We start from the raw sequence: 144,179 nt of genomic DNA on the forward strand, positions 1-144,179 counted from the left end.
GGAATAGGGCGAGCGAGCGAGAGAGAGAATGAGAGATGTGAGAGAGAGGAGTGTGAGAGAGAGGCGAGAGTGAGAGAGAGGGTGAGTGCGAGTGAGAGAGATCGAAGAGAGGAGAGAGTTCAGAGTTCGAAGAAAGAGAGAGAACAGAGAGTTCTGTTCTCTCTGTTTTAAAGAGAAGAGGGAGGAAGCATGAAATACCCACTTCTTAAAGGATGGCGTTGTTGAAATATGCAACTTTTTATTATAACGCGTGAAATTAAATCGCGACCGTTGGATCACGTTATATCTAACGGTCCGAAATGTTTGCCAAACAGTTCGTCAATCCGTTAGCCCGCGAACGCTCCCCATATAATATATATTATTATATATATATATATAATATATATATAGGGGGGCGTTCGCTGGCTAACGGATTGGCGAACTGTTTGGCAAACATTTTCGGACCGTTAGATATAACGTGATTCAACGGACATGATTGAATCTCAGCCCTATTTAACTTAAACGATATAACTTATATATATTACAGCGCCATCCCTGTAAATTTAGTTAATTAGGACGAAGTCCCTCTTCTCTTTAAACCCGACAGAAACTAACAGAGAGTTCTCTTCGATCTCTCAATCCCTTTTCCCTTTTCTCTTCGAACTTCATCGCAGCCGAAACCCTCTCTCTCACTCTCTCATTCTCTCATTCGCTCACTCCCTTACTCTCTCATTCTCTCTCGTTTAAACCCGATCGAACGAAATAACAAAGAGTTCTGTCAAACCCTCTCTCTCACTCTTTCATTCTCTTTCGCCCTTTTCGTCGCTGCAACTACCTCGCCCTCGCACGAACGGCTTTCGCTGCAAAATTCCTCTCTTCTGTCGCTGCAACTCTCGCTCACGTGTGCTGCAACTCCCTCTCGACGAAGACAGGTAGGTACTCTCTGAATTTTCAATACTTTCTTGAATGCTAATGTGGGTTTTTCTTATATTATTGATTCAAATTAAGAACTTCATTGAAATTACATCTGGTTTCTTGGTAGAAAAGAAAATGGTTTGATTCTATTTTAGTTCAACCTATTGAGCGATTTTTTTTGAGTTTGTAGAAGTGGTTTGATTCTATTTTAGTAAGAATTATTTGAAATAAACATCTCTCTGTTGAGAAGATTGTAGTTCTAGTGTTTAAATTAAATCCTTAATTGTTATCCATGTGAAATCCCATTTTAAAATTCTCTAAATGCTTAACTTTGTGGAGAACCACTGATTTTTAATTTTTTTTTTTTTTTTGAGTTTGTATCAGTTTGATTCACTTTGTAAATTTCTCTAAAATATCTGTTAATTATGCAACGAAAATTTAAACTAAATTGATGTACAAATTAAATTACCAAACAACATACCAGAAGGAGACTCATCATGCCAGAGTTGACAGCATTGTGGAAGTTAAATTTTGTTTGTGAAAATTCTGAATTTGTTGGTGGGTAGCTAAGAAATAGGTGTAACATTTTGCAACCATATCCTCCAAGTTCCATGGAAAATTGTCACCTTTCAAAGCCTTGACTCATACTTCAACAGTTGGCTGGTTTGAAGATTTGTTTAACTATTGGTATTGCATCTCTACTGCAGGTATGGTTTGCAGTTACAGCCTAGTGGAGTCTGGTTTTGTGTTCATCACTATAACATACTTCATTGAATTCTTGGATGGTACACTGCTAAATGCTGCACGACTTACGAACAATAAGCTTGATAATGGAACTGGTGGGGATGGAGGAGACTGGACAACTTCAATTATTCTCTTTGGCTTGTGGGTTGCACTAATGTACTATGTTTTTATGCTCACACCCAACCAAACTCCGGTACGCCCCTTTGCTTTAAAAATTTGGATGAAATATATACTTTCTCTATCTGTTTGTTGGTTTAATTGTTGTGGTGTTGTTGGTTGATTAGTTTAATTTCTTCTTTAATCATCTTGTTGTGTGTCTCATTGCTAAGTAGAAATTCGAACATTGCTTCATGTCTGATGAAAAACTACAAAAAAAAAAAAAAAAACAGTCCAGTTCATTCACTAGCATTTTTGTGGAATTGGCATTGTTTTATTTGGTTTGACTAATTACTTTCTGTTTTTATTCTTTTTGTTCCTCCTGACTTTCAATAATTTTTTAAAATAGTAAATGTTGAAAGATACTAGAAGTGGGAAATATTTAGCTTTTTTTTTTTTTTTAAATCATAATTTGCAGCCATCAAGTGGTGATTTTTTTTTTTTTTATTATTAGTAAGCTGGACTTGAACCCATGGTTTTAAAATCTCGCCCGAGACCGAGATGACTTGTCCGATGCATCTCGGTATCGTCCACCAACGAGGATAGACAAGTCAAACGTGTCGGAAGAGAAGAGATTTAAAACTGTGGTTCATTTTTCTCATTGTTGAACGAGGTGGCCTAAACGTATCGGAAAACTCGTCCAAGATGATTCAGTGTCATTCATGGACGAGATGAGACGTGAAAATGAGGTTTTAAAACCATTCTTGAACTGAGGACCTCAAAGTTGCATTGCAATATGTCAACCACTGTGCTATCATCCAAGACCACCAATTGGTGAATGATTCCCTCTGCGTTACAAGTGAGAGTTTTATGGAATGCTATGTGTAGATTGTACTAGAGCTGAACTATTGATCATTCCCACAATATAATCTCAAATTGCTCTTTGTCTCACTTTTTTTCTTGTTTATTTTATATATGTTAACTTTGGAACTTTCTCCAGTCTAGGGACATGTATTTCTTGGAAAAGCTCCTTAATTTGAAGGGTGATGATGGGTTTAGAATGAATGAGGTGCTTGTGTCACTGTGGTACATCATGGGTTTGTGGCCCCTTGTGTATAGCATGCTTCTACTTCCAAGTGGTAGAAGGTGACAATCAACACTTAGTCAAAGACAAGAACTGCTTGAGTGTAAGGTAACATCTTGCGAAACTTCACCAACAGACTACAACCTATCTTTGGCTCGCTTGTTTATCCAAAATAGGGAAGTGCAACAATATTACTATATGAGATAATGGCTATTGTATAATGGTAGCCAAAGTAATGAGAAGAATGTTACAAAGGAAAATGGGAGTGGTGAGGATTTCTCTTTGCTTCTATTATTGGGTACCTCACTGTTGGTATCAATGTTACCTAAATACAACATATTTTCTTACCCTTATCCATATCGACTACTTCAATTTAAAGTGTGCTTGTCTTTTACACCTTATATTGGTTCCATATCCTTTCTGTTTTTCGGTAAAAAATTCTTTGGCTTCCATTGTCTTTTGAAATTTTATTTTTCCTAAATGAATTATGTTTTACATCTTTTTGATGAATTATTATATTGGCTGATGAGAGATTTTTCTGAGTTTTGGTTCTTAAAGACCAAAGTAATATCTGTGCCTGGAACACGACATAGTTTTTCTAATACTTTATATACAATTTTCAAGTCCTCCAAAATTTCTCAAATCATTTTAGAGAACCTGCGTTTGAGAGTTCATTCTGTGATGCAGGATCTAAATGCTTCTAATGTGGAGAAAAATACACCTCTTCATTGGGCTTGCCTCAATGGGCATATCGAGGTGATAGTCCTGCTTCCCTACTTGTGGTTGTCAATTTGATCACTCATGCAAATTTAGTGATAGATGTTCTCTCAGGTGGTTAAGAATTTGATTCTGGCAGGAGCGAATGTTACCATTCTAAGTTGGTATGTATTTTCCACCCTGAAAACAAATTCTGAAGCCATTATTAGTGTATTAAAGATGCTCTTTGTTTAATCTTTAATGCTTGTGATGTTGGGTGTTGGTTAGCTATGAGTGGACACCAATGGATGAAGTAGTGAGCCAAGGGAAGATGGAGGTGATCGATGCAATCAATGCGGCTGTGACACAACTGGAACTTAATATCGTTAGGGTCTCCTAACACTATAAGGAATCCACATCTTCAGCTGTCTTATGATGTTAGCTTCTGCATTAGGAATGTTGGTGAAATCTATAGGCTAAATATGTGCAATTTTGGCATCTAGTCAATTTGCATTACATGTAGAAAGGGTAATAGTTTTAAATTCTGTATGAGTGTTTAAATAGATGTAATCGTGGAATCATGATGGGAGTTTGTTTTGAGGCTGCTGCAATGTTATAAGATCAAATTTCACAATTAACTATTGAGTTATGAAAATCCGTAGAAATTTTAAATCTTAGCAGCTTTCTGATCTTGAAAATCTTTCATGATCCATGTTGATAAAAAATATGTTTTATAGAGAAATGATAGTTATAAATGTAACCATTGCAACATTGAGCAACAATAGTGTAATACTAGCAAAACCTTGAAAGGTTGCATGAATATTGGTCACTGAATCCTTCAAAGTGCAATTATATCCTCATTCTTTGAAAAAGAAAGATCTATAGCCAAACTTACTTTTACTTACAACACACCAATCCTTTTGAAATCGAGTAGTAGTTTACATAAGTATATGGGTGTGTTATAAGTAAAAGTTGGCATGTTAATAGCAATTCTCTAAAAATATACAAAAGATTTGTTGATAAAAGCATAATCAATTGTAAATATCATAGTGCCATTTCAAAATTTAATTTCTTTTAATTCGATCAAATAAGGAAAAAAAATGTTCTTTTTTATTTATTTATTCTCCATTTCAATATTACAATTATACAACAAGTATAAATTTTGAAAAGGGACTTCTAATGTGAAAGTGAAAACAAATGAAGATATTACAACTATACAAGCATAAATTAAATTTTGATTCTAAGAAGGGACTTGTAATGTGAAGGTGAAAGTGAAAACAATGAAGATTTAAGTGGACCACAGATCAAATTGAAAGAAATTAAAATAGATCTAAGTCTCCAAAATTTTGAGTATGTCATTCACCATTATTCACTGTCTTCACAAATATCCGAAATTTTGAGTATGAGATTCTCCATCATTCACTTGTCTTCACGAATAGACGGACCATTCGTGGACTGGGTCGTATTTTGTGTACTTGAAAAATTTTATGAAGGTGAGGGAGAGAATTTGTTATAAAAAGTTGAGTAAATATTAGCCAAAGGAATTCATAAATTGCTAATGAGAAGAACAAATAAAAGAAAGGAATTTGCAAATCTGCTATCTTTGGAACTAACAGTCAGTTCAATCAAGGAATTCATCAACTATGGAAATGCACAACAACACAGCACAGCACTGGAGGAAAATGGAGAAAAGAAAATTGACATTTGAGTATAATTATTTATTGGATCTCAAAACATTTGACCATTTTACCTTCCCCCCGGGAAAAGAAACAAAAAACAAACCCCTTTCTTCGCCCCCCCCCCCCCCCCCCAAACAAATCGAAAAAAACAAAAAAACAAATGCGTTTTGCAATCACAAACAACGAAAATTATTCCATAAAACACAGCATCCTTCGGTCACAACTCCCAATCTACTCATCGACAGCCAGAGGAACTGAAAGTGCCTAAAATAAGATGATTTCACACAAAAAAGAAATAATCAGCTGAAATAAAGTTAAAAATAACAAACCATTTGAGAGAAAATAACACCCCGTAGTGGAGACTCCCAACACTACTTTATTTTTAAAATCAAAGTTTTGGGCATTGGGGATGAGCAAAGGAGCTTACCAACTTATGATACTTTAGGGCATAAAACATCTCGAGATAGCGCTTGGTCTCACCACATTCAAGGTTGGATACGTGCTTCCAAAAGCTATAAACCCCAGACAGTGTCATCAACCTCTGAGAGTAGATTTGCCATGTGAACCTGTGAAATAGGAGAGGAACAAATGTAAAACTTCAGACAATGAGAGAGTGAGAGAGTGAGAGAGTGAGAGTGAGAGAATGAGAAAGTGAGAGAGTGAGAGAGAGAGAGAGAATGAGAGAGAGGGTTTCGGCTGCGATGAAGTTCGAAGAGAAAAGAGAAAAGGGATTGAGAGATCGAAGAGAACTCTCTATTAGTTTCTGTCGGGTTTAAAGAGAAGAGGGACTTCGTACTAATTAACTAAATTTACAGGGATGGCGCTGTAATATACATAAGTTATATCGTTTAAGTTAAATAGGGCTGAGATTCAATCGTGTCCGTTGAATCACGTTATATCTAACGGTCCGAAAATGTTTGCCAAACAGTTCGCCAATCCGTTAGCCAGCGAACGCCCCCCTATATATATATATATATATGGGTCAGGTTCAAGGGCCATGTGAGAAAACATGTAAGAAAACTTTCGTTTTTCAAAATAAGGGTTAGAGGTTTTGGATTGAGCTGATTTTTTGCAAGGATGGTCACTATGATGAAAAGATCATCCTCATAAAAAATCAGCTCAATCAGAAACTTCTAAATCCATCATAAGTGATTTACAAATTAATGATAAAAATTGGTAAAAAATCGACGGTCCACATTCTAAATCACTTTTAATGGGGTTAGAAGTTTCAGATTGGGCTGATTTTGTTTTTGGATGATCTTCCCATCATAGAGATCATCCTCACAAAAAATCAGCTCAATCCAAATTTCTAACCCATATTTTAAAATTTTATTTACCGTCGAAAGTTTCTTACATGTTTTCTCACATGGCCCTTGAACCTGACCCTATATATATATATATATATAAATAAAACGTTTGATTGCCAAAATGATAGTCAAAGTTTTGTATTATATAAATTAAAATTTTTCAAAATGAGTTGATTTTTTGTGATAATAATTTTTATGATGAGGAGATTATCCTTAAAAAAAAAAAAGAAAACACGTCCATTATGAAACTCCTGACCCCATCAAAAGTGGTTTCAAATTAACAATAAAATTTGTTGGTCCACAATTCTTCATTTTATAAACTGGGATTACAAGTTTTTTAATGGATTGATTTTTTAGGATAGTGATCTACTCATCATAGAGATTACCCTCACAAAAAATCAGCTAATTCCAAAACTTTTAGCACATATAAAACAATACTTTTGCCACGATTTTGACTGTTGAATCTGACCCTATTTATATATAGGCAGTAGTAAATTTTGATTTCAGTGTCAATTATTTATTAATATGAAAATAAAATAAAATAATTCTGATATACTTTTACATCTTATCAAAATATTTTATGAAATCTTACATTTTCATTTCCAAAATTCTATCTTTTGATTGAAATTTAATGGTCCTTAAAATTTCAACAGCTACATTTCATGTCAAATCTTTTGAAACTAAAATATTTGATAAATTTAATAGAAATATTTAAAAGTTTTAATGGTCTCTTGCAAGGAAATCAACTAATATATTCACTATGGTACATATAGTTAGTCTGGGCAGACCTTTATGATCATTGTTTACAACTCTAGAACCAAGAACTAAGGATGAAATAAAAGGAAAATGATGTGGTGCAATTGTAGTAATATACTTAAAATACACCTGTTACCATAAGGAGATCTCAAACCCAAAGGAAAATTTTAAGATCTTAAAATTTTCTTAGCAGTTGAATTATTCTGGATGACCAAAAATAAGCAGATCTTGTAAACCAAATGAGACACCAAAACCAAGGGGTTGGCCTAGTGGAAAGCCGACCCTTGAAGGGTAGGTCAAGTGTTTGAAACCATGCAGCAAAGAGAACACCTACTTGCATGGAAAACAGAAGTGTCTAAGCGGGAGAATGTAATGGTCATGTTCATGCTAGGCGGGCTTGCAACGTTTTTAACAAGTAAAAAAAAAAAAGAAAAAAAGGGATCCATAGAGACTTTTAGATATAATGAAGAGATTCGATGTACTTTCTGCATCACGACCATCCCTTAATAAATAAGCCTCAAAACTTGAACACTGTGTCTTCATTAAGAAAATCAATTACAAGGTCTCTATAAAATACATGTCATTCACTACAAGAATTGAAGGGCGGGCTCACGGTAAAAACTGACATTTGTAAAGAAATAGAATATCAACTACTAATCTGCAATGTATGCTACTACGAATCCACTATTCCGCAACTGAAGTGTATCCATAGTCCCAGTCAATCTTTATGACTATCATCCCTACTCACTCATAAATAGGTAGATTATATATAGCCATATAATTTCCTGATGGAAATTGGCTTTTAGGCCCTCAATCCAGTTCAAGGAAGTGGTACTATTGAAACCTCTGGATATCTGATTAGCACCAGAAAATTTGAAAGACAATCGACGCCAGAACAAAATGTCAAAACCCAAAATATTAATGGGAGGATTGGAGCCTACTCATATCCCGATCGAACTTCCTTCCTGGCACGGATCCTGACGGGTGGTTTCTGTTGTGCATCTAATCCTCCAATATTCTTTTTATGGTCATGATGACCCGCAATTCTCAGAGGGTGAGCTTCTGTGTTGAATACCCACTCATCGAAAGAGATGACCGAGGAAGGTGAGAACATGAGGTAGAGATACTTCAGTGTCTCCGCAAGAAAGAAGCTTTGCATCATATTGTCTTTAACACCTGAGTTGACCTGAAGACAACAAAAATCAGCAGCGAATAACATAGGGCAGCACTTAGACAGCACTGCAATATATAATAACACTGACTGATTAGTTTTACCCCAAATAGATATGTATAATATAATGACAAAACTGTCCCAAAATCTTTAACGGAGGCCAATACAGTGAGAATAAATAACTGACCAAATAGAATTAAATATATATATAATATCCTTATTGGGTCAAAGGTGTGGCTTAAAATAGATGTGACAATAAGACAAGTCACAAGTTCTTCCTAAATGAGAAAACCATAATCGTGTGTATATCCATATATATATATATGGATTGCTTGGGCTTGAAAGGGTAAACGCATGTAGATCATGATTATGAAGAAATATACAAAATACAGCTTGTAGATACTTGAAACAATGGGTTATTTCATACAAAAAGAATAAACTACAAGGATCATATATATAAGGACCGCACGTCCACGTGGCACCAAAAAACCCAATGAGGTGCAAGGAGGGTTTAGAGCATAACATTTTAAACTTCTGCAAAAATTTAAGATATTTCTCACACCATTAATCAGCACATCTTAAATTTGAGAGTTCGTCAGGTATCCATTTTTTATGCTTTTGACCAAGCAAAAATAAGGTTTGTTTTTAAACCTAATCTAAACCATGAACTTTGGGTCAACGTGGCAAATCACGTGCCCCAAATGAGGACCTCAATCCACATAACCATGTTCCATGTATAGGATATATCATAATACGTTCTTTGCCACTAACAGGAACTAATTGGATGGTTAGGTTTAGTATATTTGAGATATATATAGGTTGGTGTTCCACCATCGATGGTGAGAGTATCACACCACACAATGGATGAGCATGCCCATTGATGGGACCTATCAAATCAATACGCCATCATGTACAGTAACACAAAAACAGCCATTGGTAGGGCAGTAGTATCATCAAAAGCCTGAGGTACTTCCTTGCATGGTTCAAAAATTCGTTTCGCAATGTTTCGTACGAAACATTTTGGAAATTTACTTTGTCAAGATGAAATAACCTTGAATTCGAAACATTTAAGGTTTCTATCATTTTCATTGAATTTTTTCTGATCTACGGAGAGATTTAAGAGAGAGATCTGAAAGAGAGAAATCTGGGGGAGAGATTTGTGGGAGATCAGGGGGAGAGATTTGCGGGAGATCTAGAGAGAGAGAGAGAGAGAGAGAGAGAGACATAGGGTGGGAGGGGTACCTGCTGGCTGTTGCTGCTTCCACCGTTTCTGCACTCTTCTCTAACATTTTAGATGAATGTCTTGATGTAGAAGACGAGTTATTTAAATTATAGAGCAGTCCCTCTGATATATATTCGATATATCCTTGTATTGTGGTAAATATTTGACATACCCTTGTGTTTTCAAATTGATGACATGCCCCTTTGACCATGGTCTCATGTGAAAGACTTTTTTAAATGTTTTGAATGTTTGGGGAATGTTTCGCAATGTTTCAAGATTGTTTTGGTTTTTCAGAAAATCGAAACATTGGATCGAAACGAATTTTAAACCATGCTTCCTTGAACATATGGAGAAATGTCTCTCGCTTGGTGAATGCCCATAATTTATAATGCAGTGTAACTTAATTGGAAGAGAACCAAAGCAGTTTGGGAGGTGCTTACATCCTTCAGTCCAACATATCCTGACTCTATACGGGAGTGCTTTTCAAATGCTTGGAATATGTTCCAACCCCACTCTTGGTATGTCTTGTTCCCTGTGAGACGCCATAAGTAAAAAAGTGATTCAATTGTCTCTGGCCTCAATATGTTCCACGATGTACCAACATTCATGTCCTGCGTTTTGTGTATAAAGCATGCAACCATCAGATCACGGTGTTATTGTTATTAGATAGAGATTATTTTTATTTTATTATGTTCATGTCCTTTTTAGTCTTTTCCTATTTATTATGTATCTCTATAAATAGGATTGAAAGAATAGAGAAAAAGATATATTTCTTAATTCTTTCAATCCTATTTATAGAGATGCATAATAAATAGGAAAAGACTAAGAAGGGCATGAGCGTAATAAAATAAAAATAATCTACATCAGATAACAGTTATCACATAACTAATATCAGAATGGAAGTATTTTACCTGTCCAGCATTAAAGAAATAGTTCTCTCCGGCTAACTTTGTTGGTGTTGACTGGTAGAAGTTATAACAAGTCCAAGCAAGCTACATTTAACCCAACAAAGAAGTCTAAGCTGAATAGCCAAAAAAACACGTACAAAGGACTAGACCATTGGAACCTAGATGATAAAATGCATTCTAGGTATTGTAGCATTTGTAATTCACTGAATGATTTATATTTTGCACCACAAAATAATGGTGGCACCAAGTTGACGAAAAAAATAAAAATTTGTTGTTGACCACGTAGTCTGCCCTACCTCAATATGTAACAATTCTTCTGTTTGGCAGGTTACCTAAAAGTTGACATTAGGAAGTTGTCAAAATATTTGGGACCCCAATAATTGAGAGGTGGGGGAAATAATGGGGTTTGTGGAAGGCAAAATATCTTTTCAAAGGGGGGAAGTGACTTCGACCAAAAGTACCTTAGAAAGTACCCCGGCTTACTTCCTATTAGTATTCACAACCCCTAGGTGTGCAGAGCTTCATTTAGATAGGTTCATTTGAGATTTTCATTAGAATGATTCAGGAGGAAATTGTAATTTTCATCTTATGAAATGGAAACTGATGCAAAACAAAAAAGATTGGAAACCTAGGGTTTAGATGCTTTAGACTAATGAATTCAGCATGGTTAGTAAAATGGTAATGGAAATTTGGGACAAATCAAGAGAATGTACAGGAGAGAGTCATTACGGCACATATGATTGTAGTGTGTCGAAAGGAACAACGAAAATTTTGTTTGCGTAAACAACTTGAATTTCGGGTAGGTAGGGCAAGTAGATAGATTTTGGGAGGATTGTTACGTAATGCCTCACCCCTTTTTTGGCAGTTTCCATAGCTATTTCATCAAAAAAGAATTTGCCTCTTCAGAGATTCATTGGTCATGGTACTTCAAATTTAGGAGAGGCCTTAATGGTTGTTATGCTTAACTTTTGCTTCCGCTATAAGCCTTGTGGTGAATTTGTCAACCATTTTCTCATTCATCGCGCTTTTGCTAGTTAGGTATGGTCCCACTTCTTACACATTAATACTCCATAGTGTTTTCCCTAATCTATTCTAAGGTTATTCAGAAGTCGACAAAACATAGACTTTCTTGCATAGAGATAGGATTTTGTGGGCTTTAACTCCTTTGCAGTAGGATGGGGAATCCAAAAAGATAAAAGAAAAAATAGCAGAATCGACGAAGGAAAGGAGCATCCTCTTCACAAAGATCATTACTAATTGAGGGCTTTTATTCGTTTAGTGTTAGATGCCGGCTTAAGCCCCTTTGTTATTTCCAAGTATGAAGTGGTCTTTTGAACCTCCTTTTATGTTTAAAAAAAAAAAAAAAATCTAATATCCATTAAAATAAAAAAAATAAAAAAGTTTTTATCAAGCCTTATTTATTGCCAACGTTATGCTAACTTTAATTTGAGGAGTACTAGATACCTCTTCTGCAAGTGATAGAAATTTCTCATGGTCTCCAGGGCCATAACCAAATGATCCTAAAGCCAGCATCCCTGGCGCAAAGCATGCTAATTCATCCATCTGCATACAATTAGAAAATTAAACAATTAAAATACCGTTTAAGAGCACAGATAAAACAGCTCCATAGAGGTACCTTTTTTGGTATTCAGAAAACTACCTTGTCGGATAGAGAATCTCCAGTCTTCTCACAGATGTATGTGAAGGATGATGGAGTGGTTCTCCGAATCAAGCTTTCAAGACCTTTCATTGAAGTTTCCCACATTTCTCTGTTTCAGATATCATAGGAACAAATCTTGTTATCAAGAAGTCTTTGAATTTTTATTCACTCATTTTTAATCAGAAAAGTAGAAGACTAAAGAAAAGGACAATTTAAACAACAAAAAGATGAAACATTTTAACTTTTTTAAAACTAAATGTCAATCATTAAATTTAGTGAACTAGATCTAAAAGAAGCATTACCAATCAAAAGAAAGAAAGTACCATAAACTTTTATTAAAAATGAAATTTCTTGTGAAATATCTTTCTGTTATATTTTCCCTTTTACATAGTCTATGGTTAAAGTTAGGGGTTGCAAGTGGGCTTTGACCATAGGATGTGGTCCACCATGTACAATAAATTCAAGATTTACTATAAATAGTAAAAACATCTACTATGTCTTTTGTATGGGTAAGCTGGACTTGAACCCATAACCTCAAATTTGCATTGTAATATGTCAACCAACTGATCTACAGATCCATGTCTGAAACAATAAAATAGTAAATCTTCTCTCTTCCCACTTGAATTTACTCTTCTATCTTGGAGAATACAATTTCTCTTCTCATCGAGCATGCCAAAATGTGATGCACCACCCTAATTTACAAATTCATGAAGCAATTACTAATAATTCGTTGTATGGCAAGGTTTCCTAATACAACAGAGATAACTAATAGAGCAACAAAATTAAGTTCATCACATTTTGTTGAAAATTAAAGCTTGAAGATTGTCTTAGCAATTGTCATGCTAGATATGACGCAAAAGTGATTTTCCATTAATCAAAAGAAATTTTGCAGATACTGACACATTATTTTCCAAAAAAGAAAAAAGGGCAATCAGGCAACCAAAGCTTCTTACCTATAATGCTTTACAGCTTCAGTTTTGTTCCCTTGTATCCACGCTTTAAGTAAATATTCATAAAAGCTGCAATGGTTAATCCTCAGAGTTAACCAAAATCAAAGTACAATAGGAGCACAATTATAGAAAGCAACTTCTCCAGTAAGAAGGCAAGAGTTAAGAATTATCTGGCACATAGAGATGTTAAAACTACAATAACATTTTTCACTTTCCAAAAAGTGTGAAAATTAACAAATGAAAACATTACCAATTACTAACAGAACTTATATGGGAATTTTTTATTTTTTATGATAGATCAAGGGAAAGAAACAAGCAAAACAAAAGGAAGGTTGAGATGACAAACCAAGAAAAGAGGTTACAAAAAACTTCCTAACAAACTAAAAAGTTTTCAAAAAAGATCCCTCTAAACTCTTTGAAGATCTTACACCAAAAGAACAAGAAGCCCAGAATCACGAAGAAAATCTCTTGAATAGAACAGAAGGAGATGATCTCACACAACTAGAATTTGACGATGAACATTTCTTTAAAGAAATAATGAAGTCCCCAAGAATATATTTTGTCAGAGTTCATTATTTAAACATAAATCCAGAATAAACTTCAAAATAAGAAGGCTCCACCGAGATCAAGAAAAGTAGACTTGGACACAAAGGTAATATCCAAATTTTAAGAGGAAAAAAAAGAAAAGAATAAGCCAGAGTTCTGACAATAAATCTCCAATCATGATGAAAGGGAAGGAAATTGGTAGCAAGAAGAGGTGATAACCATTCTTAAGGGATCCAAGCCATGACACAGAATGTTTACAAATGGAAAGGAGAACAATCGTGGAAACTGATTCAAAGATTATTTTTTGAATCCTTAAGGATGGATTCTATCCCTGGACTGCTGATGGTTGAGCAAGAATATGTAAGGATCACTTGTCTAAAGAAGAATGGCAATAATGCATTTTCAGACTAAATAATTTGGTGGCAGATGGTTTGAAGAAATATTCATCAAGATCCAACAAATCCTTTGTGATGGACTCTCTTGCATCTCTACCATTTGAAGGTTTTTCTTCTGTTTGGGTGATGTAATTTAGGGGGTATGCCCCTGTATACATGTATCATGTTCCTTAAAAAGAAATCTTTGCTTGCTTAGTGGAAAATAAAAAAGAAGCAGGTATAAAAAATCCGGTAGTAAGTGAGAAAGTGTGTTTAAAACATATGAATTTATCAAAGGTGTACATCTGTTAATAGGACGAACTTAAAGTTTAACCAGAGCGTAGTGCTAGTAAGCAATGCCTCAAAGGTGTGGCACACATCAACTACCATTAAAGGCAAGAAAATTACCTTGCATCTTGCATTAAATTAGAATGTTCTGTCTTTTACAGCACTGTATTGGTAACAGCCTTTAAGGTGTGTAGCTTGCTAGCATTCCTTTTAACACGCAAACAAGGTTTAAAGTCTCAGTCTCGTTTAACATCCTACTAAGCTAGTGGAACGAGATTTTTTTTTTTTTTTTTTTTGGGGGGGGGAGTTCAAATGCATCATTCATCATCAAAACCTTATCCCAAAAGTTTGGGATCGGTACAAAACATCTGAAAATGCATTATACAAGCATATATTCAATACTTAATTAAGCAAAGAATGTGTTGCTTATCTTCTATGCATGTTACAAGTCACATACACTAATAGAATGAAGATTAGTTACTTATGGTTCTTCTATGAGATGATGCATATTGTAATGCCCCCTAAAAATTTATTAAGTGTCGAGGAATAAATTTTATGAAATTTGCTAATTATTAATCATAATTGTGATGAGATAGTCTTTTTTTAGTCAATCATGTATTGTTAGTTGGTTTAAAACTATCGACAAACATACTTTTGTGTGAGCCTGATTTAATGTTTAAGTTAGTTGATCCAAAAGGATATTTTAGAAGAATATTTATGAATATAAGGAGTTAATTCATGTTTATTTCTGTTAAACCTATTGAGAGAAATCGTCTCATAAAGTTGTTTGTCTCTTGACTTTTAATTTAGATGTGATCTCGTTAGGAAGTGAAAGTGAATAAAAAGTTGGACTAGTTGAATAAAGATTCTGGATGCCGAGTTCAGAAGCTAAGAATTGAATTTGATGAGATAGGAAACTTCCAATTTCTTAATTGTGGTCATAGATTTGTTTTAAAAATGTTTTTGTTTCAAAGTGAATTAGTTATTTCAAAATCTATGTTCAATATATGTATTTAGCACCAAAAAAAAAAAAAAAATCCACGCATATTAGATTAGAAGTTTGATATATCGTTGTTGTATTTACTGTATAGTAGATTTTATTGATGCACAAAAAGAATCTTGTAAAATGTTTTAATTGTAAAAGTGTTTCTTCTAGAATTGGTTTTGATTAAAAATAAATAATGTTTCTTATTATTAAACTAACTTGAATAATAGAGCATGGTTCTGAGCTAATCAAGCATAGTCTATGATTAATCAGAAACTATGATTAACCATTTAGTTTAGAAATAGAAATTTCGTTGTGGAAAAAAAGGGGATGTTTGAAAGCATTTTAGAATGAAAAATTATAACAATTTTTTCAATGATTTTAATTAACTGAGCATGAAAATTATTTGATGTTCGTGTATTTCATTGTGATTTCAAAAAATTGGTTTTATTCACTTTATAAAGGAAAACTAAAGTTCTGGATTGATGGGAAAAAATGATTTAAAAGAGATTATAATTCGTTTATATTAAAATCACACTAGAGATGTGATAACTTGTGATGTTATTGAGAACTTGATTCTCATTTGAGTGTGTATATAGAGTGAGTACCCAGTGGTGAGATGTTTTGGCGTACACTGTGTAAGTCACGAAAGAGAGATATGTGAGACTGCTTTGATTAAATGATCGTGAAAGACACGACAAAAGAGAGTGAAAATGCTTTGGCTCATTGTTATGTAAGACACAAAAACAAAAGAAAAAAAAATGAAATGTATCAAACAATAAAAGAAAAGAAAGGTGTATCATGTTGAGTGATAAACAGGGTATTCAACTCACATACTTGACTATTATTTTTCGTTTAATGTTTTTGAAAAAGAGAAATGTTTTCTGTTTTCAAAAAGAAATTTTTTCATGTTTTGTAAGAAAAATGAAATTTTCAAGTTTTGAAAAAAAAAATGAAAATTTTATTTCTATAATATATTAGTGATCTATTAAAGAGATTGTGAAAGCCTACAAAGAATAATGTGTTGTGCCACTTCCGAAGTGACACGTTATTCTAGGATAATAGTTGCGATGTCTGATTTCTTGTGTAGTATGAGATGCATAAAAACTTAACATCACAACAGGAATCTGAGAGTTACCTTTCTATCTTTGATAGAGAACAAGATGTAAAGATAGTTGTATAAATGATAGAGTTTTACTAAAGATCACATGCACATTAGATTGACATAGACGAAGATGACTAGTCAATGATCATTAACAGTCTCAAATAGTCAGGAGAGAATGACCAACTTATTTGGCCCGTTTCTTAAGACCTTGGTCAACGGCCAACCTGAGCCGGAAAATCAACCACCCAAGTATGGCAAAAACTGTCTATATAATCAAGAACTAACGATGGGCTTCCACAATGGTAAAGTATTGGAGCAATTGTATCTTGACTGAGATGTGCACATCAGTCGTGACCCTCAACTCTTTATTATAGTATTTTGTCATTGTATGTTATATTACGGGTTGATGTTGTATGTTTCATATTTCAAGCTTATGGTAATGTTTTATTTCACAAATATGGAGATCTTTTAGATGGATTTATGTTTTAATAAACCTGCATTGTTTACAAATGTATTTGTGTGATTAATCTGCATATTAGGACTATGATTTAGAAATATACGTTTCCTGTTGGGTAACTCCCCTGATACTCACCCTACGTGCCAATATTTCTTTATGAGCTATATAAATATGGGAATTGAGAGTTAAAACTATTGTTTTTGTGTATGTATCGTATTTAGTTATGCTTTCGCTGCAGTATATTGTATCATTGTCAGAAATCATGGTATTTTATAAGATTATCATTGTATGAGAAAATTATCACACCTCGAGATTCTAACACTTAATCATGGGGATGTGTGTTAGGATTTTGGGACGTGACACATACTCCTGGGTATCATCTCGATTTCTTACCAGAAGGAAGCATCTCGGCAAAACCCATTGGAGACAAAATAAGACATTGAGTAAGAGGTCCCAAAACGAACGCAAAACAGAATTGAGATTCCAAACCGATACAGAACTACTAAGGCATCATAAGTGTAAGAGATTTTTTAGATCTCCGACTCCTTGAGATCCCTACTACAATTAATGCGATTCTCCAATCTTCTTCTTCGATGATCCTCTGAATTTTCGATCGTCTTCTCCGAAAAACCTTCCTTTTCTGGATCGTCTTTTTTCGTTGGCCTTTACCTGAAAAGACACTGGTGTGGTGCTAGCTAAGGAGCCTCCAATGATTAAGTTAGCACTTGATGAAAATTGTCGAGCAAGAAGGCAAAAAAGAATACTAGAATTGTGTGTGGCTTGTGCCTTAAGTTTAAGTGGGAGAAGCCTCTCTATTATAGAGTAGACTCTTTAATGGGTGTAGTAAATTCAATTGTAACCACTCACCCATGTTGCCAAGTATTTATGGTAATAAAAGCCCATGATACTTTAATATTGAAGACCAACTCCTCATAGTTCTTGTAACCTACATGAGGAGTGGTCTTAAATATGTAACTATTCTAACTTGGTGACTGTTCAGTTTCTCGAGTTGACTCAGTCGAGTTATGTATCTATAACTCTTTCGGGCACCGTAGGTGTTTTACCTTGGTGGTAGGGAATGTTATAATGACCTTTGTTAGTTTGATAGTTTTATGGGGACTAGTTATAATATTTTGTTATGTTGTTACTCAGGTAGTTTTACACAATTCCCTCAATTTATCAATCTCCTTAAAGTAATTCCCAAAAGTAGGAATAGGAGTATCAACTACTAAGCAAGAGCAGGAGATGGAGAAATAATAGCATCAGCTATTAAGCAGGAGCAGGAATAGAAGAAGAAGTAATAACATCGGTTACTAAGCAAGAGAAGGGGAAGAAGCAGTAGTAGCTACTACTGACAGAACTTGGTTGAATCACTTTAAGTGTTTGAGAAAAAGGTCGGCTCCCTTAGGGGACCGAACTTTGTTTGGATGTTATAATAAGGGATTAGTTCCTTAGCGGGGCCAAAACTCCTTCGGATGAAATAACAAGGGGTCTGCTCCTTGAGGAGGCCGAATCTCCTTTCAATGTAATAGCAAAGGGTCAGCTCCTTGAGGAAGCCGAACCTCCTTTGGGCGAAATAGTAAGAGGTCGGCTCTTTGAGGAGGTTGAACCTCCTTTAGATGAAAATAGTGAGGGGTCGACCATAGTAGCCAAACCACCTAGATGTAACAAGGAGAGGAGAGGGGAGAACAATAGAGGGGGGTCGGCCAAAGAGGCCGATCGGCTTATATTTTTGAACCGGGTTTACGAGTTGGATCGGATTAGAACAGATCCGATTGGAAGGGGATATTTTTTGTTCCTACAATAAGAATAAGGCCGTAAGCATGCCTTACCTCAGCTTCATGAGGCTCATAGTTCAATAAGCCAAACGTAAAAATCTCATAGGACTCGACTCTAACAAATGTTAGAATGCAAATCAAGTCAAACATTGCTTCCACTGAAAAGATATAAACATTTCTAGCATGACAGTCAACTAAGTTAAACATACTACTGTCAACGATAAGAGCCTCAGACACATCACAAGTTTGCATTCATCATAGCCACAATAGAAAAGATACCTATCACCCATGGCACCAAAGGTGATTGTTGAGTATGATGTTGTTCCTGAATGAGGATTAATATAGATTGGAAGCAACCCATCAGCAGGATAGTTTTTATGAAGCTCTGTGATAACATTCTCCACCTGAAACATAGGTATCAAAACCATTCCGCTTAGTAGAAGCAAATTGATAGGGAGCTCAGACAAGAAACAATTCGATGAATTTAATTTCTAATAAGAAAAAACAGAACAGATATCTAACATTATTTCACCATTGTGTGTGAGTGTGTTACAGTATAAAGCAAGCCTTTCAAATAAATCATAACAAGAAAAAAATATTTGATTGTCACTAATGAACAGTAACGATGTTGAATTACCATTGTAATGATAAAGATGATCGAAGAAATATCCTTAAATTATTTGGAAAGTGGTATGGTCCCAAGGAGAAAGGCAACTTAGACTTCAGATCTTAGAGATTAAAGAATAAAGCTTAGTTAGACAAGTGGTCATGTTGGATCAAGAAGGAACGAAAAGTTCATAAAGAATATTTATTGAAAGTATTTATAATACTTGGAACTTAGCATAGCAACAAGGTGAATTCTTCACATGGTGATGGCAATTGAAAAAGCATTTTCAAAATTTAAGGATAACCACAAAGTTGTTTGGTTGAAATTCCACACAAGAGAAAGAGCGAGAATTTGGAAATATCTTTGGTGGGATAACTCTAAACTTCATTTGAATTTCTTGACAATTCTTTTGACAAGTGAATTTCTTGACACAGATGGTGACACAAAGAGAGACTTCAATCATTAATTGCTATGGGGTGATCCAATGCTGTGTTTTTGGGACATGTCTTTCAGAAGGCTCTGGAACAATTATAAAAAAAAAAAAAAAAGAGGAGGCTGTGGAATGATTGAAAGTTGGAGAACTTTTGGAAGAGATTAAGGTTTTCCGTAACACGGATGATAGGCATGTAAGGAAGTGGGAATCTAGGGTAAGAATTTCTGATTTGCACTTTTATTTTCATTCTCTAGGCATTAATCTACCTTCCTTTCCAGCTAGATTTATGAGGAAAAATCCGGACCACTCTAAAGTTGTATCAAATCACGCCCAACATCTTGTTCGTCTAGATTGTATTTTTTATGGACTTTTCCCTTTAATACAAATACTTTCCAAAGATAAAGTTGACACCTACATTTGCTTCTAGCATAAAGCAAGAAGTGGGACAGTTAGTTGCCTTCTCCCTTTATTAGGATTACTTGTTTCAGGGTTTGTTTTTGATAAGCATAAATCTTACTAAAAATTAAGAAAACCAAAGAAACTGAAGAGAGGTTGGGAGGGCTTTTACAATAAGATCCTACATGAATTTAAAATCCTCAAGTAGGTGGCCAAAAATAAGTATAATTTGGATTTACCTTTTGCTGGTACTTTGGGTCACCAGTCCTCTGAGATAGAGCAATAAATTCCAGCTGCTCTGTGGCAGAATCTGCCAAGATACTGTCACCCTGCAGACAGTGAAAAGTATGAACTGAGAAAAACAAATGCATCATCAAACCGCATGTGACAGGAACTTTAAATGTAAAATTTTGAAAAATAATAATAAAGGTTATGGTTTGAAGGTTCCAACTTGTTAAATTGGTAAAGGCTGTGCGAGTAATACCATGGACCTAGGTTCTAAGCCCGTCTTCACCCATAAACCTATGAAAAAAAGGTCTAAGACTCATATTGCTCAAAAGATTTATGTATGTATATATCTATATAATTAAACACAATGATTCACTTCCCAATGTTTATCCTGGGTAGGGGTTAGGATTTAATCTCCCTACGAATCTCGAGGACAACTTTCTCCGTTTTAATTACTTTCTCTTCTCCTTTCTAGGAATACCCCTCCTACTGGGTGGTTATCTTGATTCTCGACCACTTTAAATATATATATATATATTGCCTTTACCTATCAAAAAAAAGAATACCTCTCCAACTTTATTCCCTTTCCTCTTCTACCCTCCTTTAACAGAATAATCCTCCAACTTTATTGTCTTTCCTATTCTCCTCTTTTTTCAACAATACCCCTCTAACTTAATTGCCTTTCATCAACTACCCCCTAAACCCCAGACAGGATGCCCGTGCCAGTAAGCACAGGAGAAATCTAGCATTAATATATATGTAACACATTATAAACAGTGTTGAAACTAGAGCTTAGGATTCATCTCCTCACTAGGAATGTGAGAAATCTAACAAAAGCTTAGCGTTAGTGGATACAATGAAAATAAAAATAATATAGGTTTTTACAAGATACAAAGTAAAACGGAAACGCTAAGAAAATTTATGGCTACATATTCTGGTAAGCATCATAAAATTAGAAATAAAAACGGAATCTTTGTGATTATAAATAGAGCGTTGAAGGATAAAATTGTAGGTGTTAGAATAAATGTAAATCAACTATTACCAATCAAATTAGTAACTGGGAAAGAAGTAATTAACAAAATTAGTGCCACACCCCTAGTTGGATAAGGGGAAAAAAAATTAAGGGACAATTCTAAGAAAAAATAGATGATCTCATTCAAAGAATTCCCAATAGAGAGAGGATGTTTACAAGAGAAGCCAAAGAATATCAATAGTACACATAGGACTGATAGAACTTAAATTTGGAGAAAGAAATAAAATGGAAAATGCAATAATGGATTTTTTTTTTTTACAGCTTATGACATTGAGATAGAAAATGGATCTTTTAATAAAAAATAAAAAAAAGAGGAGATGAACATTTAGTTAATTACAAAAGTACAATCAACAAAAAGTTAAAAAAACCTTTTGGTACTTTGGAGAAATGAGCTATGAATATGCAAAAATTGTAAGGTTATTCCAGGGAATAGTCCAACTACACAATATAAGTAAGTGGATCTAGATGTGTATATTAAACTATAAAAGAAAGGGGGTGAAAATAAATGATACCAAAATATATATACTTTGAACTTACCTAGAATTTGGTAGGTATTGAGTAATAAAGGAGTTCCAAGTGAGAATATTGACATGATTAATTAATTAAATGTCATTGAAAATTGTAATTAGTGTGAGACCAAATGTTGAGAAAAATCAATCAGTAGGGAAAATTTGTTTACATCAAGTATTTGAAGTAGAACTAATATTCCCAAGAGCAAATTCTTGGTGAGAATATATGAAGTAAATGCTGATATTCCCAAGAGCAGATTCTTGGTGTATGTTATTTGTAGATGTTGTAGTATTAGTTAATGAGAGTATGAGACTAAAGAGAGAGTGAACGCAAAAATAGAACTCTGAGAAGTTACATTGGAGTCCAAAGGCTGCAAAAAATGTAAAACCAATACATAGTTAAAGGAGTGGAACTTCAGTATGATGCAAAAAAATTATGGGAAATAAAAACTGATGGCCAATAAGTATACCAAAATGATCATTTTCATAACTTTGGTTCTCTTATCCATAAGAAGACCCTCCCAGTACAAAGAGAAAAAGGGAAACAAAGAGAGCGAGATACAAACAAAGAAACAAATACAGACGACCAACAGTTACTCTCGTGCCAAAGAACACATCCTATCCCATCTCACAACAAAATCTTCAAAGAAACTCCCATTGAATTCCTTGTAAAGTTTACTCCAGGAGAACATAAACTCCAAGATAGAAAGAACTAAACTTTCCAACGTGGAACTTTTCCCTTCAAAAATACACCGGTTTCGTTCTTTCCAAATGCCCCAACAGATTGCGGATGGAGCCAAGAACTAAAGAATCCGCTTAGATAACGAGAAAGAACCTCCCCACGACAACCAAGCTTCCAAGGTCGATTTAACTGATTGAGGAAAACAACCTACTATGCCAAATAACGACATAAAATGTGACCAAACATGATAAGCCACCCGGTAATGAATGAAAAGATGATCCACCGTTTCCGCCTGAGAACCGCACAAATAACACTGATTCGGAGAAATAAAGCCTCTTTTGATTAACTGGTCCATCGTAGCGAGTCTCCCTAGAGCCGCCAACCAAAGGAAACAAGAAATCTTAGGGGGTAACTTACCACCCCAGACCACTAAATGAGGAAAGCTTGTTGCGCTCCTTGGGGCAATACCGCTGTACAGAGATTTAACCGTAAACCTTCCTTCCCTAGTTCCTTCCCACAATCTCTTGTCTTCCGCTGAGTTGTGCCTATAACTACTCTCCACCACACCAATTAGCCTTCCTAACATATCTACCTCCCAATCATTAAAAGTTCTTCTAAACCCAAAATCCCAATTTGTCATACCGTTCTCAAAAGTCTTGTAATCCGAGATTACTTGGTTATTTCTCAAAGACAACTCAAATAGATCCGGGAACAACTCCCTAAGGGGACCATTCCCACACCACCAATCCTCCCAGAATCTCACCTTATTCCCATTCCCAACCTTAAACTTCACTCTTTTCTTGAAAATCGGAATTCTTTTTAGAATCCCCTTCCACACCCCGCACCCCATCGCACCTCTAGCCGAACCACTTTCCCACCCATTCTCCTTCACCCCATATTTTTCTACAATTACCTTCTTCCAAAGACTCTCCCCCTCTTCCTCAAACCTCCAAAGCCATTTACCCAGCAAAGTCGAATTCATAGAACTGAAGTTACGAAAACCTAAGCCCCCATTTTTCTTAGGTAAACATAACTTGTTCCAACTCACCCAATGGTGTTTCCTCAAACCGTCTTTACCGTGCCACAAAAAGTAACGACAAATTCTTTGTAATTGCGCTTCTACTCCTCTCGACAATGAGAAAAGCGAAAATGTGTAAATTGGAATACTAGCTAGAGCACTTTTGATAAGTGTTATCTTCCCTCCTTTAGACAAAAGCTTAGCTTTCCAAGTACTTAACCTCTTCCTCATTCTTTCAATCATCGGCTCCCAGATATCTTTGCTTGTGTAGGTCATTCCCAAGGGGAGTCCCAAATATGTGGTCGGAAGAACCCCCATTTGGAACCCGATCGAAGCTGCCGCTACCTCCACCCCTTCCTCTACGCCTACCGCAAACAGCTTGCTTTTGCGAAGATTCACCAGGATACCGGAAATTGCCTCAAAACACCCAAGAGTGCTACTAAGGAAACTCAATTGTCTCGGCGAGTACTCTAGAAAAATTAGAGTGTCATCTGCAAACTGAAGATGAGAAATCATGAGGCTACCCACACCAGTCGTAAATCCTGTAAGCTCCCCTTCAACCACCGCCTTAGATAGCATCCTACCCAAAGCTTCCATGACTATCACGAACAAGAAAGGCGACAACGGATCTCCTTGGCGAAGACCCCTAGTACTTCTAAAGTACCCAGTTGGAGATCCATTAATCAAGATCGAGAAAGTAGAAGTAGAAATGCATTTCATGACCCATCGAACCCACATTTCCCCAAATCCCATCCTCCTCAAGAGATACTTCACCAGATTCCAATTTACATGATCGTAAGCTTTCTCTAGATCAACTTTGCAGACTAGCCCCAGAATGTTTAGTTTTCTACGCAAATCAATACATTCATTTGCTATAAGAACCCCATCCAAAATTTGTCTCCCTGTCACAAAAGCCCCTTGAGCCGGCCCAATGATAGTGTCTAACACAGTCTTGAACCTAGAGGCCAAGACCTTAGAAATGATCTTATAGACTGAACTCACCAAGCTGATTGGTCTTAGATCCGTAATGTCTTCTGTGCCCGACACTTTAGGGATCAAAGCCAGGAAGGTACAATTAGAACCCAGATCTAAAAAACCTTCCCTGTAAAAATCCTCCATAGTTGCCATCAGATCTTCTCTCACAGTTTCCCAACAAACTTTAAAGAAACCTAGGGAGAAACCATCCAGCCCTGGTGCCTTATCACTGGCTAAACTACTCACCACTTCCCACACTTCTTCTGTCTCAAACGGTCTCTCGAGCCAACTCTGTTGATCTAGGGAGATGCTATCGAAGTGTAACGAGTCTAACGTGGGCCTGACCACATGCTCCTTCGTATACAGGTTATTGTAAAATTGTACTACCCCCTCGTACACCTCTTCCTCAACCATCCTCCATGAGTCCTTGATTTTAAGCTTCGAAATGAAGTTGACCTTATTATTGAAATTCGCCATACGGTGAAAGAAAGAAGTGTTTTTGTCTCCCTCCTTGAGCCACCGTACTCTCGATTTCTGTTTCCAACTTATTTCCTCCATAGTAGATAATCTTTTATACTCAACTTTAAGGTTCGCACGACGTGCTCTCTCTTCGACTCCCAAACACCCATTTTCCTCCTTTCCTTCAAGTTCTTGTAGCTTCGACAAAACAACGCTTTTCAATTCTTGCACGGACCCAAAGGACTCCTTATTCCAAATTTTCAGTTTCTCTTTGATAGCCTTCAGTTTTAGCCTCAACATTGTCCCTGGCTTTCCTTCGATCACGAGCTCATTCCACCAAGCATGTATCATCTCCCTAAAACCTTGATGCTCTAACCACATATTCTCAAATCTAAAAGGAGTAGGCCGATTCCTCGTCGCCCCAGCCACCAGAGAGATAGGAGAGTGATCAGAAGCAGGATTCGGCCATTTTTCCTGTATTATTCTTCCAAAATGATTTTCCCAATCCATTGAAACGAGAAAACGATATAATCTGATAAGGTTCGGAATCTCCTGATTGTTTGACCAAGTAAATCTTCCCCCACAGAGCGGGAGATCAATCAACTCATTCCGCTCCACAAACTCCGAGAACCTATGCATTTTTGGAGTGATTCTCGAACCCCCACTCTTCTCGAAAGAAAATCGGATAACATTGAAGTCACCCCCCACCACCCACGGTTTATCCCAACGCCCCTTAATATCATCTAGCTCTTCCCAAAATTGGATTCGCTCTCTTTCTAATGTCGGTCCATAAATTCCTGAGAACACCCAAGTAAAATCCTCTCCAATTATCCTGCACAGAATTGACACCGAAAAGGCCCCAATGAGCTCATCTTCCACGATCACTGACTTCTTATTCCACAAAAGGATGATACCCCCCGAGGCCCCCCAAGAAGGAAGCACACACCACCCTACAGACCGAATCCCCCATATCTCTCGGATTACTCTGTCATCCACTTTTTCTAATTTAGATTCTTGCAAAACCACCAAATGGGGCTTTTGATGCTTAAGCATGGCTTTGATAGTTGCTCTTTTCGTAGCCGCATTCAACCCCCTAACATTCCACGAGAAAATTCTAATTGACATTAGAACTTGCTAAGTGCCTACTGGCCCTCTTCCCTGAAGTGATTATTAACGGAAACTCCTTCACAGATCTCTTCAACTGTATGATCTCCTTCTTAAGTCTTTTGTTCCTCTCTTTGACCATCTTGTCACTGCCCAATAAGTATCTTGATATCTTTAACCTTGAAAATTCATACTGAAAGCGATCTCTTGGCAACATCCTTACTCCTCCACTAACTAGGGGGACCCTCCCCGAGAGTGGCCATTGCCCCACCACCTTCTGCATACACAGCTCCACTCCCTTGGTAGTTTTCAAAGCCACGTTAACCAGAAGCTGGGCCATTTTACCTTCATTCTTGATTGACATTCCCACCTTCAGTCCAGCTTCCAATATACTAGCTAATATCTGTTCTGTCAAAGTCCCTAACTGAGTGTGGTACTCTTCACTGCCAATCCCCATTCTGTTTGACAGCGTTGGAGTAGTTGGTATTGTATAGTGGTTTTCTTCTCCTTGTAAATACCTCGATGAGTCCTTCTCGTTATCATCCATTAGGATTCGGGAATCCCAGCTCTGTTGCTCCTCACGCCTTGTGTCTTGTGGGACAACAATAGACCTGTCTATCTGGCCTGTTATTAGTCTACTGCTCTCACGCATCCCACTAAGGTGACTCATATGAGCCAAGGAAATACACAAACTTGGAACCCACAGTTCTCCTGTATCCAACAAGAAATCGAAAACTAAAGTCCCCTCTGCCCCTCTGCCCATTCGCCACCTCATAGTTTTCATTCTGACCTTGAATTGCCCCCCCATATTTCTCATTCCCACATGTAACAGAGTTCGCAGCGATCTCTTATTGCGTTGGTTGTACATACAATCTTCCTGCCAACTAAACTCAGTCGCTGGTTCATCGCAGAACTCCCTCGAAACCATCCCTCCTGAAACCGCATCTACAGTTAAGATTTGATCGAACCCATTTGCCTCCTTACCTGAGTAAACGTGCTCCTTTAACCGACACATCCCACTCAAATTAAAAGGAAAATTATAAGGTAGCAGTAGATCGCGTGGGCATTACGAAACAAGTTCATGGATTGATTGCAGCAGAGATTGATGAGCGGGAAATCTAAGAAAGATAAAATTAGGAATGAATGAATTTGTGAAAATGTAGCAGTCCCAATAGGTGGACTAGGGGAAAAATAAATTGAGATGGTTTGATCATGAGTAAAAGAGCAAGAGGTAGACCAAAAGATACTTGTTTGTTTGCAGTTTACCTATCAAAAAGAAAAGAGGAAGACCAAAAGATACATGGATTGAGGTAACAAAAACAGATATGAACAAACTTGAATTAATCAAAGACATGGCTTTAGAAATCATTGGAGGAACAGGATTCATTCAACCGAACTCTTTTTTTTATTTTATGCAACAGGGTATCCAACACCTCCTTGATAGGGACAGAACCCAAATTTTTGGGATAAGGATGTTGATGATAATGATGATAACTGGTGTTGAAACCAGAGTTGGTTTAACAACTCAATGAGACAACCGTTTTCACCTAATACTACTTACCATAATTAAGCTAGCAATAGGACAACTTTAGGTATCATGGAGGTAATTTTGACTACTAGAAGATCAAAAGAAGCCTCTAGAATATTTTCAGTCTGTACTCCACTCAATACTAAATCTGCAAACAAATATTGGTCATAGAATTTTAAAGCTTAGATGGGGATATACAACTCAAACCACATCCCTCAAAATCAAATGGCTACACAATTGCATACTCTACCCATTCCCAAGACATGCTCGGTGAAGTTACATCCTTTAAAATAAGCCCTTGTTGAATGTAACTAGAATAATATCAGCAGGTGCTACTGTATAGAGTCTCAGAAAAAACTAAGGTACAACAATAATCATATTTAAAAATAAAAATCCATAACCTACTCCTGTCCATCCAGGGTTATGCGCATTGCCATGTGCCAAGTTAATCCTGTTATAGGGAATTCCTGAAGGTGTATTCCATGCGGGCAGCAATCTGTCTGCAATATCTTTGGCCTTTTCAAGGAAAACTTTGTCTTGAGAGAGGTCATATGCACTAAGAAGTCCACCTACCACTCTGTAATTCAATCAAAATAGATGACATAGGTAAACACAAGAAACAAACAGGGCAGATGTAACAGTCTCTCACCCTGCTGGCATTTTAAACATGTAAAAAAGGGACTTTCACAATCCATCTCAGAACTTCTTTCCAACAGGAGAGAGGACAAATGATAAAACAAAAACAAGATGAAACCTTATAATGCAACCTTATGGTTGTCTCAAAAACACTGGCCTCGTAATTCTTGTTGAAGTCCAATGAGTTTACAACCCACCTGCCATGAAGCATCAGTAGCACTTTAAGATCAAACTAGCAACCGATAATACAGAAGAACCCTTTTTAAGACATCAGAAACTACAATTCAAAATGATATGATGTTAAGAACATCTAAAATATATATATTGAAGTAGAAAAATATTAACTTTCAATATTCAGAACGAGAGAATAGTAAAAACCCGTAGTAATTGGTAATTTAAATTTATAAACCCCATCCAAGACAGAACCATAAGAACAAATGTGCCCTTTTTTTTGTTGTTGCTTTTTCTGTTTATTTCTTGAAGAACGAGAATTATATAATGAGTCGTGCTGTAGTGACCTCAAGATTGTACCTCATATCACACTTTCCTGATATGGAAGTGTGTGGGAACCATAGATGCTTTTTCACTCGTATCTCAATGAAAATCATCTACGGTTCCTACACACTTCCACGTCAGGAAAGTGCGGTATGAGGTACAATCTTGAGGTCACTTCAGCATTATTCTTATATAATTGGTACAGAAAGAAGAAAATAAGGCATATACATTAAAGAAAAGATGACCACAAAGTAGAAATTTGAAACTTACTCTCTAGCCTTTTGGAACTGCTCATCTAAACCCATTATGAATAATGTATCCAGAGAGTCTACTATAGTTGCTCCAAGACCTCCAAAGCTGTTGACACCATTCTTTGTTTGTGGCTGACAAGAAAAATATTCAACATGTTAGTAGTGGAACCCATGCGAAAAGGGTAAAAAACACATGAATATTATTTCAAACTCAAATGACATTGATCAGTAGCTCCGACGTTAGGTAAATATCTAGTTTTGTAACTGAAACCACATTGAAAATAGCGAAAAGGGTAAAGATACATGATTTTTTTTTAAATGCAGTTGTCACTGATCTTGAGCAGTATCTAGTTTTGCAACTGAAACCACATAGACCATACAAGAAAAATGGAGTGTTAAAAAACAGGTCATTGTGAAACTTTTGATACCAAGAACAATAGGTGCATGTATCTACAAAGAGGGTTACAAATACAAAGTACTTTCTTATGCACTGAATGCAAATAGGGAAACTGCCACAGAAATCTCTTGTGGTCAACAGATTTTTCATCAAATCCCTTTGCCAATTATTCTTCAAGAAAGATTCTCTGTTCACAACTGACCACTCAAAATTTTATGAAACCAGGATTGTTCCATAGAACCACTAATGCGTGGCATGGATACGGGCATTGCTGTCAGAGTCCAACAATGGTACAGATTGTCAGATTTGGCAAATCTAGAAAAATGGGATGCATGTACTGAATTCATAATTTAAATTATTTAGCACAAAAAAATTTATTTAGAATTATAATAAGGATTGTAACAAATTATGCAATGACATATCTAATGATATGTATCATAAATCAGTATAGAGATAATACATATATTTAATGTTAAATTTGCAACAAAGAAAATTTCAATCCTAAAGGGGAAAACTCAAAATCTATGATAAATATTAAGTGTTGACCAATGTCTTGCAACAAAGAAAGAAAAAAAAAATTGTAAGTGTTGCACTAGAGTCTATAAAGTGTTGGAATCTGACATGTGTTCCAAATGGGTGCTTACCTTTTCTAAAAGAGTCCATGGAACATAAAGTTATTGCTTTCATGTGATTAACATGTTTGACGTAGAAAACGTATATGATCATGCAGCCTAATTTTCCTTTGACATGAAAGGAAATGAAGAAAGAAAAGAAGGAAGGAGTTTGGCTTTAGATGGAGGTAGTAAATCTTGGCATGTATCAAATAGCTTAATTTTCCAGTTGTTATAAATAGTTCGAATGTTTCTTTTTCTAGTACGAAAGGACTATAGCAAGGGATCCCTTAGAGAACCTCCAGGGGGGATATCCAAAATGACTATCCATAATAGATATTCATGTGCTTATGAATAGTCATTTTGGATATTCAAGGGATATGCACTCCAACCATGCCATTCAAAATGACTATCCATAAATATTTTAATATTTTTTAATTCAACTCAAAATGAAGACGGAGGAGGAAAGTGCATTGGAGACCAATATCCAAAATAATGACTCTCCAAAATAGCAGTTGGGGATGGAATCTTTTGGACCCAAAAAAAAGAGTCTCCAAACTTGCTATCCAAAATGGAGAGTGGGATGGATAGTGCGTTGGAGACCCCTATTTTGGATTAAAACTCTCCAAAATAGCAATTGAGAGGGGATGGCGAGTGGGATAGGGAGAGTGTTGGAGATGCTCTTAGATTTATTTCTCGTTACCCTTAGAAATGCATAGGTGCTTATGTTGACAAAAGGTCATGACTAGGCAATGAAAGGGTTTTGCATGTGACAGTCATCCAAGTAGAAAATTCTCATGGCTTTTGGAGGAATAAAGTCATTAGCATTGGAGAGGATGGTGATGATCTGTGCTAATGCCAAACATAATTCTTGTTCTTCTTTAAGGTATCCAAATGAAGAAATGAGATTGCAAAGAAACAAGCAAACCTGAAGTTCATCTTGGCCCCATGCATACTTTTCGTATGATGTCCACGCATGAAGCATAGCTTCTTTAACTTTCTCTCTACGTTGAATGTCAATTGGATTATCCCGAACATCGTTCTTTTTGGCGAATCCATTGGTTTTGACACTTACGTCAATGGTTTCACCGCTATAACCAAATTTGGACTTTAATTCTTGCAACTGCAATAAAATTATATAATTAACCTAAAAACTATACAAAAAAAGATAAAAGAATGGGAATTAACATCCATCAAAAAAAGGAAAGAAATTATCTGATCTTAACCTGATTCTGTACTTGGTTTAATTCTTCCCTTAATTTATTAGTCTCTACCTGCAAATTAAAACAGTATTTCATTAAAAAAATTGTTAATACAAGAAAATGCTTGTTAGTTGAGCTAATAAATGCATGAAAAAAGTTTAGTTTATATTGTTAATCCGGCTTCAGCAATGGACTTCTCAACCGCCACTAATCGTGATTCTTCCCACAAAGAGTCTGTTTTAGACCTCAATTATTTGTAATCATGGGCATTAAACCTTTACTACTGCAAATAATTTCTCATTATTTAGGGAAAATTACACCATCAACCAAAAAAAAAAAAAACAATTATTTTTCAAAAAAAGAACTTGCTTTGGCAAAAAGATTATCTTTTTGGTGCACAAATGGGGACCCAAACAAACCATAATTGAAACCCAGCAAAAATGCCTCATTGAAACATTGGATTGCAAACCAAAACCCTCGAAACAACAAATTTATTTCTAGAACCCAACCATTAATCATTAAGAACCTAAATAACAAACGAAATCGAAACAGAAATCTGTACCTCATGTTCCCTTGTGAGAGTCTGACGATCCCAAACAAAGAAAGAAACACAAACAAAGCCAATGAAGAGAAGCGCCAAACGTTTCGGACGCTTAAGGTAATACGATGGGTTTATATATCTCCACCGAATCGATGAATATGAAGATCTACTGTTCCGAGCCATAATTTTATACTCAAATCTCTGATCTAACGCGTTCTCTGATCAGCTTGTAGCTCTGGATCGATTGGGAAGAAGCGAAAGTGGGAAGATCGAAAATTGATCGATCATTTGCTGTTGTTTTCCTTGATTTTAGGAGAGATTTAGGGTTTGATGAGTTTTCGCTTTAAAGGGAAGTTTATGGAATTTCTCTCTCTCTCTCTGGGTCGTCCCTATGTCAATCTCAGAGACGAGAAGAATTGGTTCGAGAGAGGAGAGGACTATTGAACGGAAAACACGTACCAATAAAAATCTACGAAAGGTCGTTGGGAGGAAATTACAAGGCTTGGTTTCTGCTCGGAGGACTACGCCTTAATTTTTAAACCGTTTACTTTTCTCGAGATCTACTAGATTGTGGAACTTAAAGACCATCCAATGAACTTAAAGAGGTGATTTAGATATACCCCTCTGAGTTTTGAATAATATTTGAGATACCCCGCATTTTCAAACTGATAACATATCCCTTAATCACAGTCTTCTGAGGAGACTAATTTGAAATTACTGAAATACCCTGATTTTAAACAATAGGAAAAGTTAATAGACCATTTTTTGGGCGGGTATCTTAACAAACTCGGTTAGTAAGATCTTTCACTCCCATAAAACCGGGGAATTAAAGTCCCCCATATCAAGATTTATATTATCGATCTCGATGAATAATTTTGAAAAGATTAACGATTGTGATCTTGACGATTGAAACCTACTAGATCTCAATAATTTGAATTGAAGGAGTCACCTTATTAAGAAAGAAAGAAAGGAAAAATTATGAAATAGACCATTAAGGGGCCAAAATCCAATCATCTCCGAACTCTTCAACCACTTACCTACTAGGGTGGGTGCACCTTTTAAACTTCTCACCAAAAGCCTCCAATTTTTTTATTTTTATTTTTAAAGACGATTTAAACATAATGCTCCACTTGAGATGAGCTTTTATATTTTAAAAAGTGGTGATAATATGACTCCTCCCACTTGGCAAACTCAATCGATTCCCCCTCATCGAGGGTGTACCAGAACCGTCGGCCTTGTGTCCCTAGATACACAACCGCACATCCCCATAAATCTGTCCAGTTGTGTATCCCAATGAAAGGAAATCTAGATATTATATTTGGGTCTGAGCTCAATCCATAGACCATTGTCCACAAGGCATTGGTCCAACCCACACAACCCTTTTGCCAGGTAAGTCAAGAGGCTTTGGAGGTTCGAACACATGATCAAGGGCAAGCCCTGCACCTCAATATTGTCTACTAGACTAATGAAAATGATCGAAATGTCCTTATCTACAACATTTAGTTATAAACCCTTGATTTTGACCAATATGTTAAATTAGTTTTAAACTATTAAAACCTCATCTTCAATCAATCGATTTCAACCTTACATAAACTTATTTAGAAAACTCTTCAATTTTTCTACCAAAACTTCCATCTTCTTCTAATGCTCCAAATACTTGTCTAAATGTGAAGTTCCAAATCACCCATGTCATGCAAAGTCCATGGATCATTATTATTTGTACTAAATGCATATGGGCAAGCCAAGCCACCCCAATTGACTTCCCCCTTCATCACTGATTGGGTCTAACAAATGCAATCATTTCTAATTGTAGTATTTTCCCCTCATTCATCTCATTGTCTCCATCCACACTATGCTCAATCCATGAACATGTTGCTTTTAATTGCCCAACATTCCATTCTACAACACATAATCTTATTATTCATCTTCTAAGATTTTTCTTTTAGTTTGACCAAGATTTATCGATCCCATAGTACTCTTGAAGCATACATCTCTCCATTTTGAATTCAAGATTTCTTTTAAATGTTCACTTCAAGATATTTAGCTACACCAAAGGATTTGCTAATGAATTTAAGCAACTATTTCTTCTATAACTAAAGGTAACAAATAGAAATCAAAATCAATAATTGATGTAAAAATGACTTGAATGCATGGTTTCAAAATTCAATTTGGCTTCTCGTCTCATCCATGGACAAGGCCAAGTTGTCTCGGGTGAGTCAACTTATCTTGGACAAGATAAACTCTTTAACTCAGTTTAAAATGATTTATTCTTATATATTTAAATGAAAATAATTATAACTTTTTAAGAAACGAATGTACATTAGAAGATGTTTATTAATAAAATCACGCTTTATTTATATGATAAACATTTAAATTATAAAAAATTAATTATTTTATTTAAAATATAAAAAATCCCAATTGACTCGGCGGGGATTTTCAAAATATCATTGGAGACATCTAGTTCATCTTGTGAGACAGTGTGAAATCTAAGACATACTTCAAATCCATCTCATTACTTAACGATATCAAGATGACTCGGGCAAGTCATCTCAGGCTCAGCCGAGATTTAAAACCATCCTTGAATGCCCAAGTCTGAAACCTCTCAAGGAATGCACGCCATCAGCCTGAAAAAACGGGCGGAGGGGTATGCCTAAAGTGTTGCACATTACAAGTCTTGATAGAAGTATATGTTAATTAACATAGCAACGATTGTAATTTCAATGTGAGGTTAGGCTTTGGGATTGCATTACAAGTCGCAGGCTGGAACGAAGGAGAGTTGCTTCAAGTGGACAACCAATGTAAAAATTACGTCTAATCTCTTTGCATGGAATCCACATTCATTGATTTTGACTTTTGTCAAGGCAGTAATGGCTCAGGACTTCAATTTTGGGATATTTCTGACTCCATTTCAATGTACTTAATAAATTATTATAATTTAAAAATAAGAATCGTGAAAAAATGACTCCCCCACGTGGCATATTCAATTGACTCCCTCTGACGTGACATGTGCTACAGTAGATCTGTACTACATGGGATACACAACTGCACTTTTTCTGGGGATGTGTATCCCGAGGAGTACAGATCTACCGTTCTCTCACGTGTCACGTCAAGGATGTTGATTTAGTATGCCACGTGGGGGAGTCATTTTACCATTACTCTAAAAATAATTCTAAATTATAGTCTTGAACCTACACAAAATCTAGATAAATAAAGATTAACTGGGCGAAAAAAGAGAAAAAAAATTCATCCTCTAATATGATCTTAATCTATCATAAGATAGTTTTGAGTATAAATAAATGGAAGTTAAGCTTAATGAGGGAAGTGCAGAGCATAAAAGACAATAAAATCCTCCCATGACTCGATGGTTAATGTTAAAATCAAAGAGTTGTTCACAGTATGGCAATTCATACTCACAAAGAGAAGAAAAAAAAAATGACAAAAGGAAGCAGTACTAAAACTATAGGTGTTGTGTAATTGTGAACTTCGGGGATGATCATTCCAAATTGAGCACGTTGTGTAATCTTTGAATGTTCCGTGTCTAGGATTGTTCATGATGTTATATCTCAAAACTTCAAAATCCTTAGTTGGTTTTCCTTAACATGACTAAATAAGACCGATGAAATTAAAGCCTTGGAGCTAATGTTCTTTAACATTTAGATGTCATCTTTGGTGCAACATCAAATTTATTGATACCAACATTTGGATACCGATTCTCAAAATTGATCATAAAATTGTAATTATAAAATTCAAAAAACCCATTACCTATCTTCACAGTTAAGTAGCTGCCTCTTCAAGACCTCGTTCTCCTTCCTTAATTTCATAATCTTCTGCTTAAGTGTTTCAACATGACGATTTGAAGTTGAGTCCCTTTGTTGTTCTTCCAACTTTTTTCTGCAGATCATCACTGTATAATACAAAAAGTATATATAAATATAAAAATGTTCCATGTTGCATCCAAAAAAGAAGATAAAGGAAATAATGTTTTCAACGATTTTGTCCATTAAGTACATTGTGTAAACCAACCAACTATCTGTTCCAGAGAGGGAGAACAATGAACATAAGAGGATCACAGAGCTTAACTAGGGTATGACACACCCGAGAGTGGAGGAAAATATGCACTCAACACTCCCCCTCACCCATAAGGGTGGAAAGAATCGAACCAGTGACCTATACGAACCTAGTGCTCTAATACCATATTAACCAACCAACTACTCCAAAAGACTGATCTGTTGGAGAGAGGAAGAAATATGACTATAAGAGGGTCTTGGATGTCCAGAAAATTGCCAATCCTGCTAGCACCCACATAGGGCGACTCAGTTGAGCTACTTTCCACATACTGAGTCGGGAGTCGTTATAAAATCAGCGAGTTGTTCATAGGCATTTTCTTTCTAAGATCCACATACCCAAAGACTGGTTTAAGGACAAAGTGTGAGTTTTTGAATATTGCTATAGGACTAAAAAGATTAAGGGTAATTTACCAAAACATGCACTGAAAATTGAAAAATTACCAAAATGGTGCACTATTCAGTAATTTACCATTTTGGTAAATAAATTATTTGACCAAAACGGTAAATTTTGAAATGAACAGTAATTTTTGTACCAAAAATACCCTTTTAGCTTTGTTTTATAAAGAGTCATGATTTTCTGACTCCCCCTTCTGACACACTCCCCATACTCTCCTGAGGTGGTATGTGCTAGGACCATAGATTTTTCCCTCGGGAAACACAACTGCACATCCCCATAAATATGTGCAGTTTGTATCCCGAAGGAAAAGAAATCTATGGTTCTAGCACATGCCACGACAGGAGAGTATGGGGAAGTATTTCAGAGGAGGGTAGTGAGAAAATCATTACTCTTTTGTAAAACAATATACATATCACCTGTCTAAGTAAACAGATAAAAATATCACTGTTTTGTAATCTAAATTCTTCCATTGTGATGTTTTTCTTTTAAAGCAAACATCATTGTACAGTTGTACTAACATCCCCCTGATATTTCTATCTGTTTACTTACACAAGGGATATGTATATTGTTTTATAAAACAACAAACCTAAAAGGTATTTTTGGTACCAAAATTACTGTTCATTTCAAATTTTACCATTTTGGTACTTTTTCACTTTTCATGTACCATTTTGGTAATTTTCTCAAAGATAAATCTTTGATAACAAATCTGTTACCCTGCATTCATATATAAAGTTACCCAAATAACAGAACATGGCATTGTCCATAAAACTTGTTACTCTCGGTGCATAGAACTCACATTCCTTTTCTGCAATTTGAAGCTTCTTATTCAACTCATTTTTCTCTTCCTGTTCAACTAACAGCCAATCCCTTAACTCCTGAATTTCCTGATGATCTGCCACAATAACATCAAGCTTAACCACAAAGTTCAATTTAGAAAAAATGGCTTAGAAAATGTTACAAAATAAATCCCTTAGAACCTTACATTTTGATCCCACATCAGCATGAACCTGATCCAATCTCTTAGTAAGAGCTTCTATATGGGTCTTATGAGCAGCCAAGTCTCTTTGAAGTTGATTTATTGTTGCTTCATTTGCTGCTTGTTGCAGCCGAGAGCATCTGAAATGGCGCACATCATAATCTTGAATGAATGAAATATAGCTTACCAATTCTCTGGATATGTAGGAAACTCACTCACCTAATCTGTGCCTCTAATCTCCACTCTTCGATGCGTTCTCTTGTTTTAGCAATTCCACTGCCTTCCTGTAATCCTGCTTAGCAGTTTTCAGCTTTTTGTTTTAGTTTTTTTGTTTTTTGTTTTTTCTCTTTGTTTTACTTTCTTTTGGGATTACTCCTAGATTCCCTCAACCCATACACCTCTACTCTAGTTCACTCATTCTAAGAATATGTTTTTATTGACTACCCAACATTCAGCTCCATAAAACTTAACTCATCTTAGTGTTGTTTTGTAAAATTTCTGTTTGTTCAACTGATACAAATCCCTTACAAAATTAAAATGAATAAATTGCATTAAATTATTCTTTATAGTAATTATTGTAAGATGAGAAGTTTGGCCATCAAATATACCTTCTTAGGCCATTCCAAAATCAAATCATGAATCAAAGGCAATCTAGAATGTAAATAAATCACATTTTAGAATAAAATTCCTTGAAAATTCTAGCACTGGTCTTCAATGATTTCCAGGACTGGTCCTCAATGATTTCCAGGAATAATCTCTACAAAATCAATAGATTGAGATAGCTCTACCTAGGACTTAAAATGGGACAGATTTTATTTGAAATCCGAGTGCACTGAATCCGAATTTAGCAGTTTTGGTCCCATCAAGTATATCTGAATTAAAATATAGTTCGGATAATTCAGATATGGGTTGATGTCCCTTGAACAAAGTTGGATCCGGGTCGGATACAAATCCATTCCTATATCTACCACGATCCGAATGATATATTAGTTTGCAAGTTGTATTTTTATATTTTTCAAGTTATTTTCCATCAACCAACAATAGTTGGGTGTAGTGGTCAAGACCTCTTTTCAAAATAGAGAGGTCTTAAGTTCAAGTCACCATTGACCACATTTTTGCAATTTTATTTGAAATGACCTTGCATGGTTTGGCATTATCCGACTCAAATCAATTAATTCGATCAAATCGGATCCGGATATGGATTTGATGAAAGTAAAATGGTAAGGATACGGTTTTAGCTATTAGGATCCGGATATGAATTCGAATAAAAAAATTGGATATGGATATGGACATACTCATATCCGGACAGTATCCGACCTGTTTTAAGCCCTAGCTCTACCCAACACCCTGTTGTATTGTCTCTAGTGGAAGTTCAATAACTATACATGGGTAGGGGACAGCTATCTCAATTTATATAGAAACTCAATGGTGTTAATTGGAATTAATGAAAACCCAAAATGGAAGATGTCCTCTTCCTTAAGGACTTATATGTACTACTTGAGGGCGAGAGAATTTTTACTCTCAAAGCCACATGAGCCATTTGACATGTGACGAAAAAGTCAAAATCAATAGAGAGAATATTTATCTCTCTTGCCCACATATCCTCTTCCCAGAAATTTTAATTTTAAGATTTCAAACCTCAAAAAGGGTCATTGAATTATCACATCGACAATCTAACACCACAACCTTCTAGATTTCATGAAAAAAAATTCAGATTCATAAAAAACAAAATATTCATATTTTTCTTTAGACCTTGATCCAAGGTGTTGAAAATGGACTGCTACCGAGCACCTAAATTTAAAATTAAAATTTAATGGTGAAAAATAACTTTTTTTTGAAAATTAAAAAAAAAAAAATAGAATTGCGTCCTCCACAACCCCGTGGCATTGGATCATGCTTTTGAATGCCACGAGGTGATGTAATAAGGAAATTTCCTCTTTTTTCATTGTGGGCTGAAGAGATTCTCTTTTTTTTATTGTCTTTTTTAGTCACCTATTAAACGGTTGTGGTGTTATGAGCAAAAAATACTCCTAAAGAGAATGTGCAAGACACTGCATTAGACATTTTGCTAACGTGGAGGTTTGCACATAACTATAAATGTTTTACACTTTAAAAGCCTCTCACAACTAGAAAAGCTTTTTTTAGTGAGGATTCATGAGTGATATTTTGCTCACATCCATTTGATATGTGGTTAAAAAAGACAAAATAAAAAAGGAGAGAAAATTTCTCACTCCTACATAATGAAAAAAGGAAATTTCCTGATTGCATCACCTTGTGTCATTCAAACACATGATCCGATGCCACAAGGTGTAGAGGAAAAAATACTATGAATTTTTTTAAAAAAAAGTTACTATTCACTGTTGAATTTTCATTTTAAACTTGGGTGCTTAGTAGCTGTCCATTTTCAACACCTTAGATCAAGCTAGGAAAAAAAAAAATGAATTTGTTTTTTATCTAAATTTTTTCATGAAATCTAGAAGGGTGTCATGTTAGATTGTCGATGTGGATTAGCATGTGGGCTCAATGACCATTTTTAAGATTTGAAATCTTAAAATTAAAATTTCTGCATAGAGGATGTGTGGGTAGGAGAGAAATTTTATGTATTGATTTTTTTACTTTTGCGCCACATGTCAAACGGTTGTGGTATTGTGGGATTTTCTCACAGCGTTCCAAGTAAAAAATCACTTACTTGAAGGCAAAGACAAGAAACCAAAGAGCATGGTCGACACTGAATTGAACAAGTAAGACCGCGGTGGCCAATATTTGACAAAGTGTGGCCGATTTGGTTTACTTTCATATAGGACAACCTAAATCTAATATTCATTCATCGTTAGAGAAAGTGTGTGCACCTTTGGAGATTGTGAAAACAGCTCCATAATAATATCTATGTCCATATTCATTCTCCATTGCAACTGTCGCACTACCAAAACTATCCTCATTATTTTTCTATTTCTTTTTCATATGAGCTGGACAGTCGCTCTTGATGTAATCATATTCTTTGCAATACTAGCATTGTATATTGCCACTCGCCTTTGATTTGGATCTACTCCTATTATATTTAGATCTCCTATCCAAAGTCTTTCATCATTGATTCCCTCCTCGAACAATCAACCCTTGCAAATTACCAACAAGATCCAGCCTCCTCCTAATATCGTTTGATAGGAACGCTGCCCTAACCTCTTCCAATTTCACTATATCTTTCCCGTACAAAAGTGTTTATTACCAAATTGTCTTAGATATCTGAAAATGAGGTAAGAAGAAAAAAGGGCTGTCTTTTTCCTCTAACTTAACATCAACTTTGTGCAATTGATCAAATATCTGGTTGAACACATTAATGTGTTCAAGGAGATTACACCCTCTGTCATCTTTAAGGCATATAATTGTTTTTTAAGAAATAACTTGTTGGACAAGCTCTTACCCATATGGAGATCATCAATTTAGATATCTAGGACCCTGCTCTCTTGCCCACAAAAGGGAACCGCTATTATGTACTTTTTATCAATGATCATTAAGGTTTTGTGTACTATTTTTGAAGCACAACGCAAAATTCTAAGAAATTTATTTATGTTCAATTTGCAACAATGGTAGATATAAAAAGTAATATTATTTCACCAAACAACATACTTCTAACTTATCGAAGTATTAAACATTGTTTAGAGTAATGCATGCTTGTATCTAAGAGAATCAAACCATTTAATTATTTTTCCACTTCACCATACCATCCCAAAACGTTAAACAATACTAAGATTCTAAACCTTTTTCATGAGGCAATACTTGATAACACGAAAGTAACATTACATTCAGGCTTCCATCATGGTTTTAAATCTCAGACGAGTCATCTCCTTATTGGAAGTATCAAAACAAGATTTCCATTGTGATTTTGCCATTTCAATAACTCTTCCAAGTTCGAGTAGTCTCATTTGAGAATTTGGAAATCTCAACAATTTATTAAAACTCGACGAAGTCAATTGGAATACATCAGTTTTCGTATTCTTTTCATTTATATCTATATATAATTGATTTTTAAGAATTTAAATGCTGGTGATCTATATGAAATGAGACTATTTCATCATAGCATCTAGCAATCAAGTTTACAACAGAAAATACAATTATCCATATCTTGGTGGGTGCTGAGTATTCCAAAGAGGGCAAGTTGCCAAATCATGGGATGAAATCATCCTATTTATCGGAATGGCACACATTCAAAACCATTTACAAAATCAGTATAAAAAAAAGTGATATTGGTAATAATCTATTTTTAAAACAGATAAAAAATTACATGGCGAAATACCCATTTTAGAGCAACTCCAACCGGTCTTTATATCTCTATATTTAGAGACAGAGACCTCCGAACCAAACTCCAACCAGTCTCTTAATTTCTGACACACCCTCTAAATCACTGTTCACATCTCTAGAATTGGAGACAAAGCAAAAAATAGAGATGGTCACTATTTCACTATTCATCTTGTACAAATACCAATTGTATAACCATCATTTTACATAAATGCCATTCTTAATTGCCTTTTTCAATAACAATATGTTTTAAACATAATTTTTGTCCCTTATTTATTTTCAATTATTATTATTCAATATTTTTAATTCTTTTTGTTATATATTTTAAACTCGGATTTAATCAATTGTTTGACCAAAATCGACAAAAAATTGTATTAAAAATAAGTTTGATCATGAATATTCTTTTTTTTTTTTTTTTTGTAATTTCCTTTTTGAAATAAATGAAATAAATTTAAATGTATATATTTATATTTTTCTACTAAACGTAAGATGATCAGACCAAATTTGATTTCTCATACAACCGGTGGATTTTTAGTTTTTTATTTAAATTGGGGTGTAAAAAGTAAAGTTGGGTTGCCAATAGCATTTTTTCTTTTTCTTTTTTTAATATTTAACTTGGGGTGTAACAAGTAAAGACTGGTTGCCAATAGCAATTTTTCTTTTTTTCTTTAATATTTAACTTGGGGTGTAATAAGTAAAGTTCGGTTGCCAATATCAAACTTTATACATTTAAGTTGGGGTGTAATAAGTAAAGTTGGGTTGCCAATAATAAAGTTTATTGTTTTTTATTTTGCTAATAGTGAATTAGAGACATGAATAGTGATTTAGAGGTTTCGTTTAGGTTCGGAAGAGAGAATCATCTCTAAAATGTAAGAATATGTCAAAATAGAGACTCTTACCCCTATGATGACTACACATAGTATAATGTATTTTATATTTAGGATATTTTAGTATAAAAGTATATTGTTTTAAAAAATTAAATATTTACCACAATAATAAAAAAAACCTAATTTGGTAACTGTCCCCATTCGAAAATTTTCTCTTCAGAAAAACCTGGACTAAAATAATAATAAAAAAAACAAGATTTCGTGCTCATTTAGAAAGTCAGTGAAAAAAAAAGTGATTTTGGTAAATAATTTAATTTTAAAACAGATTTAAAAAATATACATTGTGAAATACCCATTTTACCCCTATTATAAATGCACATAGTAAGGGGGTATTTTAGATATTCTAGTATGAAAGTACACAGTTTTAAAAAATTAAATATTTACCACAACAGTAAAAAAAAACCTAATTTGGTAAAGATTTTGGAATGTTTACTGTCCTGGTAATTTCGAGAATCAGTAAATTCCTCTATTGAAAAACCTAAAGTAAAAAAACCAAGCTTTCGTGCTCATTTAACGCTTCAATCTCTTTGTAAGTATGAAAGAAACTTACATCTTCCTTGGTGAGATGTTCTTCATTTACTTTCTTCATCTCTTCTTCTAAGCTTTGCCACTTGGAACGGCGTTCGAGCTGTTCCAACTCAAACAAACGATCAATCAGATTAGGGTTAAGAGTTTATATGAGCTATCTTTCATTTGATTGAGAAAGAAAATTTACCTGATCAGCCAGTTTGTTTAACAAATCAGTGTAAATCTTCATCAAGCGCTCGTTATCTGCAATAAAGAAGGATTGATCATCATCGCCATCATCATATATCAAATCCATCATCATGCGAATGTCTAACCTGTTTTGAGATTGTTACAAGTTATTTCGAGAGCTTCGCGTCGTTTAACTTCAGCGTTACAGCTTGATTTGAGAAATTGAATCTCTGTGTTACCAGATTTGAACGCCTGTTTATAGATATTGTGAGAAAGAAACAGATCTGAATCTGAATGAAGATTGATAGAAGGATCAACAGTTGGAAACCGTAGAGAGAGAGGTGACCGTACAACCTCGTAGATCTGATCGAAAGTGCCGAGCAGAGACTCCATTTCTTCCTCGCTAGTTGCCGCCATTATTTAACTCTTTTTTCAATCTTTCAAGAACAGTATCTGCATATGTATATACGGAAAGCTTTTCAGATAAATTGTGAATCTAACCGTAATTACCAATTAGGGTCTATTAAATACAAACATTACAAAACCAGGCATGTCTTTTTAATATGTTTACGAAAAAAGTTATATACCTGATTTCGTAATCTTTACCAAGAAAATAGTTATGAAAACGTGATGTGATGTTACCATGTACCGACGAATTTGCTTAATTTTCCATGTAAACTTACATTCAACTGAAGGGCATTAAGGTAAATTCAACAAATTTCGAATCGTATATGTGTATGACAGTTTTCATGGATGTGGAAAAAAAAATTGATGACTGATTCAGTAATATCAGCAAAATAAGTAACTGTTATTATTATTTCTCCCAAAATGATACCTGAAACTTTAAAACAAATTTGCTAATAGCTGCTCTCTATTATTATTATTATTATTATTTAAAAGGAGAGTTTCACTTAAAAGATCTGTTCTCTTTTGTATATAAGAAAATTTTGAGGTTTTATATGTATTATTCTTCTATTGTAAAATTTAAAAGCTGAAGGTTATTGAGAATGATCATCACATTGTTATTATAAGATGAGAGTGAGATCGAGATTACTTATTTAAATTCTTACTTAGACTTTGGTGTAGAGAGTTTAATGGATTTTACTAAAGTGATGAAAGTATAAACCTCTATTCTTGAAATTCATTCTTAATTAATAGATTTATTCTTATCAACTTGTCTGTACATATGATAACCCTGTTGTAAGTAAATCACAAATATCTTGTATTGTGATTGTTTGTTGGTTATTTTTTTTTTTTTACTTTTTGCACTTGTTTTGCAACACATTATTGGGATTTGATTGTTAGAATTATTAAAATGAATCCATTTAAGATCTCACCATGGATTTTTTTTATGGGTGAACATGATTGTTTCTTCTTTCTCTTGATCACCCTAAAAGGATAATATCATTTAATGGAATCTTGGGATTGATATTGAATTTTTGTTGTTTTATTTATAGGTATAGAATCACAATTTATGAGAACCATATTTTAAATTCCCTATACAAATTCCAGTTTTTGCCTTTTTAGACAAATCATACAAGCGGCCGACCAGTCTTAGTGAGGGTGAAAACCAGCCTTAGTAAGAATTTTCACCCTCGCTAAGGATATTTGGGCTCAACTTGTGGTGTTCAAAAACATGATCCAATGCTTCAAGATTGTAGAGGATAAAATACTACGAACTTTGAAGAAAAAAAAATCTCAATTTGGGCTCAACTTGTGGTGTTCAAAAACATGATCCAATGCTTCAAGATTGTAGAGGATAAAATACTACGAACTTTGAAGAAAAAAAAAATCTCAAAAAAGAAATACTTTTCACCATTGATTTTCCATTTTAAGTTTAAAAGTTACGTGGAAGTTCGGTAGCCATCCATTTTCACAACCTTTGATTAATTAATAAAAAAAAGCTGTCTTCCGATTTTTTTTATATCTGAGTTTTTTAAAAACAGTATGGCTGAAGTGGTAATGCAATTTTGCAGAACGACTCTTGGTAAGGCTCAAATCTTTTATAAGTTAGGAAAATGTTTCTCATCACATAATTCCCGCTTACCCACAGAGGTTCCATGGTCGAAAGTCAGCCTTTCATATGTACATAAAATTCGATTATTTTCATCAACTAAATTGGCAATTCGGTGATTTATCACTGAAAATAGTAAAAAATTCCCCTTTATTTTCTTCATCACTCAAATATCTAGGACAAGATTCTTCTATGTGATGTATTTCATGAAGAAACCCAAAAACTTCATTTGAATAAAACTCCGAAATTCTCCCTCAAATTTTTTACAAACCTATCCCAATTAACCAATCTGAACTTCTGTTGATCAATCGCCAAATCCAAACTTGGTTAATATGTTTTTGAGCAGGTAAGTCGAACTTCAACCCACGTCCTCAAAGTTGCATTTTAATGTCAACGATGCAGAAACGAACTCTAGCAAAAGAGCCGACAACCCAGTAAAATGAAAGGATTGGATGGGCATGGCATGAGCATCCAAATAGCTCGATTCAGGGCCTAGGATATAGCTCAGGTGGGGCAAATCAAATTTCAATAACAAGTGCTTCTATCGTACAGTTTGGTAGACCAAACTGAGCTATTAAACACAAGGAAATCATCGCCACATAACATCACCGGAAACTTGCCTAGTTCCCAGTTCTGGAAGTACAGACTTCAGACTGATCAAATAAGTTAGCCTACCCACCGTTATCTAAAGAGTGAGTGCACATATAAATTATCTGAATTTGTCTGATCCCATGTCATATCTAATCGATTATGCGGAGCAAACCTTAAAACTTATCTAAAGAGGGGGATGAAATGAGATCGTCCCCATCACTCGGTTCATATACATCCCTTCCTAGGGCCCACGATAGAAATTAGTTATCATGAGGAATCCTCATTTGCCGCGTTGACAGTAGCCGTGTTCTGCAAAATCAAAAGGGGAAAGAAAGAAAACACTGGGTAAATCTCCATCATGCCACAAATCGTATTCAAAAAGGATATAAGTAAACCAAATTGATAGGTCACTAACCTCCCCTTTTGAATTTGAGGAAGGGTTGTTCTGTATAGGCACGGCTGTAGCCTTCGAGAGGTCCTTCAGTGTTCCCTGCAGGTCACAAAAGATTTATTGAACATTGAGAAAAAAATTGGCACACGAAGCTAGCAGTTTCTTCTTTTTTATAACAAATTTTTTTTTTTTTTTAATAAGTTGCATGCATGCTTAAGGCCTTGCTAAAAATACCAAAACAGTAGAAATTATCTTTTTAGGGGAAAAGAAAAATTGAGGCAGCTATTACATGGAAAATTCAACTATTTTATGAACTGTTTTTTTTTTGGGATAGATAAGGGAAAAAATAAATACATATGGTAAATTGAGATGACTTACAAAGAGAAAACAAGCAAACAAAGACAGAAAATTTTCTCCAAGAGAACCTAAGGCTTCGAGAGATTACAAACAAAATCCCAACAGACAAGAAAATCCTGGAAGATTCAACTATTTTATGAACTTCTGTCCCTCTTCAGTTGAATTGTGGTATAGAAACATGGAGATAACACTATTGTGATTATTTTAGAGAACTTCTATTGGCACCCCAACTTTTACTTATTACATCCCAATTAAAAATAAAGAAAATAAGTGAATGGTTCAGAATAAGTAAAAGTTGGGGTGCCAATAAAAACTCTTTTTTTTTTTTGCTAGAATTCTATTTGTTGGGTTTAGGATTTTATATGAACCTAATCATAACTGTAAACAACTACAGAAATTGTTTCAACAAGTGCTACAATGTTTTGTAATGTTTGAGATCATAATTTGAGCCAAACCTTTGTAATTTTTGAAGAGTGTATTTAATCTTTAATTGGGGTATGATAAATAATTTAAGAAATTGTGGTGTAATAACTGTACAAGTGCTAGGTGATGGTATTTACATCCATCATACAAACAGTTGACCGATTAGCTGAGATAGAATAGATATTTAGACAGTCGAAAAAATTAAAACAAGTTCCTCGCATCTACTACCTTATTTGCCCACATAAGCCCACACGCATTGCAAAGAGTTCTCGGTCCTTCAGGTCCACGTCGCATCATTGGAGTAGATTTCTGACTGATGCCACAGTGATGGCAGCTGAAAACAATATTTCAGGAAAAAAAAATCAATTAAATATGAAAGCACCAGTGTGGAACAAAATATGTTTCTAGATAGAAATATCGACTTGTGATGAGATGCATAGCACATCATGCATGCAGAAGACAAGACTAAACACCACAATAGAATCTATTGTTACTCATTAGGGTCAACTTGAAGGAGAGGGAAAAAAAAAATATATATATATATATATATATATATATATATATATATGGGTCAGGTTCCGTAGACACATAAAGCTACTCATAAAGCTACAACGTTTTTGTCTTATATGGTTAAAAAGATTCGAAATAGATTGATTTTTTGTGAGGATGATCTCTATGGTGAGGGGATCATCCTTGCAAAAAATCATCCCATTCCAAAACTTCTAACCCCATCAAAATTGATTTACAAAAATTGGACGGTCTAAAATTTTTCAACTTGTAAACATGGGGCTAGAAGTTTCATAATAGGCTGATTTTTGGCAAGGATGATCTCCTCACCATAGAGATCATCCTCACAAAAAATCAGCCCATTCCAAACATTTTTGCCCATATAAGACAAAACACGTTGTAGCTTTATGTGTATACGGATCCTAATCCTATATATATAGATATATATACTCAAACCAATGTTTTCAGATGTTGGGGCGCACCCAGCTGGCCTACAAGAAGTAAACCTTAATCCTTGCGTACATTGAATATTTTTAAAAAAATCAGGTTAATTAACATATATTTCAAAATTTCAAGTTTCAAATCTACATAATCAATTTCCAAGTTTTAATCCCCCTATTCATAGTAATATAAAATATTACTATTTTATATTTGAACAAGAAAGAACACATTTTTTGTTTAAATAATTGACATTCTCGGGAGTAAATGACTACTATATATTTATTACAAAAATATAACTAAATGTAAGTGACATTATACTTGTAGCAAATTATTACAAGTTTCTCAACTCCCTTCTTACTTTTTTTAAAATACTCCTTCACATGTTCTAGCTCGTTGCACATGCAAGTAAAGAATTGAGAAGAATAATTGTCAAGTCTCTTTCTGAGAGTTTGGCAGGAATTTATATTAATAAAGGAGTAAAAAGACAAAAATGCCCTTACACATAAGAAATAGAAAAATAAAAACTATTACTAAAACTAATTAGAACTAAAATAACTAAATTATTTCCAATACTCCCTTTCAAGTTTAGACAAATATATCAATTAAATCCAGCTTGACAAGGTGAGAATTAGTGCTACAAGGACCAACAGACTTCGTAAGCATATCGACAAGCTAATCTGAAGAAGGTACGAAAACTGTCTGAAGATCACTAAATCAAATTTTCTCCCTGAGAAAGTGAACATCAACCTTAATATGCTTAGTTCTTTCGTGAAGAACTGAGTCAGAAGTAAGCATGATAACAAACTTATTGTCATAGAACAAAGTAGAAGAACCAGAAACAAGAAATCCCAACTCCGTCAGTAAAGATCGAAGCCAAATTAGCTCACATGTGCCAAGGGCTATGGTATAATACTCAGCTGCAACAAAAGAACGAGAAACCACATTTTGTTTCTTACTTTTCCATGAGATTAGGTTATCACCATAAAAAGTATAAAAACCAAAGGTAGATTTCCTATCTGTAAGAGAACTAGTATAATCAATATATATAAAACAAGACAAATGCGACTGAGCAGTGGAAGAGTAGAAAAGCCTAAGACCAGGACGTGACTTCAAGTAGCGAAGAATGCGATAAACGGTATCAAGATGAGAAGTACGCGGAGTATGCATGAATTGACTAACCACACTAACTATAAAAGACAAGTTCAGTTTAGTGTTAGTCAGATAATTAGACGACCTACAAGTCTCTGATAAGAAGAAGTATCTGATAAAAGATCACCAGAGTTAGCATGAAGATGATGATTCTGATCCATAGGGGAAAAAACAGGATGACAACTAAGCACCCCAGTGTCCTGAAGAACATCCAATGTGTATTTACGTTGAGATAATGAAATACCACGGCGAGAGCGGGCCACTTCTATCCCCAAGAAGTACTTGAGTGGACCAAAATCCTTAACCTCAAAAACATGACCAATAGCATCTTAACTCTATCAATCTACTGTGCATCATCACCAGTTACAATAATATCATCCATATAAATCAAGATAATGGTGTAATGACCATCCATTCTTCGACAAATAAAGCAGGTATGATCTGAATGACATCTTGAAAACTCCATAGATAAAATAACCTCAGAAAAACGCTGAAACCAGGCTGGCAGGGACTGCTTCAGGCCATACAGAGATTTCAGAAGATGACATACCTTCCTAGAATACTCCTCCTGAAGAAGAAACCCAAGAGGGGGGTTCATATAAATAACCTCAGTCAAATCACCGTTTAGAAAGGCGTAAAGGCGTTCTTCACATCAAGTTAGTGAAGTGGTCATGAGTAACATGCATCTAAAGAGATAAGTCGAACAATGGAAAGTTTGGCAATCGGAGCAAATGTGGCACCAAATTTTTTTCCAAAAATTTGTGAAAACCCCTTAGCAACTAGGTGTGCCTTATACCGATCAACAATCCCATCGACAAGATATTTCATAGTGAAGACCCATTTACAACTAATGGTCCGCTCTCCAAATGGAAGGGTAACGAACTCCCAAGTATTATTTTTTTGCAAAATAGTGAGTCCACTGAGGGTCTTGCAAAGCCTCTGATACAGACCAAGAAACGCGAATAGAATTAGTGACTGCAAAGTAGGCCTGACAAAAGGAAGAAAGACCCTAATAGGAAATAAACTGGGCAATAGGATGATTAGTCACACACCCCCACCTACCTTTGCTAACGACAATAAGCAAATGAGTCAGAAATAGAAGAGATAAGGCTAAGTATATGTATAGAGGTAGGAGAAGATATACCTGAATCTAAGGAAGAGGTTGGCAAAGGTGGAGGACAAGGGCGACGAGTGTAGACCTTAAGCGTCGACGAAGATGAAAAAAAAATTGGAGAAGGCAACACTATAGGAGATGGGTCCTGCAAAGTAGATGTGGTACAAAAGTATAGAACATTTTCGAAAGAAGTAACATCAAGAGAGTATGACATGGTGAAAAATTGGATCATATCACTGATACGCTTTTGACATAGAAGAATAACCCAAGAAAATGCACCGAATAACTTTGTCATCCAATTTTGTATGATTAAGAGTTTTGTCCTGAACAAAATATGTGCGTGCATTCAAAGACTCAAAGTGTAATAGGGAAAAATATGTTATCTGGTTGAAAGACATGAAAAGGCACTTGTCCCTCTAAGGTGCGACTTGGAATGTAGTTAATAAAAAAACCTTATTAAGAACTGTCATATTCCAACATGCCTTAGGAACAAATATTCCTCGAAGAAGACATCGAATAATGTTTATGACATAGTGATTCTTATGTTCTGTTCAGGAGTATAAGGACAAGTCAACTGGTGAAGTATACCATGTTCATGAAGATGAGAGCAAATCTCATCAGATATATATTCCCCCCATTATCAGACCTAAGAGATTTAACAGTGATATTGTACCGAGTTTGAATCATTTTAAAAAAATTGACAAAAATAGGAAACACCTCAAAACGAGAATGCATCAAAAACCCAAGTACAACGAGAATAGTTATCGATAAATGTAACATAATATCTATGACCAATAAAAACAGTAACAGGGGCAGACCTCCACACATCAGAAAGAACTAAATCAAATATTGCATTAAATCTAAATTAGGTATTAAGGTCTAGGGAATAAAGTGGAGAAGAAAATGAGGAATAAGGAGGGGTGAAAACGAAGAGGGGAATCAAGGAGAGGGAACGAAATTCCTTGGCTCTAATACTAAGAAGAATTGAGAAGAATAATTGTCAAGTCTCTTTCTGAGAACTTGGCAAGAATTTATATTAATAAAAGAGTAAAAAGAAAAAAATGCCATTACACATAAGAAATAGAAAAATAAAAGCCATTACTAAAAACAACTAGGACTGAAATAACTAGATTATTTCCAATAGCAAGTGAATCAAGTTCTCTACGTGGGCATATCAGACTCCACATGAGAGTCTTACACTCAAATCTGCATCTGCAACACTAATAAATGAAAAGTAACAATCAAGTTTCTACTTTGAAAAACAAAAAGGCAAGCTCCTTATTTTCAGTATGGGCAAGACAACATGGATTCTTATAAAATGAAAGAGTTATAGGGGTAAAATAGAATACTAGTATAATCTTATTCTTTTTTGCTAAGAAGTAAAGCAGGGGAAAAAAGTCAAACAGTCCACAATTACCAACCTGACCTGATCCGAATCAAGCAATTCGTGTCAAGTCGGGTTGGATCCTGTTCTGGTGAGCACAAAATGGTTTAGATATGGTCTTACTTAGTAGGATCCGACTCGGATTCAGATCAGGTATAAAAAAACCCAGATTTGAATATGGAAATATTTAGATCCAAGCCAGGTCTGACACATTTTATCCCATGCATAGTTGTTCTTATTAAGTGGTATTCTCCTTATATAACCAAATCCCACAATCACCTAACCCCATATTGATATCATCCATATATCCACAAAAGGTAACCACAGATCCACAAACATTCAAAGGTTTATATTTTTCAAAATATAAAAAGATTATACTTACAAATCCAAGTTAGAATTCATCAACCAATCAAAATTATCAAATTCAATTTCATCTCTAACCACTTCTTGTGTATCATCTGGGGCTGGATCTACAGAGTTTGAAATTTTATCTAAAGATGGCATACCCAAGATTACCTAAATAATATTCAAATTCAACTCCTCATTTTTACAATTTAATGATAAGTTGGCAATTTAATTAACTTCATAAAAACTGCGACTCATTAAAAATGTTGTAATTTAATAGGTGAAAGAAAAAGTCACACAAAATATTTTTTTTTTTTGATCAAAACAGAAAGTCACAATTTAACCACGACCTTTTTTCAATTAGTCACTAAATATGGTAACTATATTGAAACTGAGAGGATTATAAATATTTTATCGTTTTTTTTTCTTCAACACATAAGATGCGATGTAGCTACAGATAACATGTATTGGCCAAAAAATAAAATAAAAATACTTACGCAGTCCCTTGTTGGGATCCATTGGTGTCCGAACCCCAACGGGTAGTATCCCAATCTAATATCGATGGAGCATTATTGGGAGGAATAATCTTTGCAGATGTGAATTGACCTTTGTGCCGGTGCATCCTATAAAAGAATTACCAAGTAGTTTTAAGAATTATAGAACTAAAACACTGAAATTACAAATTATGGAGCATCAAAATTCTGTTTATAGAGCTCATTCTATAGATGACTAATTAGGATTCCTACATCATAGAAGATGATTAGGCAAATGCAATCAAGTGCACTGAGCGTCAGGCTCAAATCCTTCAGGGTTAGCTGTTGTTAACGTAGACAAGAGAACCGGAGAAAGTCTGAACCAATTTGTTTCCCACACACTACAATCTGTCAATGATGTCACGGATTATCTTGTAAGACGTGGCACAAACAGGAACTCCTAGTTCATAGAGAATTCTCTTCCTTTAAAGCATCTTATTAAATTTCACTATTACAATAGTTATTTGTCCAAAATGAGAAACAAGTAAAAGCAAGCATTATACAAAATTAAGACCATAAAAGCAAAAAAATAATAATAATAACTATAATGAGAAACTGTAAAATGAATAGCAACAAAAGGTCATTTATAGAGTTTTGGTTGTATCCAAAAAAAAGTTGCTAAAAAACCCAACATAGATGCTAACAAGTGAAAAATATAATGTCTTGTTTCTTTGAACCATACAACCTCAAAATCTTTTCAAAGGAAAAATTAGGACTAAGTAAACTGCACACAGTAAATTGTCGAGCTTTTAACCCCACAAACCCGGATTACTTGCTAATTTATCCGGTCATTTTTTTTTATAAGTAATTCATCCGTTCATTTAAGATGGGTATGGAAAAAAAAATGACTAGAGAAGAATTATTTATTGAATCATTCTGGATGGATCCAAAAAAGATGTCCACTGATGTATTCGCTTTTACAACCAATTGACCATCAACCCCTCCCAATAACAGGTCCAGAAAGTTAAGATAAATGTTTGTCATATAAATGCAGCACCACTGACTCTCGAGTGGTGAATATAAGCACCCAAGACATTGTGGGCACCCTTTCATTTGTACCTAGTTAGTTATTTCTTTCATAAAGAACTTTAAAGACTAAATGGATGCCAGATCAATGGAGAAAAAGAACCCTACACCTATATTTAATATAAGAATAAAGAAGACATTCAGAGTTGTTCCAACGATCAAGGTATTAAACATGAGTCACACTAAGAAAGTATGGAGAAGAGTGATTGTGCACTGGTTAAGTCAAGAAACCAACATATTAGTGAACCAATTTAGTTTTGCGCCGGATAAATCAATTATCAAGGCAATCTTCCCACTTATATAAATGATAGAGAAGTATAGATAAAAGAGGAAGAACCTTCATATGATTGTTATTGACCAAGAGAAAGCATACGAAAAAGTTAATTTGGTGTGAATTAGGAAAGAAGAGAGTATCAAATGATAACATAATTAAGGACATGTATGTAGTACGCACACAAAGGGGATTGTGACAAGTGTAAGGACCAATGGATAGGTGATGATGAGTTCCCAATTACAATTGGTCTACATCATGGACTGACAGTCCACATTTATTTTGCAAAGCAATCCATAACAAGACAGGTATTGAACCAAAGGTGATGCAAGACGATGAGGAAAAAAAAAGGTAATGTGGGGGGTGGTTATGGAATCTAATTTGGGATTTGGAATTGGGTTAACAATTTGAGCGACAATAGGAAAAGGATTTTCAAATTACCAATTGGCTATTGAGATGTAAAATGCAAAATTTTGTAAATTATGGTTTGGATGAGGGTTAAAGGAAGGGGAATTAACGGTTGATGGTTTGTAGCTTTCAAGAATCAAGAATTAAAAATTAAAAATTAAAAATGAAAAATCAAGTATTCAAGAAAGTTAAGAGAAACTAATAAAAAGAAAATTAAAGATTAGAAGAAAAAAAGAGAAGGGATAGAAAGATAAAACCTTGGAATCACACCAAGAATGGTAGAGAACTAACTTCACTCCATGAAAGAAACTCATTATTTATTCATCAAATTCTTCATTAAAAAAAATCATAATACAATCTACATATAAAGAAAATAAATCTAAGAATCCTAATCAAACTAAAATACCGAAAAAATAACCTAATTTCGTAACTTTTCTCTCATAATTTTCCAACCCTTATGAACTTAAATAAAAAAACAAACTAAATTTACCAAACTACCCCAAAATGTTATTCTAAGACCATGCACCAATAAAACATGAAAACAAGCCCTAAAAACATCTTAAAATCTTAAAACAGAAAACTAGATAAAAACTAAAATCTACTCTTCAAGCTTTGATGTCCCCATTAATTCTCCCTGACTGGGAAGATTTCGCCATTGACAAAATAAAATTGTGGTAATTCCCCAGTAAATGAAGTCTCTATAGTCCATTGTCCACGTGCAATATGATCTTGACTTGCTTCTTAATCAATGCACTATCCACACTCCAATTGATATCATCAAACCAAATAAATAATCGATGGACTCTCATTTTCTGCAAAAACTAAAGTTGACACTCTGAAATGCTCCATGCATAATGAAATTCATTGGTTTATCCAAAATATTATCTACATTTTCTTTTTCATGGAATAAAACCTGTGTAAGCAGTACGAAATGTAGCAACCCAACAATTTCCTTTTTCCAATTGTTCAAATTTTTCAGGCATATATTCGTCTTCCAGATCCAATAGTGATGCCTCACACTTGTCGATCTCACTCTCACTTGAATCAGGTTTATAGATTTCTTGCTCAATTTCTTCATTACTCACCTTGTGTTTAGGTGCATGAACTTTGATCACATTTGTTTCATTCTCCCAATTCAAATTGCTACATAAATTCTGTTGTCTGAGCTCTTCATATCAATTTTCATGTTGTTGTTTGTGCTCTTCGTTTTTCTGTATAATACGATCACTAACACAATGAAAACATGCCCAAGAGTTGTGTTTGATGTAAGTTTGACAGGATATTTATCAACTTATCTGAGAACATTTCTATTGAGTCCATCTCCCCTCAATGCGATCTACTAATTTTTGTCGCCTGAACCTAGGCTCTGACACCAAATTTGATGCACGGTGATGAAGAAAGAAAAGAAAATGTGGGGGAGTTTAGAGAATCTGATTTGGGATTTGGAATTGGGTTAAAGATTTAGGCGACAATAAAAATAAAAAAAAGGATTTCCAAAATCCTAATTGGCTATTGAGATGTAAAATGTAAAATTTTGTAAATTACGATTTGGATGAAGGTTAAAGGAAAGGGGATAGGATTAAGGGTTGAGGTTTGTACGTTTCAAGAACCAAGAATTAAGAAAGAAATATCAAGAATTCAAGAAAGTTCAAAGAAAATAATAAAAAGAAAAATAAACATTGGAAGAAAGAAAGAGAAGGGATAGAAAGAACCTTGGAATCACACCAAGGGTTTCTTTAAATCACACCAAAAATGGTGGATAACTCACTTCACTCCATGAAAGAAATCCATTCTTTATTCATCAAATTCTTCAATAAAAAAAAAACTCTAATAAGATATATATATATATATATATATATATATATATATATAAAGAAAATAATAAAAAAATCCTAATCAAACTAAAATATCAAATAAATAACCTAATTTCGTAACATTCTCTCTCCTAATTTTCCAACTCCTATCAAATTAAATAAAAAACAAACTAAATTTACCAAACTACCCCTAAATATTTATACTAAGATCATGGACTAATAAAACATGAAAATAAGCCCAAAAAACATAAAAACAAAACCATAAAACAAAAAACTAAAATCTACTCTTCAAGCTTTAATGTCCCTATCAAAAGGGGTAAAGTAGTGTCACTCACAGACTTTATTCAACTTCATAAGTTGGCACCTTCTTTTCCAAATAACTTTGTTAGCATTTTATTAGAGTACGGCTAGTGGGCATAATGACAAATATTGGCAAAAAAAAAAAATTATTGCATAATGTGTGAAAGGAATCCTAACAAATTGCATCTTACTCACTGCCAAAAAAATAGAAGAAAGGTATTAGGTGATCTACTCAATTGAAAGAGAGGGTGCAGTAGGCATACAATTCTTTGATTTCATTTCTTGCTTGTTACACTGCGTGATAACAAATTTCATTTATTGAGATTCGATCATAAAGGAAGGGCATTTTATCGTCCCCCCTGGCTTGGCAAGGAATTAGATTTTTTATGACGAGGTGTCTGGACCCGTAAGCCCAACTAGAAGGGGCGAGGCAACTAGCCTCTTAGACCACAATATCTCGCCCAAATCCCCCAGGTATATACAATACCCTACAAACCACACATACTAGGTAAACCGGGAAAGTTAGCTTTGAATGAAGGAGAAAACAAAAGAAACAACTGAAAATGATTCACCATTCTTCAAATATGGATGCACACTCCAATCTAAATCACAGATACATAAGAAATATAATGTATTACCATTTAATTAAAAAATTCTCCATAATGTGTCCTTTCTTTGTTAGAAGAAGATAAAATGGGTGTGGAAGGGGAATAAATTAAAGAGGAAATGGGATGGACAAGAGATGAGGAAAATAAGGATCAAGAGAAAATGATACACTGACAAGTCCTCTCGAAGTATGACTTTATAATCTCCCCCTCATAACCCATAGACGTTGAAACAAACAAGAATTAGAAGTAAATGTTTGTGGTTAAAACTTAAAACCCGATTTCTTAACTGATGCAATGCAAGAACCCAATTTACTTTCTTAATTCCAGATGCTCATTTAGTAATAAAGTGACCACATTCAATACTTGGCCACGAAATTTAATGGTTTTAGCCTTTTAATGTCTGAGAAGTAGCTGATACACTTGTAAAATAGACATAACTTACCACATTAGTCTCTACACCACCCATGAAATTCTAAGAACCTGAATGGGAACCAAATCAAGACATTTTTCTGAATAGATGATATTTTTAGCACTCAAGCTTAATGCCAACTTATCAAGTGGAAAATTTATACGTCAAATAAGAAAGAAGAATGCAAGAGGGTATAGAAGTAAGGATTAATGTGTGTCTCATACCTTAGGGCTACCTCTTTACGTACAGTGTAACGAATTTTCTTATCAAAATTTCGCTCCTTTCGCTTCTCACGAAACCTCATTAAAGAAGCCATTCTCTGGGAACATTAAACAGAGGTGGAACATCAGAAAAGCCCTGCTTGAATGCTTCTGAGCAATTGGCTAAAGGCACAAAATAATCCATAAAATCAATAGTTTTTTCAGATCAACATAGCAGATACATAAAGATTATACCCTATTATTATTATGGGATGATATCGGGATCGCTGGAGTGCTAGCAGGTACTTCACGACCCCCCAACAATAAAAGCACAGCTTGAACCTGCAGGAACATTATGCAGGCATGATTATGGCCATCTTATTCAACAAATTTGGCACCAAGGAGAAGAGTAATCCATATCACCAAATCTTTGACATCAGCCAGGTATTTTTATGTGATGTATAACATGTACTATCTAACATTCTACTTATACTTATGATATAAAGTCAAAAAGAAGATCAAAGCAATTACCCAATAGCATATTCAATTTCAGAGAGCATCCAAAAGAGCTTCAATTTTGCTTGTTTCAAACATATTTCTCTAAAGGATGTAACAGAACAATTGAATATTACATGTGGAGATTAGAATTATGTGGTTTGCTACGCCATGTTGGGTTGAATCAAACTTCAACTTAAGTAGAAAAATGTATGATTCCAAGGGGGAAACGACATCTCGCTTATACAGATCATGCTGCTTTAGAGATAGAACTGTGCAGTCAAAGCTTCACCTAGGCGACTACATCACCTAATCAGGACCCCTGATGGAGGTCACATTCTAGGCATGTGCTAATCGCCAAGCAATCGTCTACATACTAAAGCGCTAGACATTACAGCAACTTTCTAGGCATCACATGCAATTTATTTAGTGTGCATTCTACACACAAATAGAACTGATGTAGGACAACCAAGGTTTTATCAAGTACCCATCGGTTTCGGTTCTCAAGAATCAAAAAATTATAAAAGGGGGTTCAATAAAAGGTTCTATTTGTCATTGTGAAATGTTTCACAAGGCCAATTGGCTTTATTTTAAAGGGTAATTGCAAAATTTTGCAATTGGGTGTTGTAATTAGGTTTAAGGGTATGAGATAGGATTAGGTAATAGGATATAAGGAAGATTTGTATAAAAGATTAATGGTATTGAGTGTTTGTGGTGAAAGGAGGATTGGATAGATTTCTTGATGGGACGAGAGGATTCTTGATGGGTTCAAAACAGATAATCAAAGGAAAAAAAAAAAAGATTGAAAATAATAATAATAATAATAATAACAACATTAACAATAACAATAATAATAATAATAATAATAGATTTACCTTGGAATCACACTAAGGGTTTTAATGGCATCACACTAAATAGTTTTCAAATTTTCACACCCAATAACTAAATGAATAGTGACGACTCCAAATTTTCAAGTATTTTGGGATTTTCCTAGTCGAAAACCACATAACTACAACTTGATGACTCCACTAGAGATAATTTACTCCATTTGAGATTTTTTGTTGTAATTTAAAAAAAAAAAAAATGCCCAAGCTCCATATTGTAAAAAAATCAAGACCCTTGAACAGTGGTTTAAAATTCCCAAGGCGCACTTGAGGCGTTTTGGGTTTTTGAAGTGAAGCATAAGACTCCATGCATAACAAGGCGTAAGCCTCAACAATTTTATAAATAAAAAATAAAAAAAAATTCATAAGAAATTGAAAAACTATAGAAATGAAGCAAATATTTTATGGCGGTCAACATACCATGCCCATTCATTTTCCAAACTTTCAAAATAGTTTTGGTTAATCTCATCCCTTCAATAGATAAGCTTTCATCTTCTTTTTAACATCATCAAATGCAAGTAGGCATGGGCGAAGCAACATTTTTTCTTGTGCATGCAAGATGGTCTTTCAGTTTGGTCACCCATCTTTACTACATTAGAACAATACACACATTCTACATAAACATACGACTTTCCTGAATCAGTATTTGGCCCATCAACTTCAATCTCATGCTTTCAAGTGGGGTCTCTTCTATTACTTATACCTCTACTCACTAGTTTACCACTTCCTCTAGCCATTACAAGTAGGGGTGTCAATGGGTCGGTTCTGGTTCGGTTCCCAAGGAACTTAGAACCATAACCATTATATCTAGTTCGGTTCCAGTTCTTGTTGGTTTTGGGTCCGGTTCCAAAATAGATGGAACCGGAACCTCCAAAAATCACGAGTACCCATCGGTTTCAGTTCTCAAGAATCGAATGAGAAAAAAAGCATTCCAAATCATTATATAAAAACATTCCTTTAAAAAATTAACACACTATCAACAAAATTATTAACTTAGTTATAATTTGTTATACTAAAGATACGAATTATTGATTTTTTTCAAAAATAAAATTTTATCTTTGTTAAAAGTAATAAATTTTTAGAAGATTAACTCATTTTAAGATCCAATCGATAATTTATATGAAGAATTTATATAACATGCATTTATTTTGAAATAAAAAAATACCTTAAATCATTTATAGTACGGAAAGAAATGACAAAATAAATCGGTTCCTGGTACCCATTGGATAGAACCTAACGGTTCCGATTCCTATCAGTTTGGTTCCATTTTAGATCCGACTCTAATCGGTTCCAATAAAAAGGGATCCGGAACCGAAACTGGGGTTTTCGGTTCCGGTTCGGTTTTGGTTAAATGGGTACCCATTGACACCCCTAATTACTAGCATCCACTAGCAATAATAGGAACAAAACACAAAACAAGAGAAAAATATGAGACTTTAATTTTTTTTACACAAACATAAAGAAAATACACATAATAATCACATACCTTAAATATCAAGTAAAGTATTGGTTTGATGATTCTATTTGATGCAAATCTTTGTAAGAAACTCATTGCAAGTGAGGAGATCAAACTTGGATGAAAATTGAAAGCACAATGAAGAAATCTTTGTGTAAGTAGAAAATAGGATTAAGAGAAAGGTTTTGAGATTTCTCTCTTAAATCTTTTGTTTCTTGACCTTAAAACACCCCAACTTAAAAAGTTTTACCAAATAAATAACATTGAGAAGGGTAAATAAGTAAAACAAATCAAGAAAAGCAAAATAAAAAAGAAGAAAAATGTAGGTTCAGTTTGTTTTTTCAAGCCAAGATCGAGGCTTAAGCCTCAAATAATTTTGAAAAGGCTTAAGCCTGAGGCATGGTGGCTAAGCCTCACGCCTTGAGGCTTAAGCCTTTTAAAACCATGGTTTTTAACTCGATATTACGTCTCGTCTCGTTCAGCTCTGATACCAAGTTGACTCGGACGATACGCCTTGTTTCGTTCGAGTTGTCTCGTTGAGACAATGGTTTTTAACCATTTAAAAAATCTGAAAAATTCTGAAAAAATTTTAGAAATAATTCCTATAAAAAAAAAATGAATCCAAAAAATATATAATTAAAAAAAATCGATTTCGGAGTAAAAGAATTGAGGGTTGAGGCTTTAACTCGTTTGTATCGATTAACTCAGACGAGATTTTCAAAATCTCGTCCGATACGTCTCATTTAACTCGCGAGTTAAACCATTATTGCGTCGTCTCATTCGTATCGCCCGAGATAATCGAAAATAACGTCCGAGACGACTCGCTTATCTCACGATACGCAGTCGTCTCATAACACTTTGTGAGTTGGTCTCGTTGGGCTCCGATACCGAGTTAACTCGGGCGATACGTCTCGGTCTCGGAAGAGTTCAAAAACCATGTTTAAAACACATTCATAAATATGAAACATTTGGAGCATCTATCAAAGTGCATCTAGTAACATTCGTAAAGATCATTGCAGAGTGGCTCCTTCCAAAAGGAACAAAAAATGCTAGCAAATTGATACTCCACCCTTGTCTAATAATCACATAAACCTTGTACACAAATACGTATTCCTTCCCATTAGAGAAAAGAGCTATCCGATTAATGAAATGTAACACAAATTGTTAACTAAGAGCTTGAAAACAAATGTCCCAAATATCAGAGATACACAATTTGATAATAAACAATAATCACAAGTACAAGTAGGTCAATTGAGCTTCTTAAAATAAATAAAAAATAAAAAAGAGCAAATAAACAAACAAAAAACAAACGAGATAAAAGGGGAAAAAGGAGTCACCTTTTCCGCAGATACGGAATCAAACACGAACACCTCACCCTGGAAAGATAGAGTTAGCTGGTTTCCTACATTGCCACGTGCCACCGCTACTCCATTTCCAGGATCGGACGGCCCATCTCCTTCCATTCCCTCACTGCCCCCACCATCATCTTGATCATCATCATCCATCCCACTCCCATGATCATGATCTTGCATGTAATGCACATGGATTGGCTGAGCTTCAGCGACTGTAACTTGAGGATCCCTCATGTGAACTTCGTTGATTTGTCCTGAATGTGTCATCACAGTGTGCGTCAAATTCACAGGGTTTCTTAATGGAGAGAGAGAGAGAACTGTCGTTGCGGTTTATTACTGTTGGCTGATTCACCTTCACACCAGTAACAGATCGATCAGTCTACCAAAGATAAATCGAACAATAACTAAAATTTAAAGCTTTAAACCTCTCTTAATTCTTCCAAAATACCTGTCGAGGATATAAATCTCGGAAATTGCAGACATGTTCATGATTTTGTCCTGATTCATACTAAATATCGGATATTTATAGGGTCTGAACACTAACAAAAAGAATTTTTGGCAGACCGATGAATCGAAGGTTGTTTCGAGGGTTCTAATGATCTTGGGAGATAATTTCCAACAGTAAAACTCTAATTATTCAAAGAATTCAGGAGATTTTTCGACGGACAAGCATCTCGAGAGATCGAATTAGGGTTTTAAAGAACTGGAGAGTGTCCAAGGAAAGCTCATAAATGTCAAATGTGTCTGTAAGTTGGGAGAATCGGGTTCGGGTGAGATTAGATTCCATAATGGGAGGGAAGGTTACAATATTGCCCATAATGTTGCGTATAATTACAAACATAATATCATATAATCTCGTATAGAAGAATTTCTTTCCGGGTTTGAGATACCCCTATGTTTTCAAACTGATAATATGCATCTTGACTTCGGTCTTCCCTACTAGGCTTGTTGAAAATGACCTAAAGACCTTCGTCTTCCACATGTAACTTTCCTTCTCAAGATCAAGTTCATCTTCAACATCTTGGGTAAAAAAAATTTACACTGCTCTACAACAGATTTTATCTACTTCATATCCTCCTCCTCTACCTTAAAATTTTATCTATATCAAACTTCGAACATCAACAACAAGATAAGATTTTTGAAGTAAAAAAGATGTATTTTAAATAGAAAAATCAAAGGGTTTTTAAGAAATACAAAGGGTAAGTTTAAAATAATGGATTGAAGATGAGATTCTCTAGATTAAAAGTAATTTACCGTTGAGATTGAAGAGCTTGAAGATGACTAATTTTGGGAAAAACAAGATTTTAGAGTTTATTATCGTTGTAAATTGAATGAGGGCATATATGTCACTCTAAATTAGTTTATTAAAGAAGCCAAGGTCAAGGGGCATGTCATCAATTTCAAAAGGCCTGAGGTATCTCAAATATTCAACAAAAACATTGAGGGGTATAAGTAAACCACCCATTTTTTAATTAATTATTAAGATTTTTTAGCTAGGTAAAATTGTAATTTAAGATTCAGAATTGAATTCCAATTAAACCCATTTTTGGTTGAATTTGAGCTTTCTATTATGGGCTAAGCCCATTATGGATAATGCTGCCAGGAACCACCAATCAAACTGATCATAGGCTAATCAAGATTGGAGGGAAAACGTCTGTGGTGATGATTTGTTGTGTGGGGTCATCCTTAATAATGCTTTTGAAATTTTTGGAAATTGACCTTTTTGTCCAGGCTTCTCTTTTTCTTTGTTCAAAACAAGTTCATTCCATGTCTAGCCCCAAACCTTGGGCTTTGTAGTTAAAAAATTAAAGGTAAAAAAGGAATATTTATAATTCAAAAACATTAATTAATGTGGTTGTGTGCTAACAATACAAACCCTTCTATCATTATAATAAAATTTATATTACTTGATTTGTTGGATTGAATTCGTGATCGCTATTCTGGAACCTAGGGGTTGAGCTAGGATTTTCTTGTAGTAGGGGCAAACTATGATTAGTTGCATAGTTGAAAAACTTGAAGATGAATGATTTTAGTAAAAAATTCAAAGATTTTTAGTTAAAAGTTGAAGAAAATGATATTTAGATCATTTCCAATTAGTATATGAGAAGGCTCGGTCAAGAGGCAATGTCATCAACAAAAAATTGATGAGGGCCGGAGGGGGGAATTGGAAAGAGGTGAGGATTAGGAACATATGGGATATGTAATTAGTTGAAAAATGTAAGAGTCTCTCAAAGTTCTACGGGGGTAATTGCCTTCACCAGCTCCTTACTAGCTCTACCCCTACTAGAACCCACCTATAGAGATAATTGTGAAAGGGGAGAGGTAAGGGAGTAGGGACAAATGGGATATGTAATTAATTAAAAATATAAAAGTGTCTCAAAGTTCTATGGGGGGCAATTGCTTCCACCAACTCCTTACTAGCTCCACCCCTGGAACCCACCTAATTTGTAGAGATAATTGTGAAAAAGAAGTTTAGGTCATTTATGTCTCAGAAAAAGAGACTTGGGTTAAGGGCAGATATCATCAGTTTGAAAACACAAGTGGTATCTCAAATGTTGACCAAAATTATTGACAAGAACAATTTGATCAAAGCAATAGGTTCCCTATTTCCATGAACCTATTACAAGCCAAACCACGAACCAATTTGTTTGATACTGAATTTTAATTCGACATAATAAGAATGAATTTAGTCCCACACCAACCCCTACCCCTCTTTGTGTCTCAATCTTTAAACCCCCAAGGAGGTTGGGTATGGTTTAATCTATTACATTTGGAGGAGAAATTAAATTTATTGACTTTTCTCTACTCCTCCCTTAGCAATGATATCTTTTCTAGTTTTATTAATTTTCCTCTTCTATCCTAATTTTCAAAAATACCTTTTCATTTTGCATATTACTTGTCATCTTCGTGATGTCCCTCCAACTTTATTATTTTTTTCTCTTGTCTTCCCCATTTTTCCAATATTATCCTCTTTAATTTTATTCTCTTTTTTCTTCTACTCCAAATCTCGAATAGAACCGCCGTGCCTACCAAACTCTAGTATATATAATGGCAGCAGACCCCACCATTTAAATATAGGAAAAAACCATGGGGGAGAAAAAGAGTACACAAGTAGAGTAGTTTTCATGAAAATGAAGAGAAGGGTTTCACGCCAAGGTCGACATCATGGGACCTTGACAACCTTTAACAGCCCCATCAATGATCTAACAACTTGGCATGACTCCATCATAACAAGCCTGCCTGCCTGAAAGGTTTGCCTTCTAACCTTTTCTGTCCACTTAAAAAAGACCCTACACTGTCATCTGTACCTATTCCACCATTAAGAGATTGACATTAGAAAACCTACCAATTTCTATTTATCTCATTAAAAGATTAACATTTTGTTTGAATATCTTAATTAAAATAATTATTACTCTTTTAAATTTTTATGATATTTTGTTAATAAAACTAATCATCTTAAAAAGAAAATTAATTTTGAATTTACATGACCCCCCCCCCCCCCCCCTTCCTCTCAAAACACCTTGAGAACGTCGTTAGAGGCAACAATTAGTTATCGGTTCAAAAGCATCGATACCCTCCTAAAAATTCTTTTAGCACATTCAGCTGATCCTTTTAACCTTATAAACTGGACCTATACACAAAAAAGACAACTTTATCAGCGAGTTCTAGTTATTAAATTTGATAAATTTAATTATTAGTCATTCATTTGATCATTAAATATTTAAATTTAACATCATATAATTAAGCTAAACCTTTAGTTTAGTTTATAGGTATAACAATAAATGGAGTGTTTTTTATACCCCCACATTCTTATTGGTCCACGTGTAATTAAGACATTCTAAATTTACAAAAATACTCATATTGAGATGTCTTCAGGTGGATCAAAAGGAATGTGGGGGTATCAACTCTCCAAGGGTCTCCAAACTCGTGCTTGTAGGGATATTATGGGGTTAGTGAGCACAATTGATTGTGCCACATGGCATTTTGAGGGAGGAAGACCTCTTACATTTTATGCTCAGTAAAATAACAAATTATGATTAAAGTTAAATGACATTTTTGGACTAGGTATGCTACTGTTTGCGCATGCTTTGCCTATTTTTTTTTTTTTTCTTTATTTATTCGAGTAGCACGAATAGAACTCGTTTTCCCAAGCATAGTTAGCAAGTCCCCAAATAATTCATAAATTATACCCAAAGTCTCCCAAAGGTTTAAAAAATAATAATAATAATAAAAATAAGAGAGTTATTATTGCCACGTCAACTGTGTGCAATTCTTTGGTAATTTACATAAGAATTGGTGTGGCATTAGTAAAAGCTGGTGTGGCAACATCAGTTCTCTAAAATAATTCAACTCCATGGAAAAATTCACGTCTTTTTTTTTCTTTTGCAAACAAGTTCATCGGGCTTCCGCATTAGACCAAGTGACAACGAACTTGTGTTTTAAGATTGAAATGCAAAGACCAACAATCAAGATTTGCATCGATAAGTGAAAAAACATGACGAACACAAGATAACAAGAAATGACTAATTGAAGAACACAAAATTTAATAATTCAATGCTTGATCTACAATCCTAAGTTGGGTTTATATAGAAAGGTTATTTTCTTGAAATTTAAAAGCAATACATATAATACTATAATTACAAAAGATGTTACAACTTGTCAAATCTTTTTCTGTTAATAATTTATTTTCTTTTGTTTGTATCATTAATTGAACCAAACATGGATGTAACCTTCAATAAGTTTCATTTTTTAGTTTTTTTCCCATACCTCATACCAAATATTCTTTTAATTAATAATATATTTATTTTGTTTCTATCATACATTGAACCAAACATGTAACATTCAATAAGTTTTATTATTATTATTTTTTTTATTCTTTATACATTGTGCAACACACATAATCAATATGGTACATTAAATCTAAAAGATTTTACTTGTCAAATCCTTTTCTATTACTAATTTATTTTCTATTGTGTATATCTTTCATTGCACCAAACATGTAATCTTCAATAAGCTACTCTTTTTCTTCCTACATAGCATATGAGACCCTTAATCAATATGATTTTTTTTTTTTGTTTATTAGATCGGTATCTTTGATACATTAATTCCAAAGTATTTTACAACTTCTTAAATCTTTTTTTATGAATAATCTATTTTATTTTATTTGTATCATATCGTTTACCCGAACATGTAACCTTCAATAACCTTCCCTTCTCTTTGTTTTCTACTATATATTTTGACACACATATATAATCAATTGTAATAAATTTAAGAAAATTCAATGGAGGAGATTGAGAGTGAAGAATTAATGACAGATTAGTGAAGGGAATTGAATTATACAAATATCTTAAAGCATTAAGCATTTGTTTGGGGAAGCTCTGCTTTCAATCAGAATACTTTTATGGAATCAGTTCTACCAAAATTGTGATTATGGGGTTTGGGAGAGGAAGCGACACCTCTAAAGGAATAATTTAACCATTAAGGTACAACCTTCACCAAAGTTTACAGAACTATCAAAACAATATATATACACAAACGAGAGTAAATTTCAGTTTCAATTCAAGTTTACAGAACAGAATCTACAACACAAAAGGAGAGTGAAGAATCATCGTACCAGCGATCAGAGTCAGCTTGATGACCTTTGGTCCCACAAGTCTTGTACATCGATCTTGCTCAAGTTTTCATCATCAAGGCGCTTCCACGTCTTGATACTCCTCACTCCCATCCAAGCCTTCTTCCCTTTCTCGAGCTCGGTCAATATAACCCTAGCCCTCCTTGACCACCCCGCTCTACCATAACCATGGTAACCGGACCCTCCACCGTAGCAAAACCATATGCCATTGAGATTCCCACAGAAATCATTGGTGTGATCGTGGCCGATGAAAACAGCTTTCACATGTCCCATTGACACAAGGGTCTGCAGGACCCCAGAGTTAACAGAAGAACAAGCGACTCCCTCCTGAAACTGACCCACTATTTCTTTAAACCAGAGGTCTCGGACTTCAGGGATCGGGATATGGAAGAATGTCAGTGATGGGATTGTGGCAAGGCCATACATTAGATTTAGATCTTGGTCATGCTTATGTGCCTGTCATTGTGTGGACCTGCAACACGTTAATGAAATCTAAATGCGGGAAAAAAGGCCTTTTTTTTTTAGAATCAAAACAACAGACACCAATGAGCATGACAATGCAAATAGTCCACAAAGGGGAATTCTTAGCTCACTACTCTACAGTCTTGAGAGCCAATATATTAATGAAAGACCGAAAGAAAGTCTTGGAGATTGAGAGATTCTCAAAGCAACTCATAATGTCAGCTTGAATGAGTTGTTCAACCTCTCCCCAGCTCTAAACGAGTGCGAAGAAGGTTTGAGTTCTCATATCTTTCCTAACCCCTGAGAGCCGTAGTGTGCCAAAATTAGCTCTCTGGACTGTTTGTGACATTTTCTTGCAGAGTAGGGATTTCCTGTTAACAATGAGGACGTTAAAACTGTTAAATCATACTAAATGGCCAAGTGTCCTCAAAGTAAAATATTCAAATTTTCTTTGGTATCTCACCAACAGTTACACTTTTCATACATGTGGCCGTATGCTTTTGATTTAACTTAAAACCTCATTTGTTAGCAGAGAATCCACTCCTTTCTGGCCAACCATAAGAATAATATATAGATTGGACGGTTAAGATCACTAAATCAGGTTGATTTTGAAGAAACTACTATATGGAACAGTCTGAGTTTAATGCAAGCTCCTCGGATAAGAAGCTAATGCTAAGCATGCTGTGAACATTAAGTCATCACAATCACAAATTGACTGTAACCCTAAACACAAAAAGCTTGATATTTATATCTTGTGGAATACGTTTTGGGTCTGCTAAACCTGTAAGTGGAGATCTTGGTATATAAATACTCAACTTTAGTCACTTCGTCATTAAATCTTATAGCTCTTCATGGTCGATTCCTAATCATAGTTTGGATCTTTTTTTTTAACTCAAATCTACCATTTATGTATTTCCTTTCTTCTTTTCTTGGTTTATAGGTTTAACAAGAGATGGTTTGAATATAATGGGGTGCGTGGGTCCAATTAAGTGTGTGCAACAAGACATTTTCAGGAGAACTTCAAACTAGAGCTGCAACCTAAGCAAGTTGAAGGGTAAACCCAGGCTCAACTCTAGTGGCAGAGCCCTCAACCCAAGTATTGAGCCTAAACTCATTAACCGAAGCTTGAGCTTCTAAACTCAGGTTAGCCCGAGTTAGGCGGTCTTCAGCAGGTTGGGCTCATTTAACAAGCCAAATTTTGTTTTGATTAGTAAAGAAATTTTATGTTTTAAACAAGACATACAATTAATATAAATAAAACTTTAATATCTTAAACAAGAAATAATTAAAAAACACCTAAAAATAAATAAAATATATAATTAATATAAAAAAATGTATATATTATTATAAAGCCTTGGGTGGTTGAGCTAGGTTGCCTGAACCCTCAACCCGAGCCCAACCGGAATTAAGGTCAGGTTGAGTTATTCTAACCCAGGCTCAACTCATGTTCTTCATAACTCATCCCAAGCTCAACCATCAACCGGGTTGAGCTTCAGCCCACCCGCCCAATTTGCAGCCCTACATCATACACTTTTTGTTTATGAAAACATTACATTTGTGCCACCGATAACTTGTCAGCCTCTTCATACATTGCATAGTTTTGTTCTTTTCTTCAGCTAGGAGCTCGCATCGAACCCGTTTTCTAGATGGGAAGTATTGATGAGTGGGACTTATTCTGTCTGCAACATGCTGCGTCATGCTAGTATGATGTTTACAAACAATTTCAAAAATAGAATTAATTGCAGTGTTCTGTTATACCTGAAACCCTTCAGATACACTACGAAGCCAACGAAGTTGAGATTCCTTGATCCATCCATATGTGCGAATCCCCTCGACGGTAGCCCTGTCTCCGCTGTCGAGAAAGAAGAGATTGAGTATGCTGGTGTTGGCCAATTCTGAACCCAAAGCCCCCTGTACTCTGAGATTATAATTCCCAAACCCATCAATATCTGCCTCCACAACTCCTTTGGTAACATCAGAAGTATCGTTTGTATATGGATTGACCTGAGAGACTGAATAATCCAGAAGGGAGATGAAGGACATCAGTTCTTCTCGGGTCATTGTAGATTCTTGGTCGTGGTTACCCAAAATTGCTGCCCAAGGAAGTTTAGACTCCATGGCAGGACTAAAGGCTCCAATGAGAGATTCAGCTGCATCAGCTGTGCTTGGCCCAAATATATTATCTCCTAGATAACGAAAGTAAGTAAATATCTTCTTCAGAAATTTCTGAGTTTTGCTAAAACATAAAGAGAAATTTAAGGAATAAATGGAAAATAAAGAGATTGCTATAATGAAGAGTCTTAGGATTTACTTGTAAGATGCCTCCTACTTGTCAACATATTTCTAACAAAGGGTTCTGAATAAAAAATATAAAAGCTCTCTTGAAATTTCTCCGAAGGACATAAAAAGGGGCATCTAAGTATCAAATCACAATATTTACTGAAAAAGGTTTCTCTAACCTCATCACAATCTATGAGAAATAGAAAAGAGAACACGTCATCCCTAAAGCACAATGAAAATTTCACTCCAGGACCGTTTGGAAACAAGGAGTTGGGAGGTGAAAGTTGGCAACTCAAAGAAGTTGCCACCTGTGCGTTTTTGGAATGCCAAACTTCAGAAAGTTGTAACTCTCCAACTCTTCATAACTCTCATTTTTCAAAGAGTTATAACTCTCTACCTAAAAGAGAACAGATATAACTCAGAGCATTTCCAATGCATACTCCATCCCAGTCGCCATGCCCTCTCAACTGCCGTTTTGGAGTGCCAAACCCATTTGAAGGTCTCCAACACAGTCGTCATCTCCTATTCCATTTTGGAGAATCAAGTTTTCAAACTCCAAATGGAGGATGAGATTTGGGATCTCTACTTTTTGGCTCCGAAAAATTTCATCCCCCAACTGCCATTTTGGATTTTAGGGTCTCCAATGCAGTCACCATCTCCATTTTGGGTAGAATTGAAAATATATTTACGGATAAGCATTTTGGATAGCACGGTTGGAGTGCAAACCCCTTAAACATCCAAAATGGTTATCCATGATGGGATGGCCAGCCCTTATGGAGTTTCCCCTTGGAGTCGCTCTTATAACTTATAAGTGAGTAGACAACTCACCCTAGGCCAAATTTTCTCCCATTCCTTCCATCGTACAACCAGAGAAACAAACCGTTCTACTTGAACAACTCTACTCTCTTTATCCCTATATGTTGAGCTTGTTCTCAGGTACTCTGTGTCGCAATCTTCAGATCTTCAATCAGACAATCTCACCCGACCTCGCAACCAGCGATGAGAATTCTACCTCCCTCCCTCTTCTTTCCAAGGAAGATGACATTTTCTTACAAAAAATACACTTTTTCAATTATCAAGGTCTTTGACTTATTTTCAAATTTCAAGGTAGGTTCCTATTCCCATTGGCAAAATAAACTATCAAGAATTCAAATCCAACTAGTCTCTTCTTTTTTTATTGAGTGGAGTCTCACCTAGTCTCCTCTTCTTCTTTATTCTTTGTTTTTGTTTCCCTGTGGGGTGGCTATCTTGGCCTCCTATTTTTGCCCCTTTTCCTATCAATAAAAGTTTGGCTCTCAAAAACAAAAACAAAAGTTCAACTCCAACTTCCCATCAAAACATACCCTTAGTTACTAGCAGACCATCTCAGAGCAGCTCAAATCAACAATGATTAGTTAATCAATTATACACTTAGTTGGATATAACCAACAAGGAACTAAACTTCAGTTGAAGTCCTCCCACAACAGATTAATCCAACAACAGCTGCAACCTAAGTAATTACAGTAAAGACCACAACAATCACATAACCATAACCACGCAACGAGTGGACTTTTGTTCTAAATTCCCCATATTTTTAACATAATAATTGATTGATCAACTCACATGTGATTCAATAGTTTAATTCACTCCAATTTAATCTTTCAGACATTTATACACTAATGGAGTCATGCAAAGAAATGAAAAACTTTCAATGTAATTGAATAACTGAGAGAGTTTGAAATGAAGTGGAGAACTCGGATAATGTTAATCTCAACGGCCGTGTTTGTCACCCGGTATAAACTATACTATCCTAGGAATGGATTAACTCACTATTTTAGAGTTTGTCTCAAGATTTTTTAAATATTAAATAAAATAGCACCCACATAGGATTTGTGTAACACTAAAAACCGAGAAAGTGGAATCCCACTCAACACACGGGATTCCACTTTCCCATCATAATATAACTGCCTCTCAACACCTCTCTCTCTCTCTCTCTCTCTCTCTCTCTCTCTCTCTCTCTCTCTCTCTCTCCTCTCTCTCTCTCTCTATATATATATATATATATATATATATATATATATATGAGTAATACTAGCCTTACTAACTTAGTAAGATTGCACATCTTACTAACTTAGTAAGATTGAGTTCACTTTGTGGCATCCAAAAACATGATTCTATGCCCCATGGATTTAAAGGGCAAAATTCTATGAACTTTAAAACAAATACTTTGCACCATTAAAATTTTAATTTTAAATTTGGGAATTCAGTAGCCATCCATTTTGAAAACCTTGGATGAAGCCAAAACAAATAATTTTTTGAATTTTAGTTTTTTAGATATGAGCTTTTTAATAAAATCTAGAGGGATGTAGTGTTGGATTGCCAATTTGGTAATCCATTTGAGCTCAAGGTCCTTGTTAGTAAAGAAAGTGTTTCTCCTCTACTTTGCTAAGCTCAATTTTCTCACACTAATCCATCCAAATTATTATTTTCAAAAGTAAGATTTCTTTTGAAAGTCTCAAACATGTTCACTTGAGCTTCTTTGTCATTTCCAATTTCTGTAGGTTTCAATTATAATTTCATAAAAAATCATTTTGATTTTAGAATGGACATTAGTTGTGTTTCAATATATATATATATATATTATATATATATATATATATATATATATATGATTTAAAACTAAACAATTTCACAACTACGTCAAGAAATATTTCCGTCAGCACTTTATGACATCATCCTAAAACTAGATTGAATGCCAAAGGAATGTTGATATCGAAATTTCAAAAAAAATACCACCTCGGGTCAAGATTTTTTGGCATTTTTTTTTCAAAATATGATTTATGCCATGAGCGGTATATTCTTTAAATTATGAGGAAATATTACTTACTTTCAGTTATAATTTAGTCATATTTATTTTGATTTACAATTTAATATTAAATTCAAGTTTGGTCATAATAGACATGCATCAATGTCACACAAACATGTAGACCAAACCCATATCAAGATTAATGTTAAACAAACAACATGAAAGTTAATCTGGCTCAAGATTACTAGTACAAGGTCAAGGAAAATTCAATTCAGGATACGTAAAATGATTTTGGTAGCAGCCAAACAGACCCAACTGAGATTCTATTAATAAGGGTAGGCCACACAAGTAGTTACATAACCGCATAACTACATTAACTAATCCTAAGATAATGATCAAAATGCATCAAGGTACACCATCATACAATACATACTATCCTAATACTCTTAATACCCCCCCCCCCCCGAATGTTCCTTAGTCATGTGCCTTTGAATAAGGAACGTTCGATTGATTACATAATATCAATACCCTTGATTGTGTTTGTTGAAGATAACCATCGAATTATTGACGAATCTGATTATCAATTGTACGTCAATGAGATAAAGAGGCCTTCTTGATTGTTGTCTAAGAAAGATGGATGATATGCCCATTTGTATAAAAGCTGAGGAGCATTTCGCTCATTCAATTTAGGCTAGATTTGATATGTAGAAAGAAAGAAAGTGAGAGAAAATAGACAAGGAGCGATGCACTCACTCTGTGCCAAGGAGAAGACGCAGGTTCGATTACCTAGATGAGCCTAGATTGGGCCAATTGTCGATTTAAGCTTAGACTGAAACCTAATGGATTGTTAATCCGAAAAGATTCGGATAAGCAAGATCTCTAATGGACTAATAAACAAGTTCACTGTCGACTCTTACATGTGCTTGATCATTGGCAATGGCCTCTATAGACCTTTAAAAAGATTGGGCACATCTTGAGCCAATAGGGCTTTGGGTTTATTTGTGATTCCCAAAAGCAATAGTGGTGAAATTCTGTCCACTCTTTTTTTACACAAATAAAGATAGCGATCAATTGGGCATTGGGCCCACTAGATATGAAACTAGTGGCTGAACATACACTAGTAACTCAAATTGGGACAAATGAGAAGACTTGGACTAAAATTAAAGAGTTAGACATCAACAATTGGGCAAAATCATGATTGGCCTTTAACAGGATTAAGTGGGCTAGGATTTAACAATAATTAAACCCAAACAAAGATTTGTTGGACCCAATCAACTTGTGAATTATGTATGTAAAATACAATGGAAACATATCTCACATTTCTCAAACTTTTAGGGATAAACAAGGGGTGGTGAGGTAGTTCTGTTGATGAATAGGACTAGAGAGACATGGGCGATACTTGTGGGAAATAGATCACATAACACATGATCTAAGTGTTAAAGATCTTGAAGTCCTTTGATATATGACATCATTGTCGTCTATCCAACTCAAATTTATTTTTTCTTGTATCCACGTCCACAGTCATCCTCATTTTCCCCAAATATCAAGTCCATTTTCAAAACATGATTTCAACCCACTAATTGGACCCTCCCTTGTCATAGCCATTATTCTTTCCCTGATAAATCTCAAAACACATGATCTAAGTGTTAAAGATCTTGGAGTCCTTGGATAGACGACATCATTGTCGTCTGACCAACTCAAATTTATTCTTTCCCTTATCCGTGTCCACAGTCATCCTCATTTTCCCCAAATATCAAGTCCATTTTCAAAACATGAATTCAACCCACTGATTGGACCCTTCCCTTGTCATAGCCATTGAAATACCCAACTATTCTTTTTTTTAACTTCTTATTGGACATTTTATCAAACGGCTCATGCGCACCTACCATCCCACTACACATCACAACAACCATCCACAACTTCTTTGTGATAAGCATTTTATCGAGCATGTCATTTACAGGGTTGTGTGATCCATCCAACCCCATTTTTTTTTCTTTTCTCTTTCTCTTTGGTTCTCTACTGGGATCAAGTCCAAAATCATCTCCATAAAAAAATAAAAAAAATAAAAAATGAAGAAAGAGAGCCATGTCCACCAACGTTATACCGTTTCTCCACTTTTTTGTGTCATTCTTCATACTGTTGCTATTTGTCAAAAGATATACATCTGTCACTGCAGATGTTGAAGAGATGCTGTGAAAGAGAGAGAGAGAGAGAGAGAGTAAAACACCTTGCTTGCAAGCCATTATCTCTATTGAAACTCCTGCCACAGTCATAGAAGTTATGTTGTCGTTTTTCATTATTAACCTTGTGATCGTTGTTTTACCACCGATTCCGGTTGTTCTTAGATTTCAAATATTGTCATTATCTTGAGAGGGTTTGAAGCCTCATATTTGTTCTTTTCTTTTTGTAAACAAATCTAGTAGGCAAGTCTTCCAATCCATTTGTCCTTTTCCCAATTCCATTCAATCGTAAAGTAACATAAGCCCATTAGTCCCACAAAATCACCCCATTAGTTCATTCTCCACAAGCATTCATATGCACCTACCCTCTTTCTTCACGAGTCTTTTAGGTTTAACCCGTTTCTACTTCAAAATCTAATTTTGCCTACTTGTTAGTGTCCAACCCATTAATGGTCCAAATCCTTTCCTTTAGCCCATATAATTTTTGCCTAATTTCTTTCTTCCTTTATTTATGTAAAAAAAACATTGCTTATGGGTAATGCTCAAAGCATCATTTGGTCCATTGAGGCCCATTCTTATGTAAAGGTCTACAGAGACCATTGTCAATGATCGAGCAAAAAAATCGACATTGAACCCGTTTATTAGTCCATTGGAGAACAATTGATTATCAAATCATTTACGAATAAACATTTGCCTGATTTCAGTCAAATCTAAACTGATCTTGACCCAATCAAGGCCTATCTAAGTTGAGCAAGATGCTCATTATCTTTACACACATGGGCACATCATCTATCTTTCTCAGACAACAATCAAGAGGACCTTTTCATCCTCTCAGCACATAATTGGCAATCAAATTCATTAACGAAACAATGGTGATCTTCAACAAGCACAATCAATGTTTTTAGATATCCATCAACAATCAAGTCATAAATCAATGGCCTTCATATCATGTAATCAATTGCACGTATTTGCAGTAGGGTATTAGAGAATTAGTTATGTTGCATTGTATTCAAGAGTATTGAAAAGTACAGAATCATATTCCCTAAAGATTAGATCATGTGGTTAGAGAAGTTATGTAACTAAATGTAACCAATTTGTTTTCTATTTAATAATAGTTTAACCAAATATCAATATTATAAACATGCAGGTATTCCAATTTATCTCAAGTCTTTCAAGAAAGATAAGAAGACAAAATGAAGTCAACACAAATAACATAAAGGTAAGCTAAGTAGTGTAAACTTAAGGCCTAGTTAGCATCCCATTTTTTTTTCCAGATATTTGTACTTAAAGAGCTGTTAAAAAGTAATATTTTTTGCGGGTGCAAAATGGCAATCCAAACAAGCCCTTACTAGTGTATAATAGAGAATTATGTATGATGTGTTGTAGTAAATTGTACAATTATATACCAAATCATTTTCATGAAGATAACGACTGGAGCATATTAGTTTAAGATTAGGAATAGATGAGATGAGATGAGATGAGTTTATTTCTGCTTAGGATTTCCAATTGTTATTAGCTATTAACCATAATAGGATTATTGTAAATAAATCAATAAATTCACTTAACTCTATTCTTCTACATGGTATCAAAGCTGGTCATCCAACAACCTATCCTTTACTAATCGTCTTTCTTGGTACACCATCTTTCTGGTGGATGGCATCATCGCCATCCACCAAGCCAAACTCCAATTTATCCTTCCAAATATTCCACCATTTAATCTACATCTTCTTACTTTTCCATAACCATTGCATGGACTCAATCACCAATGTTTTTGATCCACGACCATCATCATCGTTCTATCGAACTTCACTGCCAATCACATTTAACAAACAATATCTCCACATCCTCATGTAACTACATTTAAATTATCATCTTGATCACCTTGCCTAAGAGGATTTTTGTCAAATAGCTTACCAACATCAAATTACAATTGCATCATTCAAAAACCCAACCTCATCCAGCTCAAACCTCTCCTCACTATAAAAAAATAAAAAAATCTATACTTACTCTCCATTTGTAGCATCCTCTTACTCCTCTTCGCCACTACACTAATGTACCCACTCACCAACCATCATCGCCACTCACGATACACTCATCAACCACTTTATGAACCAGAGCTTGTCATCTACATCAATGACGGAGAGGTTACTATTGAACCATTAGTCCAAATCGGCCCAAATAGATCTCCAAGTATAAACTATCATCAAGTCCAATCCATTATAGAAGCCCGAGTTCAAATTGTCTCAAGTCCATAGGGTTAAGTGTTGACAACAATTTACCCCAGAAGACCGATCTGATGGGGGAGAGGTGCAACTATGAATATAAGAGGGTCACAAGTCGAACTGGAGCACGTTATGTGAGCACGTGACACCTGGGAGCAAAGGCAGATAACACAACACTCCAACATTAAGTCCCTTTTATATAATAACAAAAAAAATGTGAACTAAAGAAAGCCCAAAATTGAGGTTAATAATTGAATTGACATGAAGCCATAGTGAGGCCATCTAAAATCCAAAAGAGGCATTTCCAACAATCGAGCCCACAATGAAACATATATTGAGCCCATTTTAAGGTCCAAAAGAGATCCTCGAATCTTATTTTTTTTGTCCGTTCATATTTGAATTGATTTTAATCAATTTACATGATCATTGGTTAAGTATTTATCTCGAGACTTCGTCGTGGTTCATTTTTCAATAACTTATCTTCCAAGACAGGGACGGCTAAAGACTCGTCACCAACAATCAAGCTCTACAAGATTATTACTTTCAACAATCCCATAATGATCGTCTATCACCATAAGTTTGAGAGAGGATAATAGGGTATTAGATTATTATCTATTGTAGTAAGGTGTATAGTGCAGTGTCGTCAAATGCGATCGCATATGCTATTTTTTATGAGTAAATCACATATGCCACGATGGCATATGCGATTTATGATTTCTGGTTCATTATGTCATAGCCTACAAAAGTATGCCGTGGCATATGCAATCGCATATTGTAATATACGGTGGCATATGCGATGGCATATTACTCCAATGGGCAAAGATTTGACTATTAGGACATAAAATTCAAATTTTTTTAATCTATCTTCTCCTACAAACTACCCTATTCTTGCATTATTCTAAACTATTTCTTTTATTCTTTCACTCACATATATTCTCTTTAAGTTTTATTTTTTACTTTATATTTTCAAAATATTGATTTTATGTATTATAACATAAGATCATAGTATCCAATGATTAAACTATTAAAGCAGAGTCCACTTTAATTATCTAACACTATAACTTGATAATTAAAGTAGGCCACCTTAGTATCATGAATATTTTATATATTATTTTTTTTATCGATAAAGATAAATTTATTGAAAGAAGAAAACAAAGGGGGTCGAGGGGACCAACCCAAAACAAAAAGAAACAAGACAAAAGAAAAGCAAACAACAAACGAAAACAAACACAAGTTACTCTCTCGATAGAGAGCAAACCCTATCCCATCTAACAACGAAATCTTCAAAGAAGACCCCCTTAAATTCCTTATAAAGTTTGCTCCAACAGAACATGAATTCCAAAATAGAAAGCACTAATCCTTTCAGCGTAAACTTTTTCCCCTAAAAAATGTGACGATTATGCTCTTTCCAAATACTCCAGCAAATTGCGAACGGAACCAAGAACCAAAGAATCCGTTTTGAAGACAAGAAAAAACCTCCCCACACCAACCAAAGATCTAGAACCAACTTAACTGATCTAGGGAAGCAACCCACTAAGCCAAACAAAGATAAGAAATGAGACCAAATGTAGTGAGCCACCTTGCAATGAATAAGTGGTCCGCCGTTTCCGCCTGAAACTTGCACATACAACACTGATTCGGCGAAATAAAACCTCTTCTGATTAACTGGTCCATAGTTGCGAGACTCCCTAAAGTCACCAACCAAAGAAAAGTTGAAATTTTAGAAGGAATCTTCCCACCCCACACAAAAAAGTGGGGTAAGGTCGTTGAACTACTTGGAGTAATACCGTCATACAAGGATTTAACTGTAAACTTCCAATCCCCAGTACCTCCCCACAATCTTTGATCTTCCGAGAAAGTCTCTGTGATACTGCTCTCCACCAAAAGAATTAATCTCCCAAGAGTATCCACCTCCAATCATTAAAAGTTCTTCTAAAATTGAAATCCCAATTAATCACCCCATTATCCAGATGTTTAAAGCAAGAAATAACTTGATTTTTTTTTAGCGACACATCAAAAAGATCCGAGAAGGAATTCTTAAGAGGTTCGTTCCCACACCACCAGTCCTCCCAAAATCTCACCTTACTCCCCCTCCCCACCTTACATTTCACTATCTTCTTAAAAACTGGGAGTCTTCTAAGGATACCCTTCCACACCCCACACCCCAACGTACTTTGCGACGGACTACTCTCCCAACCATTCTCATTCACCCCATACTTATCCACAATTACTTTCCTCCAAAGACTCCCCCTCCGCAATTTTGCTAATAGTTTATATATTATTAATTGTTTAGCTTCTTAAGTTATTTTATTCTTGTAGCTAAAAATGACTAAATATAAGCAATTTGGAAAATGAGTGCTATCCAAATCTATTGTTATAGGTATGTTTTCATTTTCTTATATTTTTTCTGATTTTTTAAACATTTTCCCTTTTTTTCTTATTATTTTTACTGTATTTTTTGAAATATGCAACCACATATGGTAGTAGCATATGCTATTTGATAACATTGATATGGTAACACACCAAATCATTATTAGGAAGATTAAAATTGGATTAGATGAGTTTAAGATTAGGATTAGATTAGATGAGATAGAGTTTATTGGTACTCAGAATTTCTTAATTTTATTTTCTATGTAAACTTTAATTGGGTTTATTGTAATTCCATCTTGAAATTTAAAAGACTCTATTCTTCTACCCATGATTCAAAATAACGAATCAGAATGTGTCGGTCAATAAGTATCGTTATCGGCCAAGACCAATACGAAACATTGAATGTTTCAAGAATGTATCCATTGAGGGCATGGTTTCAAAACTCGTCCAAGACCGAGACGTATCGCCCAAGTCGTCTCGGTATCAGGCATTGACGAGACGGACGGACAAGTCAAATTTTTAGACGAGATATAAAACCACACGCTCATTTTTCAATTTTTTGAACAAGACGTCTCAAATGTATCGGAAAACTCATCCGAAACAACTTGGTATCTGGCATGGACGAGACGTGAAACCGAGTTTTAAAGCCATGATTGAGAGTATCGACTATTCTCTCGACCTAAATATTGCCTCGAGACAAAATTTTAAACCTTTCTTCTACTGATACTGTTTGGCTTCCCATTTTTTTATACAACTATATGTACTTAAAGAGCTATTAGAAAGTAATCTATTTACAGGAGCAAAATAGCGATCCAAACAGGTCTTTAATAGCTTAAAGTTCAACATTCAAAAGAGACAAAGATCGAATCAAAACCTGTAAAAGCGATAAAATCGGGATTTTCGGCTTCGATCATCCTCCGAACGAACAGAGTGGTATTCAGATCGGAACAAAACTCAAACTCAGATGCCAAAACATCTCTGCATCTACTCATAATACCATTCCCATAATGCATATCTGCAACCTAAACAGAAATTCCGAAACCCTAATTATAACATCGAAAGCCGAAACCCTAACCCTAAAATACTTGAAGATGAAGAATGAGAAGTAGAAAGACGAACCTGAAGGATCTTAAAGGTACCATCGAAGCGGAATCGTAGAGGAAGATCGGGCTTTCTCTTGATCATCACGTCTTCGTGCCCTAACATCAATTTCTGGAAAATTAGGGTTTGAAGAAGGTAGAGAATCGCTAAGATGAAGAACATGTAGAAGAAGACGAGATGCGTCCATGTTTCTGTCGCAGAAACCATCGTGTGTTCGGGCACAATACAGAGCGTTTGACCTGAATTTGATTGGTGAAGTTTCTCTGGAAAATTGTAGCATAAACCCTGTACCATCATCCCTAGGTTAACACCGTTGGATTATCATCAAGATTTGTGTTTTCGAATCGGATGGTATCATCAGTGGTTCAGATTTAGAGATGAATTTTTTGAGTAATTATAGCATCACACCTGTTTTTAATATGAATATCGTTACTATTATACTGAGAGGAGAAACAATTTCCTTCCTTTCTAAAGATGGTAAGTCGTAGGGAAATTATCAAGACAAACCTATTTAAAAAAATAATAATAATTTTCTAGAATTTATTAAAAAAATTAAAATCTGACTCTTTAAAGATCGATATTTTTTAAAATTAAAAAATTAAAATTTTGACCATTAAATAATCATTTAAAAAAATTAAAATGCATTGTTCACAAATAAAAAAAAGGAGAAAAAGACCACATACCATTGTCATTAACACACCAAGAAATCCAGGAAGGAGAGAAGTCCACAAAGATTTAAAAAAATACAAACAACTCAAAAAAGAAAGATAGAATAAATCAATGGGCAAACTAAGAATTCATCGATTGTAAAAACTCAGAGTACATCTGCATCAAGAATCGATCAACGATGTCGAGATAGAATGGGCAAGAAAGGCGAGAATGATAGTCAAGCACCTCTTCTATGTCCAACACATGATCCACATTGCTAACATCCATCAACTCCAACTCCTTCAACTTTTGTGTCACCAAGTAAATTTCTCATTCTCTAATTATTTCATCTTCATCTCCACTTCTATCGTCCTTCTCATTCTTTCTTCTCTTTTCTCCCATATTTTGTAAAAAACCATCTTTTGCAAACTTCATGAAACTCCCATTGTAAATCTCTTGGTGATCTTTCATGGGTTTTTTTTCCTTCATTGATTTCTTTTTATTTTCTTTCTTCACCTTTTCTTGATCACATTCCCATTTGTGTTATAAAATCTAAATAAAAATTTTCCAACTCTCTAAAACTTTGATGGGTTTTGAAGTTTCCAACATAACCACAAGAGAAAGGGTTGAAGGGAGGGATCTTGGGTAGTCTTTGGTACCCTCCAGAGAGTAAAGATTTGAAACTTTCAAGGGTGTTTTTGAAGAACTTTTTGATTTTGAAAATGGTGCTCTTGAACAACATTTGTAGCTCTAGTGTTCTTCTATATATCTCATTGTTTTATCTTTAAGAGAAAAAGGGTATAAGATTAATGATAAAGAAAGTGGCGGTGGCGTGAATTGTAAGGATAAAAAATTTTGACCCTTTAAGGGTAAAGGGTCAAAATTTTTTAACTTTTTGAAACTAAAAAAAACGGCTCTTAAAGGGTCAAAAGTTTTTATTTTTATTTTTAAATGGTGGTATAAGGGTTGAAAGTTTGAAATTATAAAGATAAATTAAATTAAAAAAAAAAAAGGTCATTTAATGGTCGAAATTTTAAATAAAAAAGGTCGTTCAATGGTCGAAATTTTAATTTATTAATTAAAATATATATATCGACCCTTAAAGGGCTGATTTTGATTCATTTTGATAAATTCTAAAAAATTATTACTTTTTTTGAAAATATTTTTTTAATAAGTTTTTTTTTTTTTAATTTCCCCTAAATCTTACCAAGGATTGATCAACACCACAGCCCGATTTCATCCAAAAAATCAGAAAATGATTTCTTTTAGGCTCAATCTAAGATTTTGAAAATGGATGACTACCCAACTTCCACCTATCTCCAAAATTTAAATTTAAATTCAATGGTGAAAAATTAACTTTTTTCAAAATTCATAGAATTTTGTCCTCTACAACCCTAAAGTATAAGATCATGTTTTAGATGTCACAAGGTGGGTCGAAGGACCCCTAGTAAGGGTGAAATCCTTACTATGACTAATATAATCAAATATCATTTTGGTCAAAAACCAAGAAAATAGCAACCTAACAAATGAAATAACTGGCTATAGAGGATATATATCTTGGGGATATTTTGCACAAGTTGCTATTTCTCCTATTTTAGAAGACAAAGGTTCTTTAAGGCATGTAATGCTTTCACTCATTACTTTATCATAATAATTGTCTTTTACTTTTTTTTTATTTCCTTCAAATGAAGTATCATGCTGATAACCAATGTCTTCTTCCCTAGGCATCCTATAATTTACAAACAAATATATAGATCAAATATGTTGTAAAATTAATAATTAATCAATATAAGTGTAGACATGAGAAAGTTCATCTTTGAACCTCCATGATACATTATTAGGAGTCGCTACCATTCTTTTTGGGAAATGGGTGTGAATGGGCACCTGAATCGATTTTTATGAAAATTATTTTTTATGGTATTGTAGTGACTTTCATTTATTTGAAAATGCAAGGTCTACCTAAGATCTAGGTAAGGAGGTCCGGTTAGAGGATGGGGAAGGAGTTGGCACCCCATCCTCTCCACCAAAGGTGGTTACCTTACTTGACCATTCTTTTGTAAAACTTAAGGAAATAAATAAATAAATGCATGAGAATGCATGCTAAGGGGTTGTATGTGCATTGAGTGAAATATTCCCTTAAACAAGGGGGTTTTGATCTCAATGTGACATTATAGATATCCCATGGAAAAAAGATGACCTATGTAGCCATATTACTTTTATGGACATGGATGTTAATTTTGAACTTCTAGATAGACCCCATAAAGAAGTTCCCTTGAGGCCACAATCTTGATGCATGAATACATGGCTAGAAAGTTAGTGTTTCACCCCATCAAGAGGGCGATACATTTCTTCATCACTGTCATGCATGTGTGAGTATGTGTATTGTGTACAACATAATGCATGAAATATATAGCAAAGGATAAAGAGGGCTTCAACCCCCACTATTTCAATCGAACCTTAGTCTAACTTATCGGAGATGGGAGAGGGTGTGCATTATATCCTAAGGAATTAAAAAAAAATAAAAAAGAAAATAGAGGGATAGAAAAGATGATGCAAACCAAAAAATCAACCTAGACTACACCCACCTTATCTCTTAAAGTTCTTCAAATGAGCTTGAGTCTTGAAGTAGCCTTGAGAGTTAAGTGCTTGAGTTAAGAGTAAATAGTTATAGAGAGGAGGAAATTTGTTGCTTGAAGGTTGAAAGGTGGGTGAAAGTTCTTGAATGGAAGCTTAAGTAGAGAGAAGGTTAAGGTGAGTAGAAATTTGGGTAGAGTTTGGGGTAGAAAAATGGGGTTTGAGAGTATGAATTGTTCAAGAAAAATGAGACTATTTATATAGTTTTTGAATGACTTTTGGGAATAAAATGGTCCAACCCTAAAAATAAAGAAAATGGACTTGAGATTTAGGTTATTTCTTTTGAATTTTTCATTTGTGTGAGGGTAAAGATGACATTTGTGAAGAAATCCAAAAAATATTCTTTGATCCTTGATTTTTTGGTAAATAGAGGTAAGAGAACAAAAGATATTTTTGGAAGGATGAGTAGAGGAGTACATGTGTAAAGGTGAAATGGTAGTTGAAAAGTAAACATTGGTTCATTTATAAATAACTCATAAAGTAAGGGTGGATGTATATATTTGAAATGGACTAATGGGAAAACTCCATATATGTACTTGAAAATTTTCACCTTTTGAGGGTATGATTGGAAGTTCTCCCAACTTTATGGATTATTACCAAAGACCAAATAACATTTTTTTGTTTGAGCAACCTTTTTGGGAAGGGCATTCTTGAATTTTCACAATGAGAGTTGACTCTCCAATTAGATAATATTTTGGGTATTGAGGACTTATAGGAGATCAACATGTGTCACCTTTTGAGGGGATGTGAGAGAGTGGACTTGGTGTTGGGCTTAAAATGAACTTGGATTATGAATTTTGGATTTTGAGAATGGACTTAGAGAATGGATTTGAATTTGGGTTAGAAGGTGGACTTTGTCTTGGGCTCAAATTTGGTTAGGAAGTGGACTTGGTTTTAGACTTTGATCGGGTTAGGAAGTGGACTTTGGTTATTAACTTAGCTTGGGTTAGAAAGTGGACTTCGGTTAGAATATGGGTAATGGATCGGTTAATGAGGAATGGACTCAGGTTGGTTCATGAGAGTGGGTAGGAAACTAGAGTGGATTAGGGATAAGGTTGGGCATGACATGATGCATGTATGCATGTATGCATGAAGATGATGCCAAGTAGTAATACGGACCCGTTGAGAGGCTTAAGTTTTTAATTGAAATCAATTTAAGAAATTTTGATTTTTCCTAATTGGGTTCATGCAAATTGAGTTGTCTAAAATAAGAATCAATACATTTATGAAGAGTAGGCCAAACTAATACTAAAACCATATATTGAAAGAGTTAGTACTTCATTTAATTTTCTAAAAATTTGAATACCCTACATTGTCTCTAAATTTTAATCCAATTACTTCAAGTTGCTAAAAAATTAATAAATAAGATACAAGTGACACAAGAAAATAATTGATAAATAGGGATCATTGCGGTCTGATGATCCAACCAATGAAAAATAATATTGCTAAAGAATCAACGAAATGATGCCACGTGTAGTAAAAAATTAGAACTTCCAACACATTATTCTCTATAATGATACCTTATTTGGGAAAATCATTTTTCAAACAAGGTTTATCCACTATTATTAAAAAATATTATTTCCTAGCAAAATCAATTTTTCAACTAAAAATGTTCTTTCCAATTATAAAATTAAATCATAACTCTATCACACACTTCAAATCATAGTTTTTTTTTTTTTTAAATGCATTAAACCCCAACCCATCTCACAAATCCATCTACTTTACCCGTCATCTTCAAAGTTCAAATCCATTAAAATAACACATATTTTTTCATCTCTTAATCATTAGAAATTAGAACACACATCATACATAATATTAAAAAGAAAAAAAAAAAGCATAAAGAGAAAAAGAATCTCAAGAGGAAAGAAGGAAATATCTTATTTTCTAACAAAATCAAATTCTCAACTAAAATTAAACTATAAGACAATCACATACTTCAAATCATGATTTTTAAAAACATATATTAAACCCCAACCCATAAAAAATACCCTAAATCCTAACCTATTTCACGAATCCATCTACTTCACCCATCGTCTTAAAAGTTCAAATCCATTAAAATAAAATATATTTTTCATCTCTTAACCATTAAAAGTTAGAAATTAGAATACATATCACATATAATATGAAAAAGAAAAGAAAAAAATAAAGAGAAAAAAAAATCTCAAGAAGGAAGGAAGAAGATGAAATTTACTTGATTTGGAGGAAGATGAAGCAAATTCATTTCGATTTCATCTTGAACCAGAACATGAAGTTTTTCCCCAATCCCTTATTTTTTTTACTTTACTTGGTTGAGAAGATGAGCAAAAATTGAATTGGGGTTGAGATCATAGGGTTTTAAGCTTGAAAACCATCTTACTTTCCTTATGACATGATTCTGAGCTTCCAAACTCCCCTCGAGTACATGTGTTCTAATTGAATTCGTAATTCACTTGAGTTCCGTGCACTTGGTTCTATCATGCGGGGGTTCACTTTGTTGTTCCTCCTTATTCTTTAGCTCTTCCCTTGCTTTTGATCTTTTAGAAAGCATCTATCTTAACTGATCATCCTTTCTACTGATTGCTTAAGTCTCGCCTCTTTGTTGTTAAAGGCCCTGTTGCATCTCTGTTATCATCTTAATCAACATATGATGGACTACCTGCATTGGGTCTCGTGGAACCAATGAAGGATTTGTTGGCTAAGTGTCTACTGGTGGAAGGTTTGTTGGTGGAAGATTTGTTAGGAGAATATTTGCTGGTGGAAGATTTGTTAGGAGAAGATTTGCTGGTGGAAGATTTGTTGGTTCCCCAGTCCCTTCTCACCTTGGCCTCCCCATGCTGGTTGTTTCTCTTTGTATCGTTTCTTGTAGATAGCACCAAATTGTAGATACAATTTCTTGGATTACTTCGAGATTTGCAATTATGCATTGATTATGTACTTCCAAAACTTCTGGGTGTGTCTGCAACACAACCTCTTCGATGTCTTAGTCAGAATAAGTATAAAAATGTGCAGAGTTTCTTCTATATCAAAGAAAAGCATACCTTTTGCACTACTTTCCTCTCTTATTTGTAGATATTTAGTCTTAATCTAAATTTACTTCATTTTAATCATGTGTAGATTCATGGAATCATATTTATAACAGGTTGCTTGTATCTAGCATAATCCTTGATTTTCTACCCATTAGACCCTTTATATTTTGGAGTTCGAATATTTGTTCCCCTTCTCTATTCTTAAGATCCGACTCCAAGTTTTCATTGAGGTTGTTTCTTATTGTTTTATATCTTTCAGACTCGGATGGTCAGAAAGTTTTTTCATGTTCTTGGGGCTCGATTTCGATTCTTGCCACAAGTCATGGTCTGATGTCATTTCTAAAATTATCATCCACAAGTTTCTTATGGAATAAAACTCACCAACCCAAATCTTGAATTTTGTTTGGTTGTTTTAAAATAATTAATATATATATATATATATATATAGGGTAGCGTTCAATGGCCAACTTTTTGGCAAAACATTTTTCAAAACATGAGTTAGAAGTTTTGGAATGGGCTGATTTTTGGTGAGGATGCCCATTCCAAAACTTCTAACCCATGTTTACAAGTTGAAAAATCATGGACCGTCCATTTTTTGTAAACTATTTTTTATGGGGTTAGAAGTTTTGGAATGGGCATCCTCACCAAAAATCAGCCCATTCCAAAACTTCTAACTCATGTTTTGATAAATGTTTTGCCAAAAAGTTAGCCATTGAACGGGACCCATATATATATATATATATAGGGAAATGTTCAACACCCTAAGCTTTACCCTACACTTTAACAAACATGTTTTGTCCTATATGGGTTAGAAGTTTTGGAATGGGCTAATTTTTGGTGAGGATGATCTCTATGATTAGAAGATCATTCTCATCAAAAATCAGCCCATTCTGAAACTTTTAGCCCCATGTTTACAAGTTGAAAAATTGTGGACCGTTGATTTTTTGTAAACCATTTTAAATGGGGTTAGAAGTTTTGGAATGAGTTGATTTTTGATGAGGATGATCTCCTCACCATAGAAATCATCCTCACAAAAAATCAGCCTATTCCAAAACTTCTAACCAACGTAGGACAAAACACATTTGTTAAAGTGTAGGGTAAAGCTTAGGTTGGGAACGGGACCCATATATATATGGGTCCCGTTCGGCACAAAACATTTTGACAAACATTTTTCTACTGTCGGATATAGAGAGATCGGACGGCTCAAACTTGATTTAATGTATAACTTATAAGTTATACGATAATTACAGTGACATCCTTAATGTTTTCCAAAATTAGTGCCCCATCCCTCTCTCTTTAAAATAAAAAAAAAAAAAATCAGAGAGTTTAACTCTCCGTTTTCTCTTTCTCTCGATGCCCTTCTCTCTCACTCACTCTCTTTATCTCAAACCCTCTTGTTATCGACAGAACCCCTCTTTCTCTCTCTCTCTCTCTCTCTTTCACTCACTCACTCTCTCTCTCGACGCCCTTCTCTCTCACTCTCACTCTCTTTCAAACCCTTTCGCTTTCGACACCCTTTTCTGTTTGTTTTCCTCCATTTTAGACAATGTTACTTCCTTTTCTCTCGTTGCTACTTCTCTCTTTAGCTTCTTAAACTCTATTTCCATGGCCTTTGTTAGTACATCCATCATCCTTGTGAGCATTTACAAAGGAATTGAAGCTCATTCACTGATCATCAAACTGATAGATAGAGAGAATGAGAGAGAGAGAGAGAGAGTGAGTGAGTGAGTAAGTGAGATAGAGAGAAAGAGAGAGACTCGATAGTGAGAATGAGAGAGGGTTCGACAGAGGAGAAAGGAACAGAACCCTCGTTCGATCGGTTTGAAAGGGAAGAGGGATGTCGCACTAAATACGCTTAAAATGAGGGACGACGCTGTAATTAATATATAATTTTATAAAACAGTGAAATAGAATCTGATCCGTTCATTTGCGTTAAATATGACGACTTAAAAATATTTGCCAAAATGTTTGTCAAAATGTTTTGCGCTGAACATTTCCCTATATATATATATATATATATGGGGACGGTTCAACAGCCTTAAAGTTTGCCAAGTTTGGTGCCAAACATTTTTCAAAATATGGGTTAGAAGCTTTGGAATGAGCTGATTTTTTGTGAGGATGATCTTTATGATGAGGAGATCATCCTCACCAAAAATAGCCTATTCCAAAACTTCTAATCCCATCAAAAGTGATTTACAAAAATTAGACGGTCCACGATTCTTCAACTTGTAAACTAGGGTTAGAAGTTTCAAAATGAGCTGATTTTTTGTGAGGATGATCTCTTCACTGTAGATATCATCCTCACAAAAAATCAGCCTATTCCAAAACTTCTAACCACATCAAAAATGATTTAAAAAAAATGTTTGGCACAAAACTTGGCAAACTTTAGGACTGTCGAACTGCTCCCTATATATATATATGGGATCCCTTTCAGCAATAAACATTTTGGTAAAACATTTTTCAAAACATGGGTTAGAGGTTTTGGAATGGGTTGATTTTTGGTGAGGATGATCTCTACGGTGAGGAGATCATCCTCACCAAAAATCAGCCCATTCCAAAACTTCTAACCCCATCAAAAATGGTTTACAAAAAATGGACGGTTAACGATTTTCCAACTTGTAAACATGGGGCTAGAAGTTTTGGAATGGGCTGATTTTTGGTGAGGATGATCTCCTCACCGTAGAGATCATCCTCACCAAAAATCAGCCCATTCCAAAACCTCTAACCCATGTGTTTGAAAAATGTTTTGCCAAAATGTTTGTTGCTGAACGGGACCCATATATATATATATATATATATATATATATATATGGAAATGTTCAGCAACAAATATTTTGGCAAAACATTTTTCAAAACATGGGTTAGAGGTTTTGGAATGGGCTGATTTTTGGTGAGGATGATTTCTACAGTGAGGAGATCATCATCACCAAAAATCAGTCCATTCCAAAACTTCTTACCCCATCAAAAATGGTTTACAAAAAATAGACGGTCCACGATTTTTCAACTTGTAAACTGGGGCTAGAAGTTTTGGAATGGGCTGATTTTTGGTGAGGATGATCTCCTAGAGATCATCCTCACCAAAAATCAGCCCATTCCAAAACCTCTGACCCATGTTTTGCCAAAATGTTTGTTGCTGAACGGGACCCATATATATATATATATATATACACACATTGGATTTTGAACTCTAAATTAAATGAACAAATCTAGAAGGTTTTGTTCATGGAGATGGTGACCTATTCCAGAACTACCCAGAACCTTAAAAAGCTTTGGTTTGAGTCTATTCTTAGTCCAATATTCAAAAATTCAATATAGTGAAATATTGGGGCCCACTCATAATCTTGTACATTTTTGTAAAACATTAATTATAATTTAAGTTGATAGCATAGATTTTTTTTATGATGGGCAATCCATAAAACATATTTTAAGGCATAATTAGGGTAGTTATAATGCTAAAAAGAATAATCAATGCTTGCAAGGGTATTATGGTAATTTTCATAGAATTCATGATAGTACCCAAGCACAAAGCTATCTTAAAAGTACTTCTCAGAACTGGTCGCAGACACACAGTACTCATCTAACTCTTTCAAACAGTATTTTTACTTCTAGCTCATGCATCCAAACAGGGCCTAACTTTGGTGTTTTCATTATTTGCACCTAATATAAAAGCTAAATTAGAAGTCCAACACGAAGTTGAAAGAAACAAATTGTAGGGCTAGAGAGAGTGATATGATGTTTATTTAACGTTGTGTAGGTGTCTTACAACGAATGATCTCCTAATGTAGAATTTTGCAATTCTTGGACTCTAAAGTATAAATTTTACCTTGGTTATTTAATCCAAATTATTTTTGTTCAAGTCTTTGACTCAAAATTTTTATTCTTCCACTAAAATTTTGAAAATTAAAATTACTTTTAAAAATATATAATTTTATGTAAAATAAATGTTTTTCCACGTGCAAGGCTCGTGCACTTTACTAATTTTATAAAAGAAAAAACATATAATTATTTGCATACAACTATGTAGTGATGAATAATTATAGACGGAGTTACATGATTTATCTCGTTTGAGACAAGGTGACTCGGACAAGTCAATTTGGTATTAGTAGGAATCGAGACAAGACTAAATACCAAAATTTAAAACATGTTCATAGGGCAATTGAATCAACTTAAGATAACTTAGTGTTTGGATATATGTTGGATTTCTCTCTCTTCCCAAGTGAGAATTCTTCAAAACTTGATAAATGAATTGCATGGGATGTACATGCTTTACTCCCAAATTAAGGAACTAAACTCTCCCCAAGCAAATCCTAAATTATATTATGCTCTCATCAATAAATACCATTGATCTAAAAGAACTAATATAACAATTATGAAATTACGCAAATCAAGTACAACACACAAGCACTTCACAAGTAATAAGTAAGTGGCTATTCACGAGAGCTCAAAAAATCAATTTTTATTAAGGTGATGTTTGTTAAACTGAAAAAAAATAAGTACTAAATAGCATTAAGCGCTGAATTTAAGTGCTGAAAAGTTGTTTGTTTAGATGCTGAATCATGTTTGTTACACATTGCTGAAACTGGTAAATTGTCTTTGTTACCCTTACAATCATATTATACATTATTTGCATGTTTGAAATTCTTATTTATTATCAAACACAATAAAATATATTATTTCTTATAAAATTAAAATACAATTTATTTTTAAATAATAAATAATACTCAAATCTTCAATTTATAAATAATAATTTCGATTTTTAAAAGCCCACAAATTTCAAATTAAAAATAATAATGTCATACAAGTCACCAAAATTTGAAATCAACTATAAAAGAACTTAATTTCGGATGAATAATTTTCGATGGAAATGAAGGATGTGTAATTATAAAAGCTCCCTATGAATTAATAAGGGCAACCCACACTATAGCCATTTTTTGTTTTGTTTTATATGGGTTAAAGTTTTTAGAATGTGCAAATTTTTAGTGAGGATGGTCTATATGGTTTAGAGATCATCCTCACAAAAAATCGATCTATTTTGAAACTTCTAACTCGTCAAAAATAGTTTTCAAATGGTTCTTGAACTTGTTTTGATAGGGTTAGAAGTTTCAAGATGTGCTGATTTTTTGTGAGAATGATCTCCTCATTGTAGAGATCATCCTCACCAAAAATCAACTCATTCCAAAACTTTTAACCCATATAAGACAAAATAATTTAGCTATGGTGTGGGTTTATTAATTTGTGGGGTGTTTATATACTTATCCATGGGATATAAGAAGTAATATCCTTTTAAGAATAAGGGCATACTTGTCCATGCTTAAAAAACAAAGGCCATACTTGTCCGTGTTAAAAAAAGCGAAGTGCTTACCACTTCAGCACTTTTTTTCAGCATCAAAATAATGTTGAATTTTTTTCACTTATTTTCAACAATAAACGCTGAAAATATAGAGTAAACAAACGCACTATTTTGACAAAAAGTGCTGAATTTAATTTTTTTCAGCAATAAACGTTGAAAAATAGTGTAAACAAACACCGCCTAAATCAATTGCGCAAGCTTAAGGATGTGTTTGATAACTACTAGTTCACCATGAGAGTTGGACTTTTGAAAGTTGGGAGTGTGAATCAATTGTAAATTCAATGTTTGGTTGCGCATGAAAGTTGTAAAAACTATTCAATGTTAATGTTTGATTTGCCAATATAATAAAATTGTAAGGTAAATATATAAGAATGTTGTTATTGGCACATCAACTTTTAATAATAACACACCAATTAGCTAAATTGGCACACCAAATCAGAAAATGTGCACACCTTTTAATAAAATGACTGATTTGACACACCATTTTGTTTATTACACCCCAATACATTGGGGAAAAACAAAGAAAACTCAATACTACTACTTTTTAAATAATATCATGGTTCAATGTGTGGAAGCTTAAGTGAGTATATTCTCTTTCTACTAAAATACAAGCTCAATTCAACTTAAAACAATGGAGGAAAAACTCTAATAGTTCCAAAGGAATTTCTTGTTTCAAAGTGATTACGTGTCCGTGATAACCTGTAGTAGCTTGGTAGCATAGTGATGAATCTATTCACAATAGATTACTTTTTGAACAAGAACAAGACCTCATCTTATAAATCTCCTAAAAAAAGCTTATAAATTTTTTCAAAAATGGCAATTTTCACAATCTATACAACTCAAAGACTATTGTACGTGATTGGGTTGATAGTAGACTCTAGGTGTGGGAAGAGAACCTTCATGAGAAGGTGCATGTTAAACGCCTAAAAGTCCTTATTTTTCTATCATTTCCCAAGGTACTTATCAGATTTCCTAACTTATATTGTTGGTTTTGATCATAAAATTATGCATGTCACTTAAATTATTACATTTCATATTTTATTAGTTAATTGCATGAAGTTTACGGTTGTTAAGGATCTTGATTATGCATTGTATTTTTGTAGATAAATAAGACGAAATCTAGAAGTCAAGAGTGAAAAAAACTATCAAATTCAAAGTATGGTTCAAGGTCAAAGTCAAAGTTAAAATCAAAGCTCGGTCCAAAAGATCCAAAGTATATGAGTGTTTAAAATGATTTTCTTTTCAAAATGGTTACAACCCCTACACTTTTGATCGAACCGAAGTCTGATCTACCGGAAGTAGGGGAGGGTGAACATTACATCTTAGGATTTTCTAAATTAAAATTAAAGAAGGGAGAGAAAGATAGGAGAAGAAGATGAAGATGAGAGAGAGAGAGGGGGAACTATTTAAATTTAAAATCCTATTCTACACCCACCTTGAAGCTTGAATTTTTCTTCTTTCTTCTTTATGTTATTGATGATGTCCTCTATTTTATATATTTTTTTAGAGAGAAAAGAGAGACAATGAGAAAAATGAGAAATTGGAGATTGAAAGAAATGACTTAAGAGTGGGAGGTTCAAGCCTAACCTTTTGAGAGGAAGAAAGGGGTTTTATAGATTTTGAGGTTAGAAATGTCAAAGTAGAAGGTCAAGGGAAAATGACATGAGGTTTAGGCATGGGGTGTTTGTTATTTTGATGTTGCGGAGGGGTAACAAGGTAAAAGGTGGTGGATCGGTTGCTTTTGACCCAAACCCATGGATAAAATCTAATGGGTTGGCTAGTTAATACATTATTAAGTAGAGTGTTGGTTAAGGTTGAGAGGTATGGGTGTATGATTTTTGTAAGGGGTTAGGTGATTAGATTTTGGGAAGGTAAAGGGTATGGTGACATGTGTAGCTTTAGTAGGAATTATGTGAAAAGATTAAAGAGAAGGGGTATGGGGATTGCTTGTGATGAATTTTTAGATGAAATGATGAGGGTAGGTCATGACATGTGGTGTGAGTTGTTTAGCTTTTGAGAGTAATGATGAGGTCAAGTAGAATGAATTTGGGAGGTGAGTTGCGGTGCTTACAAATATCCACGTTGATGATCATGTGCTATGTGGATCTTGATTGGTTAAGATCATGGGTATGGATATAGATGGACATGGATTTGGATTTGGACTTGAGTAGGGGTTTGATTAGGAGGGGCTTTTGCATGCTGGGCTTAGGGCATTATGGACCGAAGTGGAGTCTTAGGCTGTTTATCTCGAGGAGCAGGTCACTCGTATTGAGGAGCAGACAGCTTGCATCCATGAGCTGGAGTTGGAGATAGCCTTATGGGAGTCTCGCTTATAGGTCGAGACTGCATGTCTTCTTACCTTTATCTTATGTAAATTATAATTATTTATCCATTGTTTTGATTTAAGTCGTTCTTTCTATGATTGTTTCAAAAATATCATCATCGAGATAGTACGATCACATCTACCCCGTCCTCCCACACCTCCTCAGGTAAGAAAGTTACTTTAGTGATTTCATTTCATAGTCTATACATATATTGATTTATGTTTGACTTGTTTTTCTTTCTTAGGCCTCTTTTTCTACTGGACCTTCTGCTCTGGATACCAATTTTTTTGCGAGAACAACCAAGTAGGATGTTGCTTTGGATGTCAAGCTCCTTTTTACTGATTCGGGGGGATGAGTACAGGTGTGTGGTCTTCCTTCCTCTGGTGTTTTCGAAATTGGTATGGTAGCTGACTCATCCTTGGGAGCGATCCTGAAAACTTAGTGTTAAGGATGAGACTGGGCCTACCTAAACTAATACTTGATTTACCTTGCATAGACATTTTAGATATTTTGTATTAGTTTCAGGTTTGTCATGTAAACATTAAAACTTTTGTATGTATATATTCGTGTACTCCTCGTTATGTGGTATTTTTTTTATGGATTTGATTGTGTGCGAGTAATTTGTGCCTCAAAAGGCCTTAATAGAGTAATATCAACGATCTGGGCCTTAATAGGCCCAACAAGTGGTTGTGAATCTCAACAATGGATAAAGGGAATGGTCGAAAGGACCCCTCAAAAGTGATTTTGAGTGGATTGGGTTGTTGTGGGCCCAAAAGGGAACCTGATAGTGAATGATTCAGATAAGTGGATGGTCGTAGGCCCTTAGAGGCCCGATATGGTTTGATAGTGATGCTCAAGGCTTAAAAAATCCTTGGTTGGACAAAATGATCGTTATGGCCCAAGTTCAATGATTGAGGCCTCAACAGACCTATCACAGTTAAAAATAATGTATGAGGCTTCCCAAAAGCTTAGCTCAAGTATAGTGTCCAACGAGAACTCTGAAAGGCCTCCACGTGTGTTTTAAGGCCTTCGAAGGCATATGAGTGTGATACTAACGAACGTGTACCTCTGTCCTTGAAAACAAGTATAATAGCAACTGTGGGCCTACAAATGGCCCACAAAAAGCCTAAACGTGCTGGTCTGTGCTTGTGGCACAGATTTTTTTCAATTGCTTCATTTATTCTTTAAACATGGAAAACCCTTAAAAGAATTATCTGTATTACGAGTACGGTTAAGCCTTTGTCCCATTGATCCATACTTGGACAATGAACCAGTACGATTCTTGTCCTTTTAAAGTTGTTGGAAATTTAGTTTTGCCCTAAAGACAACATTTTCACAATTTTGCTCCCTCTTCTTACACTTTGTGCAAATTTTTGTTTTCTTTTGACTCAAGGATTCTTCCCAAAGCATAATGGAGATGATTTCTACTCTTCCGAACTTGAAAAGGTATAGAATTATTGACCATTTTTTGAAAAGATGGGTGTAATGCATGACAATAAAGAAAAAATTCAATAGGATTTGAATAAGTTAGGATTTACTCTCTCTTTGCCCAAGATTTGATAAAAATACGATTTTTAGGATTCTTTCGTATGAGGGTTCGTTCAAATTGAAGTGTCTACAGGTTCATTGAATCTTTATGACTTTCATTTGCATTGAAAAACAATCATTTTGAGGGTTTAGTTTTTAAAAACACTATTTTGGAGCCCTTTTACATGGAGCCTTGTCAAATTGGGGTGTCTATAGGTCTGATCATGTTTTTAAAATATTGCTTGAAATAATTAAGACTACGAATGGATTTGATCAGTTAGATTGAAGGGTGGAGCCACCTATGGCCGAGTGGCGGGTATAACCCCAACCTGAAGTTTGACAAAATAATAATTAAAATCCTATTATTTACAAGAAATAAGTTTTATAAAGGCGAATTCTTCCATCTCTGCATAGACCAAAACCATTGCGATAGCATAGATTTATTCGACGTTAACCATTAAAAGAATAAAAAAAATAAGTCTATAGACACCGAAAAATCAATTGCTATACACCTTACATATATATATTTTAAATTATAAATTCTTTAGAGACAAAGATGTAAAATTAATAATTAATAAATAAATAATGAGCTATACAAATTAATAATAAATAGGCATGTCTACATCAATGTTTGGTGCTAATGTCTTTACATGTTTTAAGGTTGAATTTGTAAAAAAATCACCATTTTTCAATTAAATAGTGACAAACCCAACGTTGGCATAGAAGAAAAGTAAGATCATCGGTCGTTGACACTTAACACCCGACCCCCATTGATAGAAAATCCTGGCTTTGTGCCTGCCTATCATACCAATATTTGAACGGTTTACATTGAAAATGATGGTAATACACGTGATAATTGACTTAGTTTACATTGAGAATGATGGTAATACCCGTGATAATTGACTTAGTAGTATTCAATTATTTGTGATATCCTATACTACCCGAGGGTTGGATTCATAAATCCATCTTTTTGTTGTTTGTTTCAGTGTTTTAAAAATATAAAATGGAAGAATGGGTCCTAGATGAGTTTTATGTAAAACAAAAAATCGTGAAAGTGAAATCCCACTAAATACATGGGATTCCCCTTTCCCATTTAAGTGTCACCTACCTCAAACCCTACTACCCCATCTTTTTCTATAATATTAATTTTAATTTTCTTAGAATAATTCATTTAGATTATTGATTTTGTTTTTGTCTCAAACAAGATCACTTGCAATGTTTTAAAAATAAACATTTATCAAATTAGTCAATAGATGCAATGTTTTAAAAATAAACATTTATCAAATTAGTCAATCGACGATTAGACCTTGGTCCAAATCGGTTGGATTTTGCATGTGTTCATTGAAACAATTAAAATATGTATACATTTTCCCAAAAATGCCTCTATTTATATTCATAAAAAGATAACACTAATAAAAAAAATCCATATTAAAATATGTATACATTTTCCCAAGAATACCCATATTTATCTTCATAAAAAGATAATAATAATATAAAAAAAGAAGACTCATGGTTCATTAGCTAAACCGTTTTAACCTAGGGAGACCATCGATTGGTCTGATTTTTAAAATATTGGTCACTTGAGCTTCTTTTACTTTTGAAGTTCATTTTCAATTTATACATATTTTAGTTATAATTTTATTAAAAACATTTTAATTTAGAAACATACATTAGTAGTGATATGAACCAATGTGATCCTCTTTTGAAAAGAATTTTAATTCTCCTTTTTAATTGTGTTTAGATTTTATTTTGTGATAATTATTTTTGTATTATAATCTAAAATAATTATCACAAAATCAAATCTGAAAGATTTAATACAGAAAACAGTCTTGCACTAGTGTCATAAACAACATAATTATTGTGAATGCCAAACAGGCCCTTTAGGCAGCCTTTAAAACGTGTGTTACGATAGTTTACTGTTAATTTAACAGCTTAACAACCTAATTACAACAAATTTTGGAGCATCAAACACGTGTAGTTGATTTTACAAATTAGGCACGTGGAATTATTTTTAATTAATTATTTATTTAATTTTAGACCAAAGCTATCAATCATTATAGCATGACAAGTTTAGAATGATTTAGAATACCCCTCATATTTTCAAAATGTTTGCATGTCCCTTGACCATTGTCGTCTATGTGAGACTTAAAAAATGACCAAAATATCCTCACCTTGTAAATATCTTTCCAAAACCTTTGGTTTTTTGAAAAAAAATAATAATAATAAATAAATAGATAAAAAATCATGTTTATTAAGGCAAAGCCTTGGGCTCATGGCTCTCTTGTGCTTAAATCTGTAAGGGTCGGGTTGTATCCCAACCCAACCAATCATGGATCAGGTTTGGATAGTGTACTGGCTCCAATTAGTTGTTAGATTAGGTTGGGTTAGGCCCAATTCATGTTCAGGGTCGGGTTTTAGGCTTGGGAGCTAGGCCTATCAGATCTGAAATAACCTTGCTGCTTCCTTTTGTATTGTTTTCAAGTTCAATTGTAATAATCATTAAATAAATAAATGAAAGAGTGTCGAGTTTAGACCCACATCAAACACTTATTGTCTCTCTTTCCTTATAAGTTCCTGGGCCTCTTCACTCATTGCCAATTGATTTTGAGTTGGACCCCCAAATTTATCACTCAATTCATATCTACACATGCTTTGGTCCAATCCGACCTACACATGGAGGGCCGTGTTGAGTTTAGTCCCACATTGGACACTTATTGTCTTGTCTCTCTCCTTATAAACTATTCGACCTCTCCACTCATTGACAATTGATTTTGGTTTTGAGTTGGACCTAATGATTCAATGTCCTCAAATACAATTTAATAACAATGTTAATAATGTTTTATCTACATCTATGTTACCCAATTCATTACTACTATTCCCAACAACATATTGATATGAACCGTACCACGAAAGTGGTTCGGTTCATAAAATCAAGCAGACCATGAACCCACCAAATTTTTGTTGAGTGGGTTCGGCGAACCAAGTTCATATATAAAATTTAGATTATTTTATTAATTTATTTCAATTTAACTTAGCATTTTTTTAACATTATAATTGTACTTATGATATATATATTTGAATTATATAAATGCACAAATAAACCAATCTAGGAAATCAAAGCCAACCAAGAAATGGAATATCTCTACCTACTCTTGTGAATTGGGTTCATTCTAGAGTGGCAAACCCCAAATCCGAATTCGATCCAAGCGAGCCAACGAAACAAGTAACATAGATCTACACGGTAAATGAACCTCATTGATTGTAAATAAGGGGCATTCTTCTCAATTAAGCGAATTTGAAACACCATACTAAATCAACATAATTTAGATTTGTTCACTTGACTTTCGAATTTAACCATGTACATCGTAAAATGATCAAGATGAATCTTCTTCCATGATAGAAAATATTTTTTTTCTCAAATTCCAATTTATGAAATTTTTATAAAGCATCAAATAATGACATAATTGAATAGGAAACTCTCAGATCTTTATATTTTGGTGAAAATATATGTAACACATCCAAAAATATGTTTCTTTCATCTAGTTAATTTTGGATTGATTCCAATAGATTGTCGATAAAGAAGAATAAATTAGGAGATATAGACATGTAGCTTGCAATGTCTTTTATATGTATCATCGATGGCACCAAAGTATAAAAGGAAAGTTAAAGGCATGAACGAGTCACGGGGCTTCTAATGTCTTATACATATCATCAATATATCATCGAAGAAAGAAATGAAGACGATGAGAGATTATGGGTTAATCCCCACCCTAATCACTCGATAAATTGTGATGTTATAAAAGAGATGTTGGTTTGATACTATAAATTATCAACAAAGTGGATGAAATATAAAGTAAAATCTTAAAATAGGAGATAGTGCCCCCAAGAGCTAAACTTGGTCAAACTCAATAGTCAAGGGGTTCATCTCTAACTTTTTCAATAGAAAGGGGTATTTCAGAAAATATAAATTACTGTTGAAGGTAAGTGAAAAATACAATACAATTATTGCATGGGTGGGGAGGGAATCAAAAATATTTTTGCAACATTAAAATGGTAGCTGTAAAACCAAGATTTTTTTTGGGAAATAATCACTATGAATCAATTGAACAATTATTAGTTTTAAAAGTGGAGTTTCTATATTTATTAATATTCTTTTTTTAATTTTTTTTTAATTATGCAGGGGTCCCATCTTATTCATCTTTAACTTTATTCTGATAAAAAGCAGGTGCTATTTTAATGATTGATGATCCACTTTAGGGAAGCTTGTGAACAATTTAAATTATTAACCCTTTGTAAAGTTGCTTGATAAGAAAATTGGGTTTGAAGGCACCATAAATTATTATTATTTTTAGACTACTGATAAACTTACTTGAAAAAGTCGTTGATGTGGATGTGCGCAAGGAACCATAAATCTTTTTCATTGTGTATCCTAAAGAGAAAGATCTATGGTTTTTTGCACATGCCACGTCAATGAGTGAATTTCGAGTGACTTTTTTTTTTTTTGAATTCGTTTATCAAGACTATTGCTTTTTTATTTTGATAAAAAGCAGATACTATTTTAATAATTGATGACCACTTTAGGGAAGCTTGTGAACAATTTAAATTGTTAAACCTTTGTAAAGTTACTTGATAAGAAAATTAGGTTAGAAGGCAACATAAATTATTATTATTATTTTTAGACTAATGATAAACTTACTCGAGAAAGCTATTCGAAATTTGCTCGTTGATGTGGATGTGTGTACAGAACCATAGATCTTTTTTCTTGTGTATCTTGAAGAGAAAGATTTATGAATTTTTTGCACATGTCACATCAATGAGTGAATTTTGAGTGATTTTTTTTTCTTTTGAATCTGTTTATCAAGACTCTTACTTTTGATCAAGAAATGTTAGGCTTAGTGATCAAGACCTCTCTCCAAAAAGGGAAATATCTTGAGTTTAAACCCCCTCGTTAGCCACCCATAGGGTACAAGTTGATTGTGGGGTATTGCATATATCAAGGGATCTGGGTGAGATATGGTGCTTTAACAAGTCAGTTGCCTTGTCCCTGCTAGTTGGGCGTACAGGTCTTAACACCCAACCATAAAAGAAATTATTATTTTTCTATGTCAATTATGAATCCAATTGAAGAGTGTCATTTTTACATTTTTTGAGTCCATAATTTGTTAATGCATATCTCACCTAATTAAAGGACACACACCCCAAATATTAGTATGATTAAATTGATTCTACTAGTATTTTCAATTATGACATCACCAACCAAGCTTTTAGTGTGAGGGGATTCCAATAAGATGAGCCAAACAATCCTGGGTCAAGTTTATATTAAAAAATTAATATTCTTATAAACTAATAAATTAAATATAAAAATTCATACATTGATGCTAAAAATTCATTGTATTTTCAAGGTCTATGAACATTTTTGATAGATCTAAATATATTGACAATCTAGTAACACTAGATGTCTTCATAATCCTATCAAGGGCATAGTCAAGATTTTCTTGTAGAGGGAAATCATAGTTAATAGTAAGGTCAAAGAGTTCGGAGATGAATGATTTGGGGGAGGAAATTGAAGGGTTTTCTATTGGAGGTTGTTAAAAAGGATATTTACATTATTTCTCATTAATTTATGAGACAGGATTATGGTTTTAAAACTTGGTTTCACGTCTCGTCTTGTCTAGGTCAGATACTAAGTCGTCTCGGATGAGTCTTTCGATACATTTGGGACATCTCGTGAGACAAATCAAAAAATTGAACATGAGTCTCAAATCTCGGTCAAAAAAGTGATTTCATAAGTTGGTCTCGTTCAACTCCAATATCGAGTTAACTTGGACGATACGTCTAGGTCTCGGACGAGTTTTAAAATCATGGATAGAACCCAAGTCTAGCATAGTCTATCTCAAATATCCACCAAGATGCCTACATGCATTGGACCTCGTTCTTATCTAATAAACAAATATAAAGGTCAAAGGGGAAACGTCATCAATTTGAAAACACTGGAGTGTCTCAAAATAATACAAAAGTGCAAGGATTGCCTAAAATCACCAAAAATTACTCTCTAAATGCAATTGGAATTCTAAGTTTTCTTTCAATTATGAAACCAATTTCTTATAGAATATGGAGTTCTTAAGATTAGAAATCCCAACCTACCGGGATCCCTAAATTTTAGAAATTTTATCAATCAAAGGATGGGTTCGACTGACTTGGACATCCTACATATTTGGAGAGCAACTTTTGCATTCTAAATATTTAAGAATTTTCAAGCATGGTATTCCATATTAAGTTCGGTGATGATTTGAGCATATTCAACGAACATTGATCATAATCCCTAACTAGAAGAAATATTTAAGTTTAAAATGCACTGAAAAGAATTTGGATGGAATATGATTATTTTAGAAATTGTACTAAAGTGACTTCAAACTGAAACCTCATATCGCACTTCTTGACGTGAAAATAGATAGAAATCATAAATACTTTTTCATTTGTATCTCGATGAAAAGCATCTATGATTCTCTTTCACTTTCATGTAAAGAAATGCAATGTGATCAGATGAGGTTCTAGTCTTAGAGATCACTTCAGCATTATTCTTTTTTTGGTGGAAGACTTGACTTTGTGATAAATTTTTTATTACTATTAAGCATAAGTTTTTTTAGGGAAACATATTTTGCTTAAGAGGCCAATTTGAGAGCCAAACCACCAATGCCAATCAATGGGCCGAAAAGAATTATCCCATATGGCAAATTTTTTTTTTTTGACGAATTGATGCTTATTTGGGAGATAAAGAATTTCAACACGGCTAGGTGGCACGTGAAACCAACATCATTTTGTATGACTTTAAAAAAAGTCAGTTCCGAGAAAGAGAGGCTTCTAGTTGAGCTTGGTGACGTTGATTTTATTACATGTTAGTAGGGTCCACACGTGTCATCATCTTTGGTCCCACACGTCAGAATCCAGCTACTGTCCACATCCCTCGATTGTACGTTGGAAAGTTTCTTATCCTCGGTTCGTTTAAAGGTCTTCCTGACTAGTAAAGGATTCGAAAAAAGACATAAAGGATTTTCACAGGACGAAAATACCCTTAAGCCAGTCTTATTTAAAAAAACAAAAAACTTTCTACATGACGAAAATACCCTCTATTTAACAGAGTTTCTATTGCCGCATCAACTTTTACTAAGAGCACTCCAAGATGTGTGACTAGTTCCTCTTTAATATCATGTGAATTGGTGAGTAGTTAGTAAAAGTTGATGTGGCAATGGAATCTCTCTTATTTAAACACTAGAATTTAAATGATGGAGTCCATCTTCAACAAGATTCCTATTGGATGGTGCATTTCTATGATTTAAAACTATGTTACATGGTTTGTTGTTTCGCTATGTTCAAATTTGGGTTAGCAGTATGCCATTCTTGAACGAACCAATTCGTAGAGATAGTTTTTTTTTTTTTTTGGAGGGGGGGGGGTATATTTAAGTCATTTATTGTAATCTCATAGAGGAAGACTCGGGTCAAGAGAGCAGACCATCAGTCTAATCTTATAGAGGAAAACATCTAAGCCAACATTTCAAATCCATCATATTCTTGAAGTGAAAATTTACATAGGAGTGTCCTCCACAATGGGATATCCCTTATCAACATTAAATCCATATCCTCATCAGGTACATTGTTCACTTATTGCACATACACCCATCTCTCCATACATATCATTTATGCATTTTAGCTCTTTTTATTTACTATCTTTCAAAAATGGCCTAGTCTACAGATAACCACTCTAGAGTGAAAAGGATGGGGTGCCTAATATCTTCACTATTCTCTAATTGAACTTCCTTACCTAGATTTAAGTAAGTCATGCTATTTTTTCATGAACAAGAGTGAATACAATACTATACAAAATCGATTTTCAAAAAATTATCTCGGATGTCTATTCACATCAATTTCTTAAAAAGAATGACGACGACTCCAAATAAAATAAAAATGAGATTTTTCATAGTCAAAAATCACATAACTACACTAATTATTATTTTTAAATAAAATATAGAATGTTGAAAACATTTCTCATTGAAGTTTATTTATTTATTAAGTTTCATTTGGACAGGTTCTTCAATGACGCAATTGACTCACTAGTCCTACTAGTTCAGATGGTTCATTTGATTTTCTCATAAATTGATTTTTGTAAACGGCTCGAACTATGTAGGCTTGCGGGATCAACCCAAATCAATTTGATCGGCTTTCTACTTTCTTATTTCCACAAAGTAAAATTGACTATATTTTTTTATATTTTGTCCAAATTTTGTTGTTGTCAAAATTGGTTGGGGACGAACATTGCAATGTTCACACAAAATGCAAATATCACTAAATTTTCTGATATTTTTATTAAAAATGATGAGTAAAAAGGAACGAAAAATGTAAGAGCAACACTAATCTTTTGATATTTTGATTAAAGATGGTGAGTAAAAAGAACAAAAAATGTAAGAACAACCGTAAGTGAGAAGGTGATTTCAATATTTTAATAAAAATAAAGGACTCAAATTAAAATTCAATGCTTATTTAATGGACATCTACAAATGCGAGAAGTTCAAAATGACTATGAGCCGCCTCTCAAATTCACAGTTTTTGTTTTTGTTTTTCTGGTTTTTTTTCTATGAAAAGTGAGAATCAAGATGGTTACCAAATAGTAATTTGAGTGCTTTTGAGTTCTAAGAAGTAAGACTCCAATTTCATTCCAAAACACTACCTTCATTTTCCTTGCAAACTTCACGAAACCTATGTTATCAAATTCATTCCTATTATACCGAACTACAAATTGATTCAAAGAAAATCAGTTTGTGGTGCGATTCATATTGGTTTTGTATGAATCCAATCATTCAGATTCATTGAATATTTTCATTGGCTTCGATGAATTAAATAATGAAGATATAACGTATTTTGTAATAAATTAGATTATGCCTCTTGATGTGCATGCACTTGTCTACAAGAAAAATAGGTCTAGAATATTTACGTTTTAATATTTAACTCAACTTTTTTTAACATTATAGAGTTACTAGTAATTGGCATGCTTGAATTATGTATTTGCACGCAAGTGAACTAAACTAGAGAATCAAGATAAATGAATTTCTCCCTACCCAATCTACGATATGGATTCATTATAAAGTTGCGAACCAATCCCAAATTCAAATCGAACGAACCGAGGAGCCAAATAATACAACATGAAACCATCAAATAGAAAAAACATGGTCAATAGATAAATAAATCTTTCTAAAATAGTCAATAAATACAACACCCCCACAACCTATGGGTAATGCCCTTGGTCCATTTTCTAACCTTTAAGAGTGATAGGGATCTATCCTTTTTTTGGTGGGTGTCATTTCATGAGTGTTTCAGCAGTTTTTTGTAATCCAAATGCGGGGGAGTCTAGCTGGGCTTCCGCAACAACCCGACCAAAGGTAGATGGTCTGTGTGGGCAAATCTTTGTTGTTGGCTTACTCATATGGATTTATTTGGGATTTTGTAATATATACTTTACTATGTGCAAAGTCATTGAATTAGCTATTTGATAATCATGTTTAGGATGTATTTTTTTTCCAGCTTAAAGATAGGATTGTTTGATAAAAAATAATTTCTTTTTTGGCTTAAAGTAAGAATCTCTTGATAAAAAAATATTTGTTTTGTACAATACATTATGCTTTGAATGAATCTTTTAAGAAAAAAAAATAAAAATAAAAAAACACTATAATGAGGCAAGAGTAAGTATGATTTGGCATTTTCGTAAAAAAAGTGGACGGAACAAAGGAGTTGTGAGAATACCGTGCTAGAGAGGATACATTGACTTTTTATTGAAAAAAAAAGGAGTTTTAGTAATACACCCTGGAAAATGCAAGATTAGGTTTATTCAAATTTTGATTTAGTAATTTCAAAATTTTAAGGTATTTTGAATAAAATTAAAATTACATCGTTAGTTCATCAACAGAAAAGAATGTTGACTTTTAGTCAAGGGGTAAATCTAATCTTGAATTTTGCAGGACTAAACTTAATATCGTTAATTTCAAAATTTTGAAAAAGACCGAGAAGAGGGGTGGGGGCATTGAAATAGAAGTGAGAATAGTTAGTGAAAATGAATGACGAAGGGTGAATAGGAGATTTGGGTCCGCATTAAAAGGAAAGGTCTTCTTACAAATACATGAAATCAAAAGCAAATAGTAGTCACTTCTCGTTCCTATTTAGTTTTGAGTGCTTCATAGTAATCTTTTACTCATGTACCTTTATTAGTATTATAATGAGACTTTACAAAGTAAAAGTGATTCGACACTAAAATTTGAATCTCACAAATATCTCAGTTACATTTAAACTTAATATAATTAGAGTTATATTGGTCAAAATTCAAGAATCTTAAAATAAGACGTTATAATTTTCAGGTTGGATAGTTTTCAAAATTACAAAATATATTCATTTTATTACTAATCATCAATAATCATTTAAACAATATTTTAAATTATAAATAAGTTATTTTTATACATGTGTGGGGTTTGCTCCCAAGAGCCGATTCTCCTCTCATCAGCAGTTTTGTTGGACAGATTGTTTCCAGCGTCATTATACAATAAAAAGCTAAGGTGGATCAATCTTTTTAATACAAAAATATGATACCTATTACTCTCAGATATTTTTATGATAAGGGTATTCTTGTCTTTTCAAATAAAATAAATAGAGGGGGCATTTAGAGATTTGAAGGTTCAAACTGACGAGGATCTCCCATCTCAAGTAACTCCATGAACCCTTTGACATCCAAGTCAGTTACATTGACCATTATACATGAATAGAATTTAAAGAAAAATTGTGTACCTTTACAATTATGATGTAAGCGGTGATGTCAACTCTTCAAAATACCGAATGGCAATATTTAAGACTAAGTAAGCTTTTTAACCCATTTTTAAGTTGACCTATTGACCGAAACTTCGGCTGGGTTGGCGTTTTTGTGATAAATGTTCCTGCAACGTGTTGATGGTTCGGTGTTGGGTCCATTTCTCAACTCCTAAGATCCTAACCCTCACGTGACCACGTTTTTCTGCCGTGTTGTCGTAAGGCTAATCGCAGCGTGATTCTTGCTATTTCGCTTCTACTAGTGTGAAAAGTCCACACACACACACGAACACATTGTAGGCGGACGTGGTGAAAAATTCTTTTCCATTTTGGATTGTTAAAATTCGTTTAAAAGTTCGGTTAATGAAAAATATGTAATATATACGTTACATGTGTATCATTTGTCTCATTTCAAAAATTCAAACATCGTAAATTCGATAATATAATCTTGATAGTGATAATGAAAGAGATGATATAATGGTGATGGTAATAAAGATGGTAGTGATGGTGAAGGTGTTTATGTTATTGTTTCATTGATTTATAAAATAAGAGTAAAGTCAAAGGGTAAATCATCAGTTTGTAATATTAAGTTGGGGACATGTCATTATTTTGTAAAGGATGAAAGAGACATTTGTCACTTAAAAAAAGGTGGTTTCTTCAAAATTTTGAAACTTGATAAAATATGTGAATTATTCAAAATAATTTAATAATTTAGAGAATAATACTTTCATTGAAAAATTCATCAATTTTTCACAAATTGAACGAGAGATTGCTAACGAGGTTTAGATCAATTATCACAACCATGTTTTGTTAGTTATACCCTTACAAAATGACATAAATTAGGGTTTTGTTAAAGGACACACATTAAAATCCACTAAATACACCTCCAAACTTTATTTTCCAACCAAAGTGCCCTAAAAATATATATATTTTTTATCAAGCATACCCCCAAATGCTTATTTTGAAGGTGTATTTAATGTATCTTAACAAAACCCAAAAAATTATTATGGTGATTTTAGTCAAAATGAATAGAAGTGCAAACCCACCCCTTAGGGGTGGAGTCACAGGTCTGAGTTTGATGTGAAGGCTTCGCACGCATGTGCAATATATCTTTTACGTAATTTAACGCTTCTACTCCGTGTTTTAATTTTAATACCCCCCCTACTATTTTAGGCGTACCTCTTCACGATTTGGATAAGCATCTTGATGATCTGACTCCTTTTTTGTGTACTCACTTTCACTTCCACCTTAACATCACCGTACAAAATCATAACTGACTCATGTTAGAGTAACGTTAAAATTGACAGCGATTCTCACATTGCTGAGGAGGAGGTGCACATATAGCCATTTATGGTTCAATACATACATCCACGTCAGCAATGTGAGAATCGATGTCAATTTTAATGTTACTTTAACATTTTCTCATAAATATCTAGACTTGTGTATCCCGAAACAAAGGTTAGGAAAAAAAGTATCATTGCTTTTCTTCCAAATTCAATTATCTTCAAGTTTTTTAACCTTCTTTATATATTTTTCTTATCTATTCTACCTAATCTTCAATCCATTCATCTCAACATATTCATGAATGGTTAGAAAACCTTACATTTTTTTTACATAAAATTAATTATTTTCTACTTGTTAAGTTTTTTTTAATTATATTTTCTTGAGATTTGAAGGTTAAAATAGATTGAATATTAAGTTGAATGTACCAACTTAGCTAAATGGGTAAAGGCATGTGGAGAGTTGATCCCATGACCTAGGTTCAAAACTCTATTGAACCCACTTACATGTTGGCATCTAACCACCTTTCTTGCCTAGCAAAAATAAGATTAAATATTCATTTTAAAGATGATTGAGTTTGAAAAATAAAAATAAAAAATCAAAGGTTTTTATTTATAAGATGGTCCCCAAGATATCATCCAAATCGTGAAGGAATTAAAATGCGGAAGGGAACTTTGACTTACATGATTGATATGTCACGTATGACTTTGCACAATGCATATTGTGCTAAGTCTTCACATCAAACTCGGACTCACAGAGGCACATAGGGGTGAGGAGGGGCTATAGCTCCCATTGGAATTTTTGTTATTGTTTTTATTTATTAAATAATTTTGATATATCTCATGATTTTGGTAAATGTTAGAGAGACCCTTGAATTTTCAAAAAGAGGTCATGCATCCTGAGTAGCTTGAAAACAAGGTAATCTTGTATACACCTACATTTTGATAAAGAGTCGAGCTGGAGTTAGGGGCAGATTTAGAGTGGGGGCACTTGCCCTCACAACGGTTTTTAAATTCAATGGATTAATGTGCTATTGAAACGGATTTTAGCAGTGGATAAATAAATTTGCCACTATTGCCTTCACAAAAAAAATTTCCACTCTTAGTTGTCCCCACAATTTTTTTTCTACTCTTGGTTGCCCCCTCATGAGCAAAATCCTAGCTCCGCCCCTAGCTGGAGTGGTCTCAAGCTGGAACCTCATATCACACTTCTAGTCGTGAAAGTGGATAGGAACCATATATGTTTTTCACTCGTATCTCAATAAAAATCATCAGTGGTTCCCATATACTTTCACATCAAGAAGTGCGATATGAGGCTCCAAAATGAGATCATTTCAACATTATTCTTTGATAAATATTAGACACACCTATGAATTTTCAAACGGATGATATGCCTCCCAACGTGTTTCAAATCTTACTAAGGGTTGTTAGGCCCACATGGATTACCACATTGGCAATTCGACAACAAAACCCTTCTAGATTTCATTGAAAAATTCATATTTTAAAAAATAAAATTCGAAAGAAAAAAAATATTTTTTGAGCTTGATCAAAGTTCTTTAAAATGGATGGCTACCAAACTCCCAAATTTAAAATTAAACTTCAATGGTGAAAAATAATTTTCTAATTTTTTTTCAAAGTTCTTAGAATTTTGTTTGCTACGTATCTATGATCTTGGATCATGTTTTTAGATGACACAAGGTGATGCAGCCAATAAACTTCTCTTACTAACTTTGTAAGAAAAAGTGTTTTTCTCTAAAAAAAATGGTGATTTAGACAAGTTCCCCACATTTTGGTAAATAGTAATATTTTTTTTTATCATAGGTACGTCCAAATCTGTAAGTCCGACCAGCAAGGGCAAGACAATTGGCCTCTTAGAGTACCATACGTCACATCCCAAAATCCAACATGAATCCCGATGACTTCACATTAGATCTCAAGGCTTGAGTATCTATCCCCATATTGATGATGTTGAATGATCGCGAATAAGGCCCTTTCTTTAAATTAGATTTGTTCTTTTACAAAAACTCCAAGGTTCCACTAAACTGATTGTAGACAGTCATGTGAACCTTATTGCATACAAGACAAGATGGTGATAGATTATAAAAAAATATCAAGAGTTATATGTGAGATTTGTGAGCCAAGGATCCAACCCCTTCCATGGTAGCCTGGAGGCTCATTTTATAGTGGGAGGAGAAGACATCTTCTTAGTCTGTATCTCATGTCAATGTTAGCATAGCCTTCATAGGGCCTGACGCCTTCTCCTTATTGGTGTCTCTATGTTAGGCCTACTCTTTATTTGCTTACATGTTATTAAAGTCCTAATAGGATGTCATGTGGCACTTCGGTAGTAAAACATAACGACTACAGTGATGCCACATAGTGGGTGGTCATGGTGATATATGGCAACTATATTACCCATGTCTACATTAGTCCCCTGTGATGCGTGAGTATATTAGGTCTCATGTAGTCGAGCGACAAGCATTCCAGTACCCCTTTAAGTAGTAGGGGTAGAACAACTTCGAAACAAAAGTGTTGGAGTGGGTGCGACGCATAACGCCTTTGTTGACTATGCATGTAGAATAGTGCACGGCATTTTAGTTATTAAAAATCCTTGGTATATGATCTTTTCTTGAAGTTTTATCATAGAGTAATTGGTATCTTCACAAGGGCACACGGTGCTGATCACAAAGAAATGCACATAGTGCAATTGTAACAATGTAGAGTGACTGGTGGGTTTGTGGTGACATATGATGCCTAGTAAAAAAGATAGTACATGGTGTCGCCTATTAGAACAAAACACTCCTTAGGTCAAGAACTAATCAAATTGGAAGACGTTCGACGCTTTGTCCATTTTACTTAAGACACACAACGACTAAAGTGTTGATTACGATACCACTGGGTGGCATGGTGCTCGACACCTTGATTGTATAACCCATAACGCACGACATTTGAGGTGTTGATTAAAATATCACTTGGTGGCATGACGCTCGGCACCTTGATCGTATTACTCATAACACACGGTGTTTATGTTAATTAAAATACCACTTGGTAGCATGACGTTCGGCACCTTGATCGTATTACCCATTATGCAAGACGCTTAAGGCATTGGCCATTATACTCATGGTGCACGACGCCTAAGCTATTGACCATTTTGCTCATTATACTCATTGCCTTGAGGCATTTTACACTAGGCACACGGTGTCAATTAACTATCTAGCTAATATCGCATGACATTTTGCTATATCCTAAATGGCACCTTAAGTTTGGAGGGTGCCTTGACAACGTCTTCCAATTAAGACATTCTATTCATTCTGTGTGAAGCCTAAGATATTAACCATTTTGCTCATTATGCTCAACGTTTTGAGGTATTTTACACATGATGCATGGTGTCTACTATCTAGCTCATGTTGCGTGGTGCCTTGTTAATTCCTCCATGGAGCCTTAAGTTTGGAGGGTGCCTTGACAACATCTTCCATCTAATACATTCTATTATCGGCGTACAACACCTAACATATCAATCTTTTTTAGCTAATTACGCTCGGCGTTTCAAGGTATTTTACTCATGGCGCATGATGCCTACCATCTAGCTCATGTTGTGTGGTGCCTTAGGTTTGGAGGGTGTTTTGATGACGTCTTCCAACTATTTGTTGAAATTCCTATAAGTAACCCCATCCAACGGTCTTTTTAAAATGGGTTCTCTTGATTCTATCATTCTCCCTCTTCTTCTTAAAGTCAAATATGCAGACTCTTAGTTGTGATGATAATTTTTTTTATTACACTGCCTCCACTCAATATTGCAGTCTAGTGTTACAATCAACTGTCCTTCGTCTTGAGTGGATATTGTTGTCAATGCTAACGCTGCTTCATAATTTTTCTCTTTACTAAAGCCTAGCTTGTCAAAGAACTATTTGAATATGGATGTTTGTTGACGTTTGGTCACAATGGGTGCAAAGTCTTTTGAATCCCCCCGAGACTTGTTTCTCCTACAATTATCATTGCAACGTGGCAGTCATGATTCGACAGAGGATTCACGTTTGTCATTTCTTCAATGTCATCGAATTGTAACTCCCCATTACTATACTTCTCTGAAAAGATCATCTTCAAAGCATTGCATTCACTTGTTGCATACCCTACAAATCTATGATACCGACAAAATTGTGGGTTAGACCACAATCAAATCATAACCTTTTTCCTTGTAGATTGTAGGCATATGACATCGTCTCGTACCCATGTTTCTAATATCTCTTTGACTTCCTTTATAGTACAAGGGAAGTCAGGATATTCGCCATTGTCAGCCCTCCTATTTTCTGCAACTATCCCTCAATCATCACTTGGTCGTCGTTGTACTCTGTCATCAACAACAAATGTGTGTTGAGCCGATTGCTTCTCCCTTCACGATCGCTCAAGCGCCTTCCACACTCTCTATTTTTCGATGTTAACAGCCATTGATGCAATTGTGCACCTGTTTATTTCGTGGAGATCCAAAAAAATGATATCTTTAGGTTTTCCAAGTGAGCTTGGAAATAAACTAACATCCCTACGATGCGTATTTCTATAAGTCGTGACTATTTGACTGTCTCATGACAATCCATTGCGTTATTTCAGAATCACCTTACATATGCATTAAGATGCTTACCGTCATTTTGCTAAAGGCAACCTAAATCTGCTAAGGTCACTTTCTTACTCACATGGAAATTTTTTTGATGGAAGGCGTTCGCTAGATGCCTCCAAGAAGGCATAGAACCAGGTTCCAGATTATTGTACCATATGTATGCTCTCCCAGTTAACGATTTTGAGAATTCAAGTAGTCGGAGGTCCACTTCACATTCATGTTCACCAAGCCCTCTAGAAAATGAGTGCATTACCCTTCCTATCATATAACGAAAAGGTTAGGGTGACATCTCCCTTTGGGTAAGGTTTGTGTTGTAGACTTTCGAGATATGCCAGGTAGCATTTATACATGTTTCCATCCTTGGCACTTCATTCTTTGTCTAAAAGTCGCGATAATTCGTTGATTGTGATATAGTAGGGTCGTGTGTCTTCTTTATGGGCATGTACTTCTAGCTTAACGCTCTGCGTCGTTCTTGCAATGACGAGTGATACGACACCACCGTCCAGTGAATGACGCGCAAAAGAGCTTGAGGCACCTCTTGGTTCAATGACTTCTTTAAGGACCGGTTGGGCATTCGACGAATCCTATGGTTGTTTTCCCACATGTTGCAATCTTGCCAAGATTTCCAAGTTTGTTTTTGCGAACCCTCGAAGAATTTCTCTCAATGGTTCCATCACAGTCGTAATAGCACATGCCCTTCATCAGGTATTGTTGGTGTTTCAACCATATTTAGTGTTTGATCAGAGGCTACTTGTTCATGATTGACATCCTTGTTGGTGTCATTATTTTTCATAGGTCCAAATTTCTTATTGTCCTCATCTTGTGACGCGAGTCTTGATTTCCCCAATGGAGTGGCCAAATGTTGAATGATCACGGATAAGGCCCTTTTTTTAAATGAGATTTGTTCTTTTACAAAGACTTCAAAGTCCTACTAAACTGATTGTAAATAGTCGTATGAACCTTGTTGCATAAAAGACAAGATGGTGACAAATTATGAAGAAGGATCTAGAGTGATATGTGAGCGAATGATCCAATAGATTATAGTAGCCTGGGGGCTCTTTTTATAGTGGGAGGAGAAGGCATCTTCCTAGTCTACCCTTCTGACATTAAAACTAGGGTTTATGGGAGGCTAGGGGGGCTTCTAGACCTACTTCTCTTAGGGTTTATGATTTGATACGAAAATAGGGTGTGAGCACCTCTATTTATAGATGTTTTTAGGGGTTGATTTGGATAGAGTTAGTATTTAATTAGAGTTCTTTTAATTAGAGTTGTGTTTTAATTAGACTTGTTTTAGGTAGAATTGTGTTTTAATTAGAATTATTTTAGGTAGAATTATTTTTAAGTTAGAACTCTATTAAATTGAGTTATTATTTAATTAGAACTCTATTATGACTTTTGGTCTTATTTGATTGACTTTTAATGTTTTGACTTTAGTCTTAATTGATTGACTTTTAATATCTTGACTTCAGTCTTGCTTAATTGACTTTAATTTTGACTTTAGTCTCACTTGATTGACTTTAATACCTTGACCTTAGTCTTGCTTGATTGAATTTTAATTTTGGGAGAACCCCCCTCTAAAATATCTTTAATTTTTTGGACCCCCAAATGGAGGGGTCCTTAAAGAAATATCTCAAGAACCCTCAACAATTTTACTTGAAAATTCGATTGATCGATTTCTTCGATTCAAAATTTTAAATTAATTTCATTAATGTTTCACTTTAATTATTTAATGTTTTATTTATTAATTTCAAATTTTTTAATTATGAAAATTGTGAAATTACCGTTTTGCCCCCGGAGAGGACTTTTCATGTTTTAAGTCGGTTTTTAATGTTCTAGGATGTTTTAGAATCGATTTTTCGTAAGGAATTCAATGGAAATATTAGTTTGTGTCATTTATGAAAATTTTTGTGTGAAATGGTTATGAACTTTATGAGGGGCTTTTTCGTAATTTTGTCGAATTCTGTTAAAATTGTGAAATGATTTATTTGGTTCCCATTTGTTATTTTATGTGTTCGAGAGAGTTTTCCTAAGTGTAACGTAGGCTCTAGGGTTGTTTTGAGATTAGGGGTATTTTGGTAATTTGGTCAATTTTTAGTGATTTTTATCGTGAAACTTCTTTTTGGTCTACAAGATGATGATTTCTATATTTCTGGGGTCGTATTTTCCTAACGTAGCGTGGTTTCTAAGGTTTTGTCAATTCGAGATACCTCATCCGGATTTTTGAAACATATCGGATAACAAAATAAAGCAATGGAATACACATCCATCATTGGGAATCGTTGCAATCGGGTTGACGAGTTGATTAATCAGGTGGATGCAAAAATAGGGTGTCTACAGATGCCCCTCTTTGGCAGAGGGTTGAAGCAAACTAGATAGCAAATCTATTTTGGTAGATAGTGCGATATCCGAATGCCAAAGCTAGTGACAGTTCATTTTGCAGCCTGATTTAGTAATTCGTCGGGGTGTTCGGATCCTTGAGCGTAAAACTCTCCCCGAACAAAAATGTTGTCAAGTCCTCAAGCGCGAGCTTTCACTGACAGTGTCAGATCCTTGAATTTTAAAGAATTCTCCTTGACTAAAAAGTGCAAGTGTGAGTGTGTGTACTATGTGAAACTGAGTAAAAATGTGTCAGGTCCCAGAGATCATCTCTCATTGACAATAATGATTCAAAATTGAAATGTGCTTATGCAACAAAAGCAATCATGGCAAGGTTGAACAATAAAGTAATTGGAGTCATAACAATGTAGGAACTTTGTTAAATCCTATTTGAAATTCTTTTTTAGAGTTCGAAAAAGTATGAGTCCGTTTATCAGACTTGAGCCTATTGTAGCAAAGCTTCTCGGGCTAAAGAACTTAAACAACCCTGTTAATTCAATATGATTCAAAGAAAGCTGGAGTCTCGTTTTTCGGACTCTGGCTAAGGTTTACAGGAACTTAAACAATCCTATTAAACATGGAGTCTCGTTTCTCGGACTCGAGCAAAGGTTTGTAGGCACTTCAAAAAGCCTATTCATTCTATGATTCAAAAAGTTGGAGTCTACCTTCTCGGACTCGAACCTAGGTTTGTAGGCACTTCAAAAAACCTACTCCTTCTATGATTCAAAAAGTTGGAGTCTCGTTTCTCGGACTCGAACTTAAGTTTGTAGGCACTTCAAAAAGCCTATTCATTTTATGATTCAAGAAGTTGGAGTCTCGTTTCTCGGACTCGAACTTAGGTTTATGGGCACTTCAAAAAGCCTATTCATTATATGATTCAAAAAGTTGGAGTCTTGTTTCTCGGACTCGAACTTAGGTTTATAGGCACTTCAAAAAGCCTATTCATTCTATGATTCAAAAAGCTGGAGTCTCGTTTCTCGGACTCAAACTTAGGTTTGTAGGTACTTCAAAAGCCTATTCATTCTATGATTCAAAAAGTTGGAGTCTCGTTTCTCGGACTCAAACTTAGGTTTGTAGGCACTTCAAAAGCCTATTCATTCTATGATTCAAAAAGTTGGAGTCTCGTTTCTCGGACTCGAACTTAGGTTTATGGGCACTTCAAAAAGCCTATTCATTTTATGATTCAAAAAGTTGGAGTCTCGTTTCTCGGACTCGAACTTAGGTTTGTAGGCACTTCAAAAAGTCTATTCATTCTATGATTCAAGAAGTTGGAGTCTCATTTCTCAGACTCGAACTTAGGTTTGTAGGCACTTCAAAAAGCCTATTCATTCTATGATTCAAGAAGTTGGAGTCTCATTTCTCGGACTCGAACTTACTAAGTCACGTTTCTCGGGCTTAGATTTATAGGAACTTAAACAATCCTATTAATTCATTCTATGCTTCAAAATCGAACTCAAAGTTTGAAAGATCAGGCCTTCATTGGCTTATCATGCATCTGGATTCGTAATTATCATTGGACTTCGCCGGACTTTTAAGCTTTTGTATGATTTTCTTTTTATCATGTGATTAAGAACAAAAACTTTGGAATTAAATGACCTTCAAAAATGCCCCTAGTTTCAAGGTTAGCTTTAACTGGGACTTGACTACGAGATTGATGGAATGGCTTACGCTTGAAAAATACGGACTCTGATGTATGACAGATAGAAAAACTGACATTCTCTTAAATTTAAGACTCTTAAGATTATCATATGTGCAATAAAGAATTGATCATTATTTTTGAGAAATGCTTGAGCTGGACTTAAAAAATCTTGATAAATATTAGAATAGAATATCTTTCTCTTCAAAGTGGTCGATGATTCTACATCTTCCATTAGCGAACACTTGAACAAGTAAACATACTTTTAAAGATCCTACAATGTTCAAGATGACTTCTGATTTTTTTGACTTCAACATTGTCTTCGTCTCGACTTCAACATTGTCTTCTTCGGATTTGAGCTCTTGGTTAAAAAATGAATATTGTGGCTTGAATGGTTATGCATTTTCTAGTTTCTACACAAGCTTCCTTCTGAATTTTTCTTTTTGATAGGACCTTTCCTCCCATTTGATGATGTCCTAATTTTTGCCTAGATCGCCTCTTTAGGTTTTCAATCTAGCGGGCTTTATTTTTATTTTTCTGATGATGCCTTGATTTTTGTCTAGGTCACCTTTTCAGGTTTTCAACCTAGCAGGCTTTCTTTTTTTATGATTATGCCCTAAATTTTGCCTAAGTCACCTTTTCGGATTTTCGACTTAGCGGGCTTCTCTTTTTTTTATTGATGATCTTGAATAACTAACTCGACAACTTCTTAGTTCCTTGCACCTTAACCGAATCAATTAACATTCAGGATGACTTAATAGGTAGGCTTAGGACATGGTTTAGAAAGAAAGGGTAAAAGGCTCAACTTCCCAAAATACCCCTAGTTTAATATTTTCTTTTTTTTATCATTATTTTCTGTAAATTCTTTTGACTCTTTTTTTTTATGCCCCTAGTTGGCATTCTTTTTTTTTATCAATTCTTTTGATTTTTTTTCTAGTGCCCCTAGTTTGGCATTCTTTTCTTTTAAACCTTTCAATAGGGGATTTTCCTTTTGGATAACATTTTTCTTAAGAGAATAGTTTTTTTGTATGACCGGGCCTGAAGTAACTTCTCAGGTTGTTTACGTACCCCAAATATTTCTTTTTCTTTTGGGATCAGGTCAAAACGTAGTTCATACTAAGATTCCCTTCCAAGGTTGGTCGGTATGGTTTAGAAAGAAGAGACTATTTTATTTTTCTTTTAAAAGGTTGCGAGGGGCTAAAGAAGGTTTTTTTTTCTTTTTTGGTAAGATAGGATAATTGTTCGACCAAAGAAGGCCTTCTTTGGTGAATGCTGCTTGACTTGGTCAAAGTTTCAGGAATTCGATATTTGGATTGCTCTGTCGAGTAAGGTTTCCTTTTGAAGAATGAATATTCTTTAGTCTTCTTCTGTGAAATCGAGTATGATCGAGTTTTCTGATTATTCAACTCTTCTAGAACTTCAAGAAAATCTTTTATTCTTTTGTGAAAGAGAACTCTCTTCTTTTGAGTGAGAAACATGGTAGATCCACTTGTAAGTCTTAGCATCTTTGTTGATGCTTTCAGCTATATCAATTTTCAGAGATTCAATTTGTGTTTGGACAGAAGCAATAATCTATGCTTGAAAAGATTCTAAAATATGACGGAGTGCAGCTTCATCCATAGTACTCGTTTCTTCTCGTGGTAAAGACTGACTACTTGGCAATGATACTCTAGAAAGACGACTATTTTCACGGACCCAAAGTGGTACAGATGGAGGTTTAGAACGTTTAGGACCAATTATCACCTGATTGGAAGTTAACCAAGGTTAACCATTGACTCTAAAGGTTTGACTCTTAACCACATGATTATGATATAGAATAGCCCAAGTCCAGTGAAAAATATCGAATCCAAATGCACTATAAGTCTATAATGACCAAAAAAGTGAGAAAGGTTAGACGCGGGTCTACCCCTGATTGGGATTGAACCTTTGATCAGACAAATTAACTTGATCCTAAGATCGAATCTTTCTATACAAAGTAGTCTGAATTTTTAAAAGTGAAACCAATTAGTCCAACTGATTTGGTATTGATCAGTTTGATCCATTTGTCAATTGGTCTTAACAGTGCATTCGCTCCATGCCAGAATGAGCTCAACACCTGAAAGTGCCCTCGATACGCGGGGGTGCGCGGATCCGCTTTTGACCCTTGAGGTTTGGGAGTCGCCACCTAGTTGTTAAGGTCTAGGAATCAAACTAACTCTAAAAAAGGCAAACTAATCTATGAAAGAGAAAGAGAGTCCGGGGATCACGTTACGGGGTTGGAAGGTGTTAGGCACCAACCCCGCCTGGCCAAAGTCGACCTCTACTAACTTCCCAAATAAATCACATTGCTAAAAACCTAGATAACAATAAAAATAAAAATAAAAAATTTCATACCTTTCCGATAGCAAGGATTTTGTTCCCTCAGATCTGACAAAAAATAGCTCCTTGTACCGTACTCTCTTGCTTCGTTCTGTCTCCGGATTTGATTTCGGATCTCCGAGGCAAGGTATCTCCTTATTTTTGGATCTAAACTCTTCAAGTTTGTTGCGGATTTTGGGATATTTTTGGAAGGCTTTTGGGTGTTCTTTAGGCTAAAATCGAAGGAGGGATGTTAGGTAAGGAGTTGGGACTCCAAAATTGGGGTTTATGGGAGGCTAGGGGGGCTTTTAGACCTACTTCTCTTAGGATTTTTGATTTGATACGAAAATAGGGTGTGAGCACCTCTATTTATAGATGTTTTTAGGGGTTGATTTGGATAGAGTTAGTATTTAATTAGAGTTCTTTTAATTAGAGTTGTGTTTTAGTTAGACTTGTTTTAGGTAGAATTGTATTTTAATTAGAATTTTTTAGGTAGAATTATTTTTAAGTTAGAACTCTATTAGATTGAATTATTATTTAATTAGAACTCTATATGACTTTTGGTCTTATTTGATTGACTTTTAATGTTTTGACTTTAGTCTTAATTGATTGACTTTTAATATCTTGACTTCAGTCTTGCTTAATTGACTTTAATTTTGACTTTAGTCTCACTTGATTGACTTTAATACCTTGACCTTAGTCTTACTTGATTGACTTTTAATTTTTGATGAACCCCCCTCTAAAATATCTTTAATTCTTTGGACCCCCAAATGGAGGGGTCCTTAAAGAAATATCTCACGAACCCTCAACAATTTTACTTGAAAACCCGATTGATCGATTTCTTCGATTCAAAATTTTAAATTAATTTCATTAATATTTTACTTTAATTATTTAATATTTTATTTATTAATTTCGAATTTTTTAATTATGAAAATTGTGAAATTACCGTTTTACCCCCGGAGAGGACTTTTCACGTTTTAAGTCGGTTTTTAATGTTCTATGATGTTTTAGAATCGATTTTTCATAACAAATTCAATGGAAATATTAGTTTGTGTCATTTATGAAATTTTTTGTGTGAAATGATCATGAACTTTATGAGGGGCTTTTTCGTAATTTTGTCGAATTTTGTTAAAATTAGCGAAATGATTTATTTGGTTCCTATTTGTTATTTTATGTGTTCGAGAGAGTTTTCCTAAGCGTAACGTAGACTCTAAGGTTTTTTTGAGGTTAGGGGTATTTTGGTAATTTGGTCAATTTTTAGTGATTTTTATCGTGAAACTTCTTTTTGGTCTGCAAGATGATGATTTCTATATTTCTAGGGTCGTATTTTCCTAACGTAGCGTGGTTTCTAAGGTTTTGTCAATTCGAGATACCTCATCCGGATTTCTGAAACATATCGGATAACAAAATAAAGCAATGGAATACACATCCATCATTGGGAATCATTGCGATCGGGTTGACGAGTTGATTAATCAGGCGGATGCAAAAATGGGGTGTCTACAGACATTATTGTTGCGAGCCATCAATGTCAGGTCTGAGATAACATCATACCCTAACACAACAACAACGACCTAACTCCGTCAAGTCCCAGGTGAGGTAGTAGTCTGTCCGTTTCAGAAGTCATGCAATTGTCAATACTGTCAGCCCTTGTCTCATGTCAATAGTCAACGTAGCCTTCATAGGGCATAGTGTCTTCTCCTTATTGGTGACTCTATGTGCACCACTATCAAGATGTTAGGCCGACTATTATTTTGCTTACATGTTATTAGAACCTTAATAGGATGCCACATAATGTTTCGATGGCAAAACATAGCGACTACGGTGATGCTACGCAGTGGGTGGTTATGGTAACATGTGGCAACTATAGTACCCATGTCTACAGATGATAACTAATGATAGAAACAATATTTGAATGATTATAATTTAATAATAAAAATGGAAGTATTCTACTAATACTAAATATGTCAAAATGAAACATCAGAGTACGAAGTTCAACATGTATCTATTATCTCTCAACCTTCCTCAATATAAGCATAAAAACGTTGACACAATATTGTCAAAATCTACCAAATCTCACTAGACTCACATACATACCCTTCAAGTTTAATAACTAAACTCATAAAAAATAATTTTACAAAACCATTTTTTGGGTACCCATTCAGACCCTTTTCTAAAAAATAATGGTGACGATTCCAAATCCAAGTAATAAAGAGCTTCGGATTCAAAAATCTCATGTCTACACATGCCCCTAGAACCCCTGTCATTTGATATTACATAAACCAATAATCTCTATCCAATCTTCGTTGACCAAGGTTTTGAGGTTTTTTATTCTCTTTGTGGTAGATTTGTGGCTATCTCTTCTTCTATTGAGTTAAGACATTTCGTAGGGAAGTCTACAAGGAACTCCTTTACAACCTATCCCTTCGTTGTAGTTCTTGGGACAAATGAGATTTTGAACTTAAGGAGTTCAATGGCCCATTTTACCATTTGGCCCGAGAGGTCAGACTTACTTAATATGACCTTAAGTGGGTATTCCATTAAGACCTCGATCAGATGTGCTTGAAAATATGGTCTTAACTTCCTTGCATTGTATACTAGAGATAATGCCACCTTCTCCAACTTCATGTATCTTATTTTAGCATCGACCAATGATATCACCTAAAAATGATGTCCTACTAGTTTGATTTTAACTAAAAAGATAACTATCTCATTAGTGACTAAAATTTTTCTTAGTTAAAAGTGTTGCTTTACAAAGTAGGTCTCTAGATTGATTGTGCATTGTGTATGCAATGTATATATGCATTATGAATTTTTTTGAGGGTTCAAGTAGATAAGTTTATTTGGTAAAGGCTGTTTTTACCAAGGGAAGAAATGATAAAGACTAAAAGTAGAAGATTAAAACTTATGGGATGAGAAAGTGAAGAATTTTTGTGAAGGATCAAGGCTTTTTGTTGTTGGGTACTTTAGGTTTATTTTTCATTTCCCAAAAATAACGCCAAAAAAGTGTAGGAATTTTTTTGGGTTTCCCAATCCTTGAGATCTATACTATTGAGGATGCTTTGATCTTCAAATTTTGTGTTGACTTATCACTTTCTTTGACCGTCTTCTTCAATTGAACTTTATTTTTCGGTCATCTTCTTCGTTGATCTCACTTGAAAAGACATCGATGTGATGTTGACCAAAAAACCTTTGACGGTGAAGTTAGTATTTGATAGAACATGCAGAGCAAAGAGAAGAAATTTAAAATTAGAGACTAATGAGTTATTTATAAAATTGGTTCATTAATACAGAGTATTGAGCTCAAATGTAACCACTTTTCATGTTGTCTAGTATTAAATTCATTGATGACTCATGATGTCATAAAAGTATTAAAACTCCACTCCTCTTAGCTTATAATAGCCTTAAAACTTCACTTCTCATGATTTTTATAACTAACATGAGGAGTGATTTTTATTTTGTAACTTCTTTAACTTGGTGTCTACTCAATTTCTCAAGTTGACTCATTTATGTTATGCACCTACGATTTGCCCTGAAAATAATATTCTCGGGTATTATTTGGTTATAATTTCTCCCTTTGACATTACTAGGATAGCTTTAAGGGTAAAGTTTGTAGGCCAAAATTAAAGTAATATTTGGTGTGTTGAACCTTTATGAGGAATTAATTCCTTTAGGAAGTCGAATTACCTTTGGATATTATATTGAAAGGTTGCCCACCTTAAGGGACTAAACCTTCTTTAGTTGATGTATCAAGGGATTGGTTCCCTAGAGAGATTGAACCTCCTTATGACGAAATAACAAGGAATTGGCTACATAAGGAGGCAAACCTACTTGGCTTGAAGTAACAAGGGGTCGTCTCCTTATGGAGGTCGAACTACTTGGGTCAAAGTAGAAAGGGATCGGCTCCTTGAGGAGGCCGAACCTACTTGGGTTGAAGTAGTAAGTGGTTGGCTCTTTGAGGAGGTCGAACCGACTTGAGATAAAAATAGCAAAGGGTCAGATCCTTGAGGAAGCCAAACCTTCTTTCAATAAAAATAGGCAAGGGGTGGATTCCTTAAGTAAGTCGTACCACCTTGGGCAAAATCAAAAAAGGGTTGGCTCCTATGGGGAAGCCGAACCACCTTGGTGAGAATGAAGTGTCGAATCTCTTAGAGGCCGAACCACTTGGGGCATGGGTTGATGGTCAAATCCCTTCTGCTGTTTAATTGGGTTCGGGTTGAGTCGAATTGTTTTCTTTTCTAATCCCTAGGATCAAATATTTTAGTTCCTATAATTTTTAAGTATTAACATCATGAGCTAAATTCAAAGTTCGTTATCATTTACTAATTACACATCACTAATGCACTTCCTTATGGGAAAAAACTCACAAGTCCTTGATAAATATGCTAGACGCATTCCTTGCAAGAGATACTTAGTGGAACCAAAGTTCAACTCACTATAATATAGAGCTTTCCTTGGATAAGGATTAGATTGGATTAAGCTGATTTTCGGGTTTTACAAAAAATTAATTTTTTGTATTTTTTAAGTCATTTGATATTGTTTGCAATCAACATATATCTTAATTAAAAAATTGATTAGAGATGGAAATAAAATTTTATTTATGATATGTTTTAGTTATCCTTTGTTAGAAAATAATAAATCTATGTATACATAATATTAGTTAGTCAAGTTTGGCCAACTTAACCAAGCTCAGATTTGACAACTTAAATTTTGTTGAGCCCCACCTTATTTTGTAGGCCTAAGATCAAGGCTCTAACCCTTTTTTTTAGTTTGGATTAGCTAACCAACAAGCTTAATTGATACTCCTGATATTTTGGTAATATTAGATTTGGAGTGAAGAATTGGATTTAACAACACATACAGATGCATATTGTCATAGCATATACTCTCTTCCTCAATCACCTCTCTTATTGTTTCTATTTTTGTAATGATTACCTTTATTTTGCTTTCTATAATTGTAAAGATTGCCCATAATTCCCTCTGGTAAGAATTCTATATATACAAGACAATATAGCCAACATTGGCATAGGATCCAAATCCAAAACTTTCTCCGTCAATCTGTGACATTTTATGGTATCAGAGCCACATTGGAAAAAAAGTATTTCTTTACCTCTTCAAGACATCACTTTTTTATTTTTCCTTTTTTTTTAAACTATCCATTAATGGCTTCATCATCATTCCCTATCAACAACATCACCAACTTCATTTATGTGAAGTTGGAAGATTCAAACTACCTTGTTTGGAAAGATCATTTTGAATCCATCCTCATCTCTACAGACCTCTTTTACTATGTCGATGGAACCAAACCTGCACCACCTACAACCATCACCACAACTGATAACACCCAAGTCACAAACCCAGATTACATAACTTGGCGTAAAACTGACCAATATGTGAAAAGTTGCATCAATTCAACATGCAAATATGGGATTTCTGCCCAAATCCTTGTATCCAAAACTTCCTATGAAGTATGGGAAATCCTTAAAAACAGTTTCACTCAACAATCCTTGGGTAGGAAGTCTTTTCTTTGCAATCAGCTACACCACATACAAAAAGGATCCTCTATAGTCCATGAGTACCTCCAAAAACTAAAATCTATTGCCAACTCTCTTGCGGTAATAAACGAACTAGTGTCCGATTTAGATTTAGTAACCTATATGTTGAATGGCCTAGGTTCTGGATACAATTCTTTCATAACCACCATAGAAAATAGGGTAGAACCACCCTCCTTTAATGAGCTTCGTGCTTGAGCTCTTAGCTATGAACAATAGTTCTTATGGAAAGCCACACGGTTATCTCAATCTACTCCCAATGATGGGAATGCAAACGGCTTTTACACAAATCAAAATCAGCCTCGTAATCAAAAATTTTATAACCGATAACGGAACAACAACAATCCCATCAAATCCTTCAATTTGAATGGCAATCAAACTCGCCACTAAGATACCAATCATTCTTCTAATGGGAGCAAATAGAACCACAGTCGAAATGACTACCAATCAAAGGACTCCTTTTTTTTTTTTCTCTTTGTTAGATTTGCAATCCGGCAAATCACATTACTGTCAAATGCTACTTTTAGTATAGTTATTATTGCAGCAACAACTTCCCTCAAGCATTTGCAAGACTACATCTTTCTCCACATCATAATCATGTACCTACTCATGATTAGTACCATGCTCCCTGGATTCCTGATTCGGGAGCTACTAGTCACATGACCTTTGACGCATCCTACATTCAACAATCCTAGGAATTTGATGGTACTGAACAGGTAACAATCGGTGATGGTAAGGGTCTCTCAATCTCTAAATCTAGTAATTTTTTATTCCATATTACGAATAGTACATTTTTATTGGATGATATTCTTTTAGTACCCAAAATCACTCAAAATCTTCTTTCAGTTGGACAATTTACAAAAGATAATAATTGTTCTTTTGAATTCTTCCCTTGGGATATGTTATCAAAGATCTACAAATGGGGACCAAGCTTTTCGAAGGACCAATTGAAAGGAATCTTTATCCTATTCAAATAAGTGGCTTGCAACCTTCAAATAAAAAATAGAACATGTTTTTCTTTAGTTGAAGAGCATTAGCTGACACTTGGCACTGTCGTCTTGGACATCCGGCACCTTGATTGTTATCTACTTTGCGGTCGAATAAGCTTTTAGATATTTTTGATTTCTTGTATATCAATAAAGTTTGTGAATCTTGTCAAATGGGAAAGAGTAGGAAACTACCATTTCGTTCTTCTGACAGACAATCTTTAACACCTTTTCATTTAATCCATTGTGATATTTGGGGTCCTTCACTAGTACTTTATAATTTAGGCTTTCGATATTATATTTTGTTTGTCAATGATTTCAGTAGATACAGTTGGATCTGCCCTTTGGTAAATAAATCTGGTAATCTAAAATGTTTTCATCACTTCAAAACAATGTCAGAAAACTTTTTTTCAGCAACTATAAAAATCTTTTAAAGTGATAGAGCTTGTGAGTTGACATTGGGATCGTTTAAGGATTTTCTTGATACTTGTGGCATTATATCTTAGACATCATGCCCCCATACGCAAGAACATAATGTTCTTCCTAAAAGGAAGCACCGACATATCATAGAAATGGGATTCACTTTAATGTTCCAAAGTGGAATGCCTAAAAACTATTGGCTTGAGGCGTTCACGACGTCTATACACCTCATCAATGGACTACCTTCAACTATTTTTCATGGTATGTCACCATATGAGAAGTTATTTAAACGGAAACCTGACTACTCACTGCTTCGTATATTTGGATGTCGTTGTTTCCCAAATCTCCGACCATATCGATTAGACAGATTAAGCCCAAAATCTATATCTTGTATCTTTCTAGGTTATAATACAAGTCACAAAGGTTACAAGTGTTTAGATCCTCGTTCTAGAAGGATTTATGTCTCTCGTCATGTCATATTTGACGAAAATTCTTTTCCTTTTATAGAACAGGTATCTAAAGATACCTCCACCAACAAGTCTACTATTGTTATACTACCCATTGCTTCTAGCCCAACATCGTCACCATCTCCAACCCACAATCATTCACAATGATCATCCAATTTCTCGAACTCCCGTGGATACTTTCACAACAATGCAATCAGAATATGTACAGACATCTCCTTTGGAAGCTGTACAACATGTACCACGTGTTCGCAAGCTTCCTCCAGCACTTCATCACCACATGGTTACACGAAATAAGGATGACACTCGCATACTGTAGACACCTCATTTTTGCACTCATCTGATTAATCAATTCGTCAACCCGATCGCAATGATTCCCAATGATGGATGATTATTCCAATGGTATATCTGTTACTAAATATGTTTCTGTAGACACCCCATTTTCGCACTCGTCTGATTAATCAACTTGTCAACCCAATTGCAACGGTTCCCAATGATGGATGTTTATTCCAATGCTTTATTTTGTTAGCAGATATGTTTCAGAAATCCGGATGAGGTATCTCGAATTGAAAAACTATAGAAACCACGCTACACTAGAAAAATATAACCCAAAAAATATAGAAATCATCATTTTTCAGACAAAAACAAACTTTATGATAAAAATCACTAAAAAATGACAAAATTATCAAAATACTCATAACCTTAAAATATCCCTAGAGCCTACGTTACGCTTAGGAAAACCTTTCAAACACATAAAATAACAAATCGAAATCAAGTAAATCATTTTGCCAATTTTCATAGAATTTGAAAAAATTACGAAAATGCCCCTCATAAAGTTCACGACCATTTTGCACAAAAATTTCATAAATGACACAAACCAATACTCCCATTGAATTTCTTACGAAAAATTGATTCTAAAATATCCTGGAACATTAAAAACCGACTTGAAACGCAAAAGTTCTCTTCAGGGGTAAAACGGTAATTTTTCAATTAAAAAAATTTAAAAATTTAAAATTAATAAATAAAACATTAAATAATGTAAAGTGAAACATTAATAAAATTAATTGAAAATTTTAAATCAAAAAAATCGATCAATCAGGCTCTTAAGCAAAATTGTTGATGGTTGCTTAGATATTTATTAAAGGACCCCTCCATTTAGGGGCCCAAAGAATTAAAGATATAATAAAGGGGGTTATCCAAAAAATTAAAGTCAATCAAGTAAGACTAAAGTCAATCTTAAAGTCAATCAAGTAAGGCTAAAGTCAAGATCTTAAAGTCAATCAAGTAAGACTAAAGTCAAGATATTAAAAGTCAACCAAGTAAAACTAAAGTCAAAATCTTAAAGTCAATCAAATGGGACTAAAAGTCAAAATCCTAATAAAGTTCTAACTAAATAATAACTCTATTTAATAGAATTCTAATTAAAATATAACTCTACCTAAAATAATTATAATTAAACAATAACTCTCTCTAAATGAATTATAATTAAACATTAACTCTATCTAAAAGGCACTTAAAAAAATCTATAAATAGGGGTTCCTACAACCTATTTTCGAATCAAATAAAAAACCCTAAGAGAAGTAGGTCAAAAAGCTTCCTTAGCCTCTAATAAACCCTAATTTTGAAGTCCTAACTTCTTACCTAACACCTCCTACTTCAATTTTAGCTTGAAAAACACCTAGAAGCCTTTTAAAAACACCCAAAAATCCCTAAACAAATTCGAAGAATCCAGATCTAAGAAAGAGATACCTTGCCTCAGAGATCAGATCTGGAGACAAAACGAAGGGAGGAGTACTGTACAAGGAGTTACTCTATCAGATCTAAGGGAATAAAACCGTTGTCTTCAGAAATGTATACAAATTTCTTATTTTTATTATTACTTAGGTTTTTAGCAATGTAGTTTATTTGAAAATTAGTAGAAATCGGCGTTTACCGGACGGGGTTGGTGCCTAACACCTTCCAACCTCGTAATTTGATCCCAAACTCAGTTATTTTTAAAGTAGATTAATTGTTTTTATCCGTTTAGAGTCGATGTTCGATTCCTAGACTGTAATAATTAGGTGGCGACTCACAAATCTCAATGGTTAAAAGCTGATTCGCGCACCCCGCGGATCGACGGCGCTTTCAATTTTAGAAATTCAGATGAGGTATCTTAAATGAATAAAACTCTAGAAACCACGCTACGCTAGGAAAATATGACCCAAAACGTAAAAATCATCATTTTTCAGACAAAAAGAAGTTTTGCAATAAAAATCACAAAAAAATTACTTAAATTACCAAAATACCCCTAACATCAAAACATCCTTAGAGCCCACATTACGCTTAGGAAAATCCTTTCGAACACATAACATAACAAAGTGAAACCAAATAAATCATTCCGTCAATTTTCACCAAATTTGATAAAATTATGAAAATACCCCTCATAAAGATTAACAATCATTTCACGCCAAAATATTTATAAGTGACACAAACCAATAATCTCATCGAATTCCTTATGAAAAATCGATTTCAAAACATTTCAAAACATCGAAAAATGACTTCTCAACACAAAAGTCCTCTTTGGGGGCAAAATAATAATTTTCTGATTTTAACAATTTAAAATTTTGAAATTAATAATTAAAACATTAATTAATATAAAGTGAAATTATAATTCAAATTAAAAAATCTGAATCAAGAAAATTAATCAATCAAGCCTTCAAGCAAAATTGTTGATGTTTGTTCACTTATTTAAGTGGAACCCCATTGATATTTATTAAAAGACCATTCCATCTGGGGGTTCAAATAATTAAAAATATGATTAGGGGGTTCTCCACAAAACTTAAAAATATATTCTTCCATTGTATGTAAGATTAAAAAATCTAATTTAAAAGACCAAGTCAATCTCATAAAACTTAAGTCAAAATCCAAATTAACACCCTAATCTAAAGAAACCTAGTCAATCAAATAAGACTTAAGTCAAAATCCTAATTCACCTTGTATAAAAGGAAACCTAGTCAAACCCTAATTCTTCCAATTTTTTTTTTATAAATAGGACCCTCTACAACCTAATTTTACAGGTCAAAATAAACCCTAGAAAAAGTAGGTCAAAAAGTCTATTTAACCTTCTCCAAACCCTAATTTTGAAGCCCTAACTCCCTACCTATCATCCAAACCCTAACTTTTACTCAAAAAACCCTAGAAACCCTCAAAAAACACTTAAAAGTATCTTTAAAAGGTTAAAAATACTCAGATCTAGAAGATAGATGCTTCAATTTGGAGATCAAAAACAAATCCAACGATTGAGGAATAGCAATGAAACTCATACAACGACACTCTCTGCCAGTACTAAGGGAATCGTCGTAATCCGTTAAGTAATTTTTTTATATATATTATTTTTAGGTATATTTTGCAATGTAGTATTATTTAAAAAAAGTAGAGACTGACGTTTACTGGGCGAGGTTGGTGCCTAACACCTTCCAACCCAGTAACCTGATCCCCGGACCTATTCTCAGTGTAGATTAGTATCTTATCTATTGGTAAAGTCAATATTTGATCCCTAGACCATAATAACTAGGTGGCGACTCCTAAACCTCAAAAATCAAAAGTGGATCCGCACACCCTGCGGATCGATGGTGCTCTTAGTGGCTACTCCATCGTGGATTATTGAGGATCAAACTTGAAATGCCCCAAGTACGGGAACATTATCAAATAGATCTAGTTTTTTTTAATGTTTTATTTTATTTATTTTTTGCCTAGTTTATTTTATTCATTTATTTTTGGGCTTGTACTATCCTCCATTAACATCATTTGATTCAATTTTGAGAACCTTGATTTGGCATATGGTTTTCTATGACTCAATTGAGAGTCACTTAGGGTGACTCTAAATGATGCAAGATTTCAAAGGGATAGTTTTATTAAGGATGATTTGATGATTGTTGAGTTAGGGAAATTTTTTTTAATTTATTTATTTTTTGTTTTATGTTTTATTTTTGTTAGACATCTTTCCTTCATATCCTATCCATGAGATATTTGTTTAATCTATCTTTGACAACATACTTTTCATTTTTTTATTTATTAATTTTAACAATTTTTTTAGGAAGAAATAATAAAAATAAAAATTATTTTTAAAAGGGTGCCATTTGTTCTTTAACAATTAGTTGTTTTTTTTTTCAAATAACTTTTCTTTTGAAAAGTGGTCCATCCATTGAACAGTTAAAAAAGAGAAAACATTTTTTAGGGTGATGCTAGCAACAACAATAATGTAATGGCGTCAGATCGATTTTGGAAAGGTTATGTTTTTAGTAAAAAAAGGGGTTTTGATTTTTAAACCCATGTGTTTTGAATATGTTTTTACACCTTGTTCATCGTCTCTAACAGAAAGACCATAGTTTCAAATCGTTTCTTGCACAGTTCCATTGTGTTTCGACAGAGACGATCCGCAGCCACTACTAATACTCTCTGTATCTCTCGTTCCATTCTCACTATTCTCTAAAAAAATGACAAAACCCACATCTTCTCTTTAACTTTCTTGATCATGATTTCTCTGTTCTTCTTCAATGACGTCCAAAAATCAGATCATACTCGTCACTGATGGGGCTGGATTTATCGATACTCATACTATTTTTCAGCTTGTCGATGAAGGTTTTAGTGTTTTAATCATTGATAATCTTGATAATTCTGTCGAAGAGGCATTGAGAGGGTTAGAGTTTTAGTTGGTCCCGATTTGTCAAAGAAACTATAATTCTATCTGGGTGATACTAATCCTTTCATATTCTTTGGTCGCATATCGTTTTCACATGTTTTCTCACCAGATTTATGTGAACAATGGATAGGTTTTTGTGGGAAGTTCTTTATTAAATCTCACTTGGCCAGCCCATCAAATCTTTTTTACCTTTTCTTCTGGTTTTGGGCAATATAGTTTGAAAGATATAGAGATACAGAGAGAAAAGAGAGAGTGTGTGAGGTGTGGTCGTGTGTGTAATGTGTACTGGCAGCAACATTTCAAAGAAAAAAAAAGTTGTATGTTGAGTTGTTGGCTGTGTGATGGCAGCAACATTTCAAAGAAAAGTTAAGGTATTAGTGTTGGCAGCATGTCGTGACGGCAACAATGAAATAGAAGTTTTGTTATTTTAAAATAAATGAATTTGAGTGCTGCTAGCAGCAACATTGAAAATTTTGTTTCATTATTATTATTTTTTAACTAAAAAAATGAATGGATTAGTCTTACTAGCTTAGTAAGGTTCTTTCTTGCTAAGAGTCATTACCGCCACGTGGCACCCAAAAAAGTGATCTAATGCCACGTGCTTGTGGCGGACAAAATTCCAATAACTTTTAAAAGAAAATTTCCAAGAAAATTTTAAAAATTAATTTTCATCTTGAACTTTGATTTTAAATTTGAGATTTCATTGCCAACTATTTTCAAAATCTTGGATCTAAACTATAAAAAAAAAATTGAATTTTACTATCAGATCCAATATTTTTCCATCAAGTCAAAATGTTGTGATGTTGGATCATGAATGCAACGAACCACGTTGGCCTAATGATACTTAGTAAAATTTGAAACCTTATGAGTTGGTCACGTTAGCCTATGTTCTCAAAAGATTTGCCATACATGATTTTCAAAAAAAAAAAAAAAGTGTTCATCGCTCCTTATCCCCACAACTATCATTCTGTCCTCAATTCGATATTCGTGGAAATGTCAATTGGTTTGGGGTTACCCAAAGTGATTCTTGATTGGATCAACAATAAAAAAAATTATTTTGGTTCATACTATGCCTTTTTCAATGTTAGATCTGATTGATACATATCTTTGATGTACATGTCTTGATTTTAATCTTGATTTCTTATCCAATATTTGAAATCCGTACTCTTGTGATCTGATTTGGCCCATGGGCCCATTTATTTGGAAAAGGCCTTGGGCACACCCCACCCTGTTTTGCATACACCACTAGCACGTTTATATTGTTGCATTGCACGCTTGCATGTCCCTTATAGCTAACGTGACTTTAGTGTATGGCCCGGTCTCCTCGTGAAATGCGACGTCATGCATGAAAATCACAACTCCAGTCACGTACCTTTATGGTATATAAAAATGGAGCATCAGTACCGTTCGATCAGGTGACACTGAAAGGTATATCGATGCACCCAAGCTGGAGCGACCTGAGCCTTTGTCCTATTGTAAGTCGCAAAGTCACATGTCCCGATCGCAAACCCTAGGCTTATACTTATATGATATATTAAAGTTAATCTAAGTTCATCAACTACACTTCTTTGTTACAATCAGTGCCTAAGCGAGATCCTGCCCCGATGTACTACGGTACAAAGGGGATAGACTACGTCTATTCTAGAAGAGAGGTGACTTAAGAGTGTCTTTGCTCAGCTTCGTGCGCCACCTTTCAACTGGGGATTAAACTGGCTATTTTTTGATTTCAGAGATTTAAGTTGAAGTTTTAGATTATCATCTATACGGTATATCAAACTAAGTCACCACATACCGTCTGATTGAGAACGCTCGAGAGATATATAGGTGTACTTGGGCAAGGGTGGCTAGATAAATTGCATTGCGCGTAGTAAACCTAGAGTCTAGAAACCTTCCTATAAGTCACGACTCGAACTGACTATGGGTGTTCCCGGGTTGCTCTAATCAATCCAACCAACAGGTAAGTGGGCGGATCGATCCAGACCGTTCAAACTAGATCCGCAATATCGGTTCGACCCAATGTCTGAAATGTAAATCAATTGGCCCAATCAACAAATGGATCAAACTGATCAACACCAAACTAGTTGAACCAATTGGTTTTACTTTCAAAGAGTCAGACTATTTTGTACTAAAAAGATTCGATTTTAGGGTCAAATTAATTTGTTTGATCAAAGGTTCAATCCCAATCAGGGGTAGACTCGTGACTAATCTTTTTCACCTTCTTGGTCATTATAGACTTATAATGCAATTAGATTCAATGTTTCCCACTGGACTTAGGCTAATTTCAAAATTTTAATCATCTGGTTAAGAATTAAATATTCAGAATTAATAGTTAATTTTGGTGTACTTCTACTCAGGTGATAATTGGTCCCAAACGTTCTAAACCACCATATGTACTACTTTGGATCGATGAAAAAAATCGTCTTTCCAAAGTACCATTGTCAAGTCCAAGTAGTTAGTCTTTGCCACAAGAAAAAATAAGTACCAAGGATGAAGCAACGCTCCGTCAGATTTTGGAATCTTTTCAAGCACAAATTATCACTTCTGTCCAGACACAAATTGAAGTCCTGAAGAATGAAAAGAAAAAAAGATAAAACTATAGAACCTCATGATGTATTTGACCTCGTCGAAAATCAAGAAGATGATCAATTACACGTTGATAATGTCTTAGCACATCGAATAACTCAGGTTGAAACTGATTTGAAGAATATCAAGGATCCCGATGATCTTACTCTTAGATTAAGGACAATGACATTATTTCCCATGGTCCGTCTGCTAGAGAAGTTCACAATGCCATATATGGAGAAATTTGATGGGATTGGATGTCCTAGGACTCACTTGAAGGTATATGTCGGCATCATGTAATCTTAGGGTTTGATTGAAAAACATATGACACAATTTTTTCAAAGAACCTTTACAGGTCCTGCCCCACGCTGGCTAATGTCATGGGATTAATCTTGAGTAAGAACGTGACATGAATTGATGAAGGAGTTTATTGGTCGATATTCATTCAACACGAATATTTAACTTATAAGAAGAGATCTAGAAACTACCAAACAGAAATCTAGAAAAACTTTCACTTGCTCAATTGAGAGTTAAAGTCACTCAATTGTGGGATCAACCTCAAGAGAAGGAACAAGTCAAGATTATCTTTAAGAATCTCACTACAAATTATGCCAAATACTTGATGCCTCAGTACCTTCCCACTTTTCAATCCCTCCTTGAGATTAGAAATCAAGTTGATGATGCCTACTCTTCGGGATTTTTTAGTAACTCGTCTGATTCAAAACCCAGACATTTCAAACCCAATGACATCTCTTTCACACTAACTCCTCAAGCCACTCAGTCCTTACAAGCCAAGCCTAGGAGACAATTCGCCAATTTTGGAATGTCCCTTAGCGTTGCCTATCAAAATATGATGAAAAATGGATTGTTGACACCATTACAACCTAAGCCTTTGCCCAATCATTTTCCTCCAAACATAGACAATGAGCAATTCTATGAATTCCATCAGATGCCTGGTCATGTTCTTGATAGATGTCTTAGTCTCCGCCATGCTATTCAAGACCTTGTTGAACAATGAAAGGTCACCATACCCACTCTTACTGCACCCAATGTTAAAAATAATCCTTTGCCTACATTTCAAAATCAACCTCCTCCTATTTTGAACCCAATATCCATAAGCAAACCTGAATCAATTCACCCGGTTTCCTTCATTCACTCGATTGGTCTTAATAGTACATCCTCACCATGTAAGAATGAACCCATATACCTTGAGGAAGTGGCAGAACTGAAAAGTAGAGAAAGTATTGAAGAAATAGGATTTTTAGTATTAGATAGGCTTGAATCAGAACATGAAAATGTGGTAAAAGTTGACAAGCTCAAATCATCCATTGTGAAGATATCTAAAGTTGCATAGACCCTAACACTGTGTCCTCTCATTTAGAATCATGTCCCCATTTTGATTTTTCTTTTAAGCGTCAGTTGCGTCAGTCTTTAAATTCAGTTGGTTAATTCCTTTATGTTAGGATTTATTAATTTTTAACTTTTAGTCAGGTTTGTCAGTCTATGACTTTTTATTCTAATAAAATAAAGAAACTTTCGATTATCATGCGTGCAATAATGATGTGAACATAAAATTTGACATGAGGAATACCTCAAAGCTTACTAATCAAATATTGGAATTAAAGAGTATATTTAAAAAATGCAAATGGATACTACATTATCCTGAGGAGAACATGAGAGAATAATAAACTTACTTGATAAATTTAACAATGTTTCTACATGGTCTCATGAGAATATATTGATAGATTGCACCATAATAGATCAAGGCATAAAGTCGATGGTGAACTTCAAAATAAAAAATTATTGATTAAGAATGATGTAGTTGAAATCATCGATAAAGGTGTCAAGACCCACAAGAAGGGATCCATCATGTTTTTCGCTAGAGGGAGAAGAATTCTCATTCACAAAAGAATATGAGATCTTCTTTGAAGTTTGGAAATGAATGAGTCAATGTCAAATACAAATAACTCAATTACATTCAATTTTGTAGAAGAAGACTAAAGATTACTCATTCTTAAAAGAAAACTAAAGATTACTTCTTCTCAGAAAAGAGACTGAAGATTACACATTTTCAATTTCGTAGAAGACTTTACTCTATAAAGCAATCAAGACATCGAGTTTCCTAAACTTTGATCAAATCAAGTAGTATTTCTCCAAAGGAGGTCTTCTTTGATCGAACCATTTTCCTGTCTTACTAAGAAAAGATAATCTTCGTTAGCCCCTTGCAGCCACTGAAAAAAAAATCAATAGCCTCTTCTTTTTAAACCACACCAACAAACCTTGGAGGGGAAGTCTTGTGTGAAATATGTTTTGACCTGATCCCAAAAAAGAAAAGAAATATTTGGGGTACGTAGGCAACCTGAGAAGTTACTTCAGGTCCGGTCATAAAAAAAATATTTTCTCTTAAGAAAAGTATTATTCAAAAGGAAAATCCCATATTGAAAGATTTAAAAGAAGTAATGCCAAACTAGGAGCATTTAAAGAAAGAGTCAAAAGAAATAAAAAAATGCCAATTAGGGGCATTAAAAAAATTTACAAAAAGGAAAAAAATGTCAAACTAGGGGTATTAAAAGAAAAAGAGAATATCAGACAAGGGGCATTTTGGGAAAGTCGAGCCTTATACATTTTCTTTCTAAACCATTCTTAAGCCTACCTATTAAGTCCTCCTGAATGATAATTGACTCGATTAAGGTACATAGAACCAAGAGGTTGTCGAGTTGAATATTCAAAATTATGAAGAAAAAAAAAGATAAGCTCGCTAGGTTGAAAACATTAAAAGACGACATAAACAAAAATTAGGATACACAAAAAAGGAAAAATCCTATTGAGAAAAAAAATCAAAAAGAACTTGTCGAGTTGGTTATTCAAGATCGTCAAGAAATAAAGAAGCTCATTAAATCGAAAATCCTTAAGGGCGACTTAAGCAAAATTTAGGGCATAAAATCAAGCCATCATTAGAAAAAGAAAAACAAATCCCACTAGATTGAAAACCTGAAGAGACGATCTAGGTAAAAATTAAGAAATCATCAAATAAGGGGAAATGTCTTATCAAAAAAAAAAATTCAGAAAGAAGCTTGTGCAGAAATTAGAAAATGCAAAACCATTCAAGCCATAACATTCGACAAAAATAATATTGAAGTCGAAGAAACTCAGAAGTCATCTTGAACATTGTAAGATCTTTAAGAGTATGTTTACCTGTCCAAATGTTTGCTAAAGGAAAGTGTAGAACCATCGACCACTTTAAAGAGAAAGATCTTTTATTTTAATAATTATCAAGATTTTAAGTTCAGCCCAAGCATTTTTTTAAAGAAAATTAAAAAAGAAAATGATCAAATTCCTTATTGCACATATGATAATCTTAAGAGTCTTGAATTTAAAGGAATGTCGAATTTTTTGTCTGTCATATATTAGAATCCATAGTTGCCCGTTCATATTTTTCAAGTGCAATCCATTTTCATCAGTTTTATAGTCAAGTTCTAGTTATAAACCAATCTTGAAACTAGGGGCATTTTTTAGAATAACTGTGATTTCGAATTTTTCATTCTTAATCATATGATCAAAAATAAAATCTTATTCAAAAGTCTAAAATACTAGCGAAGCCCAGTGATAATTATGAATCCAGACGCATAATAAGCTAATAAAGACCCAATCTTTAAAACTTTGAGCTCGTTAATACTGAATCTTTAACTAATTCAAGGCCAAGAAGCGTGATTTCAATAAGTTTAAGTCCAAGAAACAAGACTGGATTGCACCTACAAACCTAAGTTCGAGTTTGAGAAATGAGACTCCAATTTTTTGAATCATAGAATGAGTAGGTTTTTTGAAGTACCTACAAAACTAAGTTCAAGTCCGAGAAATGAGACTCCAACTTTTTGAATCATAGAATGAGTAGGTTTTTTGAAGTACCTACAAACCTAAGTTCGAGTCCAAGAAACGAGACTCCAACTTTTTGAATCATAGAATGAGTATGTTTTTTGAAGTACCTACAAACCTAAGTTCGAGTCCAAGAAACGAGACTTCAACTTTTTGAATCATATAATGAATTAAAAAGATTATTTAAGTTCCTGTAAACCTTAGCTAGAGTTTGATAAATGAGATTCAAATTTTTTCAGACTCTGAAAACGAATTTTGATAGGATTTAATGAAGTTTCTACATCACCTATCTCATTATTCAAACTTACCATAATTCAATATTGTGTGATTGTCTTTATTGCGTATGTGCATTTCAATTTGAATCATCATTGTCAGTTAGAGAAGATCTCTAGGACCTGAAATTGTTTTTTAATCGATGAGAGTTTATTCTCAATAATCTGATAGAATACTCAGTAAGCATCACACCATTGCATACACGTGTACTTTTGCATTAATCAGGGAGAATTTTCTAAAATTCAAGGATCTAATATCGTCAGTGAAACTTCGCGCTCTAGGACCTGATAATTTTTTTAGTTCGGGGAGAGTTTTACCCTCAAAGATCCAAACGCCTCGACGAATTGTTAAATCAAGTTGCAAAATAAACTGTTACTAGTTTTGGCATTCAGATATCGCACTATCTATTAAAATAGATTTATTATCTAGTTCGTTTCAACCCTCTGCCAAAAAGGGACATCTGTAAACACCTCATTTTTGCACTCACCTGATTAATCAACTCGTCAACCCGATCGCAACGATTTATTCCAATGTTATATTTGTTACTAGATATGTTTCAAAAATTCAGATGAGGTATCTTAAGCAAACAAAATTCTAGCTACGCTAGGAAAATATGACCCAAAATGTAGAAATTATAATTTTTCAGACAAAAAGAAGCTTTGCGATAAAAATCACTAAAAAATAATATAAATTATCAAAATACCCCTAATATCAAAACATCCTTAGATCCCACATTGCGCTTAGAAAAATCCTTTCGAACACATAAAACAACAAAGTGAAATCAAATAAATCATTTCGTCAATTTTTACCAAATTTGATAAAATTACGAAAATACCCCTCATAAGGGTTGACAATCATTTCACGTCAAAAAATTCATAAGTGACACAAACCAATAATCTCATCGAATTCCTTACGAAAAATCGATTCCAAAACATTCCAAAATATCAAAAAATGACTTCTCAACACAAAAATCCTCTTAGGGGGTAAAATAGTAATTTTTTGATTTTAACAATTTAAAATTTTAAAATTAATAATTAAAACATTAATTAATATAAAGTGAAATCCTAATTAAAATTTAAAAATCTAAACCAAGAAAATTAATCAATTAAGCCTTCAGGCAAAATTGTTGATGGTTGCTCACTTATTTAAGTGGAGCCCCCTTGATATTTATTAAAAGACCCTTCCATCTGGTGGTCCAAATAATTAAAGATATGATTAGGGCCTTCTTCACAAAATTTAAAAATATTACGCAAGATTAAAAATCCTAATTTAAAAGACCAAGCCAATCTCATAAAACTTAAGTCAAAATCCTAATTAACACCCTAATCTAAAGAAACCTAGTCAATCAAATAAGACTTAAGTCAAAATCCTAATTCACCTTATTTAAAAGGAAACCTAGTCAAACCCTAATTCTTCCAAAAAAAACATTATAAATAGGAGCCTCCACAACTTAATTTTACAGGTCAAAATAAATCCTAGAAAAAGTAGGTCAAAAGTCTCTCTAACTTTTTCCAAACCTTAATTTTGAAGGCTTAACTCCCTACCTATCATCCAAACCCCAACTTTTACTCAAAAAACCCCCAGAAACCCTCCAAAAACACCCAGAAATCCCTTAAAAAAGTCAGAAAATATTTAGATATAGAAGAAAGATACTTCAATTTGGAGATCAAAAACAGATCTAGTGATGGATGAATAGCAAGGAAACTCATACAAGGACATTCTCTGCCAGTACTGAAGGAACCGTCCTAATCCGCTAGGTAATTATTTTTATTTTTTTTATATGATTTTTAGGTGTATTTTACAATATAGTATTATTTGGGAAAAGTAGAGGCTGGCGTTTGTCGGGTGGGATTGGTACCTAACACCTTCCAACCCTGTAACTTGATCACCGAACCTATTCTCTGTGTATATTAGTATCTTATCTATTGGTAGAGTCAATATTTGGTTCCTAGACCATAATAACTAGGTGGCGACTCCTAAACCTCAAAAATCAAAAGCAGATCCCCACACCCCACAGATCGAGGACGCTTTCATATACCAAAAACCTATCTTGCTACTAAACATCCAATTCCAATTGCTTTACTCTCCATTTTTCAACTACCCACTTAACCAATTTCCTTTACACAAGCTTCAAAAGATAAAAACTAGGTGGCTGTTATGATTGATGAATATGATGCTCTCCTCGCGAACAACACGTGGTCACTTGTTCCTTGACAACCAAATATGAATATCGTCGGATGTCATTGGGTATACCGAATAAAACAATGTGCAAATGTATCACTTGAAAGATACAAAGCTCGTCTCGTTGCAAAAGGCTTTCATCAAAAAGCTGGACTTGACTTATCCGAAACTTTAAGCCTTATTGTTAAGCCTACAACAATACACATAGTAATTTTAGTTGCATTTTCTCGTGGTTGACCTATTCGACAACTAGACGTTAAAATGTCTTCTTACATGGATTTTTAACTGAAGAAGTCTACATGCAACAGCCCCCTAGATTTATAAACAAAAATAAATCCAATCATGTTTGTCGCCTACATTAGGTCATTTATGGCTTTCGTCAAGCACCCTGGGCTTGGTTCAATCGGTTTAGTGGTTTTCTATTACAATATGGATTTTATCGAAGTACCTCGGACTCCTCCTTGTTTGTTTTCTCCTCTCCAAAAGGCACAATGATTTTCCTATTGTACGTTGATGACATCATACTCATAGGTGATTCTGCAAATATGCTGTCTCAATTCATCACTAAACTAAATGACAATTTTGCAATGAAAGACCTCGGCGAGCTTCATTTCTTCCTTGGTATTGAAGCCCAACATTCATCTTATCATATAATCCTCAATCAAACGAAGTATACCATTGATCTCTTAAGTCAAATGCAGATGCTCAACTCCAAGCCTTGTTCAACACCCATATCATCTGGATCGAAAATGTTTGCTTTGGCTGGTACTCCATTTAGTGATGCAATAGAATACCGCAGTATTGTTGGGGCTTTACAATACCTAACCAAGACATGGCCAGACATCAGCTTTGTTGTCAATCATGTGTGTCAATTCATGCATTCCCCAACCACCACTCAGTTACAAGCTTTGAAAAATGCATATTCCGTTATCTCAAAGGAACATTAGGGATTTGACTCACAATTTCACGATGCTCTTTTTCTACCCTTACTACTTATTCTGATGCTAATTGGGCTGGATGTCTTGATAGTCCAAGCTCCACCATAGGTTATTGTGTCTTCTTAGGACCTAATCTCATCTCATGGGTTTCTAAGAAACAACCTACTATCTCTCAATCCAGCACGGAAGCTGAATACAAAGCCATAGCTATGACTGCAAGTGAGCTCATCTGGTTATCTAACCTTCTACATGATCTAGGCATCAAACTTCATCTACCTCTTACCCTTTTTTGTGATAATGTGAGCGCTATCTACTTAGCAACTAATCCAGTATTTCATGCCCGAACCAAACACATTGAAGTAAACTACCACTTTATATGTGAACTAGTCACTAAAGGCTTCATTCAGATTCGGTTCGTCAACACTAATAATCAAATAGCTGACATCTTCACCAAAGGTTTCCTGGGACCAGCCTTCGATTTGTTTCGTTCCAAATTGTTCCTGATTCATCCTCGCAATCAGTTTGAGGGGAAGTAACAGTACATACAGATGCATATTATCATAGCCTATATTCTCTTCCTCAATCACCTCTCTTACTGTTTCTATTTTTGTAATGATTTCCTTTATTTTGCTTTCTATAATTGTAAAGATTTCCCATGATTCCCTCTTGTAAGAATTCTAAATATACAAGACAATATAGCCAACATTGGCACAAGATTCAAATCCAAAACTTTCTTTGTCAATCTATGACATTTTAGGATCTATAAAAATTCAATTTGGTAACTTATCAAATTTCTTTTTTAGGTCAACCATGTCCCAATTTCATAGGACTGTGATTTGATAAAATTTGAGAAAATATATAAATTATATTACACTAGAGTTCATCTATGTCGTTTCGGTCACATAATGTGAAAAAGGCCATATTCGACTGCCCAAGGCCGTTGATTTTTCATTGTTGATTTATTTTCGACGGGTTTAAATGGTCAAATTTATAGAGAATTAGAGAAAATCAACGTCTCTAAGTCGTCGAATCTAGGGAACATAAAAAATTTCAACGGTCCTGGTCCTTCGAAATTTGGTTTTTAAAATTTGCAGGCCTTGGCCCATTGAATTTTCAAGTTTTCACGTAATGGTTAAGGACGTAAAATTGAAAAAAAATATTGGATGGGTAGTATTAAAAAAAAATTGAGGTAGGGGTAAAAAATGAGAACAATAAAGTAGCTTAAAGGGGTAAAAAAATGAATAGTAAAGTTAAAGGGGTGAAGGGTAAGTAAATAAAGTGGGATCCACAATATTATAGCTTAATGAGATATTTATCTCACAAAATTATAGTTGATGGGAGATTTATCCCACGTAAAATTGTAGCAAATGTGAATCCTCTAGTTGTGTTTTATATTATATAAACTAGAATTCACTTGTGCCTATGACACGGGCATTCTCTTTAGAGGTCAATAGGGGTAAAAGAAAAAAACATAATAAAATTAAAAAGGTATTATTAAAAAATCTTTGGAGTTAAAGGAGTAAAAGATGAAATATAGGAACATTAAAAGGGTATTTTTGAAAAAGGAAATGGATGGGGAGGAAGAGACTAATTACTATAAAGTTAAAATGGTAGGAGGAAGGCAATACAATGAGATCATTCTAGCTAGATGGAAGGTTTATCCCCCAAAAGTGGTCCCATAATGGTATTTTATTATATAGATGCTCTGTTTAAATAAATGAATTTATATTTTACATATCAAGAAACGTTTAATTCAATTCATGTTGGATCTAATGTTATTTAATCGAATTTGAATCCTGATATTGATGTTCTTGTAAATCACAATGCAATATGGATCTAATCTATTAAATCGACCTCTGATTTAGACAAGACTCATACTAGTCGTGAGACATATTTTTAGATCCATTGAACGACGAATGTGGAGAACACAACTTCATGGACCCATAAACAAGAGTCATGATTATTGTTGAATTTTGTTTTGTTTTTTTACCATAAATTTTTCTCTCAAAGATTTCTTAATATCATTTTCATGTTCTTCAATTTTAATCATCTTTAATGTAGGAGGGTATTTAAGTCATTTCCTTAATTTATGACGTAGGTCATGAGGACATGCACCAGCTTGAAATCATAGGACTTTGGAGGGCATCTAAATAAACTATTATGGTACAACTCACATCAAAAAAATCTATCGTTAAGTCCTTATCTCACGCGGCATTGTAGACCACAAGATTGGATGGTACATCAAAGTTATTTCCTAGGAGATAGCGAGCTCCACGTGGCAATAGTATATCTCTCTCTTACTAAAGCTTTCCTCTTCACTCCACCTCTATAAATTCAACAAACCACACACTATCTCTCTCCCACTATCAGACTTAGAAATCATCAAATCTCTCTCTCTCTCTCTCTCTCTCTCTCATTTTAAACAACCAACCAACCAACCAATTAACCAACAAACCAACTGATGGAAAATATAGAAGAGGAATACAAATTATATTGGGAAACCAAAATGTTTCTTCAAAATGAAGAGTTAGACAGGTATTCCCACAACTCCCTTTCTCTCTCTCTCTCTCTCTCTTTTTTTTCTCTATCTACTTATATGATTAATTAAAGGTGTAATTTGATTTAATTAGTTGGGGATTGGAAGAGACGATTTCGGGGTATTACGACTCGAGTTCACCAGATGGAGGAGCTTCTTCGATTGCGGCGAAGAACATCATCTCTGAGAGAAACAGAAGGAAAAAACTTAATGATAGGCTCTTTGCACTTAGAGCTGTGGTCCCTAACATTACCAAGGTACCTCTTTAAAGAATTCACATTATTCAAAATGTTTATAATTTAATATATATATATATATATATATATATATATAGTGCAATTAAATATATCAAGGAATTTATTTAAATTCCGTATTGATTTTTTTTATCAATTAGAGTTTAATTAACCCCATTAAATATAGTTCATTGGAATTCTTTTTCTTCTCTTCCTTCTTTGATTATTTATTTTTTATTAATAGATCCTAATTTTGTATCATAATTTTTTTTTTTTTTTGTGACAAA

General features: G+C 34.4%; 6 protein-coding genes across 7 annotated transcripts in view; 2 read left to right on the forward strand and 4 right to left on the reverse strand.

The window, feature by feature from the left end:
• Positions 1-589: 589 nt before the first annotated feature.
• LOC147392996 (uncharacterized) lies at positions 590-4,163 on the forward strand. Its single transcript, XM_086456327.1, has 5 exons — positions 590-911; positions 1,602-1,831; positions 3,506-3,574; positions 3,650-3,699; positions 3,803-4,163. Exons 2-5 carry the CDS (start codon positions 1,604-1,606, stop codon positions 3,912-3,914), a joined length of 459 nt encoding a protein of 152 aa, XP_086312453.1. The 5' UTR covers positions 590-911; positions 1,602-1,603; the 3' UTR covers positions 3,915-4,163.
• Positions 4,164-7,759: 3,596 nt separating this feature from the next.
• LOC147392997 (mannosyl-oligosaccharide 1,2-alpha-mannosidase MNS1-like) lies at positions 7,760-32,266 on the reverse strand. Its single transcript, XM_086456845.1, has 14 exons — positions 31,827-32,266; positions 31,289-31,336; positions 30,991-31,185; positions 29,074-29,186; positions 28,440-28,505; positions 28,078-28,249; positions 20,376-20,465; positions 18,980-19,104; positions 13,171-13,236; positions 12,218-12,326; positions 12,022-12,120; positions 10,561-10,641; positions 10,090-10,260; positions 7,760-8,442 (listed from the first exon to the last, which is right to left on the reverse strand). Exons 1-14 carry the CDS (start codon positions 31,986-31,988, stop codon positions 8,194-8,196), a joined length of 1,746 nt encoding a protein of 581 aa, XP_086312971.1. The 5' UTR covers positions 31,989-32,266; the 3' UTR covers positions 7,760-8,193.
• Positions 32,267-35,470: 3,204 nt separating this feature from the next.
• LOC147392998 (4/1 protein short form protein) lies at positions 35,471-43,630 on the reverse strand. The gene is made up of 8 exons (XM_086456537.1): positions 43,476-43,630; positions 43,268-43,373; positions 43,141-43,196; positions 42,976-43,053; positions 37,489-37,537; positions 37,252-37,407; positions 37,066-37,161; positions 35,471-35,709 (listed from the first exon to the last, which is right to left on the reverse strand). The coding sequence occupies exons 1-8, from the start codon at positions 43,536-43,538 to the stop codon at positions 35,564-35,566; spliced, it is 750 nt and encodes a 249-aa protein (XP_086312663.1). The 5' UTR covers positions 43,539-43,630; the 3' UTR covers positions 35,471-35,563.
• A 2,014-nt stretch (positions 43,631-45,644) lies between these two features.
• On the reverse strand, positions 45,645-62,350 carry LOC147392999 (GATA transcription factor 24-like). Its single transcript, XM_086455461.1, has 8 exons — positions 62,042-62,350; positions 61,579-61,945; positions 57,662-57,748; positions 57,431-57,525; positions 52,335-52,460; positions 47,126-47,231; positions 46,142-46,216; positions 45,645-46,035 (listed from the first exon to the last, which is right to left on the reverse strand). Exons 2-8 carry the CDS (start codon positions 61,858-61,860, stop codon positions 45,994-45,996), a joined length of 813 nt encoding a protein of 270 aa, XP_086311587.1. The 5' UTR covers positions 61,861-61,945; positions 62,042-62,350; the 3' UTR covers positions 45,645-45,993.
• Positions 62,351-67,052: 4,702 nt separating this feature from the next.
• PAP28 (purple acid phosphatase 28) lies at positions 67,053-81,021 on the reverse strand. 2 transcript variants are annotated; one of them, XM_086455664.1, is made up of 4 exons: positions 80,644-81,021; positions 80,399-80,546; positions 69,446-69,873; positions 67,053-67,681 (listed from the first exon to the last, which is right to left on the reverse strand). In XM_086455664.1, the coding sequence occupies exons 1-4, from the start codon at positions 80,920-80,922 to the stop codon at positions 67,220-67,222; spliced, it is 1,317 nt and encodes a 438-aa protein (XP_086311790.1). In that variant the 5' UTR covers positions 80,923-81,021; the 3' UTR covers positions 67,053-67,219. The 2 variants fall into 2 exon arrangements, with proteins under 2 accessions (XP_086311790.1, XP_086311791.1); XM_086455665.1 differs by lacking the exon at positions 67,053-67,681 and adding an exon at positions 67,705-68,058 and having other exon boundaries at positions 80,644-81,020.
• Positions 81,022-143,496: 62,475 nt separating this feature from the next.
• Positions 143,497-144,179, forward strand: part of LOC147393001 (transcription factor bHLH35-like) — a 2,395-nt gene continuing 1,712 nt past the window's right edge. Inside the window, exons 1-2 of the mRNA XM_086456859.1 lie at positions 143,497-143,658; positions 143,754-143,916. Coding sequence (XP_086312985.1) covers positions 143,585-143,658; positions 143,754-143,916 — 237 coding nt within the window. The 5' untranslated portion in view covers positions 143,497-143,584. The remainder of the gene's footprint in view (positions 143,659-143,753; positions 143,917-144,179) is intronic.

This window comes from Akebia trifoliata, chromosome 10, assembly GCF_017979445.1.
Source record: "Akebia trifoliata isolate Shusen 1 chromosome 10, ASM1797944v1, whole genome shotgun sequence".
NCBI classification, from domain to species: Eukaryota; Viridiplantae; Streptophyta; class Magnoliopsida; order Ranunculales; family Lardizabalaceae; genus Akebia; species Akebia trifoliata.

What these genes read in the sequence shown, in the direction of transcription:
- LOC147392996 (XM_086456327.1), top strand. Translation starts at nt 1,604, where the DNA reads ATGGTTTGCAGTTACAGCCTAGTGGAGTCTGGTTTTGTGTTCATCACT. An exon ending in TCACACCCAACCAAACTCCG is followed by an intron (nt 1,832 to 3,505) that starts GTACGCCCCTTT and finishes TCTGTGATGCAG; the next exon opens with GATCTAAATGCTTCTAATGT. An exon ending in GCCTCAATGGGCATATCGAG is followed by an intron (nt 3,575 to 3,649) that starts GTGATAGTCCTG and finishes ATGTTCTCTCAG; the next exon opens with GTGGTTAAGAATTTGATTCT.
- LOC147392997 (XM_086456845.1), bottom strand. Translation starts at nt 31,988, where the DNA reads ATGGCTCGGAACAGTAGATCTTCATATTCATCGATTCGGTGGAGATAT. An exon ending in CTCTCACAAGGGAACATGAG is followed by an intron (nt 31,337 to 31,826) that starts GTACAGATTTCT and finishes TTTAATTTGCAG; the next exon opens with GTAGAGACTAATAAATTAAG. An exon ending in GGGGCCAAGATGAACTTCAG is followed by an intron (nt 29,187 to 30,990) that starts GTTTGCTTGTTT and finishes TTTTCTTGTCAG; the next exon opens with CCACAAACAAAGAATGGTGT.
- LOC147392998 (XM_086456537.1), bottom strand. Translation starts at nt 43,538, where the DNA reads ATGGCGGCAACTAGCGAGGAAGAAATGGAGTCTCTGCTCGGCACTTTC. An exon ending in CTTTCGATCAGATCTACGAG is followed by an intron (nt 43,374 to 43,475) that starts GTTGTACGGTCA and finishes ATCTATAAACAG; the next exon opens with GCGTTCAAATCTGGTAACAC. An exon ending in TCAAATTGCAGAAAAGGAAT is followed by an intron (nt 35,710 to 37,065) that starts GTGAGTTCTATG and finishes TGTATTATACAG; the next exon opens with TGATGATCTGCAGAAAAAAG.
- LOC147392999 (XM_086455461.1), bottom strand. Translation starts at nt 61,860, where the DNA reads ATGACACATTCAGGACAAATCAACGAAGTTCACATGAGGGATCCTCAA. An exon ending in ATTCCGTATCTGCGGAAAAG is followed by an intron (nt 57,749 to 61,578) that starts GTGACTCCTTTT and finishes ATGTTCCTGCAG; the next exon opens with GTTCAAGCTGTGCTTTTATT. An exon ending in GGATCCCAACAAGGGACTGC is followed by an intron (nt 47,232 to 52,334) that starts GTAAGTATTTTT and finishes TATTGTTTTCAG; the next exon opens with CTGCCATCACTGTGGCATCA.
- PAP28 (XM_086455664.1), bottom strand. Translation starts at nt 80,922, where the DNA reads ATGATGGTACAGGGTTTATGCTACAATTTTCCAGAGAAACTTCACCAA. An exon ending in CGATTTTATCGCTTTTACAG is followed by an intron (nt 69,874 to 80,398) that starts GTTTTGATTCGA and finishes TTCGTTATCTAG; the next exon opens with GAGATAATATATTTGGGCCA. An exon ending in GTGTATCTGAAGGGTTTCAG is followed by an intron (nt 67,682 to 69,445) that starts GTATAACAGAAC and finishes ACACAATGACAG; the next exon opens with GCACATAAGCATGACCAAGA.